Genomic DNA, 144,179 nt, shown 5'->3' on the forward strand with positions numbered 1-144,179 from the left:
GTCTGACAGACACTCTTCTTGAGGGGCAAAAGGTGTTGGAGGGGTTGAGGGTAGCCCCTCTGCCCCAATGGACAGGCCGCAGCTGCATCGTGGCCTACTGTGTAGGACTGGCAATGTGATGTACCTTGATCAGATAAATGGAAACAAATCGTTTGTTTCTACAACCAGCAAGAGGTGGCAAAATTACAGTTGAGGTACCATCAATCCCAAAGACTGGCACTGGTGCTTGACATCCATAAGTTTCTCCTGAACTAGATCCTCAACTTTAGGAATCCAGCCAGAAGGTGCTGGTTGCTCCTTCACTTCGTCAGTGCAAAACATTTGGAAATTTAGGCCCTCATTACAACTTTGGTGGGCGGCAACCGCCGCCTGCCAAGTTGTAACCGCTGCGCGGGCGCCAATGCGGCCGCTCTCCTGCAGTGGCCATTAAGACATCCCCGCTGGGCCGGCGGGCGGAAACCGAGTTTACCACCCGCTGGCCCAGCGGGGATGTCAGCCGCAACACGGGAGCCAGCTCTAAATGGACATGGCTATGCAGACAGTGAAAAGCTCCATGAGGCCGTGGCAGGGGGCCCTGCGACTCCCCTTTCCGCCAGCCTTTTCATGGCGGTTCTTACCACCATGAAAAGGCTGGCGGGAGGGGGACTCACAATCCCCTGGGCAGCCCTGCAAGCAGCGCTGCCCTGGCGGATTACAACCGTCGGGACCAACGTGGCGGTAAACCGCCGGGACCAACGTGGCGGTAAACCGCCGGGACCAACGTGGCGGTAAACCGCCGGTCCCGGCGGTGTGACCGCGGCTCTTCCGCCGCAGTCTTAATCCCAAGGTTTGCACCGCAAGCCTGTTGGTGGTGCAACCGTCGAAACAGCCCTGGCGGTCTTTGACCGCCAGGGTTGTAATGAGAGCCTTAATTTGTCTGCTCATCCTGGAAGTCTTATGGTTCCTGTCAGACAGTGAAACGTTCATTGATGTCAAAAGGCATATCTGCTGCCACTGTGCCAGGGTTATCAAGATCTGTAATGTGCATATGGACACCGAAGAGGACCTCATAGGGGGTCCGGCCACCCACAGATCTTCTAGGCAGATTATTTAAAGCTCTCTGTACTCCATACAGGTGATGGAGCCAACTTCGACCTGAACCTAATACTCTAGCTGTTAAGGGCTGCTTTAAGTCATGGTTCTTCTTTTCCACTATCGAATTTTCCTCAGAATGATAGGGGAAGGAATAATGCACAGCAAAACCCAGGGTTACTGGACAGCCTTAGAGGCAAACGTTGGTCCCTGGTCTGAGTGGGATGCTACTACTGCATGTGTCCCGATAAAGACTTGTAAATCTTTCATAACAGTTTGGGCATCAACCGATCGCTGTGACCACACCTATAGAAATCTAGAACATGAATCAACAGCCAATGGAATAACTTTAAATGCACCACCTGAGTGCAGAGATCTACAATGATCCTAATAGAATCATTGTAGTGATTTGTTTGAAACTAAGAGGGGTGTCTGCAATGGGTAAGCTGTGGTGAAACTTTTATTTGCTGACTAATGTCACAACGGAAGACACATTGTTTAGTCTGTTTGTATAGACCATGCCACCAATAGTGTTTCTGTGGTAAGGAAACTGTACCACCACACCTGCAGGGGCAGATGCTAATCCTTAATAAGCAGCAATGATTAATTCTAGCCTGTGGTCCTGATTGGTTATCACTTGATCACCCAGCGCAGGAATGCGAGCAAATGGTATGTTTTGAGCACTCAATAGATAGCAGTATTTTGCTGGTTATTTGTAAAATAAGGAATTGGCACTATACAAGGTAGTGGTAACAGCCATGATTTCATCATCCACCATGAACGAGTAATCACAGCTACAACAGCAGTCTGAACTGCCGCTTTGGCAGATTCATCAGCCAGAGAATTCCCTGCAACGTGTACTCCAACATGCTGATGAGTTAATGTATGAATCATAATCTTTAAGATGCACCATTTTCCACAAAGCAATCTATGCTTGATTGGGTTTCCTTTAGAGTCTCTGAATCCATTCAGGCAACAATAGTGTAAATTTTCATTAAAAGACTAGACACAATAATACGAATCACATACTATGAGTGTGGGGAATTCAGGATCTGTATTCTCCAGTGCACAAATCAAAGCTTTCGATTCAGCTAGCTGACCGGTACAATCCTCCAAAGATTGGGTGAATGTTTTTTTGTGCATGAAAAACTCCATCTTCATAACACCGCATACTGCAACACATTTGGGGGAGTAGTGTTGTTTAGTGCCACCCGTGGGCTGAGCTAAAGCATCAGTATATATTATGTAATCCTACTGATCAAGAGGCAGAATGTTACTAGATGCAGTGTATTCTTGTTCATACTGGAGGAATCCTTGTGCTTGAAAAGTAGAGTCAAAGACGTAGTCAACATCAGTAGCTGTTAAGAAGGTGGCCCACTGTATTCATCATAGATGTAACGCTTTTGTGTTAGGAATGCTTGCCTTGGTGACAGCCTCTAAGGCTGGAATGGGAGTTACCCCAATTATATGTTTCCCCTGAGCCAATGGTCTTTCCTTTATAACAGCTGTCTGAACTGCAGTCAGTATTATTTCTGTTGATGTAAAACACATTTCAGCATTAGAGTATACATGTGATTTATAAGCAATCAGCACAGTATCTCCCTCACTAAAAGTGGCATATTTATAACCAGTGGACCCCCTCAGTTAGGTGGATCACCAAGTTAGTTGTATTGACACAAGTGTAAGTGTCTGGATGCAAGCATGCCAATTTGCAGTGTTCAGAGAATCTGTGTGTGTTGTGCTGTCCAATGTGTACTGGAGAAGTAGGGACAAATTAATTTGTACAACGGTTTAACCAATTGTGCACGGTCTGGTATGTATGTTCTACCAAAGTTTAGAAAGCCCAAAAGTGATTGTAGCTTTGTTATGGTGTTTGGTAGTTGCAAGAGAGCACACTTCTCCAAGAAATGTGGTGCAAGACTTTTGCCTTCGTCTGATAACTCGTATCCCAGAAATAGGACACTGAGATAAGCAATTTTTGTTTTTTGAAAATTGAATTTGTAGCCATGTTCAGCAAATCCCAAACTTATACGATCTACTCTGGCTAAGTGTGTGTTCAAGTCATCGTGTGGTATATGTCATTAATGTAGGAAAATGCTTCTGAGTCAATTTCTTGTAGAACTGATGTTACTCGGGCAGCAAACAGATCTGGACTGTTCTTATCCCTGTAGGAGTCAGCAGAATTTTCCCTGAACTCCTTATGCACTAAACACTGTTAAGTCCTTGCTTTCAGGTGCTTTGTTTTGGCAGAAAAAAACACACTGGAAATGTCCAATGTTGTTTTATATTTTTTACGGACACTATTGTTTATTAAAGCTGTACTATGGGAATTTTGAATTGCAAAAGTGTGTGTATGACTGTTCAAATATCTATACTCTAAGGCTATACAATAGGAATGATCTGGTTTCCTTACAGGAAAAAGTAGATTATTCATGGGAGATACACAGGGCTCAATCACGCCTTGATACTCTAATTGTGAGAGAATCTCTCTCACCAGGCCTTTAGCTTCATATCTAATGCGTATTGTAGTTGCACTTGCGGGCTGGAGCGCAAAGGTATGACATGATAAGGAGAATCCTTATTCCAATCTATATGATAATGATATAATGCCGGGGCTTGTGCAAGAGCCCATTCTACAGCATATGGTTGTTTAACAAATTCAGGGACAAGTACAGAGAAGGAAGGTATAATTACATCCTCTCCTTGTGGGACTTTTCTAACAAACTCAGGCGGCTAACCTACCTAAGCCAAGAGAATGTCATAGGTGATGTTCAACATTTCCCAGAATGTTACTTTAATAGAACGTGGTATGTCACCCTCAATTTGGATGTCTAAATCATAGTCTGTCAGGAGGGTTAACCCACTGATCCGGTGTTTCAACTTCAATACTTTCATTAGTTGCGCTTGAAATCAGAAAATCTTGAAAATTCAGGCGAACTTTGCTGTCTAGAATCATTGTCCACGTCTGAAGGAGCGTTCTCAATATGTGTGGCATTTTTTGTGGAAATGCCTGCCACCTTCTTCTTTTTAAACTGGGGTATTTGTTGTGGAAGTTTCTCCAGTTTTCGTGTTCGCATAATCTTTGCTTCACCCCCCTCACTCTGAGCATTTGTCACGTGAGTCCTGAAAGTAACGAGAAGGATGTGTATCAGTATGGTGATACCTCTCAAGCTTTTTAAGTGTGTCATGGTTACACAAATTATAATGTTTTTCAGCAGTCTCTGGTTGCGGAGATCCACCCCGTGTTTTTGTTTTTTCTTTATGTTTTGTCTTGTCCCAGCATTTTCTAGAAGACTCAGGTGCCTGTTTGCTATTATTTGATTCAGATCTCCCTGTAAGTCTGGCTTACTAGGCCTGGCTCCCACATTATCCAGACCGATAGATGTATAGGGTTCAGCAATAATTGTTGATAATTCGCATACTTGATCCACAAGAAGAACATGCGTGAGGTGTTGGCGTAGTGCCAGCACTGCTGCCTCACCTTTGATATTACTTAAAATAATTGAGGCAACTGTGGCAAACTTGTCAATTAATTTAATCCCCAAATTCAGGGCAGGGGCGGCCCCATATTTATTTTGAATCTGCATTAGCATTTCAGGCAAAGAAGAAATGGTTGGTATACCATGTATTATGGTGTACATGGCAGCAAAGACTGTGCCCCAAGTGGCACGATCTTCTACGGGGGGGTCATATCAAGTGGTAAACACATTGTGAAAATTCTATGTTTGTCGTGGGGTCCCATATCGGGAAACACTGCTTCACACTGTTTTTTTGGGGGGGGCAATCCAAAACATAATTTCCTCCTGCTTGGTTGGAACCTTACTCATAATTGTGTTAATGGTAACAGGACTAATTGCAGGCACAATTAACTGTGGCTGCCCAGCCTGAACATCCCTTCCTGGGACGATGGTTAGTGTGTCCATAATGTATTGCATTAGGTGATGGTATAATTTAACAACGTGATTATATAGTGTAGTTAGCTCTGAAGCATTCAAACTCCCAAATTTGGATATAGTGTATAGCTGTCTAAGACTGGCCAGGTTGCCCCATCATTGCTAACGGGGGGCCCTGTATTGATTAGGTACTGCGGCCTCAGTATATATATGAAATGCCTGTGTTGTAGCATCTGCTGCAGGAAGATGAACCCAAGAATGGAAAACTTTGCATCTATACGCTTTGTGGGCCTAAATCACGAAAGTGTCAGGCTTGCTGGCAAGTGACCCCAGCATGCGTGCAAAACACAAGCGTGGCCGGGGTCTCTGTCAGCATGGGAGCGGTACGCACTGTCCATAAGATGCACGCTGTCCTCCGGGAAGCTGCATGCCATTCTACTCTTTCGGCTGCAGCTTCCTGATGTCGCACCACTTCCCCTTTTCCCTCTCATTCATTTACCTGTTTGTACGGCATTCGGCGTTCGGCGTCCTCGTCTGTGGCTTGTCTTCAGCAGGGCGTCTCGGTGTCGGGTCTTCTTCATTGCTCCTTGATTTCATGGATCCCTGTACCTTCTCTCAACTTCATCCCATGGAGAAGTGATTTTGAATCTAAAGAAAAGGACAAACAAGAATCTCAAAGCTCGCCCTGACAGTACAAACAAGAATCACAAAGCTCACCCTGAAATCAATTACTGGTAACGCACTTGGGCCCTCATTACAACCCTGGCGGTAAATCCCGCTTACTGCTGTGCTGAAGGCCGCCAACATACTCTGGTACATCCGCTACAGGTATTACAACCCACATCTCTGAATTTGCCACAATACAGACACCCACACAAGTCCGCCACACCAAAGGTCAGTGATAAACTGGCGATACCAAAACCTACACCGTCACGCCAACAAGAATGCACCCACACTATCACGACCCACGAATCAACGCAGCGGTCTTGCAACCGCGGTAATCCATTGGCGGTACACACCGCTGCGCTCAAAATACACACACACTTACAAAACACAACCACATTGGACAATTTGAAATACACACACCTGATACACATACATACACCACACCCACACACTCACACCACTATAAAACACACACCCACAATACCCACAAACCCTTATAACGATTTTTTTTTAAAAAAGCAGAGAGAGAGAATAGCAAACACAACACCAGCATCCACAGGCACACCACAACATCACTCATACAACATCCACGCACCTCAAACAACACACCCCAACACAACACACACACAGCACAACAAACATCACCTCACACATCACCCACACCATGGCACCTCAAAGATACCCCAGGTATTCTGAGGAGGAGCTCAGGGTCATGGTGGAGGAAATCATCCGGGTAGAGCCACAGCTTTTCGGATTACAGGTGTACCAGAGCTCCATTGCTAGGAAGATGGGGCTATGGCGGAGAATCATCGACAGGGTCAACGCAGTGGGACAGCATCCAAGAACACGGGATGACATCAGGAAGAGGTGGAACGAACTACGGGGGAAGGTGCGTTCTGTGGTATGCAGACACCAGATTGCTGTACAGAGGACTGGCTGTGGATCCCCACTTCCTCCCCCACAACTAACAACATGGGAGGAGCAAGTCTTGGCAAAACTGCATCCTGAGGGCCTCGCAGGAGTAGCAGGAAGAATGGATTCTGGTAAGTCAAATCTTTACTATTATATCCCCCCACCCTACCTGCATGTCCCCAGGACACGTCAATCACCAGTGTGTCCACCACTACAGGGACCACAGGCAACCCCACAAACACAGGACGATCAGGGACCTGGGGTCAGTGACAGTGGGCACACGGTTCAGGGGACAGAGGCATAGGAGAACAGGGAAGCTGGGAGGACTGCTGTGCGACAGGGGGAGGACAGGCCCAGGGAACCCACTCTCCACAAGGCACTCTCCAACATCATGGGAGCATACCACCATTCCCAGGAGACCATGGGCACAGTACTGGCCAAATTTCAGGAGACCCAGCGGCTGCAGGAGGAACACTACCTTGGGATCAGGGAGGACTTGAAGTCCATTAACATCACCCTGGTCACCATTGCAGGGGTGCTGGCAGACCTGGCCAACACCATGAGGGACACAGTGGCACACAAACGGGCCCCTGACACTAGCCTGGACGATGAACAGCCCTCCACCTCCGCCGGCGCTAGTGGACAGGAGGCACCGCCACAGGAACAACAGGCCACCAGCACCCCACCCCCTGCAGAAGGAGAACCACCCCGCAAACGGTCCCTAAGATACAGGAACAAGACAGAGAACATTGCCAAGACCCCGTCAGGAAATAAGACCTTCCTGATTGTCACCGTTCTGTCCCACTTTGTCACCCTGTCCACCTTAAACTGCCATTGCTCCACTTCCTATGCCCCAATGGACAATGCACCTGTGAGACCAAGAAACTGAACTCTACCATGGACATTCCTCCACCATCACCCCAGCCCATTGCACACCCCCTCCACTTATTTGCACAGAAATAAACACCCTTGAATCACAAATCAATCTGCAGTCAGTCTGTACTTTCACAAATGTGTAATTGCAACCTCTCTGAGATATAGCAATGTCAATGTTCATGTTCACATACCAATGTCACACAGTTATTGTGCAGCAGTAAACATAGCAGAGGGCACAAAGTGGGACCCAGATCTGTGAAATGGAAAGGCAAAGTGACATGTCAGGGTCCATACACAGAGGTAAAAAGGCAGATTCATGCTATGTCCAGCAGTAGTATGAGATGTGTAAAGCAGTGCCATCCTCTTACCTGTGTCTCACTGGAAGTATTACATGATGATGTTGTTTTGGTTCTCTATATCTTCTTCACTGTCCACAGGCTCCACAGCTGCCACAACACCAGCATCAGGCCCATCCTCCTGCAGAAAAGGTACCTGGCGTCGCAAAGCCAGGTTGTGCAACATACAGCATGCCACGATGATCTGGCACACTTTCTTTGGTGAGTAGCATAGGGCGCCACCTGTCAGATGGAGGCACTGGAATCTGGCCTTCAGGAGGCTGAAGGTGCACTCTATTATCCTCTTAGTTCACCCATGTGTCTCATTGTAGCGTTCCTCTGCCCTTGTCCTGGGATTCCTCACTGGGGTCAGTAGTCATGACAGGTTGGGGTAACCAGAGTCACCTGCAAAGATCGAGGGACAACTGTTAGACATCCTCCCAACAGTATGGAATCTCCCATACCCAGTCACCTAATTAAACTGTGTGGGGACCTTGGGCTCACCTACTAGCCACACACAGTGCCTCTGGAGTTGCCCCATCACATAAGGGATGCTGCTATTCCTCAAAATGTAAGCGTCATGCACTGAGCCAAGATCCTTGGCATTCACATGGGAGATGTACTGGTCTGCCAAACACACCATCTGCACATTCCTAGAATGGTAGCTTTTGCGGTTTCTGTACACCTGTTCGTTCCTGCGGGGGTGGGGGGGGGGGGTCAAATGCCACATGTGTACCATCAATGGCACCAATGATGTTGGGGATATGTCCCAGGGCATAAAAGTCACCTTTCACTGTGGGCAGATCCTCCACCTGAGGGAAAACGATGTAGCTGCGCATGTGTTTCAGCAGGGCAGATAACACTCTGGACAACACGTTAGAGAACATTGGCTGTGACATCCCTGATGCCATGGCCACTGTTGTTTGAAAGGACCCACTTGCCAGGAAATGGAGCACTGGCAGGACCTGCACTAGAGGGGGGAATTCCTGTGGAATGGCAGATAGCTGACATCAGATCTGGCTCCAACTGGGCACACAGTTCCTGGATTGTGGCACGATCAAGTCTGTAGGTGATAATGATGTGTCTGTCTTCCATTGGTGACAGGTCCACCAGGGGTCTGTAAACCGGAGGATGCCGCCATCTCATCACCTGCCCCAGCGGACATGCCCTATGGAGGAGAAGGGTGAGCAGAGGGTCATACACCACATAGGTTTCACAAGACTGTTTAGGACAATCGTGAAATTATCTCTGTGTGCCTTTGTCTGTCTGTATTCCTGGCTAAAATAGCTGTGACGCAGTTAGTTGGCCTGCCATGTGGCCCCCTGAAATGGCGGCTGCATGACCTGTAAGGAGGGACAAGGGGAAATGAGGTAAGTGCGCTGGCATTGGGCAGCGTCACGGTAGGCGGCCGAAGACCGCTGCGCAATTCAGCATTGGTTATCATTTGGCCCTATGGGTTCCAGGAGCCAAAGACGATGTACGCCGGCGGTGACGGTACGCACCGCCGCGGACGTAACCGCCATTTTCTATCAGTTCCCTCACTTGATACCTGACCTTCAACAGGAGAGGACCTACACTGCTAGTGCTGCTGTGACCTGCGTCTGGTAGCGACAATGGCGACAGTGTCTGGGGAAAGGGCCCCTGCCTTCACTGCAGAGGAGTGGGAGAAACTGGTGGATGGGGTCCTCCCCCAGTACACGTTACTCTACGGTCCTCCAGACAAACAGGTGAGTGAACTGTGTGCATGGTTGATAGGATATGATTGTATGGAGTGTCGTGGATGGAAGAAACGGGGGGACAGGCCAGCATGTGAGGATGGTGAGTGTATGATTTCCTGGGACAGGGTCGGAGGTTTGTGGCCAGTGTGTGAGAAGAACTGTACGGGGGAGTAACATCCTTTTTAACTTCACTCTTCCTCTAGGTCAGCGCCCACCAGAAGAAGGGTATTTGGCGTGGCATCGCCAAGGGAGTGCGGACCCTGGGGGTCTACCATAGATGGAGCACCCACTGCCGGAAAAGATGGGAGGACCTGCGCCGCTGGAGCAAGAAGATGGTGGAGGCCCAGCTGGGGATAGCCTCCCAACGTGGAAGGGGTGCCCGTCGCACCATGACCCCCCTGATGTACCGGATCCTTGCGGTGGCATATCCTGAGTTGGATGGGCTCTTGAGGGCATCACAGCAGCCACAAGGGGGTGAGTACACTCACATTCAGCTGACTCTGCGTGCTTGACGAGGTGTCTGGGGGGGAGGTGGGCTGTGGGTTCCCCTAGGCCAGGGCAGACGTGCAAAGGTACATCCATTGATTTACAGGCTCAGTCCCATTCCAAACCCAAAGGTGGTATTTGCCCTCTACTCCTAGTCAGGCTCCTATGGGTTCCAGCTGTGCGTGAAATGGGTCTAGACAGAGTCCCCCATGGGCATGTGCTTTTCCCCTGCACTGTTAGTGCATGGCTTAGTGCATAGGGCTGCTCCCTGTGTGTTGTGTCCGCCAACGGTAGTGGTGTTGCAGGCATTGACCATGTCTCTCCTCTGTCTTTCCCCCCCTTTTTTTTTTGTCACCCTGTCCTTGAGTGCATTAGCATCATCTGGCGGAGGAGCATTGGCACCGGAGCAGGAGGGAGCTGCAACCCACATGGCCCTGGAGGGTGAATATATGGAGTCAGAAGGCACCAGTGGGACGGAGGGCGAGGGGAGCTTCACGACGGGGACAGGAGCAGACACCAGCGACAGCGACTCCTCCTCTGATTGGAGCTCCCTTGTGGTGGCGGGCACCTCTATGCCCACCAAAACAACAGGTACAGCCGCCACCCCCCCCTACCAGCACCGCCCTCCCAGCAGCCCCTCATCGAGTTTCCCGTGCCCGCTCACCCAGGAGGATGGGCATCTCCTTCGCCGCAGGGACCTCAGGCCCTGCCCCTGTCAGCCCTTCTGCCCTCAGTGAGGAGGCTATTGACCTCCTGAGATCCATCACTGTTGGGCAATCAACCATTTTGAATGCCATCCAGGGTGTTGAGAGGCATTTGCAGCAAACAAACATGCCTTGAGGGCATTCATTCTGGCATGGCGGCCCAACAGAGAGCATTTCAGGCTCTGGCCTCAGCACTGATGGCAGCCATTGTCCCTGTGTCCACTCTCCCCCCTCCAACTTCCTCTGCCCAGACCCAATCCCCTGTACCTCAGTCTATCTCAAGCACACCATCAGACCAGCATGCACACTCATCAACACACAAGAGTGGACATGGCAAACATAAGCACCACACATCCCACAAGCACTCACACAAGCACCATCCCCATGCAGACACACCAACATCCACTGGCTCCATTGTGTCCCCCTCCTCCACGTCCTCCTTCACCTCCCTCCCTGTGTCGTCTCCATTCACACCTGCATGCACTACATCTTCATCCACTACCTCCATCACCAGCATGCCCATCACCACACACCGCTCACGTGTAATCACCACCCCCCCTACCATTCACACATCCCCTGTGTCCTCTCCCAGTGTGTTTGTGAGCCCTCCTCTAAAACTACACAGACGCAGGCACACACCCACCCAACAGCCACCACCTCACAACAGCCTCCGGCCCATGCACCTTCACCCAAATTCAGCAGACGTACACCTCCTCCAACCACTACCTCTTCCTCCACTTCCCGTCCCAGTGTGTCTAAGAAACTCTTCTTGGCTAACATTGACCTCTTCCCTACATCCCCCGTCCTTCCCCTAGGGCCAGGAGGTCCAAATCATCGAGCACTGTGGTCTTAGCAAGTCCGGTCACATCGCGGGTGGCAGCCATTAGGGCTGCCAGTGTGCCACCTAGCGAGGCCAAGGATCAGCCCATCCCGCCACCTGCCAAGGTGAAGAAGGTGCCCACATGCCGTAGGGAGAAGCCGCACCAACCACCCAGCAAGGGCTCCTCCAAGCCAAAAGGGGACAGTGCCAACGGACCAGCAGTGACATCGAAGGTGGGGAAGGGGCACAAGGTGAAGGGCAAGTCAGGACAGGGCACGGAGCCTCCGGATGAGGGACCAGATTCACCCCTTCTGGCAACTAGAACAGCAACCTGTACGGCAGTGGACACCGCCACCTGCACCGCCACCTGCACCACCACCTGCACCACCACCTGCACGTTTGCTGCCTCGAAACAGTCCCCAGGATCATCCCCAGTGGGCAGCCGTCCAAGGCTGCAGGAGACATCCTGCTGTGTCCATCCACAGGTGCTGACACATTCACCACCGCCAGAATCTCCGCCACAGACACCGCCACAACCACCGCCGCAACCACCGCCACCAGCCCCGCGACGTGCTCAGACAGAGCCATCACAGCTGACATGGCTATCATCCCCAGTGGCCGGCCATCCGAGGCTGCAGGAGACGTCCTGGACCCTGCACAGCGTACATGAGGCACGACACCCAGCACTGTTTGTACCTGCAGGTGGCAGGTGAAGTCGCAGCGGGGTGGAGTGTGTCTCTGGCTCCATGGAGTATCATAATACCTGTTCCCAGGCAATCTCGTGGCACACACACCCAGGTGAGGAATGGGACCTGCCACACTGCATGTGACGCACTCTGGGCACAATGCCCCCTCCAGAACCAGTGGAGAAAAGCATCCACTACCCCAGTCCTTGGTAGGATAAAGCACTCTGGGCACAATGCCTCCTCCTGAACCAGTGGAGAAAAGCATCCACTTGAGAGACTGTGGCTTTGCACTCCCCAGGATACAGCAGTGGGCAAACCACCCACTGGAGAGACTTGAGAGTCTGTGGTTTTGCACTCCCCAGGATACAGCAGTGGGCAAACCAACCGTTGGAGAGACTTGAGAGTCTGTGGCTTTGCACTCCCCAGGATACAGCAGTGGGCAAACCACCCACTGGAGAGACTTGAGAGACTGTGGCTTTGCACTCTCCAGGATACAGCAGTGGGCAAACCAACCACTGGAGAGACTTGAGAGACTGTGGCTTTGCACTCCCCAGGAAACAGCAGTGGGCAAGCCACCCACTGGAGAGACTTGAGAGACTGTGGCTTTGCACTCCCCAGGACCAAACTGTGGGCATGGAGCCCCCTCGTGGAGCAGTGGCATTGTCCGTTCATCGGGCTGAGGTGCCCCCCATCCCACTGAGGTGCCTGTTTATTTTCAATCTGATGCCCTAGCAGTGTTCTCTCCGTTTCGAGTCAGGTATCATGTGTGGGCTTCGCCCATGCCTTTTGGGACCACTGGTCCACGGACAATGATTTCATTACTATCCGGACTTGTGTAGTTGGTGTACATATTTGTATATACTGATAAGTTTAATTTTGGCCTATCTGATTTTTCGATGATTACCTTTGTCACAATAATTTAATTTGGTCCTTGCGTTATTCCAGGGGGTGACGGGGTGTAAATGTAATGTTGATGCATGTATTTGTGTGTATGGTGTTGTGGGTGAGGGTGAGGGTGGGGGTGTTGCGTTTGTGTGTCACTCTCTTTTCCCTCCTCCCCTCCCCTGTGTGCTAGGTGCAGTACTCACCGTGGTCGTCGCTGGCGTCTTTGCTGCTCCTGATAGAAGAGGAGGTAAACCAACATTGGTAACACCTGTAACTCGGCCTCCATGGCGTCCTGGTTCCTCATTGGGTGTGGAGAGGTGAGTGGTTTCCCTTCCAAGTCCTGTTTCCGCCGTGCTTTTGATGCCGTTGGTACCGCCCCGGAAAAGCTGGTGGATTGGTGCCTTGTAATGCGGTGGGCGGTACACTGTCTTCCGCCTGTCTGTTGGCGGTTACCGCCGCGGTGTTTGTTTCTACCGCCGTGGCGGTCGGAGTGTTAAAGTGGCTGTCTATGTTGGCGGTTTCCGCCATGGTCGTGATTCCATTTTTTCTACCGCCGGCCTGTTGGCGGTATTACCGCCGCTTTAACACCGACTGCCAGGGTTGTAATGAGGGCCTTGGTGTTAAATCAAATGTCAAAGATAACAACTAGATACGTATCTGAATACTGAAGACTCTGGGTGTTTTCAGCCCTGTATTCATAAGGAAGGTTGGCACATGATGTTAATGCGTTCTGAGAATTAGCTGTGTTGTGTTCTAGTTGTCATTTACAGTATGCTGTCCTATGTACAAGGGTTCAAATAGAAGATTTCTAAGGCACCTAGGTAGGGCTTAGAAGGGGAATATCTATATGTGTCTGTCATTATCTTTATTGTATTTAATGAACATGACAATTACTCTGCTTGCCTTCTCCAGCATTTAATACCATGCCATTATTGATCCCATCACCATATTACACAGGGAAAAGGGGAGTCTACAGGTACCTATTGCAGTCATTTTCACGCACAATTAGAGGGAAGGTTTAAGGGCAAGAACCAATGGAATTGATTACCCTAATGTTTTTTTACTCTTACTAGAGGGAGAAAAGCACTTAGACGAATCCTAGACAAAAGTATCCGTAACAGCGCTACCTTCTCGTGGTCATTTCTTGTTTCTTTATTCTCTGTCTCCTTTCCCCTTCCCCGACGGTCCGATCATCACTTTGACCTAGTTGGACCCTTCCGATCGATGGGGAGGTGGGGATTCTTTCATCATGTCCTCTGTCTTCACTGCTGCGGAAAGCCCAGGTGAGAGTGTGTCACAAGGTAGCATCTACGCCCTCAATAGGGAGCCCTGGTGCCAGTAAATGTGCTCTAACAGCATGTCTATAATTATCAAGAATGTTAACTGTTAGTGCCATTTTGAACTAATGGAATTCTAAGAAAGGAAAATACTGTAGTGGGGTAAACCTTTTAAAAGTTCAAGCTTGAACAACCTTCAGATACAAATAGGAATTCTCTTAAGCTGAGAAGGATTAATCCTTAGCACCATGGTCGTCTCCATATATAGGTGAAAAGGGGACCTTGGACACACACAAGAACTAGCCAAGAAACCTATTAAATAAGTACCTGACCTAGAACATTGGGGGTGCCATGTTATATGGTTTCTATGAATTAAGTAGGACTGCGTATTCGATCAACATGTACTTCAGAATATAGGGACTTAATTCACATATACCATCAATACTTGACACAATTCCTAGGTAGCTCACAGCGCTCCATCTGAGCCCCTAACCTTACCAGGGTACCAGATGGTATCAGCAACCTCGAACATGACCATTCTTATTCTCAAGGAAATCATGGAAGCAGATCTACCCTTCATTGTTATCTGCATGTTCAAGGTAAACACAAGAAAGATATGAACATGGGTTTTCAAACATTTATTGAAACAATTGTATTCAAGTATAGAAAGCATGAGCTGCGATTATTAGGCAGGTGAAACAAAGCATTGTTACCAGAATGGTGAAAAAGATAAACAGTTCAACCATGGTAAAGTTATTATGTTGTTACACTCCTATGTGCTACTACCTATACTATTAAGAACATAGCTGGAGTACCCTCTGCCAGATCCATTCAGTTAGACTATCCCCCATACCTGGGTATGATGTGCCAGGAAGCCAGTCTGCTGTTGTGCATGCTATCGTCCTTTGCAAGATAGAGGTCAGAGTCAGTGGGGCTGCGTCTCAGTCAGAGTGCACTGTGTTCTAGGATAGTCCAAGCAGAAGTGCTCCCCTGCCAAATATAGTACAGAGGCTATTTATATAAAGAAAGCACCATTCATATCACACTGTGTCAAAGGTGCAGAGCTGATGTGATGGTTTGTCTGTAGCCTTGGAGCTGTCTCCAACAGACAATATAACACAAGGGTATCACGTTCTATGTGTTCAACCTTGAACATTATATATAATGTTAGGGTATAGGGACAACATCGAAGCAATTTTTTCTAGGAATAAGGTGCATATACAGTATCTCCTCAGTACATCAGTACATTATTGTGCTAATGTAATTAATAGGTTAACATTCGCAGGTGCACAGGCCCCCTGACTTGCCTCACCTGTGCATAGAGCGGAACATGCCGACACCTCACCCTCTCCCGTCCAACGTCACTGGGCCTTCGATTCTTTAAATACGACTACTTACACGTGGCACAGCCTAATGACCGGGCAGGCGCTCTCCCTGCTATATTCTCCTCATATACCGATTGAATCGTGTGCTTGGTTCCTGTTGGGGCGGGATAAGAGTGCGGTTGCGACACTTCAAAAACTGGGCATTAAAACTATGGGAGACTTCTTTCACACAGGTGCAGTGCGCACCTGGGAGTCTCTCATGGAACATGACCCCACTCATACAATATCAGTATTATAGGGCCTGTCACGCTATCACCTAGGGGATGATCTATAAGAACTGCCTGATATGCAGGCCCTCCCCATGGTTAATTAGGACACGCAGCCTCGAAAATAGATGACCAGACTTTACACCCATGCTCAGTACACACGTTGGAAAGGGCCGATGAAAGCCAGTGTTGATGGCAAAGGGCCCTAGGTCTGCTCCTAACAGATGCACAGTGGCAGTACTGTTGCTCCTTGAGTCGTTACATATCTCTTAATGGAAGACACCTCTGATTCACTTTTAATATATCAGTAGGATATATTACACACCCCTTAAGCTATTCCAATATGGGTTAATTGACACAGCTGATTGTCCTAGATGTGGGGAAGGAGAAGCAGGCTTTCTCCACATGGCGTGGACTTGCCCGGGCATACATTGTTTCTGGGGAAGTGTGCTTATTGAGTTGAAATGAGGGAAAGGGAGTTCGGTGCCTGGTAGCAGCAAAGGCAATTTTAAGGGAAGAGACGAATAAAATAAAGCCATTTTTTTTCTTCAAACATTTGGGAGTCTCCCACCTGAATTGGTCTATTTATCCAGCCTCCGGTCAAATAGTACATGATTTCTACTCTTTAGTCTGCAGCCAGATAAACAGTAAAGGGTGAGATATTTAATCAGCTGATGGCTAAATAGGAGAGATTGTATACTGCTGTGCAAATAGCAGAGATGATATACTTTTTGGCCACTTCCTCACATATGCCAACATTTTGACCTTACTAAGAAGGAGATTCTGAAAAAAAAAGTAGTGGGAATTGATGTTCCCCATTGACTTTCGGTTCTTTTGGCATCTATGCTTCCTTATATCATTTAACAGAATTAACAATACAAGTCTACATTGGGGGACCAAGCAAAGAATGAGCCAGACGTTTTCATAGACATCGTGCAATTCAGCGAGTTGCATTTGTCAACAGGCCCCACCGAAGATTCCACTGCTGTACACTATCCCTAAGGGACACAAGACATACAGGTGGTCATTCCAACCCTGGCGGTCCATGACCGCCGGGTTGGAGGACCGCGGGAGCACCGCCGACAGGCCCCACCGAAGATTCCACTGCTGTACACTATCCCTAAGGGACACAAGACATACAGTCTCCACCAGCACATTCCATGGTTTCTGATTGTGGCTCAGTTTTAGAGCCACTATGTTCGCATGTGGACTGCTTTATTGAACAGTTTGTTGCAGCAGCACCATAATTTGTCAGGGGCAGTGCTGGCTTTATCAATAACATCGAGGGGCTAAAATTCTGGTCATGCTTCATATGGGGTTGATATGGAATCTCTATACCTCACCACACCACTGGAAATGACACTGGACGTTTTTAGTAAGACATTAAAAGAGTGCCCAAATCAGGTGATGTTACCAATTATTTACGCTAAGCTGCTTTTTATTTCTCCATGGCTGTTAACGACAGAATAAAGGGACTGCTGTGGCCTATTCTTTGCCCCCGACACAGCTACCTTATTTGTGTGTGAAATAGGCAGCCATTGATACAGAGAGTATTTCAACCAAATAAGGGTGTTTCCATTTAAACCTTATTTACTCATTTTCCTTCTTACATTCCACCAATAGAATAATACACCATACATAAGATACAAGTCACAAGACAATGGACCATCAAGCATATACATACTAGAGGACAGTAACATATTATCAACAGTAGTGTGGGGGAGCCATAGCACCCCAGTTTTCAAGTATGCAGAAGACTAGTCTCCAAGTGTGATACTCATATCCTTTGCCATAACTGTCTGTCACACTGATGCTGTTGCATCGCCCACAGTGCCTTCATCTTTGAGTAGGAGTTACGAACTGAGGAGTCTCTAAATATTTTTGGGCCAAGATGCCTCAGGCAGCAAATACACATGCAGTTCCAACTGTTCATTGCAGTAGACTAGATGACGTAACCGGTGCCTACATTTAGGGGCCCTACCTCTCCCCCATCAGCATGCCACCTGACTCTTTACCATTGGGAGATCCAGTGACAGATGTTTTTAGAAGTCTCCAGATCCTTCACACAGCCCATCTCTGTAATGACAGGGTCAGCGAGCACAGGGCCATCTACTGTGTCAACTAGGGCAGCCGACACCTCAGCCCAATAGCCATAGACAGCACCACAGGACAGCGCCAGTTGTAGAAACCCCACATTTGGCAAGTCTCTTCTAGCACAGTTTGCAACTTCTCTTAGGCCAAGCCTGTGGAGACTACTGAAGCAGTGGATAATGTGCAGTCTGCTACTTGAAGATACCGTGCTAGATGGATTACAAACAAAGCTCCATGTTTCGTCACAGAGATCTTGGCCTAATTCCCCTTCTTACCAGGAGCGCGAAGCCTAAGTATGCATAGTCCCTCCCTCCATGAGCCTAGATGCAAGATCATTATTAGGTGTTTAGTAGCAGTCATACCCAGCAGTCATTCCAGAGGTGGGGAGGTGGAAGGCTCCAAAAGGAGCTCTGGAATCGGGGGTCTGCAACTACGCTGTAGTCGATAATATGCGCTGTAGGGGTACAGGGGAAATTCCCCTGTAGTCCTCCAGTGTGAGAAATTATGTGTTCCTATAAATGTCGCCCAATGTCCGCAATCCCCGTACACAAAGACACACCACGGTGGTGGGTTCATGAGTGACCTGTAGCAGGGGGTGATAATCCATTGGAATTCGTGGTGAGTAGAGATAGCCCGGTCCCATCCAGTTACTCCAAAAGTCACATGCCCTAATTTTACATTCTGCAGGTGATACATCTTGGGAATGACTTACCCAAGAAGGAAGGGTTTGGTACTATAGCATTACTGTCAAGCTCAATAGCCAAGTGCAATAGAAAAGGCGGGGGCTTGTACCAGTATATGGTGTAATGCACCTGCATATATAGGTAATATCGTTCAAAGTCCAGGGCTTCAAACTTGCCAAAGTGAAAGGGCAATGTAAGGGTTGTCTAACCAACTTTCGGTTGCCTGCCAGCCCATGCCAAATGGACCATTTGGATTTAAAAAGCACTGAAGAAGGATTTGTTCAGCAGCAAGGGTATATTGAGGAAGAGATGTAGTTAGGGGAGAATCACCATTTTCATAAGTCCTACTTGGCCAGCCACAGAATTATTGTGACATGTATATGTCTGCAGTGGTCCTGTGCTCATGTGCAGTGAGCCAGAAGGTACACAGCCAATGTGGGCAGTCTACCTTTGTGTCCAGCAACAGGGGAGTTGTGTTTTCCCTGTGTTCCCATGGCAGCAGGGACAGAGGGGCCTGTCCAGTCGTGCCTAGCCAGAAACCAAGGTTGAATTGGGAGAAAAGGTGAGCTTTCACCCCTCCCCCAATCTGCCAAGTCAGACTTGGAGGTCGGACCACCACTTTTTGCTTGGTGGTAAAGCATATCCAAATCCGTAGGGTGGTAAGGGTGGCTAGGGTCCAGCCATCAGCCACTCCTTCCTACAGTGCCTTGGTGGGGGACGGGAATTCTTTTGGAGCTGGCGGGGCTTGGGTGGTCTTTCGCCTATGGGACCGCCAACATCTAAATCTGGGTGGATGACCGCCAAGACGGTGGGTAGTTTTTCAGTCAGAAAACCCACCGTTGGACCGTTACCGCCAACATCTAAATTAGGCCCCAAATAAAAGATAGTCTTGCATAATGGCCTTAAGACTTAAGTCATGTCCTCTGCGTGCAATAGGTCAAGATGGGTTGACTCATATCTCAAAAATCATACTGAGTATAGTGTTGCTGGAGTCTAGCAGGCAATGGTTCCAAAGCTAGCTCAAACAGGAGGGGAGAAAGAGGGCATCCCTGGCCCACACCCCTAGATATCGCCAATGGGTCAGACTTTGCCTTGTTAGCGTGCACCCTGGCCATCAGAACTACATTTAACAATTTTATCCAGCTCAAGAAATTAGATGGTATGCCCATTCTACCCAAGATTATGAAGAGGTAGTCCAACCCAAAGGGGTCAAATGGCTTGGAAGCATCTAGGAATATCACCACAGCACTGAGGTCTGGGTCTGTGTTCATAAGAGGGCAAATAGGCAGGTTATAGGATGTTCATTGACCTGTGGAAAAAAAAAACAGACTGATATGGGACATGATCAGCTAAGGTGTAGGCTAGGTGCATGACCTTCTGCACCCAAGGCAAAAAACCCTAACTTCCCTTGACAGCAACCAGCTGGAACCACATCCTATGTACATGTGAGTAATAGGTACAATCCCTAAGCTGCGGAAACCGATGCTTCAGATGTCAGTTTATGATCGTGGATTATCACCCTCAGGTAATTAGCAGCCAACCTACCACTGGACCTAGCACATGACCTGTCTAAGTGATTGTGCCATGTACAGTTGAAGTCATGGCCCCAAATTAAGGCTTTTGGCTCTATAGAGAGCACCTTACCCCATACGATATCAAAAAATTCAGGGTTGTCAACATTCAACCCATGGCAGTTAACAATAGTGACGATTGACTGACCAATCCACCTGTAGACCTGGCATCCTTGGTGTGGTCTCCCCTGTCTTTTTTGCCTCTGCTTCCCTTATGTTGACTGTGTGCTGGACTCTGTTTTTGCTGCTTTTGGTACTATGGGCACTTTACCACTGCTGACCAGTGCTAAAGTGCAAGTGGTCCTGTGTAAATTGTATGCGTAGTTGGTTTATTACTGATTGGCATATTTGATTTACTGGTGAGTCCCTAGTAAAGCGCACTAGAGGTGTGTAGGGCCTGTAAATCAAATGCTACTAGTGGGCCTGCAGCACTGGTTGTGCCACCCACATGAGTAGCCCTGTAAACATGGCTCAGTCTTGCCACTGCAGTGTCTGTGTGTGCAGTTTTAAACTGCCAGTTTGACCTAGAAAATGCACCCACTTGCCAGGCCCAAACCTTCCCTTTTTATACATGTAAGGCACCCCTAAGGTAGACCCTAGGTAGCCTCATGGGCAGGGTGCAGTGTATGTTAAACGTGGGACATGTACTGGTGTGTTTTACATGTCCTAACAGTGAAATACTGCTAAACTCAGCCTTCACTGTTTCATGGCCTATCTCACTCATAGGTTAACATGGGGGGCTGCCTTTAAATACCTTTAAAGTTCATATTACCTTTGGGGGTAGATAAAAATATGGAGTTTGGTGTCTCTGACTCACAATTTAAAAATACATCTTTTGGTAAAGTTGTTTTTTAAGGTGTCAGTTTGAAAAGGCCACTTTTAGAAAGTGGGCATTTTCTTGCTTTCCCCATTCTGTGACTCTGCTGGTTTGTGGATTCCCTGTCTGGGTCAGACTGACAGTTGGGCTGTTGTGAATTCCCTCTAGACAGTGAGATAAAGGGAGCTGGACAGTAGCCTGCATATCCTGATGGGCCATCTCATCTAGAGTGGAGGTAGGAGTGGTCACATACCTGAATGGGCTGTGCCTGCCCTCTCACAATACAGTCTCCAACCCCCTGGTGTGAGTCTGGAGCCTGGGCTAGGCAAGGCAGGATCTTGTGAACAACAGAGACTTTCCTTTGAAGTTTGCCTACTTCAAAGGCAGAAAGGGGTATAAATAGTGGACCCAAACCCCCGCATTTTTAGATTTCTTCAAGGCTTCAAGAGGAACCTCTGCCAAGGAGAACAGCTGAAGAGCTGAGGAGAAGTGCTGCCCATGCCTGTGCTTGCTGGGCTATTCTGCAGTTGCTGCTTCTGCCTGTGAAAGGTGTCAGAGACAACTTTGTTGTGCATTCCTGCTTGAGAAGAATCTCCAAGGGGTTGAACAACTCCTGTTGTGGAAGTCTCACGGCCATTAAAGACTTCCTCTGCCAGCACCTGGACTCTCTGGTGAGACTCCTGCCCTTCCAAGTGGTGTCCCATCCAGTCCCTTGGCCCTCAAACGGTGAAGCTGGTGGAAAGGGACTGAAATCCACGCTAAGACCACAGTGCGGAGAAATTTTCGATGCACCATCTGCAAAGCGCCTGTTAAATGATGCGCGGCTGAAATCGACACCCCGCCTGCATCACGGCTGGAAGATCGATGCATTGTGGCTGGAGAAACGACTTGCAACACCCGCTAATGATAATGACGCAAACCCCACGCAGTGCGGTTTGCTGACACCGTGAGACTAGATTTCGAAGGCAACATTGCTGGGCGTGAAAAATCGATGCAAAGCCTTCCCTGACCCACGGTGCCCATCCGGAAATTGACGCATCACTCTCTTGCGAGAGAGAAAAACAACACATCGTTGACCAGCCCGGAGAAGAAATGAATCACAGGCTCACTTGCGAGTAAGGAATCGGTGCATCACTGACTTTTCTGACGCATGTTCGCCCGTGCAGTTTTATTTTTTACCCAAACCAGGTACTTTGTGTAACAACAGCATTCTGACTGTTTTCTACGGATCAAGGGCCAGATGTAGGAAGCAGTTTACACATTGCAAACAGCGAATTTCGCTGTTTGCGACGTGCAAACTGCACTTTGCAATGCACAAAACCCATTTTGCGATTTGGTAACCTGGTTACCGAATCGCAAAACGGGTTTGTGAGTCACAATTAGGAAGGGGTGTCCCCTTCCTAATTGCGAGTCGCAGTGCAATGCAGGATTGCTTTGTGACCGCCAACGCGGTCGCAAACCAATCGTAGTTAGCACCCATTTCATATGGGTGCTAACTCATTCGCAAAAGGGACCCCTTCTCCGGCATTAAAAACATTTTTCAAGAGCAGGCAGTGGTCCGATGGACCACTGCCTGCTCTGAAAAAATGAAACGAAAACGTTTCATTTTTTAGTTTTGTAATGCATCTCGTTTTCCTTTAAGGAAAACGGGCTGCATTACAAAAAAAAAAAACTGCTTTATTTAAAAGCAGTCACAGACATGGTGGTCTGCTGTCTCCAGCAGGCCACCATCCCTGTGAGTGCCGCGAGTCTCAAGGGGGTCGCAAATTGCGACCCACCTCATGAATATTCATGAGGTGGGCATATGCGACCCCCTTGCAAGTCGCAAACAGTGTCAGGGACACTGTTGTGCATAGGGTTTTGTGACTCGCAAATTGCGAGTCGCTCTGACTTGCAATTTGCGAGTCGCAAAACCCAACTTACCTACATCTGGCCCCAAGACTCTTATTGTTTTGAAAATTCATATCTTGACTTGTGTATGTTGGATTTATGTCGTTTTGGTCTTGTTTGCTCTAGATAAATATTACCCATTTTTATAAGCTGGTGTGGTGTCCATTTTGTAGTGTTTTCACTGTATTACTGTGTGTGTTGGTACAAATACTTTACACATTGCTTCTGGAGTTAAGCCTTTCTGCTTGTGTCAAGCTACCAAGGGGGTGAGCGTGGTTACTCAGGTGTGTTTCCCCTTTACCCAGACTAGAGTGAGGGTCCCTGTTTGAACAAAGTATAAACTGACTGCCAACCAGAGATCCCATTTCTAACACCACCCCCACAACATTGCAAAGAGACCCTGTGTATCACAGAGCGAGATATCCATCATAAACTGAGTTCCAAACAAATAAGGGTTAGGTATCAATTCATCAACAACTTTTTATTGCCCTAGAGAGGCTATCAAGGAGATTTTGAGGGAGGGATTTGTATAATGGCTCAACCAGGAAGGCATGGACCTCAAATTTGTGTGTGATCGCAGCAATAAAGAGACCAGTTACCAAGATCAGCTGGTCATTATTTATAATACACTATACACTATGTTATACATCAAGCCTACTAAGGGAAACTGCTAAATGCTTAACACAAGGCATTACTCGGTCACTCTGAGTAACAATTTTTGCTAAGGGCAATTCTTCGCTTTCAGAGAAGCCTCAAATGCAAGGAGGGATGTGGTTCATGAGGGTGGAAGCCAGAGGGGTAACCCAAACAATTAGTGAGACATGGTAGAAACAGGGTTTGGTTCTACACATGCAATATTACACTTGCATATAAGAGTACATACAATGAGCACGCTCAACTAATCATGGGTAATGCATTCATGCCTGTCAAGAATCACCTAAAAATGCTAATTTCAAGAATTGGCATTGACAATGGAACGATGATCCAGTGTTAACATAGTGAGTGTATTGACGCACGTGCATATATGTGTGAGCGTGGGTACGGAATGTCTCTTTCCCAGAAAATCAGACAGAGGCTCCTTTCATGTAACTGGGGAAGAGCCCAAGGCAAGAGAGTTCCTCTGAACAGTGAGAAGCCTTGTTTTCAATCGGAGAGTGCAGATGTGCCTGCCAACAGCATGCAGCTGGCATTTAACACACATATTTGGCATGAAATATTTCCCCAAAATGTAGGTCACTTGAAATTCTCTCAACTGACACAGTCAACAATATTCCTAATTTCTCCATTATGTTTAATTTGAGGGATCCTGGGACCTCATGCACTAAGAATGCATTTAAAAAGTGGACACAATATGCACACCGACTTACCAAATGCATTGGTACTTTGCGAACCAAATTATAGGTTAATAAGTCAGTTCACAAAATAATCGTAATGAGTTGCTGTTGGAATAGAAAAGTCCCCTGCATGATGATGGACATGCACCCCTGCCCCGCTGCATGGATATGTGGACCCCTGGTAATGACTTTTAGTCATGGGCGAATATGGGTCAAGCGTGCGCACCGCGACTTAGGCCTGTCTCATGGTAATCCAGTTGTGTTTGACCAGCGGTACCATCGTGATGGTAGAGGGCTATGGCTCTTACCAGGAGTTGGCCGACATGAGTGCAGTGGTGCCAGCACACACGTTTGTGTTTCCTAAGTGGTCAGCAGTCTAAACAGGCCTTTTTACCTATGCCACTGCAATGGGACCTACTGGCCCACTCATGTAAAGTTTTGTCACTGTGTACTTAACTCACCCTTTATCTGCAGGGATTGTGTGTCCCTGTCTATGATACATAACATGGAGGCTTGTTGGTTTTAGTTTGGAAGCCCAGGGCCTGCAGTGGCTCGTGGAGGTGAGAACTACAAATCACAGACTGGAGATGTGTATTTCTGGCATTACTGAGGGTTGCGCTGGGAACACACACACTAAGGGAAGGGAACCAAAGCATTCTCTGTGCACATCAAAGGTCTCTTTGATTCCAGGAAGAGCTGCTGGTCAGTAGTGCCTGGGTTTATTGTCGGTGAAATGTGGATCTGATAAGGTTGGCACTGTGGACCACAGCATCTTGATAGAGGCAAAGGCGTAGGTGTTTGAATCTTTGTGAGGCATATTTCAATGGAGGCCGACAGCCAGGTGTGGTCTCTAATAACTACCTTGGTCTGGGTTGTGAGTCAATCAGAGTGGGAGCCACACCTGCTGTGGCAGACTGTCCCTGTGACAAAGAGCAGTGCAGACTAGAGAGCACATTAGAGGAGCTGACACCACAACCTGAATTTCAAAGTTATGTCCAATGGGTGGTAAGCATGAAGAGACCGATCTTCATGATCTTTTTCAATGTCGTGCAGATGGTAAACAGAGGGCTCTTTGGATCATTCCCTTATGCAAACAAATGGGTTATAGGAATTGTCTATCTGCTGAGAGAGTATTCAAATCAGACCCATCTGTACAAATAGGGGGTCATTCTGACCCTGGCGGTCATTGACCGCCAGGGTCAACGACCACGAGAGCACCACCAACAGGCTGGCGGTGCTCTCAAGGGCATTCTGACCGCGGCGGTTTGGCCGCGGTCAGAAAGGGAAAACCGGCGGTTTGGGGATTCCGACACCCCATACCGCCATCCTGTTCGCGGTTTGCCCGCCAGGAACAGGATGGCGGTATGGGGTGTCGTGGGGCCCCTGGGGGCCCCTGCAGTGCCCATGCCAATGGCATGGGCACTGCAGGGGCCCCCGTAAGAGGGCCCCACAAAGAATGTCAGTGTCTGCTTAGCAGACACTGAAATTCGTGACGGGTGCAACTGCACCCGTCGCACCTTCCACTCCGCCGGCACCATTCGGAGCCGGCTTCCTCGCGGGAAGGGGTTTCCCGCTGGGCTGGCGGGCGGCCTTCTGGCGGTCGCCCGCCAGCCCAGCGGGAAAGCCAGAATGGCCTCCGCGGTCTTTCGACCGCGGAGCGGCCATATGGCGGTTCCCGCCAGGCGGGCGGCGACCGCCGCCCGCCGGCCTCAGAATGAGGCCCATAGTCTGCTCTGTGGCAAAAAAATTTGAATCAATTTGGCATTTTAGACTAGCGGTTTTAAAGAATAAGACTTGGTAGCAGATTTTAGAAGCAGGCATATAATGCACAGTCATTGTATTTAAGTATAAGTCCACTAGTTCGATATTTTAGTTGGGACTGGATGTTTTTTAAGCATTATATTTATGGAAAAAGAAAATTTCTTATGCTATTCTTTTATTTCGTTCTTAATATTTCTCTTCTTAGAGTTTGTAATTTATCTTATTTGTGCTCTTTTTACAATTTCCCTCCTGGATTGTATGTACTGTACTTTTATGGTATGTTTTTACCGAAATAAAGTAAAGTGATGATGATGATGAATTTCAAAGGATCAGACACTAAATCACATTTGTGTCTGGAGATGAACTATAAAGGTGGGCGCATGAGACCCACAGGTTGTTCATCAGCCTTGCTCACCTGGAGGAAGAAGGCCACCAAAACCTCAAGCTGTTGGGTCAAGGACTGGGGACCAGGGTCTACCAGCCTCCCTGCTGGATGAATGGCCACCAATCGGGACACCAAGACCACATGTCCTGAACCTCGAGCACCAGCCTTTGCCCTGCCTGCCAATACTGTCATCGAAGTGTTTAAGTACATAACTTATTTTATTAAATAACTAGCATGATGAAACTGACCACTCAAAAAACAAAGGGTTTCCCACTGATGTTGGGATTCATATGAGTAGCCGGCAAATTACAAATAGATGTCTGAAGCAGGGTCAATAACCAATAGCCAACAATAACCAAAAAACACTGACCGGATTAGAACGCTACACATTGTAAAGTGCTTCAACATCTCATCATGTGTAATAAGTGCTATATAAATGTAATAACAATACATAAAACCTCTACACAATCTCTTTTGCCTACAATTTGGATTTGGTCTGGAGCAACCAGAAGAAGTGAAGGGAAGTGATCTTTCTAGCTTGTTGTCATCGTCTTCCACATTTGACTTGGTCACAACATTGTGCTCTTCTGACTTTTTTAAAGAGAAAAGGGATTTGTTTTGGTGGTTTTCTCTCTGCTTCAGGACATCAATACAGCCTACCACGCTCTTGTTTTGTCGTTGGATTGGCATGAATATACAGGATATCCTTGTATTCGAGCACTGTGTCAACTGTGAACAATGTGATTGCCAAAATCAGCTTCTTTTCTTTTACCACCTTAACTCTGACTCAAGATGTTTGTTATTTTGTCCCCTGGCACTAGTTAACACAGTGACTTGCCTAGGTTTAATACATCTGTTTACAAGCTTTTCATATGATGGTAGTGCAGCAGAGATTTGGCTGCTGCCTTTGATGTCACAATGTTGATCTATATGTGACTATACTTACATTATATTTTATGAATTGATAACCAGCTAACTGTAAAGTAGTGCACTGATAATCCACATTAAAGTGCATTCACGGTAGGCTTGTATTCTAATGTGTGTGGTATAGACACATTAACTAGGATGTAATCATATAACCTGATTCCATATGTTGCCTTAAGATTTAGAGAATAGTTATCATTGAAACAATAAGGAATTTCTTGATGAATATGCTTTAAATGTTATATGCTAATGTTGAGATAATGTAGTTCCCCATCATATTTCCTGACGTATATTACGAAGTTATATTACTTTTTGTAATTTACTGTAGCATAACTTAGAGAAGATGTATTAATGATGATTTTATTATTGAACTGTTTACATGTGTTTAACATGGATAAAGTATGCCATTTTAATTCTGTTTTAGTTGTCTTAAAGCCTACTAGCCCGGCCTCATAGAATGTGAGAAAGTTGTCTTCTTTTTTCTAACATGTCATTTCTTTCAGATGTTGTTCACATGAACGTTTGAGTTTGGAAATAGGTGTGATATTGTTTTATTCATAGATAGCCTGAGAAAGTAACCTTGTGGATAGTACACTGAGAGACTGAGAACGTGAAGATTGGACTTACTCATAAATTGTTGCAAATAAGTACAAGAGAGCAAAGATGGATAATGTCCCATGACCATCTTGGGAACTTGTCTGGATGTTGCAGATGTTTGTTGTATGATGTGCCTTGATTGGACAACTGAAATCCTTCGATCCATATGGTGTTACCAATGGGCAAATCATCATTCACTTTGGACTTTAATTTATTGTTCCCAGTTGGTTGCAGAAGGAGGGACCCCTTGGACTTTGAGAGGTACAGACCTCTTTGTCTTTGCCCCGCACTTCCCAATGTTTGCTGAGGAGACTTAGGGCCTGATTTAGATTTTGGCGGAGGGGAATACACCTTCACAAACATGACGGATATCCCGTCTGCCATATTATGATCCCATTATAGCCTATGGAGATTGTAATACGGAGGACAGGATATCCGCCATGTTTGCGACAGATTATTCCATCTGACGAGATCTAAATCAGGCCCTTAAATTTGTCTATAACCCATGGGAAGACTCTTGACCGAGGTTCTTAGATGCTGACGCCTTCCCTTTTTACTTACTTTTTCCCAACTTTAGTTAGCTTCTTTTTGCCGCCGATGTCATTTTTCTGATTTCTGTTTGTCCTTTATTTTATCTTTACTTTTTGTCCCCATGTTTTGTAGCCCAGCACATGTCATTCAGTCACTTGTTTTCTTTGAAGGGATCCCATTGCTTAACTAGTTATTTAGATGATTTCAGTTTGCACTAATGCTTAGACGGGTTGGACAAGGTTTATTTTCTGAACATCAAGTTTTGCTATCGATATTTTGTCTCACAGTTATTGAAGTTTAGTCGCTTTTATTGATGTTTAGTTTGTCTTATATTAGTTCACCTAAAATGTGTCCACCATTTTGGTCACCTTATGGTGATACTGTATCTCTATAGTTTGGTTTTAGAATTTCTTACATTAACCTGAGTACCCTTTAACAATATTTGCCATTTGGGCTTTCATTGTGTGGCCAAATTGGTCAAACTGTAAATTAAATATTGATTGATTGTGATGTTACCTGCTCTTACCCCCTGCTTAGGGTGAAAAGATTTGTCAACCTTGTTTAGAGCATACCTAAAATGCTTCACCAAATCTATTCTAAAGTTCAAAACACATAAAAGTAGACTTGAGAAATGTCACGGTCATGACCAGAAAAATCCCTGACAAGCTTTCAAGCTACTGAAAAATAGATAATAGGAAAAGCTCTCTCTGAACTTTATCAGCTTGAAACATGCCCTGGGATAAGCAAGGGTAATTCATTTAGAGAGGAGTATGTTTACTAGTTTCTGTTTTTTCCTATGATATGCCCTTGTGAACCATAACAAATTCTAATAAGTGTGTCAATATCAAAGTGAAAAACCTGTTTAACTCATGCAAATCAATGAGGTCTTAGCAAGACTGGTACAGACAGTTACATTGATCTTTCACTGTAGTGTTTAAACATTTTGTTGCACATTTCATTTTAACCCATCACAGCGAAGAAAAGAAATGCTAAGAATTGCCATGGAAGCTATACAAAAATAGGCAACCACCTTGTTCCGGCCACTGCAGCATTTGGCAGCATGGAATGCTAGCTCATAAGAAAAACTTTGGGCGCCATACTTTTTTGGTTACAAATTATGCACTGCTAGAAGTAGTGGAGGTAGATCGATAGAGAAATAAATATGGCATAAGGCTCTCATTTGCTCCTAGGGATCTAGGATGGTCAATTTTCTGAGGTGATTTGAGTGAATATCGCACCTTGGTTGCCGTGGAGGTGACAATCCAGCATGCACTTGTTCCAACACAATGACTTGGATTGTTCGAGGGTTTCCACAGGCAGGGTCTCAATGGGATTGTGTCAGATTGCTTACATATGTTTGGTCCCAAGATTCACCAGTCCCTACATGCTTATAGCATGTGCAATCTCAGGTTAGACTTCCCTCTACCCTAAAAAAAAAGAAGGCGAGTTGGAATCCAAGATGCCTGTGAGGATGATGTTTTGATATGGATGAGCTACTCTCCAGGCAGGCGTCAGGGATATTCCCTAATGGTATACATTTTTTGTCTAAAAACCTGTGTTGTCTTTATTAGGTAATGATATGTTTTCTAGAGCCTTCTAGAACAATAGTTTTTAGTTTTTGCACCCCATGGCACTAAGGGCTCAATCAATGTACCAACCCAAATCAGAAAACACACAACCCACTGAGCAATCTTTGTATAAATTAGTTTCTGGTAACAATCACCAGAGCACTAGAAAACAGAATATGCTTTATTTTAAAATCCTAGTTTAGTGCACAAAATATAAATTGTAACTACACAGAGTTTAAACATTATGGCGTAACAGAAATTCACAAATATTGTGAAAAGCAGAAAGTATTCTAACATTGTTATTATATTTATAGCCCTAATGCCCTAATTTCCTTCTTCTAAGCACTATGCTGCCTGTACAAATCGGTAAAAACAAGCCTAGTTTGAGTTTCAAAGGTGCTGTGCACTCACATACCTGCTTTAGAACAATAAGCCTATTGTTCTTTCTGAATACTTAACCTGCTATCTCAGTCAAAAGTCAGCTGTGCAGTGTTGAAGAATAAACACAGTCTGGACGCAGCCAACGAAGGCCATTCACTTCACAGCAACCCTCGATTAAAAAGGTGCTGGAGCTGTACCTGTTTCTGTCCTAATAGCTGTGCCGTGTGTTTCCTCTCTTACTTCTAGATTTTCTGTGTACTGTTTTTTAAGATTTCAGTCAAGGGTTTGGTGAAGGCTTATAACATGCAATCAACATGAAGTGGAAAAATGCCCATTCGCTTGTTTTCGAGTTATCTTGCTAATGCATGTTATGTTATGTTATGCAGATTTGTACTGTCACACAGGAGGGTATCCTAGCACTGAGCGTGTGAGAGTCTAACCACTCGCAGGTCCTAGTGAGACTATTCTAAAAGCCAGGTCTTCAGCTTCTTGCAGAATTTAAGAAGTTAGGAGGAGGCTTTTATGTGTGGCAGCAGTACCATGCTTTATGGGCGATGCAGGAGAAGCCTCGACTGCCGTATCTGTTTTTCGGATGTGTAGGATGTGTGTAAGTATGATTCCAGACAAGCGGAGGTCATGAACTTCATTTCATTAAAATGACAGGGGTAGTGGAAGTGACATCACACGTCCTCTAATCTTCAATTTCACTCACACATCCTTGGACATACACACACATCACAAGTACACACACTGTCACGTAAACACACACTCACTGCAAGCACGCACACAAAATACATTTAAAAGCATTTTGTTTTTTACTTACCTCATATTCCACTAATTGTATTTCATTTTATATGACATAAATAGTGATTAATGAAACGATATTCACTATTAGTGTAATACAAAACCTGAGAGAAAACAAAGATTGGCGCTCCAACTGAGCCCATAACGACAAGCTGCCATTGTGTTCCTGGCACTGATTTTGCCACCTCAAATGCCAGGCGTCGAAATGCAGTGCCAGTTGTTGCAAGGGGTTGCAGCTGCGAAACCTGGTGTCCTGTAAATGACGTCCATCACAGAGGTGTCTGGAAGGTTTGTGAAAGCAGATGCAAATGTTGAGGTATGCTGGGCCAGTGTTGCGCAGTGCCTTGAAAGTGCAGGTGAGGAGTTTGAATTATGTAAATGGGGAGCCAGTGAAGCTCCTTCAAGTGTGTGTGGAGTCAGCGTGGCTTTGTAGTTTGAGAGTGATTCTGGCCGCAGAGTTGTGAATGGTCAGCATCCTTCTGGTGAGTTTTTTGTTAACCCCCCCGCAGAGGGTGCTCCCGTAGTCTAACTTGATTGTGACCCTGGTATGCGTGACAGTTTTCCAGAGGCTGATTGAGAGCCTTTTGAACATCTCCCTTAGCATCTTCAGAGTGTGGAAGCATGAGGCGGTGACAGCATTGACTTGGGCAGCCACATCGAGTTTGCTGTTGATCATGGTCCCGAGGTTCTTCGTGCGGGTATTGGGGGTTTGTATTGATCCTAGCACTGTTGGCCACCAGATGGAGTCCCGCTGTGATGCTCTCTCCCCGTAGATGCAATGTTTTCTTCAATAGACAACAGAACAAAGCACAGAGTCACTAGACTTCTAAAAACTCTGGGCCAGATTTACAAGGCCCTAGCGCCACCGGAGCATCACTTTTTGTGATGCTCCAGTGGTGCTTTGCAGTGCGCTGGGTTTACAAGGTGGCGTAAAGCCACTTTTTGTGGCTTAACGCCACCTTGTAAATATGGCCCATTCACATGCAGCACTTTGCGTGGAAGGGGTGTGCAATGGGTGTTGCTGTGGGAGTTTCCACAGCAACACCCATTGCATTTTGACGCTGTCCCAGATTTACGAGAAATGGTACATCTGTGGCAGCTTTAAAATCTAACGCCACCCTAGTGGTGGCGTTTGCATGGTGCAATGAGGAGAAATGCTTTCATTTCATTTCTCCGCGTTTTTTGCTCTTTCTATGTGTACTGCAGAATGCAGCACACATAGAAAGAGCAAATCGCCATTGAAGATTATTTTTGTGCAGGAAGGTTCCCTTCCTGCACAAAAACAATCTCCTCCTCAACTCAGCCATCCTTGCACTATAGCTCAGCAGCAACTTTAGCGCCGGCGCAGGGTGAAACACAGGGGTGCGCTGTATTATTGTAAATACAGAGCATCCCTGCGTTTTAAAAGTGAAGCAGCATGGTGCTGCCAATTTTGGCCCAGCAGCTGCACCACTTCTGGCCCTCTGTTTGCTAGCAGTGAACAACATTGATACTTGTAACAGAAACAATTAAACGATTAAACGTCATGAATGTATTTGCTCAAGATTGATTATCATCTTTGTGCAATACATTTGCAGAATCAAACAAGATACTAACAATGTGCACTGAGTCTAATCATAGTTATGTACATCTTTACTGTTTCACCAACATGTTTCATAAAGAAACAAAGGTTCTTGAAGTGTTTATGGCAGGACTGCAGAGAATGTGTGACATATTGATTCTAGAGACACACTCAGGACGACTACTGAGACCACCTCTTGTGACTACATATGTTTTATGCAAATATGGAGCTACTTACATGTATGTACTTTCTTATTTGACTCTTTTTCAGGTATCCCCTTTAGAAAGCACATTTAAATCATCACGCTGCACCGCCGTAGCGTTATGACGAATAGCAGATGTATTGATCTACTTGTAGTTTGCAAAGTGCACCTGATAGTTTAAACCCAACAGCCAATTAGACTCTTTTAAGTGAAGAAAATAAATCATTTGTATTCATTTTGTGATATTTGCTGCTTAATCATTGAACTATTTAGGTCTCAGGAACACATGAGGCAGCTCCCGGTGGGTGGTTCTGCGGCGCCTGGAATACTGCCTGTGGCTCATTTCCCCACCCTTTCTATTTCTGGACCAATGCCTGCTGGCATCGCATGAAATAAAATGATGGAATAATTTGAGCTACGACAACCCCTCTAGATCTTTGTGCCCATGCAGGTGTGAGATAGTTCTGTGTTCTTTAAATTGTTTTACTGCAGCACGGGGTGATGCATTCGCCCACAGAGATGTTTTAAGGGTAGGCAAAAGGGGGCAATTGTCCAAGGCCCTCACCTTCCAGGGAGGACCCTGGTAATGTGATCTTTCTCCCACTCTATCACTCCTTTGTTGATTTCTCTGCCAGAACATCTCTCTGCCTGTCGCCCTTTAACTTTATCTACTCAATGTCATTTCGAGGAATGGTTTAGTTTCAGCTGTTTTTGTGTGAAAGTTAAAGTATAATTCAATATTGTTGGGCATCATGTAGGCTTGAATTAGCATGAAATAGGTAATGCAATGCACATTTGTTCAGAACGGTGACTCCAAAATATTTCTTGCCCCAGGGCCCCAAAAATTCTCAAGATGACACTCTTTGGCAATTAAAAGTTGAGCTAGTTGTGTGCATGAGATTTTGGTATGAGCTGTTATGAGTTCCATTGGAAGGAAACCATAATCAGAAGGAGCAGACCATGTCCTGCATGTATGCAAAGATATGTGTCAGGTTCGCATGACATGATGAATTTAATACATGCTCCAAATATTTACTGGATTGGCGGGATTACTTGGGATCAAATAACAGTGCCCAAGGGTTCAGAATGAGTCTATTGATGCATATTATCAATTTTGCCGGGGTAATTCATTATTACATGTCCTTTTTTTACATATATATGATACACAATACAATATATTTGACAGTCATGCAAACTTTCTTTCAGCACTGTTGTTTCAGAAATTGTTGAGGATTTCAGGTTGCTCTGTGCATTTTCAATTGCATTCATCACTGTAAGCATCCTTGTTGTTCCATGATACATTCTTTTGTTTTTCCAACGTTATGTGCACTGATCTTTCAGATTACATGTTTCGCCCTTTGGCCAATTAAACAATGGGCCTTCTCAAGGCTTGAGGTGCTCGTGCTATCTGAGTTCACAGATTGTTGCCACACCTGGCAGCAACAGAGAGAGGTTAGAGCTCCATGTGGTCAACTTGGGTGCCTTGTGGTATGATCACGGTCCTATCAGGGTTGTGCATGCATGTTTACTGCAGGGTAGTTCTTTAACCTGCCACTGAAAGCCTTTGCTATACCATGTGTACCCATTCTGTAGATGATATAAGGTTTACTATGTTCAGTATTATTGTACTGTAGTTTGGCTTTAGGTCTTGAATTCCTCATTATGACGTTATAAGTTCTCTTTCAATCTAAACCAACCAACAATAAAGTCCAAAATTAAGAGTTTTACTCTGTGAAGTGAGATCAGTTGCACCAACTGTGAATTGTGGGTGTATTTGAAATGATGCAAAATTGATTTACTGTGCTTGAATGATGTGTGGCTTCCTAACCGTAGCAGCCCTTGATCGATGAGTTAGTTCCCAATAGCTATAAAAAATATATCTCCTAATCGTCAAAACTAAGAAGGAGACTGAGTAGCAATAATTACCCAACCCCATGTGACAACCTTTCTGTACCGACTCAGGCTTTGACTGTCTCCAAGTTAGCCAAATACATTGGTCAGTGTATAATCAGGAAAAAATTGTAACTCTTTTTGTAGACTTGAATTTATGTTTCGAACACCCTACTGAGGCGCCATTGCTATTTGAATACAATATGGAAACTTTTGATCTTTATTTAAGTAGCTCACAGCCAGTGCCCAGTGTGAGAAGGTGCCTCTTTTTGACTTGGTTAGCCCCCACTTTTTGCCTGGTATTTGATGTGTTTTCAAAGTTGCTAGTGCCCAGGGCTGCTGCTAACCAGGTTTCCCAAAGATGGTGGGATGCATTAGCACAATTGGCAACACCTTTCGCTGCCACTATAAGTCCCTAGTAAATGGTACTTAGGTATCCAGGGCATGGCGTACTAAGGGTAGGCCCCTGAGGCAGCAGCACAGATTTTGCCACCCTCAGGACCATGCATCCAAGTGCGCCCAGCACTGCCAATGCAGGCTGAGTGTCCTGGTGCAAGTCTAAAATGCAAAACTGACATGGCACAGAGTCTGTGTGGCCTGTCCACTACACACTTCATGAAATATAGGTAAGTCATCCTTTGGCAGGCCTTGTAGCCCTAAGGCAGGGTGCATTATACTGCATGTCTAGGCACACATACATGAGCAATATGCCCATACTTTGTCTTTGCCAAACCTGTGACATAGTAAGTGAACAGAGCAACCACTTTACATGCATGTGCTGGACACTGGTCAGTACGAGTTTCACAGCTACATGATGGCCAGTCTGAGCCGTCAGTTGTTTGATACCAAACAACTCAGAACAATAAATCCAAACTGGTACTCATATTGGATTTATTGCAAAATGTACCCAGGGGCCACCTTAGAGGTGCCTCTTGCTGGGCCAGTGTTATGTAGTGCCTTGAAAGTGTGGCAACTTGGAAAAGCTAACTAACCCTGGCATGGTTGCTGTCCGGTCACAACCAGCCTGCCACCACCAGACAACATTCTGGAACTCTGGGGTGAGAGCCCTTGCTCTCTGGGTTCAGAATACAAGGCTCTTCCTGGGCAAAGGTGTTACACCTCCTCCCCCAGGAATGTGCACAGCCCTGCCTGCGAGCTTCAAAGGGCTTACCGCCCCTGAAACTCAACCCACAGCACTGCTGCTAGCGACAGATGGCCGCCCCCGTTGCAAACCCACACTTCTGGCAGGCGCAATAGTGGGAAAATGCACAAGGGAGAGCCACCCCAGCTTGCACCACCCCTAAGGTGTTGCATGCGAGGTAACCCCTCCATTCCATTTTCCTCCATCTTGCATGGTAGGAAAACAGCCAATCAGGGATAGGGAAGTGAACTCTGCCCACAGGAAGTGGTCACATAGTGGGTATAGCTACCCTAAAGTAGATGACCCATTGGTCACTACTAGGTACTCCCCTAAACAGCCACTGAATGCAGTACTTGGTGGACACCCCTAGGCCTGCAGATCAGACTCCAAGAACACAAGACCAGCAACAAAGAAGACCCAAGGCTCGAGAACTGCAATCCTGCTGCAGAAAGAAAAAGGCGCCAAATCCAGCCTGATGCACCCAGGACTCAAAAATCGCTGCTGAGGGATTGCTCGGGTATCAAACAGACTCTACAAAACCCCATAGGACTTCCATCCTTCTGAAAATCACTGAAGATCTCCCTCTAGAGTAAAGGCATCACTCCCTGCAACACAAAAGCAAAAGACCAGTGAAGTTCAGGTCACTGAATGGCTGCTGACCAAGGAACCGGATACAGCAGCTGGACCAAAATCCACCCAGCGGACTTGAAGGACAAACCCTGAAAATGTGCCATGTTTGATGGCACTGCGACCTCCAGTGGCTAAAACGTGCAATGGCAAGGGGTACTGGATTCCCAAAGCTGACACCCAGAAGAAAAGTCCACTCGGGACTCCAAAAGGACCAGTTGAGGAACCTCAGGACAAGTAAGAACCACCCCCCAGAGTGGCTCTGCTGACCTCCAATCCACCCTCAAAGTGACCTTCCTCCTGCTTCCCAGAGCACCATTGCACACAGCTTACGTATATGCTCTGCACCCGGCCTCCCTGGGCCCTGCACAATGAACCAGCTATGCTCTAAGGGTCCCCCACCCCATGCAACCTCTGCACTCCAAGGGGATCCAACAGACTCACCTTGTATTTCACCTGTGCTTTGCTTTTTCAAGTATTCCCCCGCAGTGCTCCTGCATCAGCTCCAAAGACTTTCTGCAGCTGCTCCCACCAAAACCGGGAACCACCTGAACTTCTCCGCCTGTTCTACAGGACCCCCTAATGAACCTCGACTTAAAAACAAAAGGAGACACTGGTAAACACATTGTAGGAAGGTAGCCTCTTTCTAGCCTTGTTACCCCCACTTTTGGCCTGTTTTTGAGTATATGTCAGGGTGTTTTTACTTTATCACTGGGATCCTGCTAGCCAGGGCCCAGTGCTCATAGTGAAAACCCTATGTTGTCAGTATGCTTGATATGTGTCACTGGGATCCTGCTAGCCAGGACCACAGTGCTCATAAGTTTGTGGCCAATATGTGTTCCCTGTGTGGTGCCTAACTGTATCACTGAGGCTCTGCTAACCAGAACCTCAGTGTTTATGCTCTCTCTGCTTTTAAAATTGTAATTGCAGGCAAGTGACTAATTTTACCAATTCTGATTGGCACACTGGAACCCCCTTATAATTTCCTAGTATATGCAACCAAGGTACCCAGGGTATTGGGGTTCCAGGAGATCCCTATGGGCTGCAGCATCTCTTTTGCCACCCATAGGGAGCTCAGACAATTCTTACACAGGACTGCCACTGCAGCCTGAGTGAAATAACGTCCAAGTTATTTCACAGCCATTTTACACTGCACTTAGGTAACTTATAAGTCACCTATTCACTTAGTGAAGGTTAGGTGCAAAGTTACTTAGTGCGAGGGCACCCTAGCACTAGCCAAGGTGCCCCCACATTGTTCAGGGCAATTTCCCAGGACTTTGTGAGTGCGGGAACACCATTACAAACGTGCACTACATATAGGTCAATACCTATATGTAGCGTCACAATGGTAACTCTGAACATGGCCATGTAACATGTCTAGGATCATGGAATTGTCACCCCAATATCATTCTGGTATTGGGGGACAATTCCATGCTTCCCCGGGACTCCAGCATAGAGCCCGGGTACTGCCAAACGAACTCTCCGGGGTTTTCTCTGCAGCTACCGCTGCTGCCAACCCTCAGACAGGTTTCCGCCCCCCTGGGGCCTGGGCAGCCCTGTCCCAGGAAGGCAGAACAAAGGATTTCCTCTGAGAGAGGGTGTTACACCCTCTCCCTCTGGAAACAAGTGTTAAGGGCCTGAGAGGAGTAGCCTCTCCTGGCCTCTGGAAATGCTTTGAAGGGCACAGATGGTGCCCTCCTTGCATAAGCCAGTCTACACCGGTTCAGGGATCCCCCCAGCCCTGCTCTGGCGCGAAACTGGACAATGGAAAGGGGAGTGACCACTCCCCTGACCAGCACCTCCCAAGGGGAGGTGCCCAGAGCTCCTCCAGTGTGTCCCAGACCTCTGCTATCTTGAATGCAGAGGTGTGAGGGCACAATGGACACCTCTGAGTGGCCAGTGCCAGCAGGTGATGTCAGAGACCCCTCCTGATAGGTGCTTACCTTTCTCTGTAGCCAATCCTCCTCTGAGGGCTGTTTAGGGTCTCTCCTGTGGGTTTCTCCTCAGATAACGAATGGAAGAGCTCAGCAGAGTTCCTCTGCACTTCTCTCTTCGACTTCTGTCAAGGATCGACCGCTGACTGTTCCAGGACGCCTGCAAAACTGCAACAAAGTAGCAAGAAGACTACCAGCAATATTGTAGCGCCTCATCCTGACGGCTTTCTTGACTGTTTCCTGGTGGTGCATGCTCTGAGGGCTGTCTGCCTTCACCCTGCACTGGAAGCCAAGAAGAAACTCCCGTGGATCGACGGAATCTTCCCCCTGCTAACGCAGGCACCAAACTTCTGCATCACCGGTCCTCTGGGTCCCCTCTCATCTTGACAAGCATGGTCCCTGGAACACATGAACTGGATCCAAATATCCCCGACAGTCCAGTGGCCCTTCTGTCCAAATTTGGTGAAGGTAAGTCCTTGCCTCCCCACGCCAGACAGTAATCCTGTCTACTGTGTGAACTGCAGCTACTAGGGCTTCTGTGTACTTTTGCAAGACTTCCTTTGTACACAGCCTAGCCCAGGTCCCCAGCACTTCGTCCTGCATTGCCCAACTCGCTGAGTTGGACTCCGACTTCGTGGGACCCCCTTTTGTTGTGCTGAGTCGACCGCTGTGCTCAGATCTTCTGAATGCCTGTTCAGGTGCTTCTGCGGGTGCTGCCTGCCTCTGTGTTGCTGAGCGCCCCCTCTGTCTCCTCCTCCAAGGGGCGACCTCCTGGTCCTTCCTGGGCCCTGGCAGCACCCAAAATCCTTAACCTTGACTCTTGCAGCTAGCAAGGCTTTTTTGCGGTCTTTCTGCATGGAAACAACTCTGCATCCTCCAGCACGCCATGGGACATCTTCTGACCAAAGGAGAAGTTCCTGGCACCTTCTGTTGTTGCAGAATCTTTGGCTTCTTCCACCCAGAGGCAGCCCTTTTGCACCTTCATCCGGGGTTTAGTGGGCTCCTGCCCCCCCTGGACACTTGCGTGGCTCTTGGACTTGGTCCCCTTCCTTTACAGGTCCTCAGGTCCAGGAATCTGTCTTCAGTGCTTTGCTGTCAGTTGTTGCCTGTGCAGAATCCCCTATCTCGACTTTACTGTCTTTCTGGGGTAGTAGGGTAACTTTACTCCTACTTTTCCAGGTCTTGGGTTGGGGTATCTTGGACATCCTTAGTGTTTTCTTACACTCCCAGCAACCCTCTACACACTACACTAGGCCTGGGGTCCATTTGTGGTTCGCATTCCACTTTTGGAGTATATGGTTTGTGTTGCCCTTAGGCCTATTGTCTCCTATTGCATTCTATTGTGTTCTACAGTATTTGCACTACTCTGCTAACTGTTTACTTACCAGATTTTGGTTTGTGTGTATATTTTGTGTATTTTACTTACCTCCTAAAGGAGTATATCCTCTAAGATACTTTTGGCATATTGTCACTAAAATAAAGTACCTTTATTTTTAGTAACTCTGAGTATTGTGTTTCTTATGACATAGTGCTAAGTGATATAAGTGGTATAGTAGGAGCTTTGCATGTCTCCTAGTTCAGCCTAAGCTGCTCTGCTATAGCTACCTCTATCAGCCTAAGCTGCTAGAACACTACTAATATACTAATAAGGGATAACTGGACCTGGCACAAGGTGTAAGTACCACAAGGTACCCACTATAAGCCAGGCCAGCCTCCTACACACATTGCCTGATTTCATATGCATTTGTAAAGGTTTCTCCCATTGATTCCTATGGTGCGTAATTACGCACAGAAACAAGACATTTTCTAAACTTTGAAAAATCTTAACTTAAAAAGTACTTACCTGATTCTGATGACCTTGGTCTTAAAAATGTTATAAGAATCTAAAGTATTTTTGTAAATTGGTCTAGAGTTATTCCTTTGAGTGTGTGTCTTCATTTATTGATACTGTCAGAACAACAAATGCTTTGAACTTCTCTAAGATTGGCCTAACTGCTCGACCAAGCTATCACAAAAAAGAGAGAATTAGGTGGTCTAGTTTTTCCCTCTGTAAACCAACTTGTGGTTGCCCGTACTATCTGCACAGTGTGCATTGTTTTTGCACACTACTTAGAAAGCCAGCCTCCTACACCCAAGGCAAGTCATTTACTGGATCTCATTGTCTCTACAATTGGCACAATAGAAGTCAAAAATCTAACTCCACTCGCATGGAGCAATCAATTCAATATCTCCTTTTCCATCCCCTTGTTTGTATCCTTAAACTCGACCTTGGGGAGTGGTTTTCAATTTAAAAGAAGTTGGAGCCTGTGTTCCCCTATTTAGAAACTCCCTAGGTGCCTGAAAATGTTAACCTTAACCACTCTTAGCTTTTGATCCCTCGCCCAGAGAGCACCCTGAATTGCTATACTGAGGCATGGCATTCTAACATTTCTTTACCAAAAAACACATTCCATAGGTCCAAGGGACATAACCCCTGCTTTTCCCCTAAACTTCACAAGCTGAAGCCGCAAGCTTTCCAGCTTGAATGTAAATGGCAAAAACATTTTGATCCCAGTATGAAAGGCACTTTTATTAAGTTTTGTAAAATGTACAATAAACAAAATAAGGACACCAAAGAGGCATTCTTTTTCTGATCTGACAGCCAAAGCTCTAACCTCATTAAAATAACTCTTTAGAATGATAATTGTTCTTCAGTCCCCACAGGCATTCAAAATTCCTGTTCCCCTTTCAGTTACTTAATGTAAAGACCTCTTATCATTTTTGGAGATGCATTCTTAAAAATCTTTGCAAAATAGCATGCAATAACATCTGGAAAACTATCTTTCCTGAACCTGATAAGCCTCTCTATCTCAGTCCTTACTTTGACCAGTTTTTTTGGTTTATTAACTCAGCCGTACATAGCGCAATCTGAACCTGAAGGAATTGGAGCACTGTATATGCGCACCTGTAGCATTACACAATATTATATACATATTTTTTTTAATTTCCACTGAGATTAAATGATTTGCCCAGAGTCACAGGATGTTGAACTGACACCGGGACTCGAACTTGGTTCCCCAGTTCCAAAGTTGGCAGCTCTGGCCATTTTGCAACACCGGTTCCTTGTTGACTCGACTACCCATCATTCTGGTCCCCAGATAACATCTGTCCAGCCAAATAGATGACAGCTATGATTGGACTACTACCCGGGGTTCTTATCCACATGTTTGATGGCCCCCATTGCTTTGACGTCATCCCAGCATTGTGGAAAGGAGCTATATTAAAAGTCTCCATTGAATCACGAGGACTTAAAGAAGAACAGATGCATTTATCTACTCCTTGTTTTAGAGAAAGTCTTGGAATAAGCAATGTTTAACTATTTTTAAGTTATGTTGAATGCAATTACGTTTTGGACAGCTATCAAGCAGGATTCTGCCCCTGTAGGAGTACCACATTTGTTGTTGTATTACCCTTGACACTTGTGCAGAATAGTGGATGGCAGTTTTGTTAAAGTCTTGTCTGTTTTTATCTCTTCACTGTCCCTGACACCATCATCCACCCCACACTTTTCTCTATATCAGAGATCTTCAAACTGGGGGGCGGGCTCCCTAGGGGGACCTCAAGTGATCCCAGGTGAAGGGAGGTGGGGGCGCCAGCCTCTGACTAAAAGAAGCAAAGAAGCATTATGCCGAGAGCAGTGCTTTATTTTCAGCAGGGAAAATTGAGTGTCAGTAAGAGGTTCTATAATGGGCCATCACTAGCATCTTTTGTCATTTATAGATGGGTGTTTGTGTCAAAAGTGAAGGGACTCCAAATATTTCAAAAACTCCAACCCCATTTCCAGTAATCACACTGTGGATACTTTTGTATGTTAGTAGGCATGCCTTGCCAAAACAGTATGTTTGGCAAACATGTATTTGATTGCATTTTTAAACAGAGAACAGGACTTAACTGCAAAGTTTAAGTAAGCCTAAACATATTTAAACATTGCCAACTTAATACAATCACTGTGAAAAATTCTGAGGGGGACACGAGGATTTTGTTTTCCCACTGGAGGGAATTAAAAAGTTTGAAGACCACTGCTCTAGATTGTCTGATATTGAAATTGCAGGAATCGTCCATCAATGGATCACATTCTTGTTATTTGATCAACAACAAACTGTTGCTTTTTCACCACACTGTGTTGACCCCAAGACTCTCAGTTGTGGTGTACCTCTAGGCTCCATCATTTATTTTACTTAACATATATATATTCGCCCTGGTTAAATTGCTCATTTAATGGAGGCACGGTTGTATATGCATGGAGATGACAACCCACTGAAATTTGGCCTCACCAAATGCTTCATAACATCAAGGCACCACCCAGTCCCCCTTAGCAGATTGTCTGTAAATCACCTGCTGGTGGATGGCACCCAGTCTCAGGAAACTTCATACATTCAAAACTGATCTTCTTACCACTGCTTATTTCTATGTTATGGGCTCCCTGGCATATGTTGCATACCCAACCCCTCAACATACGTTCAAAGCTTTTGCATTCATTGTGACGCCAATTTATCTCTGAAAATATAGGTTGCCAAAGTATCTAAGAACCTGTTCTGGCAACCAAGGGGCAAATTTATTTTAAAAAGTGACACTACGCAGCAACCAAAGTTGCTGAATTGCATTCTGTCCAAAGGGAGAGAGCAGAACAATGGCATATCTACTAAATATGGTGCAGTTTCTCTCTCTCCCTGCACTGGCGCACTTTTGGCTGCCTTCACCCAAGGCATACAGATTTGCTAGGGTGCGTGCATGACATGAAGCACAGTTTTGGACTGGAAGAGTGCCCTTCCAGTACAAAATACTATTGGGGAAGTTTTTGTCAATTTGGCCCAAACTTAGTGGTGTCATTATCACTGATGGCACACACATCAGGTGAGACAGGTGTTGAACATGCTGGATTTGAAGGAGGGCATAACCAGATGTGGGTCTTGGGCTCACTGCGCCACTGGAACCAAGCTATACCTGGCTGATGAACCCTAACCAGGGCAAAACCGGTCCTAGGTTGTTTGTGTTCCAGCTCAGGGAGGACCTCACTTGGCACCTCGCACTGTACTATTCCCATGAGGAGCAGGGTCAAGACTGATTTGCATATGGCCAGGCCCAAACTGAGGTAGCATGGTAGACAAGAAAATAATGTATTGGGATGCGGCCCCCGAGTGAGTACCAGTGGCTGAGATTAATTCAAACATTCCATCCATCACCTTGTTGTTTTTGAGTTAAAGGAGTAAGCAAACTAACTACACATAATACTTGTAGAGTCACAATAATTTCACACTAAAATTCAACTGCCAGGTCAACAACCCAGGCGCATACAGGAGCTGATAGAAAACACAATCAAAGACAGAGAACACACAATCAAAGACAGAGAAAACACAATCAAAGACAGGTGCCATTTCCACCCATTAGCTAGAATCAGCAGGAAGGCAGCAGTGGCACTGGGGGTTGGCAGCCACTAGGCTCAAGATGTGGCAGGGATGTACCTTTGTCCTCTGCCACACGTGCAGCCTTGTATCCCTGCAGTAAGATATTAAAATGATCATTCATTTACTTGGGTATTTGATATATCGCTTCCAGATATTGAGGTCCATAGGAAAAGTCTACAATAACCCATTATTATGGTCTCTGGTCTGTGATACGGTATTTGCAATGTGTTTGCATGCTGAAGCCTTTTGGTGCTGAGTTGGAGGAATTGCTTGGCTGAATCAGGGGAAACCAGATGTTACCTGTGAATATTATTATTTTCATGGGTTTTCTAAACTGATGAATGTCGGATTCTGCACAAAGGCTTGGATGCAGAAAGATTTAGGCCATTAAGAAGGCTTTATCTCCGTGGGTAGCTGTGGACAATAAGGCCCATATTTACGGGCTTTGTGACGCAGGGCAGCGCAGCAAGTCACCTTGCTGCGCTGTGATGTGTCACAGGGAAAGGACAGGAATGCACAGCATTTAAAAGAATACCGCAGAGTCCTGTCCTTTCCCCTGCGCTGGCGCCCTTTAGGCAGCCTAGAGCCAGCTCAGGCACCATTACACCATGAAGCAAGGGTGCCTACGTTGCATGCAGGATTGCTTTTGTGCATGAAGGGGGACCTTCCTGCACAAAAACAACCTGAGAGGCTTTTTCCTTTTTCTAAATGTGCTGCAAGATGCAGCACACACAAAGGAAAAAACGAGAAATAAACATATTTCTTCTTGTTATGCCTCTCCTGGGGAGGTGTATCTTTTTGCCGCATTCCCAGGTTTACAAGTTCTTGCAACTCTGGGAATGCGTCAAAATCAATGGGTGTTGCGTGGGAACACCCATTCAACACCCATTGAACTGCCTCCCTGGCGCAGAGTAATGTAACATAGAGATTTGCGCTGCGTTACATTAGTCGAGATTTATGAAGCCAGGCAGGGCCATGCAAGGTGGCGTTGCATAGGTTCATAAATTTGACTTAAGGTGTGCGTCGCTCTTGCAGCACGTTGCGTGGTGCAAGAGCGACGCAAACCGGGAAATACATATGGCCCTAAGTTGGTGTCGGTGGGTAGAGGACCACGCAAACATCTAAGATAGAAAATCAGGAGTTTTTCTGTATATAGTTCTGTGTACAATTGTGCATGCTACTATGTTAGTTTTGTTGTTTGCTTTAGTGGCGTCACGAATGTGCAGCGCATGCCTTTACTTGTGGTTAAGGTGGTAAAATAGCACTATCGAGCGCCTCCAAGATTTAAGACTCAAGTCACCTTAAGACACTGGCAGAATTCTGTCTTAAATTATCACTTGCATTGCTCACTTTTATTTGGTATCGCCCCAAATCTCAAACGATGGTAGTTATTTGCATACAGAGCCACCAGGTGGCACTGTGTGCTCATGTACAAATTTACGTGACTAACTTTTTTCCAATCTCAGTATGACAACCTGGGAGAAGATGGATCACTTTGATTGGTAAATGATTAATCACTGCTCTCATTAGAATATTAATCACGGTCTTTCTGTAATTCTAACTGCCACTGTGATTTTATATAAGAGAGCGAACCTTTACGAGATGCATTCTTACGTGGGTTTTATATACTATGTACATTTCATGTGCTGAAAAATACTTTTGGAGTACTAATAAAAAGCGGACGATTGCCTGTTACAACATTAGTGGTGACTGCTGCGTTGGAAAAATTACAACCCTTTGCCTTGCAGAAAGTAAAGTCGGGTTTTGTCATTAGGATGAGAAGGTTAAACGTGGGAATGCGCATCAGCAGATACAGGGCCAAGTCACCCTTTCACCCTTCCAGGGCCAATAAGTGCGTGCCTTGATAGCAATATCTTTTATTTACAGCACTTAGAAGTGGCAGTTGTGTGCACGAAAAAACAAGTTATTATCAGAGCGAGCGGAGCCCCCCCCCCCCACCCCCACCCCGTGATTGAATGTCACAATTACTTTCCACGCTTGATGCCTTAGTGGGAGATAAATTATTATAAATTCCGACTTATTGGTGCAGTATGTCAGTACATTTAATGGCAGAAAATACATTGGCTAATTTGTGAAGAAGCATTGTAAAGGCAGTATAAATAATAAATTACAATATAAAATATCTGAAAATGGAAGATGATGTATATTGATACAAAAGTTGGGGGGGTTATGGAGACCACCCCCAAAAAATAGGGAGCCTTTGTTACGCCACTGGCACGATAATTCCGCTCATATTTATCCAGAGCAGCACCAGACCCTTCTCCCACTCGCTCTGGGCAATTCGTAGTGAAGGTCGGTCGGAGCTTAATTTGTAAAAAAAAAAGATGAATATAGGAACCCAAAGTTTTTCTTAGGAGTCCCCCACGTTGGTACTATTGAAAGCCAGGGATGAGGGATACCAAGGTTGCCTATTCAGGATTATACTTCGCGCCACTTTCATCCACCATGTTACACTTCCTGTCTCTTTACATCACTCTAGCTGGCTCTTTTTTGTCTCTTCTATCCAGTGCTTAATTTGTAAATAACAAGGTGCCAGTGCTCAAAGTCTTCCTTTTAAACCCGGGGCTGCTGCAATTAAATGTGGGAACACGGAATACTGAGGCAGCGTAATCCTGAAGCCATCTCGGGCTTCTTCAATCCATGTAAAGCCACTCGCTGCCCCTTCAACTCACTTTTGCAGCTTTCTGCTTTCTCCCATTGTGACGCTTTTTCGTTTCTCTCTTCCTCCGTCTTTCCCATGTGTGTCTTTTGCTCGCAGCAAATGCTTGAGGCAGAAGAATAAGCCCCGGCCCTCAACAATAAGTGCTGGTGCTCAGCACTGGAAACAAAAAGCACAAATTAAGCACTGCTTCTATCTCCCTTTGTCACTGTTTTCCTGTCTTTTTGTTCCCTCTTTCTCGCTTTTCTTCCTTTGTGTCTCTTGCTTAGGGTCAAAGTCTTATGATGAAAAATGAGTTTCTCCAACAAATGTGTTAGTGCCTGCAACCATCTGCACAAACTCAGCACTCAACCTGGCGTCATACGCAGGGGCGGCTCCTCCGTTAGGGTGGAGGAGCATCACCCCCCTCCTAGCAGCGGCAGCTGCAAAACCTTTACAAGAAAACGATAATAAACTGTGTTTACAAGAAAACGATAATAAACTATGTTTATTATCGTTTTCTTGTAAAGGGGCGGGGCCACGGGGTGATGAGCAGGGAGTGCACAGAACTCCCCCTCTTTCCGCATATATGTATGGCCGACCGTCTCGGGCCAGCCAAACACACATGCGCAGTGTGCTCTCTCCAGCCCGGCACTGTGTTGCCGGGCTGGAGAGAGCAGGCACAGGCTCCCAGTCTGCCTGGGAGTGCCCTGGCTGGGCGCTCCCAGACAATCCTTATTGGATTGGCCGCAGGGCAGGCTGGGAGCCTGTGCCTGCAGCAGAGGAGACAGAGGAGCAGCGCGGTGAGATGGCGTGCAGGAAAGTGTTTTCTTTTCTTTTTTAAAATTTATTTAAATATTTATTCCCCCCCTCCCAGCGCGCCGCCCGCCCCTTCCGCGAGCTGTGACTGGTCATATGTCAAGCCGACACAGAATATTTCTATTTGCAATTAATACCCAAGTTCTACTTGGTGAAAATCAGGAGGGCAGACATGTGATTAACACAATTCGTGCCTAACTTGTAATCAAATTTTGAACACATTGAGTTTAAGTGTGAAACAAGATTAGCATCCCACTTGTAAGAATGGCGTATGTGTTTTTCTTCTGTACAATACCACTGTGCGTAGAAAACCTGTGAAAAGAATAACTTGCAGAGAAACAAATCTTGCATACTTTTGCCACTGTTCATAGGAAAGCTCTGCAAGAGATAGGCTTGTGGAGAAAAAGTCAGCATGCATTTGATAGCTTGGCTGTGGTCTAGTAGATTATTAGGAATGAATGCATTATGAACCATTTCCGAAGGTATCTTAACTTTGGGAAACTTGCCAAAGGTTATGTTGTGCACATTTAGATTTGTCTGTGAGAAGACTCTAATTATTTATTTATACAGATAATTGTACAGCAACCTCAGGCTCACCAACATGGTCAGAGGCTTCATTTTAAAATGAAACAACAGCTACTGGGAGCAGTGCAGTTATATAAACAGAAGTGATCAGTTATCAGATGTGAGGCTAAAGGGGTCTGAAGGGATCAAATGGTCTAGCCCAGTGGTTCCCAATCTGTGGTCCGGGTACCCCTGAGGGACAATGAAGCCTTCTCAGGGGGTCCGCTACTGCTTAGAAAATTAAATAATATTAACAGAGTAGGTCCCCAAGTTTCAGTAATGACTCACTGGGGGTTCCCGGATTCCAATAATGATTCAGTGGGGTACCCGGGTTCCAGTAATGATAAAGTGGGGGTCCACAGAAGCCAAAAGGTTGGGAACCACTGGTCTAGCCTTCTGTTGCCACAGTTTTACTGGCTGTTACCTGTACCCCATTAGAGACGATTCCCACACCAGCTTCTTTCCAAGGCTTCACTACCCCCTAGGAACTTGAATCCCTTAGTGCCCCAACTTCAGAGATTTATTTTTCTCTTGGTTTCACTGATAGCACCTTCGCATACATCCCTCTCTACACTGATTCTAATCCATAATCCTCCGGCTTTCAATCAAGAGGTTCTCTCTGCTAGTGCTGTCGGCTAGATAAACCTCCACATGGATCCTAATCCATAATCCTAATTCTAATCGAGAGGTTCTCTCTGCTAGTGCTGTCGGCTAGGTAAACCTCCACATGGATCCTAATCCATAATCCTAATTCTAATCAAGAGGTTCTCTTTGATAGAGCTGCTGGCTAGGTAAACCTCCACATGGATCCTAATCCATAATCCTAATTCTAATCAAGAGGTTCTTTTTGCTAGTGCTGGCGGCTAGATAAACCTCCACATGGATCCTAATCCATAATCCTAATTCTAATCAAGAGGTTCTCTTTGCTAGTGCTGCCGGCTAGGTAAACCTCCACATGGATCCTAATCCATAATCCTCCTGCTTACAGTCAACAAGCTTTTCTGCTCTAGCACTGTGTGCTATATTACCCTCTAAATGGATCCTAATCTGCAATCTTCCTTCGTCTAGTCAAGAGGTTCTCTGTGCAAGTACTATTTCCAAGATAAATTTCCGCATGGATCATAATCAATAATCCTCCCGCTTCCAATGAAGAGGGTCTCCCTGCTAGTATCACCGGCTAGATAACCCTCTATACTTACCCTAATGCATAATCCTCCTGCTTCCTATCAAGAGATGGTTTAACTGTGAGTGCCATTATTTAACCCCTCTCTTCCACAATCCTAATCCCTCCACCTCCAATCAAGATGCGCTCTCTTTATCTGGGTTTGTCTGCTAGCGTCACCCACTAGATAACCACCACACAGGCCTGAATCCCTAAACCTGCAACCACCTGCTTCTAGCCAAGAGTTGTTCTTGCCTAACGTCTTAACGTCTTGCCTATCTCAGCTAAAACTCATCCTCACTTATCTCCAGTGCTCCCATCTGCTACCATTCTTGGAAACTCCCTGCTTGCCCAATCTCTTGCATCGCAATACCCTCTACCAGTGTTTAATTTGTACATAAAAACGTGCCGGTGCCCAAAGCCCTCCTCTTAAATACGCAGCTGCTTCAATTAAATGTGCAAGCACGGAATACTGAGACAGCGTAATCCTGAAGCCAACTCGGGCGTCTACAATCCATTTAGAGCCCCTCCCTGCACCTTCAGCTCCCTTCTGCAGCTTTCTGCTCTCTCGTTTGTGACGCTTTTTCGTTTTTCTCTTCCTCCGTCTTTCTCAAATGTGTCTTTTGCTCGCTATAAATGCTTGAGGCAAAAAATTAAGCGCCGGCCCTCAAAAATAAGTGCTGGTGCTCCGCACCGGAAAGAGCAAGCACAAATTAAGCACTGCCCTCTCCTGCCAATGCATCCCCTATGTCAGCGATTGCATTTACACAGAATATTAGGTCTCTTTAACTTGTTTTGCTGATTGACACCGTGCTGTAAAACGTGTGTGCTTTTTGCTTCCACACCACAGGACCCCCTAAAGCCCTATTACAGCCTTGCTCTTTTTTAGGTACCATATATGTTGTTGCACTTCCCAGTAGTACAGTACTTACGCTTTGGGTGATTTCTGCTTCTGGTAAGATGTGACATGTCAAGATTCTCGTGCCCTGTGACACTCCTGGAGCTTGCCCATCCTATAGGAATCTACCAGAGTAATACAAGAGATCACAGAGCAGTGGCTTTAGGGGTTTATTTACACCCACGTGCTAAAAACATGTAGATTTCACCAGGTTTTGTGCCCATTAGTAGTTCAGCGGGTACTTTCTATCAGGTCATACCTGACGGTTACTCTATGTGCAGAACAGTGTCTTTGGGTTAACAGCACATGCAACAACAATGCAAACAAGCATTTGCAATGCAACAGGTCTCGCATCTGCTCGAGTTAGAGCTATTAGCGCTGTGAACTCCTGACCGGACTTTTCTTGCTACACAAATAGAAAGAAAAAAAAGAGCTCAATCGCGCTATATAAAACGCAGCGCGATCGTGCTGAAATTGAAAAACAAAAAAAACGAGTGCGATTGTGCAATTTAAAACTTAGCGCGATTGCCCTGCGTGGAAAATAAAAAGATAAAGTAGTGCAGAAACCAGGCTGAAAACATTGAGCCTTGTAAGTTTTCAGAAGTTGGCCGGTGCGCTCGAGGAGGGCTAAACATAGGAAAAGGCATGACGTAGGCATGCCTTTCACTAATGAAAGCATGCGTATTTTAAAAGGCAATCCCACGGAACCAATGAAAGTGACAGGCGTGACACGGGCATGGTTACAAGCCCAAAGAGAGATTACAACAGGGACGGAGCGCTTGTGCGCTCGACCCTAAAAGAGCATGCTGCTCCCCGTTATTTAGTGCAAAGGTATTAATCGGATGTTAACCTAATAACTGCTGCAAATGTTACTTGTGCTGCAGAGTTACTTTTTACTCGCTAATAGCGCGCAAGTCTAATTGGCCCATAACTGTGTTATTTTAGACTTAGCACAATAACATTACCCACATTTGCTATTTATACAGTGTGAGCAGAGGATGCACAATGGTGCAAACCAGAATCTGAACAGAGCAGTTTGCTGCTTTGCATGTTGGTGTTGCAGAAACGTCTGTAACTGTCTGCAAAGCGAAATTTGCCAGTGGGGTTCCTCCATAGGTGTATTCTAGAGAAGGAGTTCATTCATTTGCATAGGGGTGTTACCCATTAAAATGATAGAATGCCTACTTCCTCTAGCACAATGTATGTTATGGAACAAGCATTGGCAAAGCGAATAGTCTCACCTATGCAATTGTGTTTTAGTCATGTTGTACACCAGTGTGGCTGTTGCTCAGCATAGCTAAAAGTTAGAGGCGCAAAGTGGGGTGAGGTAGACTGAAGTGGGGTAGACTGGGGTAGAGTAGAATAACGTAGATTGGGGTAGCTTAGAGTGGGGTAGAATGGAGTGCGGAAGATTGGAGTGGAGTGGTGTAGATTGGAGTGGGATATATTGGAGTAGATCAGAGTGAAGTGGGTGTAGATTGGGGAAGAGTGGAGCACAGTGGATTGGGATCAATCAATCAATCAGATATTTTGTTAAGTGCGCTACTCACCAGGAAGGGTCTCAAGGGCTGAAAGGTGGAGGGGGGTTGCTACTGTTCGAAGAGCCAGGTCTTGAGGCGCTTCCTGAAGGTCAGGAGGTTCTGGGTCGTACGTAGGTTGACGGGGAGGGAGTTCCAGGTTTTGGCAGCAAGGAGGGAGAAGGATCTGCCGCCAGTTGTGGTACAGTGAATGCGGGGGACGGTTGCAAGGGCGAGGTTGGCGGAGCGGAGCTGGCGTGTCGGGACGTGGAAGTTGAGATGCTCGTTGAGGTAGGCCCGTCCGTCGTCGTGGAGAGCTTTGTGGGTGTGGATTAGGAGTTCGGAAATGATCCTTTTGTTGACGGGTAGCCAGTGGAGGTCTTTGAGGTGGGCTGAGATGTGTTCGTGGCAAGGGAGGATGAGGATGAGTCATGCTGAGGTGTTCTGGATGCGCTGGAGTTTCTTCTGGAGCTTGGCCGTTGTTCCCGTGTAGAGGGCGTTGCCGTAGTCCAGTCTGCTGCTGGCGAGGGCGTGGGTGACCGTTCTTGTGGTTTCCACGGGAATCCAACTGATGGTCTTGCGGAGCATTCGAAGGGTGTTGTAGCATGAGAATGAGATGCGTTGACTTGTTGGGTCATAGAGAGCGCAGAGTCTGGTATGAAGCCGAAGTTGCGTACATGGGTGGTGATTGGATTGGGGTAGATTGGAGGGGGGTAGATTGGAATGGAGTGGGGTAGACTGGAGTGGAGCTGGGTATAGTGGAATGAATAAGGAGGAGTAGGATAGATTGCTTTGGAGTGAACTAAAGTAAACTGGAGTAGGCTGGAGTGGAGCTGGATAGATGAGTTGGGGTAGATTGGAGAGGGGTAGATTGCTTGGGGTGGGGTATATTGGAGCAGGTTAGTTTGAGGTGGAGTGGGGCAAGGTAGATTGGAGTGGATTTGGGTAAAGTGGGTTAGATTGGACTGGAGTGGGGTAGGTTTGAGGGGCATGTGGCAGCATGAGTGAAGTTGAGTGGATAGAGTAGAGTAGAGTAAAGTAGACTGGATTGTGGTAGATTGTGGTAAAGTGGCACTGAGTGGATTGGAGTGGGTATATTGGAGTTGGCTAGCGCGCAAGTCTAATTGGCCCATAACTGTGTTATTTTAGACTTAGCACAATAACATTACCCACATTTGCTATTTATACAGTGTGAGCAGAGGACGCACAATGGTGCAAACCAGAATCTGAACAGAGCGGTTTGCTGCGTTGCATGTTGGTGTTGCAGAAAAGTCTGTAACTGTCTGCAAAGCGAAATTTGCCAGTGGGGTTCCTCCATAGTTGTATTCTAGAGAAGGAGTTCATTCATTTGCATAGGGGTGTTACCCATTAAAATGATAGAATGCCTGCTTCCTCTAGCACAATGTATGTTATGGAACAAGCATTGGCAAAGCGAATAGTCTCACCTATGCAATTGTGTTTTAGTCATGTTGTACCCCAGTGTGGCTGCTGCTCAGCATAGCTAAAAGTTAGAGGCGCAGAGTGGGGTGAGGTAGACTGGAGTGGGGTAGACTGGGGTAGAGTAGAATAACGTAGATTGGGGCAGAATGGAGTTGGGTAGATTGGCGTAGAGTAGAGTGGGGTAGAATGGAGTGGCATTGTTTTGGGCAGATTGGAGTGGAGAGTTGGGTAGATTAGCATGGTAGACTGGGGTGGGGTAGATTGAAATGGGGTAGATTGGGGTGGAATGAGGTAGACTGGGGTGGATTGAGGTATATTGGAGTGGAGTAGATTGGGGTAGATTAGAGCGGGGTAGAATGGAGTGGGGAAGATTGGAGCGGAGTGGAGTGGTGTAGATTGGAGTGGGATGTATTGGAGTAGATCTGAGTGAAGTGGGTGTAGATTGGGGAAGAGTGGAGCACAGTGGATTGGGATCAATCAATCAATCAATCAGATATTTTGTTAAGTGCGCTACTCACCCGGAAGGGTCTCAAGGGCTGGAGGGTGGAGGGGGGTTGCTATTGTTCGAAGAGCCAGGTCTTGAGGCGCTTCCTGAAGGTCAGGAGGTCCTGGGTCGTACGTAGGTTGACGGGGAGGGAGTTCCAGTTTTTGGCGGCAAGGAGGGAGAAGGATCTGCCGCCGGTTGTGGTACGGTGAATGCGGGGGACGGTTGCAAGGGTGAGGTTGGCGGAGCGGAGTTGGCGTGTCAGGACGTGGAAGTTGAGATGCTCGTTGAGGTAGGCTCGTCCGTCGTCGTGGAGAGCTTTGTGGGTGTGGATTAGGAGTTCAGAGATGATCCTTTTGTTGACGGGTAGCCAGTGGAGGTCTTTGAGGTGGGCTGAGATGTGTTTGTGGCAGGGGAGGTTGAGGATGAGACATGCTGAGGTGTTCTGGATGCGCTGGGGTGTCTTCTGGAGCTTGGCCGTTGTTCCCTTGTAGAAGGCGTTTCAGTAGTCCAGTCTGCTGCTGGCGAGGGCGTGGGTGACCGTTCTTCTGGTTTCCACAGGAATCCATCTGAAGGTTTTGCGGAGCATTCAAAGGGTGTTGTAGCATGAGAATGAGATGGCGTTGACTTGCTGGGTCATAGCGCAGAGTCTGGTGTGAAGCCAAGGTTGCATGTGTGGGTGGTGATTGGATTGGGGTAGATTGGAGTGGGGTAGATTGGAATGGAGTGGGGTAGACTGGAGTGGAGTTGGGTATAGTGGAATGAATAAGTAGGAGTAGGATAGATTGTGGTGGAGTGAACTAAAGTAAACTGGAGTAGGCTGGAGTGGAGCTGGATAGATGAGCTGGGGTAGATTGGAGAGGGGTAGATTGCTTAGGGTGGGGTAGATTGGAGTAGGTTAGTTTGATGTGGAGTGGGGCAAGGTAGATTGGAGTGGAGTGGGGTGGATTTGGGTAAAGTGGGTTAGATTGGACTGGAGTGGGGTAGATTTGAGGGGCATGTGGCAGCATGAGTGAAGTTGAGTGGATAGAGTAGAGTAAATCAGAATGGATTGTGGTAGATTGTGGTAAAGTGGCACTGAGTGGATTGGAGTGGGTATTTTGGAGTGGGCTAGATCAGGATAGAGTGGAGTTGGGTAGATTGGAGTGGAGTCAAGATTGGAGTGGAGTGAGATAGACTGGGGAATGGTGAAGTGTAGTGGGGTAGATTAGGGTTCAGTGGGGTAGATTGGGTGGATTAGACTAGGGTATATCGGAATTGGGATTAAGTGTAGTAGTTTGGAGTGGGGTAGATTGAAGAGAGATGAGTGGGGTGGTTTGGAGTGGGGTAGACTGGAATGGGGAGAAGTGGAGTAGATTGGATTTGAGAAGAATGGAGTTGGGTAGATTGGGGGTGGGTAAATTGGGGTGGGATAGATTGGTGTAGGGTAGATTGGGGTGAGGGAGGGTGGGGTAGATTCAAGTGGGATGGATTGGGGTGAAGTTCAGTGGGGTAGATTTGGGTAGAGTGGAGTGGGATAGATTGAGGGAGAGGGGTAAATTGGAATGGTATGGGGTAGATTGGAATGGGGTGGGGTAGACTGCAGTGGGGTACAGTAAGGAAGAGTGGGGTTGGGCACATTGGAGTGGGGTTAGATTGAATTGGCGTAGATTGGAATGGAGTGGAGTAGATTGGGTTAGATTGGAGTAGAGTGGGGTATATTGGAGTGGTGTGGGGTAGATTTGGGTAGAATAAAGTGGAATAGATTGGGGGAATGGGGTCAATTGGAGTGGTGTGGGGTAGATTGGAATGGGGTGAATAGATATGAGTGGGGTAGAGTGGGATGAAGTGGGGTGGGGTACATTGGAGTGGGGGAGTTGGGTAAATTGAATTGTGGTAAATTGTGGTGCAATCGAGTAGACTGCATTAGAGTGAAGTAGATTGGGGTAGATTGGAGCGGAGTGGGGTAGATTTGAATGGAGCAAGCTAGATTGGAGTAGAGTGGGGTAAATCAGGGTGGGGTAGATCGGGGTATAGAGTGGAGTGAGATATATTGGGGTAGATTGGAGCAGAGTGGGGTATATTGAGAAAGACTGGAGTGCAGTGGATTCTGGTAGATTGGAGTGCAGTAGGTTGGAGTAGGGTAGGTTGGAGCAAAGTGGGATAGATTGGAGTGCAGTGGAGTAGATTGGAGTGGGGTAGATTGGAGTGGATTCAGGTAAGTTAGAGTAGAGTGGGTTGGATTAGGGTATGTTGGAATGGGGTGGATTACGGGTAGATTTGAGTGGACTGGAGTGTAGGGTAGACTGAGGTAGATAGGAGCAAAGTGGGGTAGATTTGAGTGAAGTGCAGTAGACTGGGATGGAGTGGGGTAGTTTGGCATGGAGTGGAATGAGGTAGGTTGAAGCAGAGTGGAGTAGTTTGGGATAGAGTGGAGTGGGGTAGATTGGAGTGAGGTACATTGTAGTGGAGTGGAATAGATTTTATCGTAGTGGAGTGGGTTGGGGTAGTTCGGGTTGGAGTGGGGTAGATTAGGGTAGAGTGGCATAGCAGGGCCCAACCTCCAACTCACCGACCATTTGGAAAGAATCAAACTGCTGGACCCATCCCAATCGGGCTTCAGAACCAATCACAGCATCAAGACAACCCTGATCGCCGCAACAGATGACATCCAAGCCCTACTTGACAAGAGGAGAATCTGCTGCCCTCATCCTCCTGCACCTCTCTGCAGCTTTCAACACCGTCTCCCACCACATCCTCATCAATAGACTATGCCAGATTAGAATCACCGACGATGCACTCAGATGGATTGCATCCTTCCTCACTGGACGCACCCAAAGTCCACCTTTCACCCTTCACCTCACAACCCAAGCACACCATCTTCAGAGTACTCCAAGGCTCATACTTCTCCCCAACCCTCTTCAACATCTACCTGACACCACTCGTAGACATTGTCAGATCCCACCACATCAACATCATCTCCTATGTTGACGACACACAGCTTATCCTGTCTCTCAGAGCAACCCACATCAGCAAAGACCAACTTCCACAACTACATGACGAATGTTGCAACATGAATGAAAGACAGCTGTTTGAAGCTCAGCACAGACAAAATGAAAGTTCTGATCTTTGGCAGACACTCCACCCTCTGGAACGACTTCTGGTGGCCTGCACAGCTCGGACCGACCCCCACACCCAAGGACCACGCCTGCAACCTTTGTATCATCCTGGACAGAGAACGTTCCATGAAATGGTGGGTCAAAGTCGTCGCCGCAGCCAGTTTCCACACAATCCGCATGCTCCGCAAGTCACGCAAGCCCTCATCACCAGCCGGCTTCACTACGGCAATGCACTCTATACCAACACCACCTCCAAACTCATGCAAAGACTCCAGACAACCCAGAACGCAGCAGCCTGACTGATCCTCAAACTGCTCAAGAGGACACACATCACCCAGCATCTAAGAGACCTCCACTGGCTTCCCGTCCAGGAAAGATGCCATTTCAAGCTCCTCACCCACACCTACAAAGCCCTCTCCAACCAAGAACCTGCCTACCTGACCGACTGCCTGACTTTCCACGTACTGAAACATCCGCTCCTCACACCTCGCCCTCGCTCAGACACCACACATCCGCCGCAGTCACTTTGAAGGACACTCCTTCCCCCACCTCGCTGTCAAGCCTGAAACAACCTCTACCTCTGTACCGCTTCCTAGCTGAACCACTTCAGGAAGGACTCAAAACATGGCTCTTCAACTGATACCTGCAGTACAGCACCTGGATACCACCCAGAGTGATTAGCTGCACTTAATAAATAAGACTTGATTGATTGATCAATTAATTGAGTTAGGGTGGGTAGACTGGGTTAGAGTGGGGTAGACTGAAGTGGATTAGATTGAAATGGTGTGGTGTAGATTGGTTGGGGTGGACTGGAGTGGGTAGACTGCGGTAGGGCAGGGTGGATAAACTGGGGTGGGGTCGATTGGAGTGGGGTAGATTGGAGAGGACTAGACTAGGGTAGATTGTAGCAAAGTGGTGTGGGGTAGATTGGGGTACACTGGAGTGGAGTAGAATAGATTGGAATACAGTGGGGTATTTTGGAGTGGGCTAGAGTGGAATGGGGTAAGTAGTGTGGAGTGACGGGGTGTAGAGTTGAGTGATGTGTTGTGGAGTGAGTGGCATAGATTGGAGTGGCGTGGAGTCGAGAGACGTGGCGTGTTGCAGAGTGTCTTAGAGTGGAGGAGCATAGAGTGGAGTGGCATGTTGTAGAGTGGAGTGGCGTAGAATAGAGTGGGATGTCATAGAGTGGAGTGGCATAGTGTGGAGTATGTATGGTGTGGTAGCACACTGCCATTACAGAAACACATTTCATTTGAAATTACCATTACATTTGCATTGAAATACGGTTTTACTGCACACAAATGATAATGAAAATGTGAGTTACAGGCCACAAAGCCAATGGTAAGAAACAGGCAGAACACATTCCTTGGTCAGTTTTCTGAATATCCCCAAGATGTCTTTAGCAAACCAGACAGCTGCACTTCTGGTAGGCAACTACCTAAAAAGGAGCATCTTTGGCAGGAAGTTCAGGACTTCCGGTCAAAGGCAGGCCTGGGGTCCTGGCCTATTTGCCCTACTCCTGGAACAAAGCCCAATTGGCTCACAAATAGTACTGTATAGGGTCAATGTTTATCCTGATTTTGTGCAGTAATCTCTACCAATACAGTCACCTCTGTTGGTTATCCTTCAAGCGTGTTCGAGGGGCCTACAGAGTTTCAAAGTCAGCTTTTAAAGATTTATGAAATGTACACCTCAAGAGTTTTTTTATGTGGGTTTAGTGGCCCTTTGAATCAGTGGCAACCTGTACTGCTGCTGCCTAGTCAAGTTGATGGACTCCTATCACTCTGTAGCTGTGCACCGCTGGAAGCCCTACAGCCGGTATGCATCCTGCCCAGAGCCTGCTCGCTGCACCCATCCCCACCTGCCCCACCCACTGGCAGTGTCTTGAAGTTACCTCACTTCCTTTCCCCTCCATTACTCAGAGTTTAATGACCCCATAACAAAGACTGTCCTGCTGCAGCACACCCATTCTCCACCCACTTCCTAAATCTGATATCTCAGTTTCCAGTCACAGGTAGTCCAACTCTTCGGAGGCGGGACTTTCTGGTTCTTGAAACCAACAACGTTGGTTGGGTTGAGTCCCTCAGTGAATTTGGGCAAAGTTAGGAAACTTCACCCACATTGGTGGTCCATGTAGTTGGCTGACCTCATCCAACCTCATAAGCAAAGTACCAGAATCTCTTACATTTCAGAGACATTTATTTATATAAAGAGTACAGGTGATGCAAGTGCTAATTTGTGGCTCTTTGTGTGTTCTTGTGTAAGGTATGTGTAATTTATGCTGTTGGTTGCTTGAATGATACTGGGATCAAGGCAGGAAAACAGATATGACTACAACTCGAAGGGCCCCTCTATAGCAGGCATTTACAGCATCACCTGGTATTTAAGCCAGAAATAATACCGCTGAGTAATGGCAGGATTCAAAACACACGTAAATGTAAATATCAAATCAATTAGTCAAACTTGAAGGGCACAACAAAAACAAAATGTCTGTGGCCCTGCTGCACAAGCCTTGTTTGTTTTGCCTGCCTCATTATACAGAATTTCATTAAGGTTGTCACTGAAATTGCATCATGGGCAGAAAAATAATTTAGATTAATAGGTGGTAAACATTTTCAGCTCCCCTGGCAGTTATCCTGCAACCACAGAGAACCAAATCCCTTCGAATGCTGCAGAATCTCTCTCTTTCCATCGACCCATTCGTTCTCTTCTGCTCTCCTCCCTCTCCGATCCCTTTCTCTTAGTGTACCCCATTTCACCTCCTCTTTCTCAATAGAGGCCTTCGATGCCTGCTGCAGATAACCCGGGGGAGCTGAAGAAAGTGACCCAAGCAGCCCTGGGTTTTTAAACTGGCCTCTAAGGACTCCAGCCCACCAGGGAAATGTCTGCGGTATAAAAAGCCTGCCCGGGCCTCACAGTGAACGCAGAAGGACTAATACACTGGATGGTTACTGCGGTATATACAAGGGATGTGCAAACTTGAAACCATTCTGGCAAGGTTACCACCTTTGGCAAAAGTTGTCAACTTAGCATCAAAAAAGTAATAGCAATAGGAAACAAGCATTGACACAACCAAATAGATTGTACCTTTTGGACGTATCGGTTCTAGCAACATGTTGCTGTGTATGCATTGCGTATTCTCAGTAACTAAGGACGCTCTAAGATGAAACCACAAAAATGCAGTTTGGAGGATAAAGACATCCAGCCAAGACCTAATATGGACATTCTTATTTTCAGTCTCCAAGCACAAAGATCGAAATAGCTTCTGGAACTTTGACAGCAAACTATTTCATGGACAACATAATAGAGCAAACAACATGAATATTAGAGAGCTGACTTGAACCAATCATGTAGCCAGACGCGATGGCACTACACTCAAACATCCAGCCCCACAAGAGCAAAGCCACCACTTTGACGACTAAAATACACTTACTTATTATAGCAAACAATTGCAGTAGACCATAAGTAAATCGAAGTCTGATGGCGCCCCAGATCCAAGTGGCATTCCCACCGGATTATATAAATCAAACCCAGGGCAAATAGCAATTTCTCCAGGGTAATTAAGTCAGACACAGGCTACTGGTCAAAGGTCCTGGCCCCTAAGTACCACCATCGCTTGGGAAAGAATCTCCAGGATTCATGGACAGATATGCAGGTTGAGAGCCCTTATAGATGCCAGAGCCAAAATCTTCACGAATCTATTACTTCAAGACCTGTAAGCATGGTCAGAAGAAATTAACATGGATCCACTAAATCGGACGAGACTCCGTCCCAGGGTCGTCACCTCTCCTAACATCACAGCCATGTCAATGCTAACCGGCGAATGCCGGAACTTAAACACCCTGTTATTTGCTGATTTGTGCACTTAAATCAGCTTTTAAAAGAGTATCAAAGCAAATATTATGGTTAAAATTGAACCAATGAAACATTCCATCAAACTCTTCTCTGTGACAGAACAGCTGTACTCTAAGACATGGGTGCGCATTGAGTTAGGCGAAGGCAACATAACATCAAGAAAAATATTCAGAACAGATGGACTAAAGGAGAGATGTGCATTGCTCCCCCACGTTTTAATGTATATTCTGCCAACTTAAATTACACAATTAATGTAAATGCATGTAGACTATATATAGAAGCAAATCTATGCATCTCAAAAATATAACACAGGTACAGATTTGCCTCGAGGTTTGCTTGACCCAACTTTGTTGATTTGAATTAATTAAGCAATAAAGGTTACTTATGCCTACAGACAGCTAAACTTGTGACGTAGGTGAGACCTATAAATTGTAATGTAGTAAAACTGTGGAGTTCTTGGAGTCAAATCTAAAACCTGCTGAGCAGAAAGAAAGAGCAACCTCTTTGGTCCTCTTTGGCACTCAGTGTATCCTCTCTGGGACAGCAGCACAGCTGGTGTTACATGCCCGGGGCTGGGGGTAGATCGTACATTTCAGTGAAAGAAAGCGGAGGTCCTGACCTCCTCCACAGCGACACTCTAGCCATGATTGGGGATCATGTGACTCTCGGTGCCACTGCACCACTTTAGAATTGGGTCTACACTGTTTCACTATGTGTTCTCGGGCCAAGTTGATCCAAAGGTTGATCAGATCATTTGTTCCCTGACGAACCAGTTCCAAATTTCAAGTAGTCAAGCAAAGGAAGGAACATGCACAACAGACAGCAATGTGTGTGGGGGGGAAACAACATAGAGGGCGGGGCAGAATCACAGGAGGGTGGGAAGCATCTCAAAGAGGAGCAGAGGAACAAGGGGCATGGGTGGGGGGAGCAGCAAAGAGGGAGCATGGGGGCAAAGGCACAAAGGGCATGAAGGGTGGAAGGGCTGGAGCAAAAGCACAGTAGACATGGAGGGCGGGGGAAAGCAAACAGAGGGCAGGACAAAGAGGGAAAGCAAAGGACAGTAGTGAGTGGGGGGAAGAAAAGAACACTGAAGAGAAAACAATGTAGAGAGCTAGAGGTGAGAAGAGAAGCACACAGACAGCTGGAAAAAACATACACTCTCATGGAGTGCTTTACTAAAAAAAGAGCAAAATAGTTCCCGAAAAGTGAACACTCGAGGAAGAATAGAAGGAGTAAACCGGCTATGCACCATGGGAAGGACAACTTTTTAACCCGTTTTATTTTTGGATACCTCACAGTTTAGGAAGTCTTAAGCCGTCTATGATTTCATGGTAGCTGTGTAGGCATATATGAAAGTAAAGTGATGAACTGGAGGTAGAGTTAGGAATCTCTACAGTATTAGTAGTAGTGGAGGTTGAGGTCACCTCTGATGTTCTAGGGATGTTTGAAATAGATGTGGATGGGGCATTGGCGTCAAGTGTGAGGCTTGTGTTACCTGAGATGGGACCCGGACATGGAGTACAGTGGTTTGTTTAAGACATGGGAGAAAGTGGAAAGATGTGAAATGCTGGAGGAAGAAGCCAGTGACCATGCTACCTCCAAGAGATGACGAACTACAATCCGATGTTCTATAGCGTTGAAGGCCACTGGAAGGTCTATCAGCAGGAATGTCTCACCATCATCAGCTGCATCACAATAATAATCTAAGATTCTAGGAAGTTCGTTGCAGTGGCATTCCCTCAACGCAAGTCAAACTGCAAAGGTTTTTTTTTTTAATTCTTTTTATTGTTTTTGTTCCAACACCCCCCCCCCAAAAAAAATACAGGGTTCGCACTGTTGGGTACACAAATGCATAGGGGGTACGTTCATGAACATACATCACATTTTGCACAATACCACTGAGTATATCATCCGAACCATCATGGCTCTTTTACGGCCACCACACCCAAACGTCTCTCCCACCCTCAGTTCCCAACCTCCAAGCTCTCCCGTGGGTCCCCCTCAATTCCACCCCCTCGAGCTGTTGCCCAGGCTCCCCATATCCTCTCCCCTTTCTTGGGGCAACCCCTGCCTTTGTATATAGCCTTCTCGGTTCTCTAACACCAATCAAAGTTGCGCTGCCAATCTGATATTGGTTGGATGGCTGTGCCCCCCATGCTCTTGCAATATTATGTTTGGCTACCCCAGATGACAGTCTTAGCCAGATTTCTGTGTATCCTGGCCAGGTGTGTTCTCCTGATTTTTCAGGATTAGCCGCTTAGGGTCCTCAGGAATGTCCAGTGCTGTGGTTCGGGACATTTCACTGACTATGCTGGCCCAATAGTCCCGTATACAGGGGCATCCCCAGAGTGTGTGTATGAAGTGCCTTCTTCGTTGCAGCCCCTCAGACACAGTGGGTTCCCCGCCGTACCAATTTTATATAGCAATGTATGGGAATAATACACTCTATGCAGGATTTTTAGCTGGACCAACGGAATCTGGCCCTGATGTCTGTATCCCTGGAGCTGCTGAGGGCCTCTCCCCACTCATCCTCTTCTAGGTGTCTCAGGTCTGTCTCCCATTCCTCCCTCAACTTACTCAGCAGGTCTGGGGAATTGTTGATTATTTTCTTGTAGATCATTAAGATTCCTTTTCTAGAAATTGCAGGCATCTGGCAGTTGATCCCCATCCTTGATATGCCTCCTCAGAGCATGCCCCAGTTGCAAATATCAATAGTATTCAGTGGCCGTCAACGTGTATTCCTCCCTAAGCGTCTCAAAACTGACAAATGCCTGTCCCCTCCAAACATCTCCCAGGTGCTCTATTCCTATCATCTCCCACTTCTGAAATCCCTGTGAGCCTCGCACGTCTGGGAGGTCATCACTATGCCATAATGGGGAGAGGTCAGTGAGCTTCACGGCCCAAACCAAAAGTTGCATCTTTCCAGGCCAGGATCACTACCCTTGTGTGTCTGGCGTCATGCAGTAGACTTCAGGTCCACCCCTCCCCATCACATGCCTATCCAGCCTCAACGCCGGATCCTGTTGGTCCGCGAACACCCATTCGTTGACTGCGAGAAGGTGGGATTCCCAGTAGTATTTCTGGATGTCCGGAACTGCCAGACCCCCGTCATACACCCCCCTCTGCAGTTTAGCCAGGACAATCCTAGGCGCGCCCCAACCCAACAGCAGCCTACGTACCTCCAAGTCTATCATGCTGAAAACTTCTTGCAGAATACTGTAAGGTGCATTCTGCATGACATATAGGAGTCGTGGCAGACTCATCATTTTATAGAGAGCCGCCTTACCCATCAGAGTCAGCGGGAGGCCATGTCAGTGGGTGACATCCCCCTTGAGCCTTTCTAGTTGTGGAGCCAAGTTCCTTTTCAGGAAGTCCTGGGGGTCCCTGGTCACGTATATTCCCAAGTAGCAGAAGCCTTCCATTGCCACTGAGGCCATGCAATCCCAAGGGAGCCAAGGCCTCTTCCCCGAGATGGGGAACACCACAGATTTCGACCAGTTTATGGTGTATCCAGAGTGGTCTCCAAAGATTTTGAATATTTGCATTAGCCTACCTATCATAAGGGAGGGGTGTGACACATACAGGAGTATGTCATCGTTGTATAGTGATATGCGCTCCTCCCAGCCATCCCAAACCTGTATCTCCCTGACCAGCGGATCCTGGCAGATCCATGCTGCTAGCGGTTCCAGTGCCAGGGCAAAGAGTAAGGTAGATAGGGGACAACCCTGACGGGTGCCCCTCCCCAACTTGAACTCCTGTGACACCACTTTGTTGACCCTCATGGGTCTGTATGAACTACAAGCTGTCAAGGGTTTACCCTCTGTATGGATCACTATAATCGTCACAGCTCTTTGGTCTGCTGGAAGGTGACCCTTGTCCCTGGCTTCCTTGGACATCTCTAGCAGTGGTCTGGCAATTATGTTAGCCATTCCGTTATACAGTTCAACTGGGATCCCATTCGGGCCGGGGGCCTTTCCTATCTGCAGGTCCAGCAAAGCACAGGTCACCTCCTCCTCCGTCGTGTCTTCCTCCATTGAGTCTCTGTCTACCCTCTACCCTTGGACATAGTTATCCTGGAGGCGTTCAGGCCCTCGTAGTAGTCTGCTATGGTGGCACCTGACGTCTGGAGGACATTGTCTTCGTTTTCCACCTTTAATACCCACGCGCGCTCTCTGTCCCTCCGTTCCAGCCATGCTAGTAATTTGCCGGCTTTATCGCCAACCTCATACAGGCAATGGTGGGCCGCAACAGCGAAGTTCCTGGCGTGATTTTCCACCAGGGACCACAGTTCCAGCTGTCTCAGTCGCAGTTTTTTGCAGCCCTCTGGGCCCCTGAGGTGAGGGCGACTCCTGCCAATCTCTGTACGTCTCTCTCGCTAGCTGCGCACTTCAGTTGCACCTCTTTCTTTGCCAACCCCATTAATGTCTGCACCTCTCCTCATAGAGCTGCCTTAAAGGCGTCCCACAGTGTTTTTCTTAAAGTAGAGAGCCGCCCCCTCTCGCATTCTATCTCTGGTCTCTTTTTCTTGCAGTACCCAGGCATCCAGATGGCCCGGTAGTGTGAAGTCCTGCTCAGGACTGTCAGTGTGACCTCAACCGGGGAGTGGTCTAAGATCCCTCTTCCATGAATAACCGCGTCCCCGAACCGATAGGCCTGAGCACTCAATGTGAAGAAGTAGTCTAGTCGGGAGAAGCTCCCATGAGTCGTGGAGAAATTTGTGTATTGTCTCATGTGTGGGCTGCCCTCCCTCCATAGATCAGTCAGGCCCATTGCCCTGGCAAACTGGAAAAGCAGTCCCCTGCCTCCTCCCACCTCTGGGCCCCCGGACCTGTCTATCCCTGCGTCCATGGTCAGGTTTAGGTCACCCCCCAAGATGAGGGTCCCATGGGCAGTCCAAGCAGCAGGCCTCCCACCTCCTGGTACAGGGAGCACATAATTGAGTGTGGTTCCCTCCCAGGTTTCCGATAGCACCACATACCGTCCATTACTATTGCGCCATATCCGATGTGTGATGAGAGCTATTGATTTCTTAATTAATATGCCCATGCCCCTGGAGTCAGTGGTATACCCTGAGTGTGCCCTGAGCGTGTAGCCGAATCTATCAAGTACCTTATAGTAATTCCCTCCTGCAGCAGAACAATGTCTGGTGTGTGACACTTTATATGCTGCATGACCAGCGTGCGCTTGATCCTGCTACCCAGTCCATTAACATTCCAGGACCATATGGTCAAGATTCGTGAAGGACTTCCCATATACCAATGTTTAGTCAATATTGGGGCCAGAAGTTCTTACCCCATGGCCTTCTCTCCCTGACACGGGTCCTGAACCCTCCCAACAGTGCTGTGCTGACCCAAACTGCCCACCAACTAGGCTCAAAAAACAGAACTACGCCTCAAAAGTTCAAACAGTGAAACTTGTTCCCCCAACTTCCCCCTCCCAGGAACCCTGCTTCGTGGGTCCAACAGTGCCCACCACCCCAACTTGCAGAGCACATGTCACCTTAAATATAACATGTCTCAAGGGGGGGTGTCGCAGCTTGCTTGGTATCACTCAGCAGATTTCATCTAGGCGAATGTCCCAGGTTCCCTCCCTTTACTTCAGCTAGTTGTCGTGCCCCTGGTCACTATTGAACAAGGCATTCCCTGGGTGTCTCCCCCAGCCTTCCCCCTCACAAGGGACTTCTTTCCCCACCGGAGTGCCACACTTCGGGAGCGGTTCCCCAGAGTCCTTCAGTCCTCTGTCTGCGAGAGGCGCCTCCCGCTCCTCCCTTCTGGTCAGGGTTGTGCAGCTCCTTCTGCGGTGTTTAGTTGGGGCTTCCCGTTTTCTCTCTCTGCCTTTTTCCTGATGACCTCCAGCCCTCCAGACAGTTCCACGCCTCTTCTGGGGACCCGAAGTGCCAGGTCTTGCCGTCCATCCTCACTCGCAGTCTGGCTGGAAATAGCATGTACTTCAGTTCCTTAACCCTCAGCACTTTTTTAACTTCCTCAAAGTTGTTCCGTTGGCGCTGCACGTGGAAGGTGAAGTCAGGGAAAAAGTGAATGATGGCATTGTCCTGTTTTAAGTCCCCAAATGATCTGGCTGCCTGCAGGATGGCATCTCCGTCCCTGTAGGTCAGGATCCTAGCCACTGTGGTGCTCGGCAGGGCCCCCGGTTTTGGCAGAGGGCCCGGCACCCTGTGTGCCCTCTCCACCAAGAAGAAGTTGGACAGTCGTTTCGGTTCAAGTTTATTCAGGACTAGGTCCTCCACAAAGAAGTCATCACTCTGGCCTTCCATGCCCTCCGGTATGCCCACCACTCTCACGTTATTCCTCCTGGACCACCTTCCTGGTCCTCTAGCTTGGCTTCCATTATTGAACTCTTCCTAGTGATCGACTGGACCTGCTCTTCCAAACGTTTTGTGGTTGCAATAAAGCCCTCTATGTGCATTTCTGCCATTATCACTTTCTCTGAGATCTTGCCCATGTCTGCCCTAAGGAGGTTGATGTCAATTTGGACTGCGTCTAGTTTCAGTTCCGGGGGGAGATGGAGCCTCGGATGTCCTGTATTGCTGCCATGATTGTGCTCAGTGAGGACTCCCCCCCCAGGGCTCGATCCTTCGCCCGGGGGTCCTCTCCCCAGTCCCTGGATTGGGCCCTCCGCCACCTCCATGCACACTGTGTATCTGTCTAGACTATACAGTTGCGTGGATTTAGGAGTGCAGCCCTTCAACATGATCCCATCCACCTGCTTCCCACCTCCTGCAGCCATCAGTTTCGGATGCGCTGCCACTAATCGGCCTCTCCGCCAGTCCCTGCAGGGAGCCACCTTTACCAACTCACTGATGTTGTTCCCCTCGCTGTCCTGCCAGGCACCACAGGGACCGCCTCTGCACTCCCAGTGGATGGGTTTCTCCCGGCTTCAGGGGAGCCACATCTAGCCCCTGGTCGGGAACCACAAACTGCACGCTCTGCCCCCGTCCCTGGGGCCTCTGCTCCTCTTGGCTCTTCTCTGTGGGCCATTCAGTGGAGGTCACACCTCCCCAGGGGTCTTCTCCCCAATTGCCCGCACCCGCCTCCCTCACTGCTTCCAACGGGTCCCCTTCCTTCTCTCTCTGGGGACCCGCTTAGCGGGTGCACCTCAAGCTTTGGGGAGGGTGGGTGTTGCTCACTGCAACACTGTTACGCTTCAGTGGTCGGCCTTCTTTTCTTTGGGCTGACACCTGTCTCTTTCACCCTCGCCACCTCTTCTCTTGGCGGTTCCGCACCCCGGCTCAGGGCCACCCCAGGCACCCCTGTGCCTGCCCTCTACTCGCTGGGGGCAGCTCCGCTCTCCTGGTCGTGGGATTGCCGGGAAAAGGTGGGGGAACCCTTCTTCGCCCATCGCTCTCTGCCTTTCCCCTTAGCTCTGGCCTCCTCCGTTACCGCCGCAGCTCTTCACTCCATCTGCCATTTTGAATTAGGCTGCGCCAGACGGTCTGCACAGCCTATTCTTCCGCCCGTGCGCTGGCGTCATTGCTGGCAGCTCCATTCCTGCTCCCTGGGGCCAAGGGCACAAGACTCACGCTGTGTCCTGTCGTTGACAGGATTATGCCGGATTTTGTGGGGTTATACACCCTGGCGGAGCAGGAGCTCTCATAGCTAGCGGCCAGCTTTGCTGGCGGCAAGCTCCACCCCCCAAAACTGCAAAAGGTTGTCCTAACAGGACTTGTTAGTGGAAACCCTTCATTTGGGATATGAAGGTTTTCTCTACGAACATGGATGCAGTGGGGAGGCTGGAGATGGGTGTTGAGTTGTTGATGATGGCTTTGCTTGGAGAGTATTTATTCAGCATAAACATTCTGGTAGCTTTTTGAAGGTCATACAAAATACTTATTCTACAAGTCTTACAATGACATGATATCTGTGCAAACTTTTTTTGGTCTTTAGATATATCTCATAAGATGAACTTGAGCATATTAATTTTGTAGAGCTTCTGCAATTTAAAGGATAATTACATACATGCCAACATTTTAGATTAGGAAAGTGGGAAATTTTGAATTTCAAATCGGGGGTATGGATTTTCCCCATTGATTTCTAATGAAGCAGAGGCAATTTCAGGCAGAAGATGCTAAAATAAAACCATTTTTTGCTTCAGAAATCTGGATTCTCCTGCCTGAATCGGGTCTATTGGCAAGTATGTAATTAGCACATGGCTTGGAACGTTGTGAGCTGGCCAGCCAATCAGAATGCTCCTTGTTACAGCATTATTTATCATTAACTAAGGGAGCCTTCTGTGTCTAGCCAGCCCCCGATGTCTCTCCAGTGTGCTGTGAGCAACAGGGAGTGCTGTGGGAGCTTTACAAGCCTGTCACCCGACTATCTGGGTAAATAAATCTGCTCCTTTCTCCCATGGCACTCCCTCAACTTCATTTGTGACTGTTCGGGTTACTTCACTTACGTTTGAGGAAACGGAAGCCCAATCAGTTAAAGAAAGGAACAAAAACATATATAAGTGTGTGTATTGCTGATTGGACCTCCCTTAACAAAACTAAGAGGAGGAGCCTGGACAGATGTGCTTGAGAAGAGGCCAAGGGGGCATTGTAGAAGTATGGTGCTTTTTTGAACATTGCTGTGAAAGTCTTATCATGCTCCCCAGTGCTCCATATTCTGGGTACTTGCAGGAAAATAACAGCTTAGCTCCAATGTTATTGAGAGGGTACTTAACAGCTGTTATTGCCCTAGGTGGAGGCAATAATGCTTCATTGGCATACTCTAATCATAAGACAGAGACCAATATGTGTTTCAACAAACCATACACTAAAGGATGTTAAATTATTATGTCATTAATAGTCTTGGCAGTTGTAAATCCAGGTTGTACCACAAGCAGTGTCCACATCAATAAAAAGCATGCCAACATTACATATGGTAGTTTCTAGAATGATCTCTGAAGTTGATATTTAGTACAGATATACCATATTCAGGTGTTCTGTGCTATATCATTAAACCAGGACATCCTCAATCAATTGTTTTCAGGACAGGGAAGGGTAGACAAAAGTTGCCAGAAAAGACTGGAGCTTTTGAAGGCAGAGGGAGATGCCAAAACCATGTGGGCTTTTAAGTGACATAGCGTGAGAAACTGTTGAAAGCCACTGAGTGGTGTAATAGGATGACAAATGCAGAGGCTCCTTGGTCCAAAAGTTATATGTCTTCTGTGGTGGTGATCAGGGTAATCTCCATGCTAAAACTGGCTTAGAAACCAAACTGAGAGAGGTCAAGGAGCTGATGAGAGTACAGATAGCTGGAAAGATGGGTGTTGTTAATTAGCTTTTCTATGACCTAATTAGAAAAGGGCTGCAAAGAGATGGGTTAATGTTAGACAGAACAGTGGGTCTGCTGTGGGTTTCTTCAGAAGTGAAAGGACATTGGCATGCTTCCAGCCAGCGGGAGAGTTGGCAGCGGCAAGAGACCAATTAAAGAGTGGTGAGAGCCGGGCTTAAAGCTAACTCACATATAGTAAAGATGTAGGGCCAGATGTATCAAACAATATTGCATTCGCAAACGGAGCGAATCGCAAAATTCCACCGTTTGCGAATGCAAAATAGCCTTCTACGATGTATGAAAGGCATTCGCAGTGCATTTTTAAGGAATTGCTAAGATAGCGATTCCATAAAAATGCGACTAGGTTTTGGGAATCGCAATTCACAAATAGGTAATCGCAATCCAATGTATGAAGCAGTCACAAATAGCGACTAGTCGCAAAACGGGGATTTTGCATGTGCAATTTACCACCAAATGAAATCAGGTGGTAAACAGGTGCAACCTATAAAAAGAGGCCCAGAATGCATCAGCCCTTTTCCACAATGGCTGCACTCTTCGTCGTGGCGAGGAGAATGAAGATCCTGGCAGGTTTGTGGAGAGAGAGGAGGAGACAGGAGTGCATTTTTAGAGTGCGCATTACTCTATTTGATCAAACAGAGGAGGACATATATGGCAAGTACAGGTTGAGCTTTGCCATGATACTGGATTTAATAGCAGATTTACAACCCCTACTACAGCGACACACACAGAGAACCAATTCCATTCCCAATCATGTGCAGGTACTATGCTCCTTGCACCTCTTAGCCTCAGGAAGCTATCAGGGGGTCATAGCAGCAGCTGGAGGTGTATCTCAAAGTGCACTTTCACGCTTATTTAATGCATCCCTAAATGCTATGTTAACAAAATTGAATCTGCACATAAAATTCGCCTTATTGGCTGCATTGATGGGACACACGTGGCAATCTGTCCGCCATCTGCAACAAAGTATATCTACAGGAATCGTAAGAATACCCATTCGATGAACATCCAGGTCATTTGCAATGCTTCCCACATCATAACTGATCTAATGGCCAGATACCCTGGTAGAGCACATGATTCCTACATCTTTAGGCACAGTCGAATGTGCACAAGACTTCTTCCTGGGGAGTTTGGTGAAGGATACCTACTTTGTAATGTAACGGAGAACAATGCTGCATATTGCGTAAGTGATGTCACAGATAACAATAACTAATATGACACTCCTGTCATTGTAGGAGACACTGCATATGCAGAACGGTCCCTCTTCCTGACACCGTATCTCAATCCGTATCTCAATCCTGCCACACAAGTGAGCGGCGATACAATGTGGCACATAGGAAGACACGCAGTGTGATTGAGAGGACCTTTGGACTGCTGAAGAGTCGCTTTCGGTGCCTGCACAAAAGTGGGGGTGCACTCCAATGCAGTCCAGAAACCACCTGCAAGATTGTGGCCACGTGCAATATTGCATAACATTGCTACAACACGAGGTATACCAGTAGAACCGACAGAGATGAACTCCGATGAGGATGACGACCCCTTGCCACCCCTTCACCCAGCAGACAGAACCAGAGCAGCAGACGTCAGGCAAAGACGTGCTGAGATTACGCGCAACTATTTCTGATGTAAGTAATGACAATGCCACACCTTGTTTCTTTTTTGCTACAGGAATCACATTTATTGCCTCAACTCCAGGTCAAATATGTGGGCATAGGACATGAGTATTTCAAAATAGCACAACTTGTACCCAACAACAATGGCATACTATTAACATCATAGTACCAATGCATTGCGACAAAATATGCAAGGACCAGAACATGTCCAAATCACTTTTTACATCCATGCACACCGCTAGAAAGCTCAGTGGGCTCAGCTGCACATTTTGTTGAAGGTACTGAGACAGTACTGTGTCTGGAACCGCGATGCCTAGGATCCATTACAGGGGCGGCAACACTACTGAGGCTAGAGAGCTCCTCACTGTCCCACCACCCAGATGGCTGTTTGAAGCACTCCGAGCTGTCTGCATTGTCTCAAATGCATTAGTGACTTACACCAATCCTTGTGCAACATCACGACTGCAATGTGCCATTTCCACTTGCATGCCCACAGCATGTTGTGACAGCAAAGCAGTTGTATTAGTGAGCTGATTAACAGATCTGCTGAACCCACCCAACCTACCCATCAATTGGTGATGGCGCCTACGGTGGGTGACATGCTCCTGCTGCAGTACAGTGCAGAGTCTATTAATTGCAGTTGTCATCTCCCTTAGGTGTTCTACTGTAGCTTGTTGTCCCTCATGCAGCTTCGACATGTTGTGATTGTGAGACACCAACTGCCTGTGGATTGATCTCATGTGCCTACATTGTAGACGCTGCACCTTCAACATGGATGCCTCAAGACCACCAAACAGAGATGGGCCCTCACCTTCCTTTGTGCTTTTTCTGCCTTATTCAAAACGCCTCCTGAGGGGAGTATACTGTCGCCGAAACAGGGACTTCTGTCTGTGGGTGCATCTACCAGCTGAAGGTGGTGTATGCACATCTTCTTGTAACTCATCAGAGTCCTGAGTGAAATCAGGGAGGGATTCTACTCTTGCCCTGCATCTGCGTGGTGCTGGTATGATGGACTCAGTGTTGTTGATATCAGACTGTGGCTGACTTTCCTCATTCCCCCGTTTTAATCTCTGCTGCATCAGGTGCAGGAACATCTGCAACAACAATGCGCAGCATGTCATTCTTAATGTTCTTTTTGCATGAAACAGTAACTTTGGTATTAAACATTTCCCCTGGCATCGTATCTCTAATTGTCTGTTGTATTGTCTCTCTGGTTTTACACAATACTGCTATTTTGGTGGTAGATGCACTTTTGGGGTATGGACTACCACTCCCATAAGGCATTGTTGTGTTGAATGGACAATGTGGCATGGACTGTTTCTCACGCTGCATGGTGACACTGAAAACTTTTAAGGGACATTTGTACATGCACATATGGTGATTCAAATCATAACTGCCCTTACCTTTGCTGGTGCCCGGTGTGCCTGTGATGTCTATGTCAGTAACACCACCTACTGCTTCAGGCAGCAGTGTTGACTCCACCATGTCTTCCAAAGGGGTGGACGGTGTCTGGGTGGATGGTCCTCCGCCAGTGCGCTTTGTCTCCTTCAGCCTGCTTGCTATCCTCTCCTTGGCACGGGATTGTAAGTAGTACCAGCGCTTGCGTATCTTTTCGATTGTACGCTGCGCAACACCCACTTTGCTGATTTTGGTCTGGATGTCAGTCCACAATTTCCTTTTCTCACTTTCTGGAACATGTAGTGAGTTCTTCCCAAATAACTGGTCATGGTTCCTGTGAGCACCTCCAATTCCTGTTCACTGAATTTCAGTTTTCTTTTTCTACCTCCTGTGTCCTTGCCATTTCCATCAGTGGCCATTGTGCTCACCTGGTCCTGGCTGACTCTCCTGAGTGCCTCCCTGGTGCTGTACTGGGTCTCTCTGTCTGCTCCTATGGCTCAGGCTTCTGGAAACAGCATGCACTGACTCACTTCCTGGTTGGAATGTTATCATGCAGCTCAAGAATACTGAAATCGCAATTTGCGATTCCCGGATAGCGATTTGCTATTTTACCGGATCGCTATTTGGTACTCGCTATTTGCGATTGTGAATTTTTGGTAATTGCAAAAAATTCTGTGATTGCCTTGTTACATCGCATCTGTAAAAATCACAATTTGGGAATCGCAAATGTGGACCTTCATACATCTGGCCTGTAGTGTGGGCAGGGGTCATTGGGAAAGCCTGATTGAATATGCATAGAAGTGAACACATAGTAGCTGATTGGGGTAAAGTTAGACAACAATAGACAAAGTATTACCAGTCGCAAAGGTAGGTGAAGTGTTTGGGAAGGGGAGATCTTTTAATAGTAGTTGGGGGTCAAAGTTGGGGTAAAGATTTTTAATTTTCGTTGGTGTTTAATTTGCATTGAGCAAAAGTTTGCAAAAGAGGTACAAAGATTGTAAAAGGCCGAATAGTTTGCGAACTAACAGCCACTTGAGAGAAATCTTTGAAAATGGCAACTATCTTTTTAGGAGGGTTCGAACTTTCGTGGATAGGGCTGAGGAAAGAGGTGCACCTGAGAAAGCAGACTTTTTTTCATGGTAGATTTTAAGTGCAGCTTTGTGAGAGTCTGTCATGAACTAAGCGAGAGTTCCTTTAGGTGTGCTTGGGCTGTTTGCAGTGATGTTTGAGATGTCTACAATTCACTGTGCAGGAGTTTCTTGAGGGTCCTTTGCATATCAGAGAACACGTTTTTGAAAGGGAGATACCATCCAAGGCGCTTGTGATCTAATAATTCAGACTGGTAGCACCTGTGGAAGTGTTGGCAGCAAGGTCAGTGAGAGAGAGAGATAGACAAATCTGATCGGAGGCCATCTTTGGTAATTAGCTTCCAGTACCTGACTTGCCTAAATGTAGGGCATAAGGTGGCTGCTGGAGTGGTCTAAGGGCCTCGAATTTTAAAAACAATGTGATGGTTATACCAAATAACTTGAGAGTTGGAATCAATGTTGGTGCTGTTAAAGCCAGCAAAGAGAGTGTCTGCGATATGGGTCTGGCCTGTTGCATGCTGGGTGAGGCCAATCATGTTTAAGTCCTGAAGCAGACAGCAAGCGTCAGAGTCACTGGGGTAATTTAGGTGAAGGTTAAAATCACCAAGCTCCAAAATTATTGTACTTATGGCAAAAGATAAGATGAGCTCAGTAAAAGTAGTGCTGAAGTCCTTTCTAGGCCGCGGGTTAGGGCAGAGGTATTAGACTAAAGTTCCACTGAGTGTGGCCAGGTGATTAGTGTTAAGTTTAAAGATGATAACTTCTAGTCGCTTATTGGCCTGGAAGCATAGAACGTAGCATGATTAGGAAGAGTGGCGAGATGGCGATACCACCACCGGTCTTGCCTTGTCTGTCCTTTGTAAGAATTTTGTATCCTGAAGGGATAGCAGTGGCTGAGTCTGGGTTAGAGAATATGTATAGCCAAGTCTCTGAAAGGAACAGTATGACCAGCGCATCAAAATTAAGTAGGTTTCATATGTTTGATATGTTTAGAGAGGAAACTTGCCTTAGGGTTGGAATGACCAAGGGTCCTGGTGGCAGGTGAACGGGTGCTGATGGGCTTGCCTTAGATGCACCTTCACAGTGCCCGCTGCACATCCATGAGGCAAGCACCATTTTCAAGAGCCTCTGTGAAGGTAGGGCAGCTCTTAAGAGCGGTGGAGTGGGCACTGGTCATCGACCCCACCCACAAAGCAAGTGGCTGTCGGGCTCATGAAAAAGTGGCACAATTGAAACGAACTGGCAAATGCAGCAGGCTAAAACTAAGGGGACATATTACATCAGAGCAAGATCAAGCAACCTCAAAAGGGTCACATACAATGAAATTGAAAGATAAGTTAAAGTAAAACAGAATAAAATAAGAATGGGCCCGAAAGCTGGAGGGCAGAGGCTCAATAAAACAAAACAAAGTAGGCAGCACCGTGACACAGAGGACCAGGAAGGTCCAGGCGATCCAGTGATAAGGTGTCACACTGATGTAAACAAAATAGTGATGTGTAGATTGCCTGAATTAATCTCAGGAACTGCGTTTTGCTTTGCTGCATTCTAGCTCATTCTTTTTGCCCACCATGTCACCTGAGACAGAGACCAGTCATATGCAGATCAGCCTTGGTCCCCTGCTCCAGTAGAAACTGGCTAGGCCAAATTGCCAGGCCCGGTCCCCTCTGAACCAGAACACGAGCAATCCCAGAATGGTTTCATCCTATCCGGGGTGCAGATTGGTGCCAATGGCACAGTGAACATGAGACCCACGTTAGGGTACACCTGACGCACTTAGGGTGTTCCACTGAGGAAAACACAAAAGAGACGGGTGAAGTGCTCAAATTAATCTCATCCACTGGTCATCTGACATCTGTTTGAGACTTCGTCAATCACATCTTGGCTTTATACTAGTGCTGTATTCATCTCTCTCCAAACACTATTGGCTATTTGGTTGTACGCTTTTACCTTCACTTGACTCCTTGCATTGAATTGTACGAAAAGATTGCCTTACAAATACAGCTATTTAAAATACAAAGAAAAACAGGACTGTGTCAAAGGCAAAAGAGCCTTCAATACAATCTGACTTTTGTGTCTAGCATGGCTGCAATATACTTATGCTGCATGTATGTGTCATGTGCTACATATACACTATAATGTGTTTAGGCTGCACATTAAACACAGACCTATTGACTTTTCCAGTGATTGTTCTCTGTAGAAGTGTATGTATGGTTCCTGGGTTCCATTAGCTTTTGTATGTAGACAATAGAGCCTGGAAGCTGATGTTAAATAGTTTGCTAAAAAGGTTGAAATTAGAAGGGAAAATGTCTCTTTTGTAGTGTAGATAGGTTTGTTTGTGGAACTGTGTTGAGATAGTTTGATAATATTCAAAGTTTGATGACACTGTGACCCTCTCTCGGGGCTTATTTAATCTTTATTTTTTTCGGTCTGGAGAATCTGAGTGCCGGTCATTTTCTGTTGTGGATCTTGTTAGTAATGTGGACTTATTGCTTAGTGGTCTGTGGCAGAGCTGCGCATAGGTGGTTTTGTGTGTTGTGCTTGATTTAAATTGTAGCAGTAGGCTTTCCATAAAGGGTGGCTTGATGGTTTGGAGATGTTTAGTTGTGACTTGACACTGGCTTCCAGGCGATCTCTTGGTCTGGTTCTGTTCTCCAGCAACATAAATAAGTTTTTGTGCAAACTTTTGACTATAGAGGGAGAGTGTGGTTTAGACCTATTTTTTAGGTAAATAGTTAGCGACCTTTGAAGAAGAAAATGGAGCTGGATGTTTCATGGTTATTTTGGATTGCTCACCCAGTCTTTAGAGTGGAAGGTTGGCACTCAGAAGCAATCCAAAACAAGCATTGGCACAGCCAGAGCGCCTTCTGCCAAAGCAAGACCTATTAACTTTTCTAGCACTTGCATTGTGTGGAGCATTCAAATTCTAGAGTGACCAGATGTCCTGGGTTTCCCTGGACGTTCCTGGTTTTCAGAGGACTGTCTCGACGCTTTTCTTAATTTTAAAAACACGCCTCGAATTTTGGGCCAAAGATCAAGTCATCCTGTAAAGCAGAATTGTGACGTATGTTCTCCTTTCACCAGGGGTCTCTAAAGACTGCAACAATTTAAGTAGGTTATTTGTTTATTTCAGGCAGCACAGGAAGAAATCTGCCGCATGGTTTCAGCAGAGCGGGGAGGAGGGCCGGGGGACTGGCTCAAGGTTCTGCCATAGCTAAGGTTACACAAATGTATACTTGAAAAATTGTAAATGTATGTAATATATATATATATATATAGATATATATGTACATATATTGATATATATGTGTGGGTAACAAATGTGACAGGCCAGTAAGACTAAAGGCTTTAGTCCTACTTTTATGTCTGGCCTCTCCCGGATTTTGCCTCTCAATATCTGGTCACCTTATCAAAATACACACTGTTAGCACTGCAAGGGGCTGCCTTTAGCCGAATGTGCCTTCTTAGGGGTATTTGCGAACAAAGATCAATAGGAAATTAATTCTGGACCCGGAAGTTTTATGTGACCCTGATTTTCAGCCTATCACGTGTTTACGGGGAGAAGAAAGTTTAGGAGAGGGCTGGGGGGCGCAGTGTTCCACAAGAAAGTCTAGGTGTCCCTTTGGGCATGCTCATTGGGCCGGCCAGAGTTTAAACTCCCTAGACTGCAGACACAATACATATTCTATTCTTCATCATTGATCATTTCATTGTATAAACACTGTGTGGAAAACGCTTTGTTGAGGAAACCTTTACTGTCCATCTTCCCTCAGTGATTAAAAAACCTTCAGCACCCCATAAATAACCGAGCGCCATTTGCTAGAGGGAGCCGGGCCTGCCGATAAACAGGCGGTGACAGGGCCCTCGGTTCAGCTGGCGATTGATTTTGAGGTCGTTCAGTCACCGTCGACGGCCCCAGTTTTGTCTTCTTCCCTTTTAATGGCGTGTCTGGGAGGGGGGGCGTTTTTGTCCCGCACAGCCTGTTCTTGGCCAAAGCACTTGTCTTGAACAACCTTCGAGCTGTCTGAATGTCTATATCTGGTTACGAGCTGACTGACTGCCTGGCCTCCTATTGTTCGCGTCTGCAGAGATCAGGCCGTCGCAATCGATAGCACTTCAGAGAAAACCCCATTTACTGCTCTCGGGGCGCGCTCTCCAAAGCACAAAACAGAACGAAACCTGTCCGCGTGAAGCGCCGGCCGCGACCACAAAGTGGACTCAGTTCGCTCGTGAAGACGGCGCGAGGCCATGGCCACCCCTTTCACTCTGAATCGCAGCAGCTTTATAGGATGGTCGGAACAGGCATTCATGTTTAGCGAATATTTACATGCAGGGCCAGCTAAATGTTTCATCTTTGCCCTTATAGGCGGAACTTAAACTAAGAGGAGGGAAAAAAATCCCTAAATTTGCTGAGGCCCATTTTAATACACCGCATGCCAACACTCCTGATTCATGCGAGAAACTCAATTTTTTAAAAGTCCAAAATGGCTTTATTTTAGGCAGTGCTTAATTTGTAAATAAAAACGTTCTGGTGCCCAAAGCCCTCCTCTTGGACATGCGGGGCCTGCAATTAAATGCGCAAACACGGAATACTGAGGCAGAGTAATCATGAAGCCATCACGGGCCTCTTTAATCCATATACAGCCACTCCCTGCCCCTTCAGCTCACTATCATCTTCCTGCTTTCTCCCATTGTGACGCTTTTACGTTTTTCTCTTCCTCCATCTTTCCCATATGTATCTTTTGCTCGCAGTAAATGCTTGAGGCAGAAAAATAAGTGCCGGCCTTCCAAAATAAGTGCCGGTGCTGTGCACCGGAAACAGCAAGCACAAATTAAGCACCGATTTTAGGTGTCCCCCGCCTAAAATCCCCTAAACTTCAATGTAAGGCAATGAAGAAAATCAATTTCCTCTATTTAGTTTTTCAAAATCTCCTTCTTACCAAGTTCAAAATGTCGGCATTATAGCGGTCTGTGGAGTGAACCTTTTTTCCAAATGCATGATGTCCCTAAAGTTGCCCACATGGTCGTGTTTTTTTACAGGCATGGCCAATATTTTTATGTCCAGAGGGTACAAAAATTAGGAAAATCACCTAAAGTTGGTAATTTCCCCCTTATCGAAATTGTTACCAAGGAGCCCGATCTCAACTTGGGGGCTGTAAGCCCATGTGTATTGTTGGCCTTTTTTCCACCACAGTAGTTTTCATGATGCACCTGCTTGCATGTTTACACCTGTGACCACTATTGGGTACATTTTGGTGTTGTGTTTTATTATTTATTCTTTCTTCCAGGGCGACCTGACAACGACTGAGCTTGTATACTTCAATGTAAGTGACCGGCTGACACCCTTTTTTGGAATTTGTACATTGTCACATAGTTTTGTTATTTAGGAGAAGAGCTGACTCACCTTTTTGTATATTTTGGTCCTGACGAAGCGTCACTGGATCCGTAAGGACCGCATGACGTGAAACATGTTGACCTAGTTTAGGGGATTTCCAGAGTGATATCCTTTTGAGTTCATTGTTTTTGAAAGTAATTGAGCATTGATACTCAATTGATTACTTTCCCTTGTTTTTAACCTTGGTTTCATCCCTGACTATTGATTAAATTATGAAATATGTAGTGATGAATAACCAATTTTATTTCATTCTTTTGTTCTCTCCTCTGTGCGTTGGTGCCTGAATACAGACACGCTCGCTTTAGATAGCTGGTATTTACCAGTCACCACCAAGAACAAAACGGCTTGTTGCCCCCCTATTGGGGAGCCCGTCAGGCATTGCACTGCCAGCCTGGCGTGGAGCACTACCCGATGATGATGCTAGTCATCCACTGTGATGCTTGAGGGTACTTGCTCCTGAATGTTCAGGCCTCCCTAGTTCTTCTGACGTGGAACAGTGTACTTTCGTTTTCGTACTATTGTTGGGAGAGTGTACACTGGACCAGTTTAATCTCCCGGTCCCCCCTCCTCCTCTTTATCTTTAAAACTTGTTGTAGACATACAATAATATCAAATGTTTGTTAACATGTGATTGATTTTTAAGCGGGGCATTACGATTTGTTGGTCTACCTTATTGCATCAGGGATTCTGGGGGGAAGAATGGTCTGTCCACCTTATGCACTTTGGCGTCACCCCCGCCTCGACTCAGGAAGTTGAGAACTCGCAAACTTTTTGTGATAAGGTAGCTGAGTTCTTCAAAGGAAAAATCCTGAAGATTCTTACAGATTTTCTGGCACTTACTGATGAGTCGGCCAACTCTGACGCATAGTCAGGTGAAGGGGTAGATAGTGGACTGGCTTTTCCCAGGTTCTCTCCTCTGCCTGCAGGCAAGATCAAGGGCCTCCTAGCGGGGATCACCTTGGGTTCCCCGGATAGCCCCTGTCCGCCGAGGATGCTGCAGCTGGTCCCGGATCTCATCGCCAGAACTTTGGAGAAGATCTTTGCAAAGGTCCTGGAGTCTGAGGTGTTCCCTCAGGGCTGGAAGGAGGCAATTGTCATCCTGCTGAAAAAGAAACCGGAGGGGAACTGTGAAGATTTATGAGAAGCACATGAACCAGGAGATAGCCAGCTACCTCCTTGCACATGATCTCCTGGACCCTTCGCAGAATGGTCTCACGAAGAATAACAGCACAGAATCTGTGCTCATCGCCATTTCGTATTTCATCCCCAGACAGGTGGATCGGGGGAGTGGCTATAATGCACTTGCTGGACTTACCTGCAGCCTTTGACACCATATCTCCATGCTTGATGGTGGAAAGGCTGCATCAGGTGAGGCTGAGGAATGTTGCTCTTAGGCTGCTAGATACCTTTCTGTGTGATAGATCAGTCACAGTTAGCTGTGGAGATTTCAGAGCAGCCCCCTTCAGCTTCCTTGTGGAGTGGTCTTCCCTCAGTTTGACTCTTTTTAACCTGTACGTCACCCCCTTGGCTAAACTGGTTCGCTCGTTAATAGAATGGCTAGTGCTTGCTTCTGAATGGTCAGGATTTTAAAGAAAGTCCTACCTTTTGTACCTAAAGAGCTTAGGTTACCGGTGGTCCTTGCCCTAATTATTTCAAGACTTGATTACTGTAATGCCGTGAATTTAAACATCAACCAGTCTTCCTTGAATACGCTCCAGCTCATCTAAAATGCGGCCGCATGACTGGTTCTAGGATTACCCTAGCACTCCTCAGTCAGGGAGGGTCTGAAGCAACTTCAGTGGTTACAGATAAGGAAATTAGTATCTTTTAAAGCACTCTGCCTGACGTATGAAGCAATGCATTCTTAGGAATCCTGGTATCTGCAGTCTGCCATGATTGATACATCCCGAGCCCACTCTTAAGATCTGCAGGTCACTTCAAGGTATTTTGCGCTGTAAGAAAGCCAGGTGAGGTGACCAGGCTTTCACAGATGCTGCTGCTAGGTCGTGAAATTCCCTCCCCGACCACATTAGGAGCCTGAACTTATATTTATGGTTCTGCAAGCAGCTGAAAACTTGCCTCTTTCACTTTATTCGAGTTGTGTCTCTTTGTTCGGTTTCTCCTGATCTCCAGCGCTTTGATGCCTGCAGGTTTAACGCGATTAAGAAATGCCAGGAATTGAAATTAAGAAATGCTAGAAATTGTTCAGCATTCCGTCCATCATCTGTTCTTTTTGACTTTGTCAGTCTAAGTACCTCAGACAGTCCTCCCTATTTAGAGCAGATGGCCCCATGTACTTCCTATGGGAGCACTGTGGCCGGATGGCACACATCCCTCTGCGTAAGGCACAGTCTCTGGACTCTAAACCTTTGATTATCCTGCTGATGACCTTGTTAATTTTTTAAGGGGTCCAATCATTGTCGACACATTGAGTTAATAGGATGAAGAACTGTTTCGAGAAACCCAGGCCCATGAGCTGAGATTACTTTTGTTGGTGTTTTACCATGATCTAGTGTGTTACCCTTTCATGTATGTGCACAGTTTCTATCTCACGATACAGCATTGCTTGATCACTGGAGCACTCGGCACCGTGCTCTAATTAAAAGTGCTACTATGATGGCGCTGTTGGCAGAGACTTTGCTTCTTTCCTTGATTGATTCTCCTTGCAGATAACTTATTCAATCTGAAAAATTGACACATTTTGTCTTTGTCCAAAGAAAGGAGCCACGTCTGCCTGGAGCTCCGCCGGAGGACCGAAGAGAAATAAAGCAGGTGGGGGCTCATTTTATTTTTCTTAAAAAATCCTTCTCCACCCTAGTGTTATCGACTAGACATAGACAATTCTCCCTCCTTCGTATGGGCAGTATGACTTTACATTGTTCTGCCCTGGAAGTGTAGGTGAAGTTAGAGAACACACTTTATGTATTAGGAGCTTTTATGGTTAGAGAGGTTGCTGTTCCTTTACCAGATGTTTAATGAAAGCAGAATCACTGCGGCCTTACTTCTGTCTCATGCTCGGTTAGCACGTAGGATGCAGTGCGACGTAGTATTTACAGGTGAAGTATTTTATACCTCGTTCTGAGTTTTTTCCATCCACAGTTGTGCAAACTCAGATCTGACATAGTTTACTGCATAATTTGCACCATTGTGCGGGAAAACAATCGCAGGGTAGCGGAGGAATCCGTGCTCGGACGCACACTGATGTGTGTACCTGACTCTGGGTCTGTGCCCTTCTTGAAACGGGGTCCAGTTATTCATGGCTCTTTCGACGTGATGCGTGTCATTGTCTTTCGTGTAACTTGAATAAACAGAAGAAACTGCAGATGGTAGATGTTTGATGGCAAACAAGGGTCTATCAAACAAACACCTGCAAGTGCAACACGGCAGATAAATACATAATTAAGACAACACTCTGTAGTGTCCTGCTGGCACGTTCTAGTGTTTATGCCAGCTACTCGGCTGAGGGCTGGTCTTACATTCACACCCCACACCCACCCAACACAGGCGGCACCAGTCAGGTGACCCTGCCAATAAGAAGGGCCGGGCGCATGTGCGCGTGGCCGGTTCCTACGACCATGCTACTGTGTCTGCGTCAGTTATTTCAGTAGCATGAGGGCCTAGGGCCCCCCACACTACACACTCCAGCCAGAGGAGAACAAGCGGGAAGTTATTGGTTTCCAATGTACTGTAATATTAACAGGCGCGGGCCGTGGATGAGGGTTTGACACCACCCAGGGCCCAAAGCGCTTCCAGCTGCTGGAGCCCGAAGCAGGAGGTGTAGAAGCGCCGACATCTGTGTTGGATTTCAGCAGCTTCTGTGTGTGTTTAACGCTCGTGAGTGGGGCCAGAGAAGAGCCACTGCACCCAAATATCTGTGCAATCATGTGCAGCGAATCACAGACTATTGGCGGCGTAGCTTACTGCTCTGTTCAGCCTGGATATTATTATTATTATTGGCATTATTATTATTAATATCATTATTATTATTATTATTATTATCAGGATTATTATCATTATTTCGTTGTTGTTATTTTATTATCATTATTATTGTTAGTATCGTTGTTGTTATGAATAGTAATAATACTCATAGTAATAATAATAATATCAACAATAATAACAGTAATACAGTTGAAATAATTTTGTACGTTTATGTTTGATTTGTTGAATTGTTAAAATACACACATGAATTACTTATATGAATATTATTATTATTATTAAGACTATGATTATTATTATTTTGTATTATTATTAGTATTACTATTCTTATTACTATCATTATTACTATTCTTATTATTCTTATCAACATTATCATTTTAGTATTGTTCTTATTATTTTATTATCATTATTCTCATTCTTCGTATTCTTATTGTTATGAATAATAATAATAATAATAATAATAATAACAAGACCAATATTAAATAATAATGATAAAGAGGAATAGTTCTATATGTCTATATATGTTTTTGTTGAATTGGTAAAATACACACAATTATTATTATTATTATTGTTGTTATTGTTATTGAAATCAATTAGTTAAAAATAATGAAAATTTGTAATTCAAATTAATTATCAGTATTATCAGACATGGTCTCTGTAGGGAAGTGATGCAGTCTGTGCGGGGCTCAGCTGATGCACAGAATGAGGCAGTAGCCAGCCAGATGCTGTCTGCCTCCAAAACCCAGAGGGCCACGGACAGTGGGAGCAGTGTGCGCTGAGCTCCGCCTCAACGCTGTGTTATAAGCAGTAACACTGACAGTGTGGTTTGGTGTCCACTCAAGTATGTTGTGTTCTGTTATTGCCATTGCACATCCCGCAGTCTACCACTGGTATAGCATTACAGTGGCTTTGTTAGTCCAGCTGTAAGTTCCAGAAAACTTTGAGGTTTCTATGCAGACTGGAGTCTGACTGTTGGCTCCCATAGGTGCAGGGTGCATGGTGCATGGTTCGGGTTGCCAATTTTCTTCCTGCAGAGTTCTTCATTTTGGGAGTGCGGTGGTTTTACACTCCAACAGCAGCAGAGATTCCTCATCGAGTTCACACAAGTAGAAATTGAATGTTGGATTCAGCGACTCCTTTTCAGACTTGTTCTTTCTCCTCAAGTTGGTTGCCGACATCCCTGGCCACCTGAAAAGCACTTTCCATTAACTGGTTGAGATGCTGTGTTGGGGCCTGGAAATGGGACAGAAGAATAGGTAACTGAACAAATTAGTGACAAGGAAACATTACCATCACCATCCATCATGTATTCCAGTGTTGACTGTTTTCTGGAAGGGTGGGGCCAAGTTTATAATCTAACCCAGTGTTACACAAACTGTGGGTCAGGTCTCTCTGTTGGCTTGCAAGCCAGTTTTTGATGGGTCGCAAAAGTCCTGGTCTATGTGTGAGTGATACTTAAAATGATTAGCACTTGTGCTCCAGTGAAAAGGTGCAGAACAACGTTCCTAAGTCCAGTTTTAAAGCAAACCCTTACACGTATTTTCTAGCAAGACTCCGGTAAAACTTCCAGTATTTGTTGCAGCTGTATTTTTACTTACAAAGGCATTTCAGCAGAGATCTTACACAACCATACCACGTGTGTGTTACTTTCACACCTCAGTTGAGAAATATAGATGTGGTCTTATGGCCAGAACTGCTGAGTTTGGGTCTAGGACGCCAGGATCAAGTCCCAGTGTTGGCGCAATGTCTTTTGAGTGGGGGCAAATCACTTAATCTGCTGTGCTTATAATTAAATGAATCGGACCTTGTGGAATGCAATCTGGTGCTGATGTAACATTCTCCAATAATCTTAGTCATGTTCATGCTGTGTAAAACTGCAATGTATATCTAGATGCATATATATATATATATATGCAAAAAAGAAAAGAGAACTCTGGGTAGTTCCCAAGTCTAGGTGGAGAGCAGCTCCAGTAAGGAGCACCCTGCAACACCAGCGACACTCTAGATTTGCTCACCTCAAATGTCTGGTTATCTAGCAAAGTTATATGTATATAAGACAGAATGAGTCCAAAATGCACCATCTGCCCTTGTTTTAACATAAAAATGGATTTGAGACCTTAAGCCATACTCTTCTGCAGAAGGGGTTTCTCAAATTTGTTACTATCACTGTTATCAACACAAAAAGATTTCAGAAGCCTTGTGATTTTGTGTTTGTAGTGAATGCATGCCACAAAACAGCTGACTCTGAAAAGTGTTCCAGCTCCAGAGTCAATTGCGGGTCACCATCTGCCATTTTCATGGGCAGATGAATATCTTAGCCACTGCCCGATATCGAATGGCATGGTTAACATAGTGACATTTATGTAGAATTGCTGTTATTGCATTAAAGAATTGTCCCTGCCCCGTGTTCATTAAAGCTAAGTGGGTCGCACAAGTTTTTTGTTTTAAATATTGGGTTGTGTTTCTAAAATGTTTTGGAAGCACTGATTTAACCCAATCAAAGATAGTCTCCGGTATCAATGTTTTGCTGTCTATACCCAAACTAAGTTGGATGCTGACAGTTTCCTTTGAGGTCATATTCTTTCCCTTGTGTATAAAAAGGAGGGAGTGCAACAAATGAATGGGTCCCATCACATTGCAAGTATTTTTTAGGTGCCTTGCCCCTTTCTGACATTCTTTTTGTCCTGATTTTTGTCCTTTTTGTTAGTTACTTCAATCCAGATCAAGCCTTCCTTTGGAAATTCCTGAGCTTGGTTCTGCTTCATTCAGTCTTTGGTGTAGAGCATCTAACTAGTCTTTTTCCTCCTCTTCTACTCTGCATCAATTTCCACCATTTGCCTAGAAGGCTTTGTATGCCTGTAAACTTTTTCCTCCTACTAGGGACTCTTGCATGAAGGCACCTCTCACTCTCCCAGATAGTATTCTATTTAGAGTGACACAGTGAGTACAGAAAGAGATCATTTCCTCAAGTGACCAAAGCAAACTAAAGAGGAGCAACTGTTACATCCAGCCCGTGCCACTTATGCGGCTAGTGAAGGTGTGCCATCGGTGGTGTGGACGGGTGTGTGCCTGTATCTGTCAACTGCAATGAAATGTAGGTAAATGTTCCTGACATTTGATGGGTGAGACTGGGGGCTGTACTTAAGCACTTTCTGGTCGTCTAGGATGTTATGCATGGCCCAGCAGAAACACAAGTGCTTAAGACAGTTGATGGTAGCACAGAGTTTTAAATTAACCAGTTCCATGCCTGAGTAGCTCATCCTGTTGGGTGTTTTAGTTGTTGTATGTCAGTGATAGCAGTCCTGTTTAACCCATATTATAATCAGGACTACAACTCCCAAGAAAAGTACAGCGTTGGATGAGCTACTCCTGCGTGAAACTAGAAATGGTACATTTGGGCTATGTTGGATGTATTTTGTAAGTTCCAGCTTAATGTGTTCTGTAGTGCCTGATAACCTGCTGCAGAGTGCCATCATGAGCACAGTAATACCTAAACCAATGGCACATCTGTGTTGTGCTCGATGTGTGTTCAATGTTACGTCTAAGTAGTGCTGATTTGGTGCATGTTGTTTATGATTGTGCTGCTATGAGCACAAAGATAGCCATAGCATATCTGTGCTATGCTTGTTGTGTGAAATCTTCAGTCTAGTTTGTCGTGGTGAGAATGTGTACCTGCTGGTCAATGGCAAACTGGTTGCTAGAAAGCAGGAGTACAACTGGAGGCCAATGAAGCGAGGATACAGGGTGGTGCATTCTAAGGGACAAGAACTACAAAAGGGAAGAAAGCAAGAAGGTTGCAAGTCGTGTTAAAGGACGAAAGCAGGTAGACCGGGAGGCCATGGAACGCTGGAGAACGTGGTGAGGAAGCAACAGTCAAGAGGTTGTGGGAGCACAGAATTCACAACCGATGGGACAAGAGTAGACTAGAACTGCTAAGAGAGGGGAGCTGGAACAGCCTTGACAAGAGGAAATCAGAAACTGCTTTAAAGAGACGGATCCAGGCACTTCATGGGTGAAAGAGGCACAGGATTTGCAGAGTAGAGAGGTGCACTGTAGGTTTGGCCATGTGTTTATTTATTTATTTAAATGTTTCATAGAGTGCTAAATTCCACCTTGCAGCAATATCAGAGCGCCTGCATTCCATGTAGTCTTAAGGAGGTGGGAAGTTGCATGGAATGGCAGAGTGTTCTCTGAATGGTGGTGTCCGACACGCCAGTCATCATCATGCTCACACTTCATGACAAAAACTTTGGCTAGATCAGTCTTAATGGAATAAGCAAAATGGCAGTACTTTGGTATAAAGATGGGACAGAAGATTCTAATCAGTGTGCCAAGATTTATTTCCCTGATTCTGAGGTCTGCACACCAATGATGACCAAGAAATGTTGAGTTCCATGGTTGGGTTAATGAATGCCAACTTTCATGTCAGGTTTCGACCAGAACCTGAGTATATTTGACTACTTATCAAGAAAAGCTGCATGCAGACCTAACTGACTGCCAATGAGTGACAATGAAGTTCTCTAGCAGGAGGACAAATAAGGGTGTTTAGGAGGCAAATAACTGTGAGGACCACAGCACCCTGGTGAGGACCTACCCTTCTTATGATGACAAGGTGAGGTACGGGTGACCCACATGCAGCAGCAGCATGTGCTGTCCAGTGGAAGTGCCCTTTGCTGAGTGGCCTTCCTGAAGAAACCTGAGCAACTTGTGGTTGGCTCAACTAGTAGAAGCAGGTGCCAAAAAGCCAGAGTTGCCCATCAGTCATTAGCATTGTTATATCCAGGATGAGCTGTGCTTAGGGTGAAGGCGAGACCTGCTCGCAACCAAGGACATCAGGCACTGCAGATGCATCTCTGCAACTGGGTGGGCTCGTAATTTGTTTGGAGGAGGGCTGTTGTCTGGTCCTGAGGATGAACCCACATGCAAAACTCACCTGACTACTAGCAAATTGATGATGGTGTAGCGAGCATACACCAAAGTGTCCAAGGTGGGGTGAGGAGGAGGCCAGGCAAGTCTACGGTCTTTGCCCAGTGCACACCACCAGAATTGGCCAACAGCAATTCGGAGGCTTGACCTGTGTACACCAGCACTTAAGGAAAGAGGTACTGTGTTATTGTGATCCTCAAACAAGGTGGGGGTGAGATTGATCACAATTTGGAGTGGCCTAGGTAACACATATTCATAGTGTCTGGCCTGCAAGCCCACCACCTCACCAGAATGCTAGAACATTCAAAACTACATACCTGGTGGTACCATGCCATACGTTTAGAAGGGAATAGAGAGTAATCAAAACCTTAACTTGGGTGCAATCAGCGTACCTCTTCCCTGGAAAGAAATACACACTAATATTAATTCTTAGTTACCTAGAGCTTGTTGCTCATTTACAGTTATGTTTGCCTGGAGCTTGTTCCTCACTTGATAATTGATAAGCTCACTCACAGAAGTGAATCTTGTGCAATGCGTACAGGTGCAGTGTATTGCTATATATATGATGTTGTTTGACACAAGTGAAAGTTAAACCAACAACTATCAAACCATTGGTGCATAGAGTATTCACAACATTATAAGAGATTTGCTCCTACAATCAGAACTCAGTAGATACACCACATTTGGGAGGGATGGCATAGAGGAATTAGTCAGAATACAGGAGGACCACTAAGCCTCAGTCTCTCTTCTCAAGACCATTCAAGGAATATACCAAGAATAGTGTGAGAGAGAGTATGCTAACAGAGGGAAAGAGGACAATTGAAAGTACATAAGCCTCTGGGGGGAGTAGGGAGAAAGACTAAAGCCCAGTTTGAGTAGAGCATATGTTGAAACATTGTTTACTGTTTATATGTCTCACAAGCAATTGAGAGAAGGAAGAGTTAACTACTACGTCGAAGCCCAGCACAAGGGACCATACTCTTCTTGTTGCTCTTTCTCTCTCTTTCCCATTCCCCTTCCCCCTTGGATACCTTTGTTCTGCCCATGTGGAGATCACAAAGCGAGTTTTGGTACCAGGGGGAGTTGGGAGTCAGCTTCTCGGATTTCCGCCACGCCCCTGCAGCACCACACAGGTTAGTGCTTGTAACGCAGAGCAAGGAGAGTGAACCTAGCTACTAGGGTTCCCCCAACAATCAGATATCTATTCTGCTCCTCGATCCAAATGGATTTGCACAATTTTTCGTGCTCTAGGGGTGACCCAATATTGGGTAGCGATGAGAATTTTAAAGAGTAATACATCTAAACTCTTAGCAAGTTCCTTGTGGCTGCATGGCATATAAGAAAGAGTTTTCTTAAACAGTAGCTTTTATGAATTCCCACCTTATGCATGGTATCTTAACTTTTTATTAACATTTTTATATTTTATACTTGTATTAGTAAGTTCTTGTGACAGTATGGCACATAAGAAGAGTTTTTTTAAATGGTAGCTTTTCATGAATTAGTATTATGTGTATAGTATCTTAAATTTTTACTTATATGCTTATATGTTTGTATTTCTATATTAATCTTTTACCATGCTCTTGTAATATTTTGACTGTATTTATGCTTTGATGGTCTAGTAACCGAATAAAGCTGTGCTGTTGTTGTTGTCAGATATCTGCCACCTTCCTTGGAGGGCCAATGAGTATTACCACTTAAGACCTCTTCTTTAGGAGCACTGTAGGATACCCCACAGAATACTGAAGTACTGAATTACCAGTGGTAGATCAATTTCTGAGCCCTCTTACGATATATACAGTATTTTCATTGTGTTTAGGGCGACCACACAGTTCTAAGTTACCAGGTCGCCACTTTTCTATACCTGGACTTTGCTTTTACATATTTTTGTAATGAGGTGTGTTCGTCCAAATGACTCAATTAAATTAAACCAAGACTACAACTCCCAGAATGCCCTGATGTGTTAAATCAAAACCCAGTACAGGAAAAGGTGTGTCCTTTGACATTGAGTCATCTGGTCACCGTAATCGTCTGTTAGTATTAAATAAGTTTTCTTTTCCAAACTAATGTACTGGCTGGACAGTGATTTAGTAATTGTTATCACCTGGTTATTGAGTGCCGAGTCTTTAACCACACCCCACCAATCTCCTTTGTTAGACTTGGACAGGACTTCTTCACTCACCTTAAGGTCATGAGCTAACGGGGTGTACTTGGCACACAGTTTGGGCTCAAAAGTAAGGTTATGTCGTAGGATACCAGTGATAAACTACTCTGATTGTCCTGACCTTAGTCCAGTAATCCGTGTCTGCCCTGCAACTCATGAAAAAGTTCCCACAGCTCATCACACAGCCTTCACTACACATGTAGTGATTTGTGGCTGCCAAAGGTCCTGTCTTTTATTTACAAGACATCTAATTTCAGGAAAACATGTTGTGTATGGCCTTAGCCAGGCAGATCATGTAGACCTGCCAAATTTCCCAGCTCCATGTATACCTATCGTCTCCATTACAGATTTTTTCTTTGCATTCTGGGACTTGTGGTCCTGGTTTTATGATGGGCTAAACATGACCGCAAGTTTCAGAACTTGGCGGGGTTGCTGATAGGCCTGTGGCAGATGGTCAAGTTTAAACTTCACCTCGAGCAATGTTGGTAAACTTTGTCCTCCTTTGCAAATTGCAAAATTACTGGATCTCTTCCAGCTTTTCGAGAAGTCTTTACAATTTCACCCACCTCTAGTCAGGACACTAAGTTTCCAGTTGTGTGCTTTTATTTAACAATATAACACATTCTGGGAGTTGCACGCCTTTGTGTAGTCTAGCTGAACTGACACACCGTACAACAGTGGTTTGTAACAGAAGAACCCAACAATGGAAACTTGGTGTTCTGATGACAGACAGCGAAGTGGCAAGCCTAGGGCATCTTGACTGGTATTATTGGTGTGCACCTAAAAATCAAACATATCTATCATCTTGTGCTGATTTCTTCACTACATAAATGGAGTTTACCAATGCATGCTTCCAGCAACAGTCATGTCCTTACACTTAAACCCACTAGCAAATGTAGCTGTGAAGCAGGAAGATGAATGTGTTTTAAAGGCAAACACCTGCGCTATAATCACAAGTAACACACTGAGACCACACATAGTGCAGATACAACAAAATAAGCAAATACCTAATCAAGTTCTTCAACTCATTACAGGGTAACTGGATGGACGATGAACAACACTACTGGATTGGCTGGCACAGAGAGATGCATTGGTCTTAAGTTAGCATCCAGTCTCAATAGTGACTTACTGTAATTAAATGAATCCGGAGTCAAGTCCATTGTTCAGCACAGTATTTGGCTTGGCAGCCGGCAGACTGTTCAGCTTTGCCAGGATTAGGGGTTGCACCATCCAGTTGGCACCAAATGTGTATTTAGAAAAGAAACAATCAAGAAATAATGTGAAACCGCCCAGAGCAAAGAATGACTTAGAATAAATAAGAAAAAGTCAAAGAGATGCACTTTAACAAACCCGAAGGACACAACAGCACAGACATCCTCCCCGGCTCCAGGAAAAACTGGGAGTGGACATTCATTTGCAAAGCTCTGGGTGTCCAGCACAGCTCCAGGTGGGCCGGGCCCTTGTCAGGTTTTCACAATAATCATTGACAGTGTTAAATGTGTTTATTGAGAGACATTTTTCATTTTAAAAGTCTGAAAAGAATCCATCCCTCCTGGACCTACGTTGAAGTTGGAGACCACTAGTACAGATGGAGAGATTTATTTTCCGCTCCCCTTGCATTCTGGGATTTGTAGTCCTTTTGAGCGCACTAAAAAACTAGGACTATAAATTCCAGAGTGCAAAGAAGACTTTTGGACATTGGAAACTTGAGTGCTCTCAGAGTTCTCAAGGCTCGCTGCATGCAACCTCACTCCTCCCATTTACCTTGTGTGGACACACTGCACCTGTTCGAGCTATATTACACGCGGCTGCTCAGCTAGTTGCAGGAGTAAAGAAATCTGAACATATCTCCCCCGGCCTAAAAGGCCTTCTCTATGGATCACTCGAAGCCCGAGTTGACACCTACCAATGTGGCGTGCATGCCACATAAACCAATCCACGCCATTCCCCCTCCCTGTCTGAACAATCAATTCAGATCCATGGTGGTTAACAAAAGACCAGGGGCAGAAATCGCCTACTTTTTTTAAATCACTAAAACCAAAAAAAAGCCAAAGCCACAGATGAGCAAGCGCCTAGCCCATGAGTGTGAAACTTCATTTCAGAGCACATAAGAGTAAACCCTTTCCCCCGTGCTTTCAGGAAAGGCCTTCAGCCCACACTTTTCCGACTGAATTCACTGATAACTCCTCCCAGTTTCTATCGTCAAAGTCATAGTTCACTTGCTATTTGTAAAGCGCTTTGCTGCTCTGTGGCTAGTTTCACGTTATAATAAATATTTTAAATTGATAATAAACAAGTCTATACCGCTTCTTTTGAGCACTACTTTTGGTCTGACCAGTATAAAAGAACACCATCCCACTAAAATAGGACTTTAAACATTCTTGAAGAGGGTCTGAGACTTTTCAGACCTGGGTTGGGCTACATCTGTGTCTGAGCTTCATCATATGAAGGCATGGGTTCTGTTAAGTTATTGATCTGACAGGAACAGCGTTTCCAAGTATTTTATTGTAGATTTAAACATGCATCAATAAAGCCACCACAACAGGACTTGCATTGCCTGCCGTTTCTCCTCCAACTCCTCCTGTTGCCTGGTTGCAGTCATTCCCTGTGATGTACCTACGAATCCATTAGGTACATCACAGTTAAAGACACATCACAACACATCTTCTTCCCAAATAAATATACAAAAATGTACTAATATAAAACAAACTAAAATGCATATTCAACACAACCTACCATATATTTTAACCTTATTGCTTGTTTGGACAATATAAGTACAGTTCCCCCTATTAATCACACATTAGAGAAACCAGGAGAAGCATCACACATAGTCCTTAAGATATTCCGGCGTCCTTCTGATGTGGACCTCCCTGCGTGAAGTAGAGGTTTTATAATCATGACTAATTTCCCTTCTAATTTCCCGATCAAAATCATGCTGGTTGGCTTCCATCACTCTAGAATTCCAATTACACTTGCCCTATCTAGACGCGCTCCATAATTCTCAGTTTTCCAGTTACAACATTTTTCTTAAGCTCTTTGATGCGATATGGTCCTATGAACTTAGACTCCCCCTTAGACGACCACCGTAGTTTCTTCACGAATACCAACTCCCCTAATTTCCAGTTCCTAGCCACAGCACCATGTTTATTATCAAATTGCTCTTTATACTTCCTTTGATGAATAAGAACTTTGCTCCCATCAGCACTTTCATTTCCACTGTTACATTCTTACCATTTGGGATTCAACTCGGATCCTGCTATCCGTCCCCTCAAACATTGAAACAGAGATTTTTTTGTTAAAATGTTTGTAGTAGTGTGATGAGCCCAAAGTTTATCCCTCATAACACTTTTGAAAACTCCTCTGTTTGTTATGGCTAGTTTAGCACAATCTCTCACAAGTCCATTCATCTTTTCTACAAGACCATTAGCTTGTGGAGCATAAAGTGCTGTGCGTGGATGTTCAGTTGACAAATCCCCTAAATTTTTTTTCATTTCATCAGAAACAAATTGAACCCCATTGTCTGTGACAATTATTTTAGGAATACCTTCCGAAACAAATACATCCTTCAAAAACTCTATAACAGTCTGTGTTGTGACTGACCCAACACAACAAGTGGAAACCCATTTTGACTTCTAATCCACAAGGGGGTATAAGGACTATCATATGCCTCTCATTAATGTTCAGTAAATTAAAAGGTCCAACAATATCTAGCCCTAGTTTGAACCAGGGTTCATCAGGTAGCTCTGTGGGAGTTTTATAAAGGTGTCGTTCTTACTATTTTAGTTTTGTCACTGCTGGCACATAACCAACAATCCCTCACTAAAATTTCAGCTTCTTTGTCAAGATCAGGCCACCAATACTTTTCTCGTATTCTAGCTTTAGTAAGATTCCTACCTAGATGCCCTTCATGTGCCAGATTAATTATTTTGTCTCTTATCCCTGTCGGTGGAATCACACGATCTCTCTTAAAAACTTGATCATCCAACATACTAAATTCATCTTTCATTCCCCAGAATTCTTGTACTTCCACATCCAAACTCTTCATTTCAGGCCATCCTCTTACTATCATGCATTTTATTTCTGCTAAAACAGTATCTTTCTAATTTTCTCGATTCCATTCATCCTGAGATAAAGCCGATTCCATCACCCACATCACTGAAGTACTCTGTTCGATTCCATTATCTCCTTAGACAGGCAATCTAGGTAAACAGTCCGCTGTAGCATTTCTCAGTCCAGATAAATACTCAACCTTGAAGTTAAATTGCAACACTTTCCAACCACCTCTTAATTCTAGGGGTAGCCCTATCTGACCACTTACATGTGAATATTTGTACCAATGGTTTATGGTCAGACCTTCAAGTAAAAGGTAAACCCCACAAAAAAAACTTAAAATGATGGATAGCGCATACACAAGTAAGTGCCTCCCGTGCAATAACAGAATATTTTTATTCTGTTCCCTTCAGGGAACGAGAGGCAAATGCTTTCACTTTTTTCTCTCCATTATCCACTTGGCTTATCACTGCTCCTAGCCTCTTGAGACTGGCATCCGTAGTAAGAATAGTTTTCCTGGCTACAGCAAAATGGTTTAAGTTTGGCACATTGCCTATAACATTCTTAACACTCACAAACGCTTCCTTGCACTCGTCAGACCAGATAAACTTGCTTCCCTTTTTAAACAGCATCCTTAATGGCATAACAATACTGGCAAAACCTTGAACAAACTTAGAATAATATCCTGCCATCTCATCTTGGGTTTAATACACTCTCCAGAAATGACATGTCCGAAGTATGTTACTGTGTTTACTCTAAATTGACATTTCTCTCTTTTTACTGTGAGTCCATCATCTCTTAATTTCACCAATACTTCCTTTAAAGTAACATCATGAGCTGCTTCATTGTCACCATAAATGAGAATATAATCTTGGATAAACAACACATTCCGGATCCCTTCCAGGACCTTCTTCATTAATTTCTCAAAACATGCCGCTGCCGATGCTAATCCAAACAGTAACCTCTTGAACCTGAACCCCCCCAGTTGTGTTACAAAAGACATGAGGTGTCGGGAGTCTTTATGTAGCATCACTTGATGATAGGCTGCCGACAGATGCATTACGCTGAAAATCTTTGGCCCTTTAAGCATGGGTAACGTCTCTGCTATGTTGGGTAAAGGTTGGCGATCCACCCATATGCGTTGATTCAAGTCCATCAAGTCAATACACATCCTAATCTTAGTGCCATTATCCTTTGGTACTAACACTACTGGGGCCAACCATTCCGATGATTCAATGTCCTCAATGACATCAATTTTCTTGAGTTTCTCTAACTCCTGCACCAAAAGGCTGAACATAAGATTCAGTACCTTCCTTACTTTGTGAACAACAGGACTGACACCATTCATGAGAATTATTTTATGTTCAAAATTCTTGAGAACTCCAAGTTGATCCGTAAACACATCTGGGAATTCCTTGATTACACCCTCTCCACCACTTACATTTTCTACTAACATGAGTTGATTAGTGGCATTAGGGTTTAATATGATAACCAAATCCTTCTGGTGTCGCCAGCCTAACAAGTTGTTACCTCTTTTGGGCACATAAACTTTCCCCACTGTTTCTCGCCCCTTGAAATGCATTTTCATTATGGTATATCCAATGAGGTAAATTTTGATTCCTCCGTACTGGATTGATATCAGGTTCCTTTAATTTTATGCCTTGTTTACCAAAAATATGCTCCCAATTCTTATCTCCAACTAAGGTATACGGTGATCCTGAGTCTGCTAAAACTGTAACTTCACTGTCATCAATAGTAATTTGACATTCAGGCATTTTTATACGACCAACATCCACATCATCCTTATGGATTTCATTTGTTGTATCCTGTGATATGCACAATGCAGTGTGTTGGTGCATATCTGGTAGATCAATATTATTTACTTTAATACTCCTGCTTACTTTTATGATGTTTCCCTTTTTTCCACAACCTTTGCATGTTTAATTCCTAGCAAAACAGGCAGGACTACTCGGAAAATGATTTAGGTTGCCACATCTGTAGCATTTATTTTTGAAATTTTCTTTAGAATATTTTGTTGTCCTTCCTTTAATTTTCTCCTTGCTCTGAGTATTCTTGACGCTGAGCATTTCCACTTAGTTGACTAGATCATGATCATCTTCTACACCAATTGTGTTCACTTTTGACACACTTGCATTACGAGGTTTTTCTCACATTTCTCAAACCCAACGTGTTGTGTGTTCCATTCCCTCCACAATGTCCAGTGCCTCTTTCAAGGTTAAATTCTTTGCCAGCAGTTTTTCTTGAATTCATGGATTATTGGTGCAAAGCACTAAATGGTCTCTGATCAATGAGTCAGTGAGGTCTCCAAAATCCCATGTACGTGCCAAACTCTTAAGTGATGCTATAAAATTTCCAACTTTTCTGTTTTCACTTGAATTCTTGAAAATAATTTGTGTCTTTCCATAACTATGTTTATTTTTGGTCCAAAGTTTCTTTCCAACATTAACATTGACATTTTAAAAATATCTTGTGGTTCCCCTTCTGCAGTACAGATTGTAATTTCATCGAGGCTTTCATAAATGTTACAACCTTCAATTCCTAAATTGTGTAGAAGTACACCTTGTTTCCTTGCTGGAGAGAATTTATCTCCACCTATTGCTATCATGTAAGAGTCAACCATTTTTTTCCATCACTTCCAGGATAGTATTGGATCCCCTGCACAAGACAGTAATTGTGGAGGTGGTAACATGCTCATTGCTGTCATTTTCAAAGTAAGTAAAATGACACAGTAAGTAAAGTGCAATGCAAAATATTGGGCAATTCAAATACCAAAAAGTATTGTATACTGGTAGTTTGGATGGTTTTAACGATCTTATTTTGTTGTGGTGGCTGTGCTTGATTATTATTTTCCTTTTTAATAAATTAATGCAGCCTTGTTTCAATTTAATGCTGTGATATACTTGCAAGTCCTATTTCTATTTCCAGTCCCTTGGATTGTGCTTGGTAGTCCTCTTTCTATTTTTGTATTTATTTCTGTCCCTGTTTATAATACTCTTTCTCTTCCTGATGAATCCAGACAGTGTGTGCAGAAAGCAGCGTCCTTCCTTGCTGTACGATGGTGAATTCGGTGAGTACAGCACAAATGTAATATGGAGGCAAATTGTTATTTTTAGAAAACTGCAGGTATCTGTGCATGTGCAACATGCACAACATGGTTTGCCAGTAGGTATGGATACACAGCTTGTGCACTGTTAAACTAAAACTGTACGCACTATAACTTCGATAAAAAATCTTGACTGTACAAAAAAGAGTGTACAATTACTCTTTTCCATGTCGCAGGATAGCTACAGTCATGCATGACACTCACCGCCTGAGTGAGATAGATATGAAAACGGACGTTGATCCATTGTTTCTGTGTATCTTTAAAATACAGCTGATATCCATGTAGTTTCCGCTCGTCGCCAAATGTTAAGTTATTGATCTGACAGGAATAGCGTTTCCAAGTATTTTATTGTAGTTTTAAACATGCATCAATACAGCCACCACAACAGGACTTGCATCGCCTGCCGTTTCTCCTCCAACTCCTCCTATTGCCTGGTTGCAGTCATTCCCTGTCATGTACCTAAGAATCCATTAGGTACATCACAGTTAAGGACACATCACAACAGATTCCTTCAAGGGGAAGTCCTAATTCACAAAAACAGCATGTGAATTAATTGTGGGATAGAAAAGCACAATGAGAATGAGGAACATGCCAGGAGGGTGTATGAAAACATACATGCTAAAAGGTAGTTTGGAGTCTGCAATAGACGACTCCAAGACAATTCCGAAGCCGAGAATACTGTTCTGTGGATAAATACCTGCATTTATTCAGCGTTACAGTATAAAAATACTCTGTAAAAGGGAGAGAATCAAATGTTATTAAATTCAGATGTGAGTATTTTTCAGTTTTTTCTCCGGACAAGAATGTCAACACAGTCAAAGGTACATAGGGGGTCATTACAACCCTGGCGGACGGTGTTAAAGGTGCGGTAATACTGCAACCAGGCCGGCAGACAGCCACTTTAACACACCGCCCGCCACAGCGGTACAGACAAGCAGCGCGGCGATTACCGCCAACAGACAGGCGGGAGACAATGTACCGCCCACACTATTACAACCCGCCAATCCGCCACCTTTTCCGGGGCGGATTCACCGTGGATAAAAACACAGCGGAAACAGTTTCTGCAATGGGAAAACGCTCACCTGAACACATCTCACGAGGAACGAGGACACCATGGAGCCGGAATTACAAATACTCCCTGCCCTTGTCTTTCTGCTCCTTTACGACCAACAGCTACGTAGGCGCAGAAGATACCGGTGAGTACTGCATCTACGACACGGGGGAGGGGGAGGCAAAAGTCAGGGGGACACCCACCAAACAACCCCACCCTCGCATTATACAACATACACACCAATGCAGTCACAAAAATCACATTAACAACCCACAATCCCCCCGGAAGAATGCAAAGACAATGCGAATTTCAGGCAAACATTGTAATGTGCCAATATACATGTCATACAAAAATTTACAGATATATATCTCTAAATCACTCTTATTTACACATACAATCCGAGAAGTAGTGCAGATATGTACACAATAATGTCCGTGCACCAACAGTCCAAAAATGCATGGGCGAGGCCCACAATAGATACCTGACCAAAATCGGAGAGAGCACTGCCGGGGCATAAGATAGAAACACTACAGGCACCTCAGGGGGAAGGGAAGGGGGGGCACCTCAGCCACATGAATGCAAAGCCAGATCCACGACGGGGCTCCATGCCCATTTATGTATCCTGGGGAGTGCAAAGCCACAGTCTCTCAAGTCTCTACAGAGGGTGGTTTGCCCACTGTGCCATCCTGGGGAGTGCAAAGCCACAGTCTCTCAAGTCTCTACAGTGGGTGGTTTGCCCACTGTGCCATCCTGGGGAGTGCAAAGCCACAGTCTCTCAAGTCTCTACAGTGGGTGGTTTGCCCACTGTGCCATCCTGGGGAGTGCAAAGCCACAGTCTCTCATGTAGATGCAGTTCTCTACTGGTACTGGGTGGGACTGGTGCCCAGACTGGATGAGTCTCCCCGTGAAAGTTCCTGTCCTGTCACTGTCCCACCTGCACATGGGATAAGGATGCCTGATGTGGAGGCCTATTCATTCCTACACTGTGCTTGCCCTGTTCAGCGGTCTTCACCATGGCGGTCTTTGCCCTTTTCAGGGGTGCTTTGACATGGCGGTCTTTGCCCTGTTCAGCGGTGCTTTGCCATGGCGGTCTTTGCCCTGTTCAGCGGTGCTTTGACATGGCGGTCTTTGCCCTGTTCAGCGGTGCTTTGCCATGGCGGTCTTTGCCCTGTTCAGCGGTGCTTTGACATGACGGTCTTTGCCCTGTTCAGCGGTGCTTTGCCATGGCGGTCTTTGCCCTGTTCAGCGGTGCTTTGCCATGGCGGTCTTTGCCCTGTTCAGCGGTGCTTTGACATGGCGGTCTTTGCCCTGTTCAGCGGTGCTTTGCCATGGCGGTCTTTGCCCTGTTCAGCGGTGCTTTGCCATGGCGGTCTTTGCCCTGTTCAGCGGTGCTTTGACATGGCGGTCTTTGCCCTGTTTAGCGGTGCTTTGACATGGCGGTTCTGATATGGACATTGGTGTGTGGCATGACGATCTCCACACTGGACATTGGTGTGTGGCATGACGATCTCCACACTGGACACTGGTGTGTGGCATGACGATCTCTACACTGGGCATTGGTGTGTGGCATGACGATCCCTACAATGGCCATTGGTGTGTGGCATGACGATCCCTACAATGGGCATTGGTGTGTGGCATGACGTTCCATCATTGCCCAGCGGGGCTGTGGCATCCTGGCCCCTCCTGGGCTGTGACTCCGGCAGTGCTTTCTGGACCAGTGACAATACTTGTGCCCTCCTGGGCTGTGACTCCGGCGGTGGTCTCTGGACCAGTAACAATACTTGGGCCCTCCTGGGCTGTGACTCCGGCGGTGGTCTCCTGACCAGTGACGATACTTGTGCCCTCCTGGGCTGTGACTCCGGCGGTGGTCTCCTGACCAGTGACGATACTTGTGCCCTCCTGGGCTGTGACTCCGGCGGTGGTTTCTGGACCAGTGACGATACTTGTGCCCTCCTGGGCTGTGACTCCGGTGGTGGTCTCTGGACCAGTAACGATACTTGGGCCCTCCTGGGCTGTGACTCCGGCGGTGGTCTCCTGACCAGTGACGATACTTGGGCCCTCCTGGGCTGTGACTCCGGCGGTGGTCTCCTGACCAGTGACGATACTTGTGCCCTCCTGGGCTGTGACTCCGGCGGTGGTTTCTGGACCAGTGACGATACTTGTGCCCTCCTGGGCTGTGACTCCGGCGGTGGTCTCTGGACCAGTAACGATACTTGGGCCCTTCTGGGCTGTGACTCCGGCGGTGGTCTCCTGACCAGTGACGATACTTGTGCCCTCCTGGGCTGTGACTCCAGCGGTGGTCTCTGGACCAGTAACGATACTTGGGCCCTCCTGGGCTGTGACTCTGGCGGTGGTCTCTGGACCAGTGACGACGGTGCTGGCGGTTGTGTCTGGACCGCCGGAAATGATGGCGCACTTCTCCGCCGTGACACTCACAACAGGCTGGGCAGACTTCCTCTGGACCTTCCCCACCTTTTTTGGAGTTACTGCTGACTCACCAATCGCCTTCGATCCCATGTCACTTGTTGTCCCACCAGGAGTCTTAACACGGTCCCGTCGTCCACTCTCCAATTTCAGAGCCTTTACAGGGGGTGGGCTGCCAGTGCCTTGGCTCCGGGTCCTACTGCCTGCCCTGGTGGACAGTGCACTCCAAAAACCTGGAACACGCACCACTGGTACTGGAGGCTTTTTGGCTGAGGCGCTACGACGGGACTGATGAATTGGAGGGGGGGTGGGGGCAAAAAGGTCAATTTGACATAGGGACAGTTTCTGACGTACACTGGGATGGGTAGCTGGAGGGGGTCTGGGAGTGGAGGAAGAGGAGGTGGTTGTAGGAGGTGTCACCTTAGGTGTTTTGGGTGCAGGTGCAGGTACTGTAGGCTGTCGTGAGGTGGATGGATGTTGGGTGAGTGATTGCCGGCGTTTGTGTACTTTGGGAGGGGGCGTCACAGACACACTTGGAAAGGACACAGGGGACGTGTAAATGGCAGTGGAGGTGGTGAGTGCAGGTGAGCGGCTTGTGGTGCTGGGTGTCCTGGTGCGAGTCCTAGTGCCTGTAGATGTGGTGCATGCAGGTGTGTGTGTAGACGAGACTGGGAGGGAGGAGGGAGAAGAGGAGGAGGGGGACACAGTGGAGACAGTGGATGTTGCTGTGTCTGTATGTGGGTGAGGCTTGTGTGAGTGCCTGTGGTGTGTGTGGTGCCTATGTTTGCTTGAGCTACTTGTGTGTGTTGACTTGTGTGCATGCTGGTCTGTAGGTGTGCTTGGGATGGGCTGGGGTACAGGGGATTGGGTCTGGGTAGAGGAAGTTGGAGGGGGGAGGCTGGACACAGGGACAATGGCTGCCATCAGTGCTGAGGCCAGAGATTGCAGGGTTCGCTGAAGGGCAGCCTGACCAGAATGAATGCCCTCCAGGAATGCATTACCGTGTTGCAACTCTCGTTCTACATCCTGGATGGCATTCACAATGGTAGACTGCCCAACAGTGAGTGACCTGAGGAGGTCAATGGCCTCCTCACTGAGGGCAGCAGGGTTGACAGGGACAGAGGTGCCTGGGGCGAAGGTGATGCCCACCCTCCTGGGTGAGCGGGCACGGGGCGAACGCTGAGGGGCTGCTGGGAGGGCGGTGCTGGTAGGGGAGGTGGCGGCTGTACCTGTAGAAGTGGGGCGCACAGATGGTGCCGCCACCACAGGGGAGCTCCCATCGGCGGACGAGTCAGTGTTGCTGGTTGGTGATCCGGTGGCCGACGTGAAGCTCCCCTCGCCCTCCGTCCCACTGGTGCATTCAGAGTCTGTGGTGTGGCCCTCCATGGCCATGTGGGATGCAGCTCCCTCGTGCTCCGGTGCCACTGTACCTCCGCCTGATGATGCTGATGTACAAAAGGACAGGGAGAGCAGGAAAAGGGGGGGGGAGACAGAAGAAAGAGAGTTTTAGTGCATGGCATACCGCTACCGTTGGTGGACAAGACAGACGCAGCAGCCCCATGCATTACGCCGTGCTCCTGACCTCTGCACATGCAATTTCTGGGATATGGCCTACATGGCAATGGTGGAAATCTGCGTACATGGATGCCACAGGGGCAACTATACCTCAACTTGGCACTCTGCTGAGGTGGGGTTGAGTGCCACATGGCCTAACTCGCCCTGGCCTAGGGACACCCACAGCCCACCACCCCCACCCAGACCCCTCCACTGCACGCAAAGTCCGCAGAATGAGGTAGTACTCACCCCCTTGTGTCTGCTGTGATGTCCTCAAGCGCCCATCCAACTCCGGGTAGGCCACCGCCAGGATCCAGAACATCAGGGGGGTCATGGTGCTACGGGCACCCCTCCCACGTTGGGAGGCCATCCCCAGCTGAGCCTCCGCCGTCTTCTTGCTGCAGTGGCAAATGTCCTCCCATCTCTTCCGGCAGTGGGTGCCCCGTCTCTGGTGGGCCCCCAGGGTCCGGACCTCCTTGGCGATGGCACGCCAAATGTCCCTCTTCTGGTGGGTGCTGACCTACATGACATGCACAAGGGAAGAGGAACAGTCATTACCAACTGCACCGTCAATGTGAGTGGCCCCCTCCCTACTCTGACCATGTGGCCCATTCATTCCCATGCATTAATGTACTATGAACTCTGGCCCCTTCCCTCTTCCACCCAGCCCTCTCCACCCAGGCCTAGCCCATACAACGTGCTCCCTCTGTACTAACCTGTTGGTCTGGAGGACCGTAGAGTAGCCTGTACTGGGGGAGGACCCCATCCACAAGTTTCTCCAACTCCTGTGCAGTGAAGGCAGGGGCCCTTTCCCCAGACGCAGCAGCCATCGTCGCTTCCAGACCGAGGTCACAGCAGCACTAGCAGTGTAGGTCCTCTCCTGTCGAAGGTCAGGTATCTAGTGATTGAACAGATAGAAAATGGCGGTGACGTCCGCGGCGGGGCGCATCATCACCGCCGGCGCACCTGTTCATTGGCTCCTGGGACCCATAGGGTCCAATGTTAACCAATGCAGCAGTGCGCCGCGGTCTACGACCGCCTACCGCGACGGTGTGCAACGCCAGCGCAGTTACCCCACAATTCCATTGTCCCAGTTTAGAGGTCAGGCAGCCGCCATTTCAGGGGCCCACATGGCTTCAGTTACTACTGCGTCACACATAGCTAGGCCTATACTCAACACACATACAGGAAGGGTTTATTGTCTGGTGTAGTCTTGTGTGTAACTGTGGGTACATACCTGGAGGAATAGTGACTGGTTCTTCGCTGTTGTCCTTCTTAGGCACCGTCAGCTGGGACATATGAGAAGATGGCGGAATCCTCTGGTGTACCGACCGCTGGTGGACCTGTTGACAATGGAAGAAAGACATGTCATTGTCACCTACAGGTTTGACCGTGCCACAATCCAGGAAGTATGTACCCAGTTGGAGCCAGACCTGATGTCACCAATCCGCCATCCGACTGGAATCCCCCCTGACGTGCAGGTGCTGTCAGTGCTCCATTTCCTTGCAAGTGGGTCTTTTCAGACAACTGTGGCCATGGCATCAGGGATGTCCCAGCCTATGTTTTCCAACGTCTTGTCCAGAGTGTTGGCTGCCCTGCTGAAACACGTAAGGAGATACATCATATTCCCTCAGGTGGAGGATTTGCCTACAGTGAAAGGTGACTTCTATGCCCTTGGACATATCCCCAACGTCATAGGTGCCATTGATGGGACCCATGTAGCTCTGGTCCCCCCCCACAGGAGTGAACAGGTGTACAGGAACAGGAAGAGTTATTATTCTATGAATGTCCAGATGGTCTGTTTGGCAGACCAGTACATCTTGCAGGTTAATGCAATGTTCCCAGGCTCTGTGCATGACGCCTACAACCTGCGGAATAGCAGCATCCCTGATATGATGGGTCAACTCCAGAGGCACCGTGTATGGCTATTGGGGGACTCCGGTTACCCAAACCTTTCCTGGCTATTGACCGCAGTGAGGAATCCCAGGACCAGGGCAGAGGAACGGTACAATGAGGCCCATGGGCGGACTAGGAGGGTAATCGAACGCACCTTCGGCCTTCTTAAGGCCAGGTTCAGGTGCCTCCATATGACAGGTGGATCTCTATTCTACTCACCGAAGAAGGTGTGCGACATCATCGTCGCCTGCTCCATGCTCCATAATTTGGCATTGCGTCGCCAGGTGCCTTTTCTGCAGGAGGATGATCCAGATGACGGTGTTGTGGCAGCTGTGGAGCCTGTGGAGCCTGTGGACAGTGATGAGGATGAAGCTGAGGAAGAAGAAAACGACAACAGGGATTCAGTCATACAGCAATATTTCCAGTGACACACAGGTGAGAACATTTTCTGGTTTAACATTACATTAACTTTCACACGTCTACCTCTATCCTGTACCTACATTTCACTCACTATTTGTTAATTGAGTTGTACCCTTCCATTTCAGTTTCACAAGTGTGGTAACCTACGTGTCAACTGCTTGCATCCTTGAAGGGCTTGTGATGTGTGACATTGGTATGTTGGCCTTACAATGAGTAACCCATTATGACACTGTAATTGATAATACAAAGTTCCAAATCATAGACTGACTCCAGATTGTTTTGTGTTTCAAGGGTGTTTATTTAAGTGCTCAAAAAATGAAGGGGGGTTGTAAACTGGTGATGGGGGATGGTGGAGGAATGTCCATGGCAGGGTCCAGTCTATTAGTCTCACAGGTGCACTGGCCATCTGGGCATTGGAAGTGAAGCTGGGGCAGTTCAAGTATGGACAGGGTGACAAAGTGGGACAGTGGGAGGACAATCAGGGTGGTCTCATTTCCTGGCGGGGGTTTTGCCATCTTGCTCTGTCCTGTTCCTGGATCTCAGAGACCGCTTGCGTGGTGGTTGTCCGTGTGCAGGGGATGGGGTGCTGGTGTGGTGGTCCTGTGGCGGGGCGTCCTGTCCACTAGCGCCGGCGGAGGGTGGTGGGCAGTTCATTGTCGTGGCTAGTGTCAGGGGCCCCTTGGAGTGCCACGGTGTCCCTCAAGGTCTTTTGAATGTCCGTCAGCACCCCTACGATGGTGCCCAGGGCGGAGCCGATGGTCCTGAGCTCCTCCCTGAACCCCAAATACTCCTCCCAAAGTCTCCTGCAACTTGTCCAGGACCGTTGCCATCGTCTCCTGGGAGTGGTGGTATGCTCCCATGATGGAGGATAGGTCCTCGTGGAGAGTGGGTTCCCTTGGCCTGTCCTCCCTCTGTCGCACAGCAGCCCTCCCAGTTCCCCTATGTTCCTGGGCCTCCGTCCCCTGGACCGTGTGCCCACTACCACTGCCCCCAGGTCCCTGTTGTTGGGGTGGTGGGTTAGCCTGGGTGCCCTGTAGTGGTGGACACACCGCTGATTGACCTGTCCTGGGCAGGGAGGTTTGGGCCCGCTGGGTGGGTGCTGTGCTGGTGTTACCAGAGGGTGGAAGGTCGGTGTTGGGCCGTGGCTGGCCAAGGGGTACCGACTGTCCTGAGGCCCACGATGGTCCGGGCTGGTCATCAAGATCCAGTGGGGCAGAGCTGCTGTCGTCACTGTGGGCCTCTTCATTGGGGTGGAGTGGTGTTGTCTGGACCCTCTGGTGTGGTGACGTTCCTTCGGGTTCCTGCAGGGGTATAAGAACATGATTATTGCATGTGTGTGTTTCATGGTGTGCAATGGGTGGGTGTGCGTGAACCCCAGTGCAGGCATTCCTGTGTGGGGGCTTGTGTGATGATGGTTGGGGGGGTGTTCTGGGTATGTGCAGTGAGCACGCTTTGGTGAGGAGTGAGCATGCTTAGTTGTGTCATGCAGGGCTTGGTGTTGGGATGTGTGGTTTGTGTTATTAGTACATTAGTTAGGATTTGGGGTGATAGGGGGGGTGTAAGGGTGGGGGGGTGTGATAGCATGCAGGTAGGGTGGGGGATGTAATAGTTAAGATTTGACTTACCAGTGTCCCTTCCTCCACCGACTCCTCCGAGGCCCTCAGGATGCATGATGGTCAAGACTTGCTCCTCCCATGTTGTTAGTTGTGGGGGAGGAGGTGGGGGTCCGCCACCAGTCCGCTGTACCGCAATGTTGTGCCTGGATACCGTGGAACGCACCTTCCCCCGTAGGTCGTTCCACCTCTTCCTGATGTCCTCCCTATTTCTTGGGTGCTGTCCCACGGCGTTCACCCTGTCCACTATTCTTCGCCATAGCTCCATCTTCCTGGCTATTGATGTGTGCTGTACCTGTGAGCCAAATAGCTGTGGCTCTACCCGTAGGATTTCCTCCACCATGACCCTGAGCTCCTCCTCGGAGAAGCGGGGGTGTCTTTGGCGTGACATGGGGTGGTGTGTGTGATGCCTGGGGTGGTGTATGTGTTGATGAGTGTGGTGAGTGTAGTGGTATGTGGTGTTTTGTGCGTGGATGTTGTGTGGGTGATGGTGTTGTGTGTCTCGGTGTGATGGGGTTGTCAATAGCTGTGCTCTATCTCTCGCCTTCTCTCAGAATTTTTGGTTGTAGGGGTTTGTGGGTGATGTGGGTGTGTATTTTATATTGTGTTGGGTGTGTGGGAGTGGTGTGTGTATGTGTCTCAGGTGTGTGTATTTGGAATTGTCCAATGTGGCGGTGTTTTGGAGCTGTGTGTGTATTTTGAGCGCGGCGGTGTGTACCGCCAATGGAATACCACGGTTGAAAGACCGCCGCGTGGATTCGTGGGTCGTAATAGCATGGGCGTGTTTCTCTTGGCGCGGAGGTGGAGGATTTGTTTCCGCATGTTTATCGCTGACCTTTGGTGTGGCGGTGTTGTGTGGGTGTCTGAATTTCGGCGGATTCCGTGATGTGTGTCATAATAGCTGTGGTGGTCTACCGCGGCCGCGGCGGTGTATTGGCGGTCTTCTGCACGGCAGTAAGCGCCTTATACCGCCAATGTTGTAATGACCGCCATAGTGAATTGTAGGTTGTGGTACACAAACATGAAATTAGATATCAGCCTCAAGAAATGCAGAGAAGCAAAAACACAAACAACCAATTGTGTGTATGTTGAGAAGTTCAAAAGACAAAGTGAGGCCACACCCATTTTGATCTACACAGAGCTAGGGGTTGCCTTAATTTCAGAGACTGCGAATGGCTTGTCCAGCCTTCATCCGGAGGGGTACAGAGCAAGTCATCTTCTGTATCAAGGACTAAACGTTTCTCGTAATAGTTAAAAAAAAAGCTTGCTTGATGGTCAAGACTTGCTCCTCCTATGTTGTTAGTTGTGGGGGAGGAGGTGGGGGTCCGCCGCCAGTCCGCTGTACCGCGATGTTGTGCCTGGATACCGTGGAACGCACCTTCCCCTGTAGGTCGTTCCACCTCTTCCTGATGTCCTCCCTATTTCTTGGGTGCTGTCCCACGGCGTTCACCCTGTCCACTATTCTTCGCCATAGCTCCATCTTCCTGGCTATTGATGTGTGCTGTACCTGTGAGCCAAATAGCTGTGGCTCTACCCGTAGGATTTCCTCCACCATGACCCTGAGCTCCTCCTCGGAGAAGCGGGGGTGTCTTTGGCGTGACATGGGGTGGTGTGTGTGATGCCTGGGGTGGTGTATGTGTTGATGAGTGTGGTGAGTGTAGTGCTATGTGGTGTTTTGTGCGTGGATGTTGTGTGGGTGATGGTGTTGTGTGTCTCGGTGTGATGGGGTTGTCAATAGCTGTGCTCTATCTCTCGCTTTCTCTCAGAATTTTTGGTTGTAGGGGTTTGTGGGTGATGCGGGTGTGTATTTTATATTGTGTTGGGTGTGTGGGAGTGGTGTGTGTATGTGTCTCAGGTGTGTGTATTTGGAATTGTCCAATGTGGCGGTGTTTTGGAGCTGTGTGTGTATTTTGAGCGCGGCGGTGTGTACCGCCAATGGAATACCGCGGTTGAAAGACCGCCGCGTGGATTCGTGGGTCGTAATAGCATGGGCGTGTTTCTCTTGGCGCGGAGGTGGAGGATTTGTTTCCGCATGTTTATCGCTGACCTTTGGTGTGGCGGTGTTGTGTGGGTGTCTGAATTTCGGCGGATTCCGTGATGTGTGTCATAATAGCTGTGGTGGTCTACCGCGGCCGCAGCGGTGTATTGGCGGTCTTCTGCACGGTGGTAAGCGCCTTATACCGCCAATGTTGTAATGACCCCCATAGTGAATTGTAGGTTGTGGTACACAAACATGAAATTAGATATCAGCCTCAAGAAATGCAGAGAAGCAAAAACACAAACAACCAATTGTGTGTATGTTGAGAAGTTCAAAAGACAAAGAGAGGCCACACCCATTTTGATCTACACAGAGCTAGGGGTTGCCATAATTTCAGAGACTGCGAATGGCTTGTCCAGCCTTCATCCGGAGGGGTACAGAGCAAGTCATCTTCTGTATCAAGGACTAAACGTTTCTCGTAATAGTTTAAAAAAAAGCTTGCTGCTCTCTGCTGATGAAAGGCTAAACCCAGACACACTTTCCAGAGATATACAGCACTAGCTGCACCCACTAAGGTGAAAAACTCCAGACTACAAATGAAGTAAGCGTGAATTTGTACTACGTTTACCATGATGCAATGGGGCTGACTGCATGCAGTGTGTTCCCAACTGTTTCCTGTTTAAAATGGCTCCCTTGAGCCAGCAAGCTGACAAGCTTTGGTTGATGCACCTGCGTGCCAGTGAGTGTTACTGAGACCTGAGAGGATTTTAGCAGCGTTACTAGCAACCCTAGAAAAAGCCTGCTGCTTTCTGCTGAAGAAGGGCTAAACCCAGAAACACATCTCCATAAATATACAGCGCTATCTGCACCTATTAAGGTGACAAACTGCAGACTACAAATGAAGTAAGCATGCAATTGTACTACATTTACCATGATGCAATGGGCCAGACTGGAGGCTCCCAACTGTTTCCAGTAAATAAATAATGATAACATGTTAAATAGGAAAAAAATGACAAGATAAATATGATTCTTAGAAAATATTTTCCTTGCTGAAACACCCTCTGGTTGACATTTGGACTGCTGTGTGATAGTTCCAGTTTATGTCAAGATTAGGCCCTATCCATGCATGACATGTTCCATTGGCGTGGGTTCATTTCCATATCAATGTGATTCAAATCAATTGTGCTGTTTAGGTTTATTGTATATTATAACTAAACCATCTGTAAAGTAATTTCAGAGAAGGCCAAAGTGGCAGAATTGTTTAGCTGTTTTATTTGTCCATTACCTAATAAAGAACCAATGATGTGCATCTGACAGCTGTGTCCTCTCTGCTCCCGACTCTTCTGATAGGCATATTTTAACAAGCATTTGCAATGCAATGGGTCTCGCATTTGCTCGAATTAGAGTTATTAGCGTTGTAAACTCTTAACCGGACTTTCCTTGCCATATAAATTGAAAAGTAAAAGTAAAGCAGTTTCACATAAGCGAGCTGATTCACAGTGCCAAGGCCGCTATGAGCATCAGCGTGAAAGAGAGACACAAAAAGAAAAAGAAGTTTGCTCGCAGTCAAACGTATGGACAAACGTGCAATTATTCATGTAACAAGGTCAGTGTCCAAGGCAGTAACAAAACCGCCCCAAGGAGGGACACACGTAAAGCATTTACCAATCATAACAAAGGATTTCTGAAAGGCAAGCCCACGAACGAGGAATACTGATGGGAGTCAGGTGGACGTTGTTAAAAGCCCAAATAGATAACAACACGTCAGAAAAGCAGGGCTTGCGCGCTGCTATGCTCGACCTAAAAATTAGTCTCTGGTGTCAATATCACCACATCCCACAACACCGATAAATTCCACAGTGAGTAGCAAATTGAGGACCCATTTGTACAATTTCGTAATCACAGCAAATGCTATGGGATACCCAAAACCTTTGTTTTATGAAGTACACTGTGTGTTTGCCCTGTAAATTATACCCCAACATGTTGTGACTGCCTCCAAAAGATGAGCACGTTTGTGCAAAGAACTTCTGAACATGTTGTCCCACATTAAGACTGCCATGAGTTTACTGGGAGGTAAAATTGGCACAGGGTAAATTTATTTGCACCGGAAATCGAATTTCCCCAGCAATTGTCATAAGGACTATTATGCTAGTGATAATTCCTAAATACACGGTCTGCCATTAGAATGGCCTTGTAGAGCTTTTTTTGGCCGCAGATGCATTCTGCAACTGCCTTATGGCACATTTTATGGTCCAATGCTCTCTGAAATCTGCGGATAACAGATAATTGACAAACAATGTCTAAACAATTGTATTTAAAAGTCAAGATATTATAGGAGAGTGTATTTAGTGAGTCAAGAATGATGGCCTCACACAATGGCTTCCTTGTTCTATGAGGCCTCACAGAGCTGCCATAACTTCTTGTAGTGGTTCTATTTCTCTTAAATATAAATAACATTTTGCAGCAGTCTACAAAGCTGTTAATACATTATAAATATAATAACCTGTTGTATACTTCAATCAATCAATCAATCAGAGTACTTGTAAAGCGCACTACTCACCCCGTGAGGGTCTCAAGGCGCTGAGGGGAGGGAGGGGGCTGCTACTGCTCGAACTGCCATGTCTTGAGATGTCTCCTGAAGGTAAGTAGGTCCTGTGTCTGATGCAGGTGGGTGAGAAGAGTGTTCCACGTCTTGGCGCTTTCATAGAATACAATACATAGAACATTTTAATATACTATTATTTCCCAGTCAAAATGTGTACTCATTTAACCCCAGTCTAAAGGATCAAAGGGTGACTTGGCCTTGCTAGGATTCAAACCTGCAGATTATAAGCAACAGGGCATGCTCAACTCGCTGGCTTAATTTGTGCAGTTTAACATTGTAATTACAAGTACTGAGGTCATGGTTTCGCATGGACAAATTATTATTTCCTTCCAGGTATTTTCATTTGAGGTGGCAGAGTTCTCTGTTGTAGGTTCCTGTGACAGAAAGAGCAGAGGTCTCTTGAGCTGCCCTCCACAGTGGGTCAGGATCTGTCATTATATGGGAAGATGGATGCCAACAGCCATACCCCGTCCTCCCGAGAGCCAGGTATATTGATGCTTGAATGCCAGAAAAATCACTGATCTCAACGCAGCCGACACCCCTTAAGCAATCCCATCTTTTACGTACACAGAAGGGGTCATTACAACATTGGCGGTAAAAGCCGCTTACCGCCGTGCAGAAGACCGCCAATACACCGCGGCGGCGGCGGGAGACCGCCACAGCTATTATGACACACATCACGGAATCCGCCGAAATTCAGACACCCACACAAGTCCGCCACACCAAAGGTCAGCGATAAATATGTGGAAACAAATCCTCCACCTCCACGCCAACAGAAACACGCCCATGCTATTACGACCCACGAATCCACGCAGCGGTCTTTCAACCGCGGTATTCCATTGGCGGTACACACCGCCGCGCTCAAAATACACACACATCTCCAAAACACCGCCACATTGGACAATTCCAAATACACACACCTGATACACATACACACACCACTCCCACACACCCAACACAATATAAAACACACACCCACATCACCCACAAACCCCTACGACCACAAATTAGAGACGAAGGCCAGAGAGAGACAGCACAGAATAGATAACACCATCACACAGAGGCACACTACACCATCACCCACACAACATCCACGCACAAAACACCACATACCACTACACTCACCACACTCATCAACACATACACCACCCCACACATCACACACACCACCTCATGTCACGCCAAAGACACCCCCGCTTCTTCGAGGAGGAGCTCAGGGTCATGGTGGAGGAAATCATCAGGTTAGAGCCACAGCTATTTGGCTCAAAGGTACAGTACACATCCATAGCCAGGAAGATGGAGCTATGGCAAAGAATAGTCAACAGGGTCAACGCTGTGGGACAGCACCCAAGAAATAGGGAGGACATCAGGAAGAGGTGGAACGACCTACGGGGGAAGGCGCGTTCCACGGTATCCAGGCACCACATCGCGGTACAGCGGACTGGCGGCGGACCCCCACCTCCTCCCTCACAACTAACAACATGGGAGGAGCAAGTCTTGTCCATCTTGCATCCTGAGGGCCTCGCAGGAGTCGTTGGAAGAACGGACACTGGTAAGTCAAATCTTCACTATCATATCCCCCACCCTACCTGCATGCTATCACACACCCCCACCCTCACACCCTCCCCTATCACCCTAACTCCTCACTAATCTACCCATAACACCAACCACCCATCCCAACCCCAAGACCTGCATGACACAACTAAGCATGGACACCCATCACTAAAGCATGACCACTGCACAGACCCACAACACCCCCCAACCATCACCACACAAGCCCCCACACAGGAATGCCTGCACTGGGGTTCACGCACACCCAACCATTGCACACCATGAAACACACACATTCAATAATCATGTACTTATACCCCCGCAGGAACCCGAAGGAACGTCACCACACCAGAGGGTCCAGACAACACCACTCCACCCCCAGAAGAGGCCCACAGTGACGACAGCAGCTCTGCCCTACTGGATCTTGATGACTAGCCCGGACCATCGTGGGCCTCAGGACAGTCGGTTCCCCTTGCCCAGCCACACCCCAACAACAACAGGGACCTGGGGGCAGTGGTAGTGGGCACGCGGTCCAGGGGACGGAGGCACAGGAACATCGGGGAACTGGGAGGGCTGCTGTGCGACAGAGGGAGGACAGGCCAATGGAACCCACTCTCCACGAGGCCTTATCCTCCATCATGGGAGCATACCACCACTCCCAGGAGACGATGGCAACGGTCCTGGACAAGTTGCAGGAGACCCTGCGTCTGCAGGAGGAGCAGTATTTGGGGTTCAGGGAGGAGCTCAGGACCATCGCCTCCACCCTGGGCACCATCGTAGGGGTGCTGACGGACATTCAAAAGACCTTGAGGGACACCGTGGCACTCCAAGGTAGACGTGTGAAATGTAATATAATGTGAAACATGAAATTGTACTCACCTGTGTCTCATTGAAAATATTGCTGTATGACTGACTCTCTGTTGTCGTTTTCATCTTCATCAGCTTCCTCCTCATCACTGTCCACAGGCTCCACAGGCTCACCCACTTCAACAACACCGTCATCTGGATCATCCTCCTGCAGAAAAGGCACCTGGCGTCGCAATGCCAAGTTATGGAGCATGGAGCAGGCGATGATGATGTCGCACACCTTCTTCAGTGAGTAGAATAGGGACCCACCTGTCATATGGAGGCACCTGAACCTGGCCTTCAGGAGGCCGAAGGTCCGCTCAATCACCCTCCTAGTCCACCCATGGGCCTCATTGTACCGTTCCTCTGCCCTGGTCCTGGGATTCATCACTTGGGTCAGTAGCCAGGATAGGTTGGGGTAACCAGAGTCCCCCAATAGCCATACACGGTGCCTCTGGAGTTCACCCATCATATCAGGGATGCTGCTATTCCGCAGGATGTAGGCGTCATGCACTGAGCCAGGGAACATTGCATTTACCTGCGAGATCTAGTGGTCTGCCAAACAGACCATCTGGACATTCATTGAATGATAACTCTTCCTGTTCCTGTACACCTGTTCATTCCTGCGGGGGGGACCAGAGCTACATGGGTCCCATCAATGGCACCTATGATGTTGGGGTTATGTCCAAGGGCATAGAAGTCACCTTTCACTGTAGGCAAATCCGCCACCTCAGGGAAAATGATGTATCTCCTTACGTGTTTCAGCAGAGCAGACAACACTCTGGACAAGACGTTGGAAAACATAGGCTGGGACATCCCTGATGCCATGGCCACTGTTGTCTGAAAAGACCCACTTGCAAAGAAATGGAGCACTGACAGCACCTGCACGTCAGGGGGGATTCCAGTCGGATGGCGGATTGGTGACATCAGGTCTGGCTCCAACTGGGTACATAGTTCCCGGATTGTGGCACGGTCAAACCGGTAGGTCACGATGACATGTCGCTCTTCCATTGTCAACAGGTCCACCAGCGGTCGGTACACCGGCGGTTTCCGCCATCTTCCAATATGTCCCAACTGACGGTGCCTAAGAAGGGCAACAGCGAAAAAACTGTCAGCATTCCTCCAGGTATGTACCCACAGTCACACACAAGACTACACCAGACAATTAACCCATCCGGGAAAGGTTTTGAGTGTAGGCCTCGGTATGTGTGACGCAGTAGTAATTGAAGCCATGTGGGCCCCTGAAATGGCGGCTGCCTGACCTCTAAACTGGGACAATGGAATTGTGGGGTAACTGCGCTGGCGTTGGACACTGTCGCGGTAGGCGGTCGTAGAGCACGGCGCAATGCTGCATTGGTTAACATTGGACCCTATGGGTCCCAGGAGTCAATGAACAGGTGCGCTGGCGGTGATGATGCGCACCGCCGCGGACGTCACCGCCGCGGACGTCACCACCATTTTCTATCTGTTCAATCACTAGATACCTGACCTTCGACAGGAGAGGACCTACATTGCTAGTGCTGCTGTGACCTCGGTCTGGAAGCGACGATGGCTGCTGCGTCTGGGGAAAGGGCCCCTGCCTTCACTGCACAGGAGTTGGAGAAACTTGTGGATGGGGTCCTCCCCCAGTATACGCTACTCTACGGTCCTCCAGACCAACAGGTTAGTACACAGGGAGCACGTTGTATGGGCTAGGCCTGGGTGGAGAGGGCTGGGTGGATGAGGGAAGGGGGCAGAGTACATAGAACAGTCATGCATGGGGATGAATAGGCCACAGGGATAGAGTTGGGAGGGGGCCAATTACAACAACGGTGCTGTAGGTAATGACTGTTCCTCTTTCCTTGTGCATGTCATGTAGGTCAGTGCCCACCAGAAGAGGGACATTTGGCGTGCCATCGCCAAGGAAGTCCGGACCCTGGGGGCCCACCAGAGACGGGGCACCCACTGCCGGAAGAGATGGGAGGACATTCGCCGCTGCAGCAAGAAGACGGCGGAGGCTCAGCTGGGGATGGCCTTCCAACGTGGGAGGGGTGCCCGTCGCACCATGACCCCCCTGATGTTCCGGATCCTGGCGGTGGCCTGCCCGGAGTTGGATGGGCGCCTAAGGACATCACAGCAGACACAAGGGGGTGAGTACAACCTCATCCTATGGACTTTGCGTGCAGTGGAGCTGTCTGGGTGGGGGTGGTGGGCTGTGGGTGTCCCTAGGCCAGGGCGAGTTAGGTAGGCAAGGCCCCTCCGTTATGTAGGCCATGTGGCACTCTACCCCAGCTCATAAAAAAGGCAAATTGATGTATAGTTGCCCCTTTGCCATCCATGTGGGCAGATTTCTACCATTGCCATGTAGGCCATATCCCAGAAATTGCATGTGCAGAGGGCAGGAGCACGGCGTAATGCAGGGGGCTGCTGCGTTTGTCTTGTCTGCCAACGGTAGCGGTATGCCATGCACTAAAACTCTCTTTCTTCTGTCTCCACCCTTTTTCTGCTCTCCCTGTCCTTCCGTACATCAGCATCAACAGGCGGAGGTACAGTGGCACCGGAGCACGAGGGAGCTGCATCCCACATGGCCATGGAGGGCCACACCACAGACTCTGAATTCACCAGTGGGACGGAGGGCGAGGGGAGCTTCACGTCGGCCACAGGATCACCAAACAGCGACACGGACTCGTCCGCCGATGGGAGCTCCCCTGTGGTGGCGGCACCATCTGTGCGCCCCACTTCTGCAGGTACAGCCGCCACCTCCCCTACCAGCACCGCCCTCCCAGCAGCCCCTCAGCGTTCGCCCCGTGCCCGCTCACCCAGGAGGGTGGGCATCACCTTCGCCCCAGGCACCTTAGGCCCTGCCCCAGTCACCCCTGCTGCCCTCAGTGAGGAGGCCATTGACCTCCTCAGGTCACTCACTGTTGGGCAGTCTACCATTGTGAATGAAATCCAGGTTGTAGAACAAGAGTTGAAACACGGTAATGCATTCCTGGAGGGCATTCATTCTGGTCAGGCTGTCCTTCAGCGAACCCTGCAATCTCTGGCCTCAGCACTGATGGCAGCCATTGTCCCTGTGTCCAGCCTCCCCCCTCCAACTTCCTCCACCCAGACCCAATCCCCTGTACCCCAGCCCATCCCAAGCACACCTACAGACCAGCATGCACACAAGTCAACACACACAAGTAGCTCAAGCAAACATAGGCACCACACACACGACAGGCACTCACACAAGCATCAGACCCATACAGACACAGCAACATCCACTGTCTCCACTGTGTCCCCCTCCTCCTCTTCTCCCTCCTCCCTCCCAGTGTCGTCTACACACACACCTGCATGCACCACATCTACAGGCACTAGGACTCGCAGCAGGACACCCAGCACCACAAGCCGCTCACCTGCACTCACCACCTCCACTGCCATATACACGTCCCCTGTGTCCTCTCCCAGTGTGTCTGTGACGCCCCCTCCCAAAGTACACAAACGCCGGCAATCACTCACCCAACATCCATCCACCTCACGACAGCCTCCAGTACCTGCACCTGCACCCAAAACAGCTAAAGTGACACCTCCTACAACCACCTCCTCTTCCTCCACTCCCAGAGCCCCTCCAGCTACCCATCCCAGTGTACGTCAGAAACTGTCCCTATGTCAAAGTGACCTTTTTGCCCCCCCCACCTCCAATTCATCAGTACCGTCGTAGCACCTCAGCCAAAAAGCCTCCAGTACCAGTGGTGCGTGTACCAGGTTTTTGGAGTGCCCCGTCCACCAGGGCAGGCAGTAGGACCCGGAGCCAAGGCACTGTCAGCCCACCCCCTGTAAAGGCTCCGAAATTGGAGAGTGGACGACGGGACCGTGTCAAGACTCCTGGTGGGACAAACAGTGAAATGGGATCCAAGGCGATTGGTGAGTCATCTGTAACTCAAAAGAAGGAGGGGGAAGGTCCCGAGGAAGTCTCCCCAACCTGTTGTGAGTGTCACGGCGGAGAAGTGCGCCATCATTTCCGGCGGTCCAGACACAACCGCCAGCACCGTCGTTACTGGTCAGGAGACCACCGCCAGAGTCACAGCCCAGGAGGGCTCAAGTATCGTCACTGGTCCAGAGACCACCGCCAGAGTCATAGCCCAGTAGGGCTCAAGTATTGTCACTGGTCCAGAGACCACCGCCAGAGTCATAGCCCAGGAGGGCTCAAGTATCGTCACTGGTCCAGAGACCACCGCCAGAGTCATAGCCCAGGAGGGCTCAAGTATCGTCACTGGTCCAGAGACCCCCGCCACCGCCAGAGTCATAGCCCAGGAGGGCCCAAGTATCGTCACTGGTCCAGAGACCACCGCCAGAGTCATAGCCCAGGAGGGCCCAAGTATCGTTACTGGTCAGGAGACCACCGCCACCGCCAGAGTCATAGCCCAGGAGGGCCCAAGTATCGTTACTGGTCAGGAGACCACCGCCACCGCCGGAGTCACAGCCCAGGAGGGCTCAAGTATCGTAACTGGTCAGGAGACCACCGCCAGAGTCATAGCCCAGGAGGGCCCAAGTATCGTTACTGGTCAGGAGACCACCGCCACCGCCGGAGTCACAGCCCATGAGGGTCCAGAATCCCACAGCCCCGCTGGGCAATGATGGAACGTCAAGCCACACACCAACGTCCAGTTTGGAGTTCGTCATGCCACACACCAACGTCCAGTGTGGAGTTCGTCATGCCACACACCAACGTCCAGTGTGGAGTTCGTCATGCCACACACCAATGTCCATTGTGGAGATCGTCATGCCACACACCAATGTCCAGTGTGGATATCGTCATGCCACACACCAATGTCCATTGTGCAGATCGTCATGCCACACACCAATGTCCAGTGTGGAGATCGTCATGCCACACACCAATGTCCATTGTGGAGATCGTAATGCCACACACCAATGTGCATTGTGGAGATCATAATGCCACACACCAATATCCGTACCAGAACCGCCATGGCAAAGCACAGCTGAACAAGGCCAAGGCCGCCATGGTGAAGACCGCTGAACAGGGCAAAGACCGCCATGGCAAAGCACCGCTGAACAGTCCATAGCCAACCATGGCAAAGCACCGCTGAACAAGGCCAAGACCGCTGAACAGGGCAAAGACTGCCATGGTGAAGACCGCTGAACAGGGCAAAGACTGCCATGGCAAAGCACCGCTGAACAGGGCAAAGACCGTGTGGGTATGAATAGTCCGGCACATCAGGCATCGTTCTCCCATGTGCAGCTGGGACTGTGACAGGACATGTACTTTCACGGGGAGACTCATCCAGTCTGGGCACCAGTCACACCCAGTACCAGTAGAGAACTGCATCTACTTGCAAAGATGTGTCTTTGCACTCCCCAGGATGGCACAGTAGGCAACCAACCCACTGTAGAGAGTTGAGAGACTGTGGCTTTGCACTCCCCAGGATGTAACAGTGGGCAAGCCACCCACTGTAGAGACTTGAGAGACTGTGGCTTTGCACTCCCCAGGATGGCACAGTGGGCAACCCACCCACTGAAGTGACTTGAGAGACTGTGGCTTTGCACTCCCCAGGATGTAACAGTGGGCAACCCACCCACTTGTTAGACTTGAGAGACTGTGGCTTTGCACTCCCCAGGATGTAACAGTGGGCAAGCCACCCACTGTAGAGACTTGAGAGACTGTGGCTTTGCACTCCCCAGGATGGCACAGTGGGCAACCCACCCACTGAAGTGACTGAAGAGACTGTGGCTTTGCACTCCCCAGGATACATCAATGGGCATGGAGCCCCGTCGTGGATCTGGCTTCGCATTCATCTGGCTGAGGTGCCCCTCCTTCCCTTCCCCCTGAGGTGCCTGTATTGTTTCTATCTGATGCCCCGGCAGTGTTCTCTCGGATTTTGGTCAGGTATCTATTGTCGGCGTCGCCCATGCATTTTTGGACTGTTGGTGCACGGACATTGTTGTGCACATATCTGCACTACGTCTTGTATTGTACATTTATTTTTGACAGATTTCGTGATATATATATCCGTATATTTTTTAATGAGTAGTATATTGGCACAATACAAAGTTTGACCGCTATTCGCTTTGTCTTTGCATTCTTCCGGGGGGATTGTGGGTTGTTACTGTGATTTTTGTGAATGCATTGGTGTGTATGTTGTAATATGCGAGGGTGGGGGTGTTTGGTGGGTGTCCCCGTAACTTTTGCCTCCTCCCTCCCCCGTGTCGTAGGTGCTGTACTCACCGGCATGTTCTGCGCCTACGTCGCTGTTGGTCGTAGATGAGCAGGAATGCAAGGGCAGGGAGTATTTGTAGTTCCGGCTCCATGGTGTCCTCGTTCCTCGTGGGATGTGTTGAGGTGAGCGTTTTCCCATAGCAAAAGCTGTTTCCGCCGTGTTTTTATCCACGGTGAATCCGCCCCGGAAAAGGTGGCGGATTGGTGTGTTGTGATAGTGTGGGAGGTACGTTGTCTTCCGCCTGTCTGTTGGCGGTGACCGCCACGCTGTTTGTCTGTACCGCCGTGGCGGGCGGTGTGTTAAAGTGGCTGTCTTAGTTGGCGGTTTCCGCCAGGGTCGTAATTCCCTTTTTTTGTCCGCCGGCCTGTTTGCGGTATTACCGCAGCTTTAACACCGTCCGCCAGGGTTGTAATGACCACCAGAGTCACAATAATTATTGTCAGTTATATGGACAGTCACATTAGTAAATGTTTTAGATACATAGGGACAAATATACGAGGATTTGGCGTAGGGCAGTGCCGCTACGCTGCTCTGCGCCAAAGTGAAAGGGCAGAAATGCACCATAATTATGCAATGCGATGCATTCCTGCCCTTTTCCCCTGCGCTGGAGCTCTTTTGGCAGCCTAGCGCCAACAGAGGCACCCTTCATGGCGCAAGGATGCCTCCAATGCATGCAGGCTTGTTATGGTGCAGGAAGGGGCTCTTTCTTGCACAAAAACAATCCTGAGAAGCATTTTCCTCTTTCTTTGTGTGCTGCAGAATTTGGCGCACGTGGAAAGAGGATAAAACGAGGAGAAACAAAAATATTTTTCCTCGTTACGTCTCACCTCAGGAGGCGTAAGGTTTTGGCGCTTTCCCAGGTTTACGTGATTTTGTAAATCTAGGACAGCGTCAAAATCCATGGGTGTTGCATGGGAAAACCCACCGCAAAGCCCATGGAACACCTCCCTGATGCAGAGTAAAGCAACGCAGCGACTTGAGCTGCCTTGCCTCACTCCATATCTATGAGGCCAAGAAAAGCCACACAAAGTGGTTTTGAATGGCCTCATACATATGATTGAGAGATTTGCGCCGCTGGAGCATCTAAAAAAGTGATGCTCTGGCTGCGCAAGCCTCTCATAAATATGCCCATAGTATAACTGTTGCGAGCGCCCTGGAAGCTTTGCAGTGGTGAAATGATATGTTAAGCTGCACTCTCTCCTAAGTGGAGCCAAAGCCTATGGTACATCAGGTTTATGAGAATCCCCTCATAAGGAGAAAACTGGGGATGAGAGAGAGAGAAGCCAGGCATCTTGTCTAAATTGGTGCAGCAATCCCTCTTGCTTCTCACAGGTCAAATGACAGAGGACAGAAATTTTCATGAGAACCCTGGTCTTAACCCCAACTAGATCTTACAAGATTTTCAAGCATGTCTAACAAAGGAATGTGCACACTATGAGACATATTTACAAGAAAGTGGCACATCATAGATGATGCGCCACTTTTCTTGCACCCCTTTTACCGGCACCTAACAACACCATGGTTGTGACGTATTTACAAGGCGGCACACCATGGAGGTCGTTAGCACGATAACGTCAACATTTATGATGCTATTGTGGCACTTTGCTACACTAGCGTAAAAAATGTTAATGCAAGTGCAGCAAAGCACAGAAAGGCCCATTGAATATAATGGGTGCTTAATTTTAATGCCTGCTCAAAGCAGGTGTTAAAAATGACGAAAAAAATGGCGCAGTTAAATGTAAATTTCACTGTGCCATTTGTTTGGGCCTCCCTGTGCCAGAGTACCCCCCTTGCATACATTATGCCTGACGCAGGCATAATGTGGCGCAAGGGGTCGCAAAGTGGTGCAATGCAAGCATTGCACCATTTTGTAAATATGGTACGGCAGAAAAGCTATCTTAGCATAAAAAAATGACGCTATGGTGGCACTAAGGTCGGTGCTTAATTTGTAAATAAAAACGTGCCGGTGCCCAAAGCCCTCCTCTTAAACACGCGGCTGCTACAATTAAATATGGGAACACGGAATACTGAGGCAGCGTAAACCTGAAGCCATTTCGGGCCTCTTCAATCCATAAAAAGCCACTCCCTGCCCCTTCTGCTCACTCTAACAGCTTTCTACTGTCTCCCTTTGTGACGCCTTTTCATTTTGCCCTTCTTCCGTCTTTCCCATATGTGTCTTTTTCTCGCAGCAAATGCTTGAGACAGAAGAATGAGCCCCGGCCCTCAAAAATAAGTGCCGGTGCTCAGCACCGGAAACTACAAGCACAAAGTAAGCACTGGCTAAGGTGGCACAAAGGGCCTGTAAATATGCCCCTAACTTTTTAACTTACTGCTGATCTGAAGAAGAAGTCTGTAGGCTCACCCTTGTTACCAGGATACCACTAGGGAACTGAACTGTGAAGCAGTAAGCAAAATACAGGCGATGCAGGTTTCAGTGATCTTGCAGCAAGAGGCAGCTTTAAACAACAAGATCTGAGAAATCCTCCTACATAAGGCAGACTTTCACAAAGGAACCGAGGTGGAAAAAAACATAAAAGGTGCAGCCACACATTCTGGATGTGAACTGAGATGAAGCGGGAAAGTCTAACAACAACTGATGCCAGGCATCATTATCCTGTGTTTTCTGAGCTTTATTTCCCTTGCTGACACTCTTCCCCTGAAGCACTGCTCCTGAGCATACAGACTGATGTCCTTGACACAGGAGTGTCTGAACTCAGCTGTACACTGCTCACAAAAAGTCTTTTCGCCTTCCATTTCTGTGTATGCCAGTTTCCATGAATGTTCATATTTATTTCTGCATTTTACACCCCTCTCTTTGCACATGTAATGTTGCTTCCTATTGACTAACATGCTTAGAACTGATTTTCCTGCTAGCAATAAGAAATAGCATATGTGTTCACCACTGTAAGCTAGTTGGAGAGTGTGACCCACAAAGTGAGATTGACTATTTCCATGATAGTGCTCAGCCAGGAGACAGAATGAGCAGACAGCTGAAAGGTCTGAAGGACCAGGCACAGTCTCAAGACATGAGACAGTGGGACTCAAATTGCAAGCAGGAGCTTCAGAGAATGTAAGTACACAAATGAATTGTGAACAAAAATAAGGTGCATGTGAAGGGAGGCCGGGTGCAGACTGGGACAAGACGCACAGAAACCCCAGCAAGCGCACAGTTACCAAGCACTGCAGCACGTTGAGCATTTCATTAAGCTAGTGCTGCTGGTCATGCATCTTATTATAATATCAATGTCAGACTAGACCTGAAAGTTTCAGTCTTAAAAATGGGCACCATCTTGGACAGGAAAGAAAACAGTCATGCCCATTGATAACACTGCCATCTTGGGTTGGGAAAATGCTGAAACCATTACCAATGACTTCAGACTTTGGACAGTGTACAGAATGTGTGCTTGCAATATCTCCATTGATGTGGTGGCTACCATAAGCACCATACTCTGTAGCCTATCTAGGAAGTGCCAACTTTCCGACGGAGTTTAATACTTTGCGCTATTGGTGGAACACCAATGTGCAAAGCGTGTTTGCAAATAAAGAAATTCTGCCACTCTGCCAGAATATAAGTATTCTCAAATGTTGTAGAGGCACTTAGAAAAGCTGGTGAACCACCACAAACTTGTACATTTGTGCATTTATATCAACACTTTGCAGATAGTTGATCACCCTGGAAATGCACACAAATAGGACCTGTGCATCTATTTCGACATGCAAAAATATTCAAGCAAGCAGTTCCTCAAGCATAAACGTTACACACGTGAGTACTCCTGGAATTCTTCGAGAATTCAGAAGTCAGAATTTGATCTCCGCCATTGGAGCAATTTCTAGCCCCCTCCCCCTTTAAAGTGTGACCTTTATGTCTAACACTCTGTTTTTAGAGTACAACCTGTGTCAGGACTACATGGCCACATGGTACAGGACGAAGGTTCATGGGTGTGCTTGGAGCTATCATTCCCTTTCTCAATGTGCAGGCAGCAGCTGAGTGTGTTATTTTATGCGTTAAGTCCCAGAGTGTGCAAGAGATGAAAGGAGTTCCCTAAATACGCTCAGGTGCCCGAAAAGAGAATGTCCCACGGTGGTAGGCTGGTGTTTCTTCTACCACTGCAGTGATGAGGGTATTGGGGCTTAATGCATGCACCCTCATCTTCACAGAGAACCGCGGAAATGGGACGGATTGGATGTTCCAGCCAACTTGTTTAAGTGTGGATTGCTTGCTAAATGAGAATGCTAATTAGTTTTGAATGCCCCTGGTGTTGAGAACTGCCCGGGCACTTTGCCACTGCTTGGATGGTGAAAAACTCATTCTGAAAACAGAAAAGTGAGTGTATACGATCTCCTAGCGTGGGTACAGGGTATATGATTCCTCTCCAGATCAGTGTTGCAGCTGGAGACTGGTGAGAGTTAAGAAGTGAAATGAAGCTCTATAGCGGTGAGACGTTGTAAGATCTCTCCGCCACAGTGCTTAATTTGAGCCGGTGGTTTCCGGTGCAGATATTTTTGAGGGCCGGCGCTTATTTTTCTGCCTCAAACATTTACTGCGAGCAAAAGACACATATGGGAAAGACGGAGCAAGAGAAAAACGAAAAAGTGTCATAAAGGAAGAAAGCAGAAAGCAGAAAGCTGCAGGAGTGAGCTGAAGGGGCAGGGAGTGGATGTAAATGGATTAAAGAGGCCCGAGATGGCTTCAGGATTATGCTGCCTCAGTATTCCGAGCTCGCACATTTAATTGCAGCAGCCGCGTGTTTCAGAGTAGAGCTTTGGGCACCGGCACCTTCTTCTTTACAAATTAAGTACTGCTCCGCCACACTGCTCACCATTAGATTCAAGCACCTCAGAGCACATGAGACTATCACAAGGGACATGATTGGCATACCTATGCCTTTAAACTGCACATTAATTATAAAACACCTGAATTCCATAGCTAGTGCATTTTACAGCTATGCACTATAGTTGAAGACTTTGAAATTGTCTAGTTATACTCCTAAACAGTGGTGCCCATGGACATACAGCTTTCTCGATGCAGCCTTTGGCTCTTTCTGGGCAGGGAAGAAAAGAACCTGCATCTTCACAATAAAATGATGTATTTTGCTCAAAGCAAACTGTCCTTGTCCTTTCCTCCAACAGTGATGCTTGGTTGCTAATAGGGGTTTAAATCCACAATCGGTGCTGGAATCCAAGCTCAGCCAAAAAAAACACCAGAATGACACCTTATCTCTGCACAAAAAGGAATCTAGATTACTGCATCTATTTTTCTCTGTAACTAGTTATAGAGTTCAAGTCAAACTTACTCAAGGGCAGCTACTTAACTACAATCAAGTGTCCACAGAGGTTCAGGTGTTTTGTTTGTGGTTTCCCTTAAACAATCAGAGTCACATATTGTGGCGACTTTACACGCATGAGAGTGATTTTCACATTTTTCTTAAAGATTTCTATCAGCCATTGCAAGGAGATCAATATGTTTCTGTTAGGTGGTGATTAATAAATGTCTGCACCTTATTGTTATTGGTTCTAGGAAGAAGGTTGCAAATTGGACATTTTCTTTGTTCATTTTGGGTCACAGAGGACTGACTATTGACGCTGATATTTCAAGTATGTGTCAAGTTATTCCCAATGTGTCCCCCTGGTCTTTTTGGAGTGTCCACTACCATCACACTACGATACCCAAGCTCTGGATGTAACTCACTCCGCTTCATTGACATTTGTAGGCCATGTTCCAGGACTTGAAAAGAACCTTCTGTAGGATCCATCTGTCCATTTTCGTTTAACTGCTGCTAACTCAGGTCCCCTAACTGCAGTGAGGATGCTATTCTCCACCAGGATAAGTAGCGATGATCTCACGTCCGTGCAGGTTATATGTCGGAACAACGGGTGCTTCAATCACCCGTGGCTCAACAATGAGGTCGGATCAACGACTTCGTTCTAATCACTAATGCCTTTACCACAAATGCGTTTACAGCGATTTTACAGTTGTAAACTCATTCCTTGTAAAGGCATTAGAGATCAGCATGCACGGTTCCAGCATGCTTCCCCCTAGCCCCCCACCCCCAAAAATTACTGCAACCCCCCCATCCCCACAATTACCCCAACCCTCACCCCCAAAATTACCAGAACCCCAACCCCCTCCCCTAAAACCTAAACTATCCCAACCCAACCTTAAACCTAAACCATGACCCCACCTCCCCCCAAACCCTAATCATCGCCAGCCCCCACCCCACCCCAAAAAACAAAAATACCCTGAGTCCCCACCCTGCCCCTAAAACCTAAACACCCCAACCTCCCAACCCACCGCTTAAACCTAAACCCTGACCCCCTCTCCCCCAAACCCTAATCACCCAGAGCCCCCACCCCCCCCCAAAAAAAAACAGCCCCAGTCCCAGCCCAACTTACCTCCTCCTTCACCGCGTAACCACTCATGTACGTGGTCCAGACATGCGTGGTTAAGGTACAAAAACCAGGAAGTTGTGGAAAACGAAAGCGTTGATTCGCTTTTGTTTTTCCCGACTTTGTGGTTTCAGAGTCGTTGTTCCGGGTGTTTCCCGTCCCTGCAGCATTCAGTGCTCGCAATTGTTAAACACAGGCAGGCTTTCAATGTTGGCAGAGTGGTGTGTAAGACAGGGATCCAGTAAATGAATTGCATGAGCTCAAGGTAAATTAACGGATGATGGCTAGTCTCACAGAGCGGGAAGTCTGACCACCAAAAGATATGATTGTCCGGTTGAAGGCATCTATATACCATAGGTCTCCCAAAAACTGTAGCTTTAAAGCTTTTATTTGAGGGTTGGTCACAGGACATTGGATTCCATTCGGTGTGTTTAAGTCTGCCCAACATGTAACTATTTGACTGGTAGGACGTCTTCCTATTCTTCTGTAATGTTCAGAAATTAATATGCAACCATAGGTGCACTTTGTCCACCTCACCATGTTAGTATCTCATCAGTTCTGGGTAGCTGTTACTGTCTAGATATTTCTTTTCTATTTCACTTCTTTCTCTCTCCCCTTCTCTGGAATATGCTATCAAGATTCATTGTTCATGGAGTGAAAGTCCTCCAGCACACAAGGACTTCTCACAATTTCCTACGGTGGGCTTCCCAAGGTAAACAGTTATATTTATCCTATATTAAATCTGTTCAGTATGTATTTATGAATGTCTTTTACAATTATATGAGACACAAAGGCTGCAGTGAATCTCTCTCCAAAGTCTGGGAAGATTAAGAGAAAGGAATTTGCAATAGGTGCCTGCGGATTTTGAGTTGACGATCACTCTCAGATAAAGGACCAATTGGGGTCCGCGATGCATTGGCGGTGTGGGTACTGATGTAATACACCAATGCGAAACATATCAGTTGGAATACAAAAGGTAGTAAAATACACAATCTATAGCAGTGGAGAAAATTGATTACCTGTTTATTTCATATTTTCATGCATTCAAGCATCAAAACCACGGTTTTTAAAACAAGGAGGCTCTACAGGGCACCAAACAAGCAGTGCTGTTGGGGAGACATGATCCTGGATAGGATACGTGCTCGGATGTTCCGTATTTTGTGCTCTGGTTTAAAGGGTGTTACCCCATAAGCATAAGCATCCCATAAATACAACAAGCATTGGCAAAGCCAACAGGTCTAGACTATACAAGAGCTATTGGCTTTGACAATGTATTTTTACCATGTGGACATCAGCGTGGCTGCTGTTCTGCAAGGCTAAAAGTTAGTGGCGTAGAGTGTTGTGGAGTGGGGGAGTAGAGTGTTGTAGAGTGGAGTAGGGGGAGTAGAGTGTCATAAAGTTGAGTGGAGGAGAGTGGAGTACAGTGGCATACAGTGTTGTGGCATGGAGTGGAATATGGTGGAGTGGGTTAGAGTGGATTGAGGTAGTGGGGTGTATCAGAGCAGAGTTGGGTGGATTGGATTGGGGTGGAATGGGGTGGATTGAAAAGGAGTGGGGTGGAATGAAATGAAGTGAGGTGGATTGGAGTGGGGTGATTAGATTGGATTGGGGTGAATGGATTAGATGGGAGTGATAGGACTAGGGTGGGTGGATTGGAGTGATTGGGGTGGTTTGGATTGGAGTGGTTCTGAGTGTGTCAAATTGGAGTGGGGTGGATTAGACTAGACTGGAGTGGGGTGGATTGGAGTGGAGTGGATGGATTGGAGTGGGTGGATTGGAGCGGGGTGGGCTGAATGGATTGGACTGGGGTGGTTTGAACCTGGGAGGGGTGGGTTAGACTAGAGTAGAGTGAGGTGGAGTGGAGTAGTGTGGATTGGAGCAGGGTTGGGTGGATTGAATTGGGGTGGGGTGGATTGGAGTGGGGTGGATTGCACTGAGGTGGGGTGGATTGTATTGGGGTGAATTGGACTGGAATGAGGTGAGCTGGACTGGAGTGGGGTGGGGTGGATTGGACTGGAATGTGGTGGATTGGACTGGAGTACAGTGGAATTGAGTAGGGTGGATTGGATCGGATTGAGTGGGTGGACTGAATTGAAGTGGGGTGGACTGGATTTGGGTGGGGTGGATTGGAGTGGGGCAAACTGGAGTGGGGTGAGGTGAATTGGAGTGGGGTGGTGTGGGTTTTCTTGGAGTGAGTGGGTGGACTGGAGTGGGTGGATTGGAGTGGGGTAGGGTGAATTAGAGTGGAATGCACTCGATTTTAATAGGGTGGATTGTGGTGGATTGGACTAGAATGGGGTGGACCGGACTGGAGTGGGTTGGACTGGATTGGAGTAGGGAGGAGTAGAGTAGGGAGGATAGGAATGGAATGGGGTGGATTGGACAGGAGTGGGGTGGATTAAGGTGAACTGTATTGGACTGGAGTGTAGTGGGTTAAAGTGATTTAGATTAGAATGGATAGATTGGAGTGGAGTGGATTGGGGTACAGTGGGGTAGATTAGAGTAGAGTGGAGTGCGGTGGAATGGAATAGAGTGGAGTGGATTGGAATAGAGTGGGGTGGGGTGGATCGAGAAGAGTGAGATGGGGAGGGGAGGATTTAAGTAGAGTGGGTATGATTGGAATAGAGTGGGATGGATAGGAGTAGAGTGTGGTGGACTGAAGTAGAGTGGGGTGAGGTGGACTAGAGTGGGGTGAAAGGGGAGGATTGGATTGGAGTAGGATGGATTGAAATAGGGTGGGGTGGACTAGATGGGCTGGACTAAGTGGGGTGGGTTGGATAGGATTGGGTGTGGTAGGGTGGATTGGAGTGGTGTGGAATGCACTGAGGTGGGATGGATTGTACTGGAGTGGGGTGAATTAGATTGGAGTGGGATGGAGAGGAATGGAGTGGGGTGGACAGGAATGGAGTGATGTGGACAAGAATGGAGTGAGGTGGATTGTACTGAGTGGGGTGGATTAGATTAGGGTGTGGTAGACTGGATTGAATTGGATCAGATTGAAGGGGGGTTGGGAGTATTGCAGTGTGGTGGATTGGGATAGACTGAGGTGAATTGGATTGGAGTGAGGCAGATTGGATTTTGGTTCGGGCAGATTGGACTGGAGTGGGGCCGATTGTATTAGAGCGGAGTAGGTTGGACTGCAGTGGGGCATATTGTTTTGGAGTGGGGCGGATTGTTTTAGAATGGAGTGTGGCAGATTATTTTGGATTGGGATGGGGCAGATTAAAGCGGGGCAGGTTGTTTTGGATTAGAGTGGTGCAGATTGTTTTGGATTAGAGTGGGGCAGTTTGTTTTTGATCACTGGAGTGGGACAGATTTGTTTGCACTACAGTGGGGCAGATTAATTTGGATTGGAGTGGGGCAGAAGTGGGGTGGGGAGGACTGGAGTATGGTGAATTAGAGTGAGTCATCTGAATTGGAGTCGGGCGGATTGGATTGGACTGGGGTTTACTGCACAATTATGTGTTAAAACATAATTTCGAAAATTACACATAAGAAAGAAACAATGCTGCTCTGCACTATTTAGAACAGGATAATAGCCATCTTTTGAGAACAGTGCCTACGAGCACAAACAAAACATCAGTGCAAAGTGAGAAAAATAGATTTGGCAAAATAAAACAAAAATTTAACGAGAAATTACAACATTGCAATTTTGTTTGTTCTGTTGGGCACATTTTTACCAGTCACACTCCTGTTTGCAAGGCACTAGAAATTAAAAAGAACAAAAGAGTACCTCAGTCACATTGGGAGCAGCGAACTGGCACTGATTAATTGAAACAATCAGTGCTCAGTCCCTGCTCCACCGACAGGAATGGAAATGATGATATGCTAGCTGTGACCAACTGCGAAGCTGTTGTAAAGAAGAGTGCCATGCAATCCAACAAACCCTTTTGTAAGTACTCCAGTGCCTCGCAAGCGAAACGCATGTGCTAGCATGTCTATCGCAGGCTCGACCCTAAAAAGGAGTAACATATAAAATAAATGCATGAGTGCACAGATCCAAAATGTACATGTATAATAAGTTTATGTGGAGGATAGAATTAAGAAAGGATACAGACAACTGAACTATTTAAAAATTCTGGTGATAAATGAACAGGCTGTAAAATTGATGTCTAGTAAAATATATTGTATTGCATTGTATTGTAATCGTATTTATATAGCACTTACTACCCCTGACGAGGCGTCAAAGCGCTTTTCGGTGAGTAAGATGCTACTCTGGAACCCAACAAGAATTAGTGATGGATTAGTATTGGGAAATAATGAGTACAGTTTTAGTATTATTATGAGTTAATTTGAGCCGCGGATATCAGAGTTTGTTAGTTAGATTGACTGGAGTAATGGAGGGGTGGAGGAGGAAAGAAATCCAGAAGTGTTAATTGGGAGTATATCCTTAATTTACTCAACCCAAAGGCTTGGGATGAGTAAAGGGGGGTGGAGGAGGGAAGAGTATGTGGAAGGGTTAGGGAGAGCATAGTAGCAGGGTGAGATAAATGCAGGAGAATTTAGTAGGGTTGTTTGGGAGGTCATGGTAGTAGAGTGAAGATTGGTGAGTTAGTTGTGGAAGCAGAGGGAAGAGCTTAGGCAGAGTTATTTAGGAGATGAAAGTAGTAGAAAGGATTTGGGATGAGTCAGAGTGAGAATGGAGGATAGTTTGATAGAGACGTGACATATGAGGATTGGTAGATAACTGTGATAAGATGAGAGCAGGAATTCACAGATATTTAGTATAACAACCCACCCAGGAGCCATGTAATTACCCACGAACATGCCAAGCACAGAAACAACATATACACACACACACATGAATACACACACATATGCACATACAATACATAATTAGAACCATGGGTAAAATATACTTAGTCAAACAGGTTTAAAGAGTGTGAGTGTATTTTATTGTTATGACATAGTAGCAATACATATTTTCTAAAGAAACTAGAAATAACTAGAAATAAACACATAGGTGGTCATTACGACCCTGGCGGATTACTTCCGCCAGGGCCGCGGGACGCGGTGGCACCGCCGACAGGCCGGCGGTGCCCCGCGGGGCATTCTGACCGCGGCGGCTTAGCCGCGGTCAGAGAAGGGAAACCGGCGGTCTCCCGCCGGTTTCCCGCTGCCCCCAAGGAATCCTCCAAGCCGGCGCAGCTTGCTGCGCCGGCTTGGGGATTCCGACTCCCCCTCCCGCCATCCAGTTCCTGGCGGGTCTCCCGCCGGGAACCGGATGGCGGGAGGGGGAGTCGCGGGGCCCCTGGGGGCCCCTGCAGTGCCCATGCCAACGGCATGGGAACTGCAGGGGCCCCCGTAAGAGGGCCCCAAAATGTATTTCACTGTCTGCATAGCAGACAGTGAAATACGCGACGGGTGCAGTAGCACCCGTCGCACCTTCCCACTCCGCCGGCTCGATTACGAGCCGGCTTCATGGTGGGAAGGTCGTTTTCCACTGGGCTGGCGGGCGGCCTTTCGGCGGCCGCCCGCCAGCCCAGGGGAAAACTTGGAATACCCTCCGCGGTCTCTGGACCGCGGAGCGGTATTCCTAACGCGCAACATTGACGGGCGGCCTCCGCCGCCCGTCAATGTTGGAATGAGGGCCATAATCTGAAAAACAATATTTATCAACATAGGCATATGCAGTTCATCGTTGTTTGAATATGGTGGTTATGAAAGAAAGAGCCAACTCTTGAGTAGTTTTCTGAAGACAAGAAAGTTATCTGTGGCTCTTATAGTTGGGGGTAATGAATTCCATAGTTTGGCTGCTTGAACGGAGAAGGATGTACCACCTATAGTCTTTTTCTTGTATGGTGGTGTTCTAAGGCGGGGTGCCAATCCTGAGCGGAGGTTTCTTTGTTGGATGTATTTGGTAATTTTGTTTCTGATAAAAAGCGGTCCTGTTCCATGTATAGTTTTGTGGGTGATAAAAAGCAGCTTGAAAGTGCATCTTCTGACAACGGGTAACCAGTGTAGTGCTCTCAAGGCAGGGGAGATGTGGGCTTGCGGCTTTACATGTAATAGTAGCCTGGCTGCGGAATTCTGGATACGTTGTAGTTTTTTCATAACAGATAGAGATGATCCATGGTAGAGGCCATTGGCATAATCCAGTTTGGATAGCACAAGCGAGATAGTAGCTTGCACCTTGTGTGGAAATCCGAGGTGGGGGAAGATGCGTCTTAAAGTCTTCAAGGTGATGAAGCTTGTTCGTGCTAATTTGTCCAGTTGGGCATTCATTTTTAACTTGGAATCCATGGTGATTCCTAGGTTTTTAACTTCCTTGGATAATTGAGGAGGTGGTCTGAGATCGTCAGGCCAGACGCACAGAGGGTCATAATTTTTCCAGTCACCACATATGAGTATTTCAGTTTTGGAGGGTATTTAGTTTGAGATGGCTCCAGGTCATCCACTGATCAACGGCTCTGAGGCAACTGAAGATTTGTGAGTTTTCAATGTTTTTGGGGCATTCTAATTTAAGTAGTATTTGTGTGTCATCTGCATAGTTGTAGCATGTGAGATGGAAATCATTGATCAGTTCAGGTAAAGATATCATGTAGATGTTGAAAAGCAAAGGTGAGATGATTGACCCTTGGGGGACCCCTGCTTTTGTGAGGTAGGATTCAGATGAGAAGGGGGGCGAGTGGATGATATTAGATCTTTTTTTAAGATAGGATCTTGGTCTTTTGACTTGTGGCTGATCTGGAGATCTGTAGTAGGTTGGTGAAATGGGGCTTGGGTGTAGTGGTAACCTTTTGTCTGTTGAGGTGTACTGATGTATTCTAGAGTAGATGGTTGAAGAGGTGATGTGCTGTGGTTTACTTGTTTCATTGTGTTTAATTTCTGAAAGTGTGGCATAGTCTGATGTAGTTTGGGATCGGAAAGGGTAATCTGCATGGTACAGAGTATTGTGATGTAGACTGTGTAGTGTGTTGGCATATGCATTGCATGCTAGGATCCTAGGTGTGAAGGTGGTGTACAGTGTTGATATCGTATAGAATATTCTTCCTGCAACTGAGTAGGTGGGACCTACCTTCTGAGCTTGCATGCCCATGACCCTGGTCCTCTTAATGTAACATTGCTCTGATTACTCAAGCTCTCCTCTTAAACTGCTGTATGCGTGTGTGTGGTGTCTTTGTGTGTGTGTGTGTGCAGGCGTGTGTGTGTTTGCAGGTGCAGCAATGGTGAAGACTGAGTGGGGGTTTGGGCACTGGGTGAACCAGGAGTTATGAGAAGAGAGCAAATATAGAAAACAGAAAAAGGGGGTATGGAGAATGAGGAGTGGGAGAGAAGCCTGAAAGAGATTTGTAAGGGGGAGAGAGATAGGAGAGAAGAAAAGGATAAAGAGCAGAGCAAGTTGGAGATGGGGCAATGATGGTGAAAGGTAGAGAGGAACCTAAGGAAGGAGGGTTGATAAAGGCAATAGTGGGGAGATTAAAGATGTAAAGTGCATGGGGAAGAAGGTGAAAGAAGGTGAGCAAAGGCACAGAGCATAATGGTGGGAGAGAGAAGTAAAAGAAGAGCTGAGGAGCAGAGATGAGGAGTCACTTCTCTCTTTTCAGAAATTATTCTGAGAGCTCCTTCATAATAAATGGCCAGTTCACTTTGACTTTCCATGCAAATACACTTTATGAGACTCTTACCTTGTTAGGTTATCTAGCATGTGTATAGTGTATCACTGGAGTGACATTCTATTGTGACTACTTCATTGAAAGAGTGCAGTGTGTGCATTAGACCCGCCATTGGCTAACATTGTATCGCTGTGGATTTCTCACTGTGCCTAAGCATGTTCACATGACAACAGGTTTTGAAGGCTAAGTTCATGGGCCTGCATAAGTGGCTAGAGAGGTGTATGAGTGGGGATCAGTGACAGAATATTTAGACCAAAAATCTCGTGTGGACATAAGATCGTGTCAAAAATATCGAGGACAACAATATCGAGAAGGTAAGTATAAATAGGTATATATACATTTATTATTCTTAACTCCAGGTCGACGTACCTTGAAAATACATATATTGTCAAGGTACATATATGTGGAGTTATATAGTAAAACTTTACTTAGCCATAGAAAATGACCTTCATATAAGTCTTGTCCCTGAAATTTTTGACACAATATTCTCTCCCGCTATAATTGTGTTTCCAAAATTGTGTCCAAAGGGAGCTGACTGGAACAATGGCGTAACAATAGCCTCCGCAGCCCCCATGGGCAGGGGGGCCCTGAGATCCAGGGGGCCCCCTCAGCAACACACAGTCATACACCGCACACTGGCCGGCACTGTGCAGGGGCAGCAGGTCTCTAGCCTAAAAGGTCTTGACTGGGTCAGGGGTCCATCAGGGGATACCCTCGATGCACTTTGCAGGGAGGTCGCCTCATGTTTTGTTACGCCACTGCCTGGGAAAGTCAGATGTGATCAACGAGGTACAAGGATGTGTTAAAGTGGTCATATCAATGAAGCTAAGCGTGCCATAGTGCTGAAAAGATTTGATGAAATAGGTTCTGCTTTTCATAATACTCTGGTCCTAGGTGGCATGGTTGGTTTGGTTTTCAAGGCTTCCTTTATACACCATAGCTTGATGTTTTGCTGGTCTCATGTTTAATTGTTCATACGGCAATGGAGGGTTTCTAAGAGATCTCATAGGACTTTTTGCAGTGGCTAGTGCAGCACTGAGTCAATCATGAATTATTGTTGTTGTCAGGGTCCTTTGTATGGTGCAAGGCCATCAACGGTGTTGCCTTATAGCTTTGTTGCATTGTTTGATGGTTCCCTGTCTTACTTTGCATGCATTTCTGGAAGATGCATTGTTGTAGTATGTCTAACGTGGAAGGAGTTAGATGTTGTGCATGAGGGCGGAGACGTGTTTCATTTGTGTCAAGGTGGACTTGATATGGCAGCTAAGTGTGTAGGTTTCACAGAATGTTGCTCTAGCTATAATAAATATGAAAGGTCAATATGACTTCAGTGGACCCCTATGATCGGCGCAGCCCCACATCCCTTGTAAGGTAATCCATTTGTCATCCAAGGATTGCTCAGATGGTGCAGAGTTAAACTCTGATGTAGTCTAAATTTTAGTAGAGTCCCTCACACCACAAAAGTCCTCAAAATGTGACAGTTTATGTTTTATGTGAATCAAGGTATTAATAGTCAAAAGTAAAAGCTCCATTGATACACAATTTAAATGTGCATTTGTCTGTATTGCAGTTTGACTTAGGTGGTAATTGGATTAAATTACATGCTAAAGGGATAAAATTGATGTCATAATCTAATTTAGTCTGTAGACTAACTACATATCGAAACAATATTACATTTCTGATTAGTGAATTAAAAATGTGTGCAAAAGTGAGGGAAATGCACTTCTCTGTCATACTTAGTGAAATGTGTTAACATAGTTTTCTCATTTAAAATGACATGTATTACTCATATTAATGAAATACTATTAATGCTGAATTCATACGTTTGCATGTTACGCGTGTTTTATTAAAACATACTAATTATTAAATTTATTATTGGAATTCTCTTGTGTTAACACAAGTGAGGCCTGTTGAAGTTTGTATTTCATGACTGTGCAGGAAATGCTGATTTAATTTCATAACGTCAGTTTTGGTTGAGACTGTTTTCCCATGAGAAGACTAGATTTTGGTAATAGACCCTATCGTTTGGACACAGAGAGAATGGAGCGTAGTGACCTTGAAAGTAAGACATTGTGGAACATGGACTGGCATTGTGTACAATTGTTTCAAACTTGTGTGGAGTCACACAGATGGAAGATGTTCACATGGAAAGCTTGGGGAAGAAATAGTATGTTTCAACTTGGGGTTGTGTGATCGTTTAATATGAGATGATGTCCCTTTGACATGACATGGATTGATATCTTTGGCGAATCAGAATGCTGAATGCTGAATGCTGAATGACTTTTGATAAGGCAGTGCCCAGTTGGACTTTGGGGGGAGATGCTGCTTAGATTCCTGACCCAGAAGCTCTGCTGAAGAAGAGTCCCTGTATGCTGTACCCCTTGGAGAGCTATCCTCCTCCATGCTTTAGCCCTGTGAGATGTTCCTTTGAGACTTAGAAAGTTCTACCCAATTCCCTTCAGAATACTCTTGCTTGTGCTTCTGATATGCATGCGCTTTTCCTTTTATCTATCTCTTAACTACTTCAGTTAGTAGCTTACAGTCCCAGATTATCTTTTTCTAAATTATTTTTGCCCTTTTAATGCTTTTTGTATTTTCCCCTCATGTGTTTGCCCCACATATGTATTTCCCTAATTTGGTTGGTTGTATGGTTTCTCACTGCCCAGCCTAAATTTATAACTCTGCAAACTTGAATTGACTGATGATTGCTTATCCTGAACAACTTATAATTTCTGTATCTCAGATGTTTCTTTTAATACTATGCATTGTTCTTCCTGAATGCTTAGTTGTGTTAATGTTAGTTCGCCTGAACTTATTTTGTCGCCTTGGGCAACCCTTAGTGATTATGTATCTCTATAATTTGGTATTGCGAATAGTCTACATGACTTTGAGCTTGTGTTTGTAATAAATCCCTTAACTTTATTTCCGACTAGAGTTTTCCTTCCATGGCCACACTGGTCCTGGTGTCAACATTAAGTGAGTTTGTATTGAAATGGTCTTAGTGGTTCTACCACACCACTTACTAGGTCCAAAGATTTATCAACCTCGAAGAGCATTGATTCCTGCAAAGGATGAAAGTGCTACAACTGCTCCTTGTTAGCGCCCTCAGGATGAGAGTGCAGGGAGCAGGTGAATCTACTTAGACCCCAAACAATTGCTATGTCATAGGAGAAGGAAGATTCAAGGGCATCTAAGAGCACTGAGAACCTACCTGCTTCTCTAAATAGTCCTAGAAATGCAAGGGCTTTTCAGAGTACTAAGAAACTGCTTGCTTCTCAAGGCCCTATCAGGGTCTGCCTCAAGGACATAAGCTTACCTTTTTGTGCTCTTCTAACGAACGCGATTGTAGGAAAGTACCATCTTGCCTGGCATGTTACCCCCATTTTTCACTGTATATATGTTGTTTTAGTTGTATGTGTCACTGGGACCCTGGTAACCCAGGGCCCCAGTGCTCATAAGTGTGCCTGAATGTGTTACCTGTGTAGTGACTAACTGTCTCACTGAGGCTCTGCTAATCAGAACCTCAGTGGTTATGCTCTCTCATTTCTTTCCAAATTGTCACTGACAGGCTAGTGACCATTTTTACCAATTTACATTGGCTAACTGGAACACCCTTATAATTCCCTAGTATATGGTACTGAGGTACCCAGGGTATTGGGGTTCCAGGAGATCCCTATGGGCTGCAGCATTTCTTTTGCCACCCATAGGGAGCTCTGACAATTCTTACACAGGCCTGCCACTGCAGCCTGAGTGAAATAACGTCCACGTTATTTCACAGCCATTTTACACTGCACTTAAGTAACTTATAAGTCACCTATATGTCTAACCTTTACCTGGTAAAGGTTAGGTGCAAAGTTACTTAGTGTGAGGGCACCCTGGCACTAGCCAAGGTGCCCCCACATTGTTCAGAGCCAATTCACTGAACTTTGTGAGTGCGGGGACACCATTACACGCGTGCACTACATATAGGTCACTACCTATATGTAGCTTCACCATGGTAACTCCGAATATGGCCATGTAACATGTCTATGATCATGGAATTGCCCCCTCTATGCCATCCTGGCATTGTTGGTACAATTCCATGATCCCAGTGGTCTGTAGCACAGACCCTGGTACTGCCAGACTGCCCTTCCTGGGGTTTCACTGCAGCTGCTGCTGCTGCCAACCCCTCAGACAGGCAGCTGCCCTCCTGGGGTCCAGCCAGGCCTGGCCCAGGATGGCAGAACAAAGAACTTCCTCTGAGAGAGGGTGTGACACCCTCTCCCTTTGGAAAATGGTGTGAAGGCAGGGGAGGAGTAGCCTCCCCCAGCCTCTGGAAATGCTTTGTTGGGCACAGATGTGCCCAATTCTGCATAAGCCAGTCTACACCGGTTCAGGGACCCCTTAGCCCCTGCTCTGGCGCGAAACTGGACAAAGGAAAGGGGAGTGACCACTCCCCTGACCTGCACCTCCCCTGGGAGGTGTCCAGAGCTCCTCCAGTGTGCTCCAGACCTCTGCCATCTTGGAAACAGAGGTGCTGCTGGCACACTGGACTGCTCTGAGTGGCCAGTGCCACCAGGTGACGTCAGAGACTCCTGCTGATAGGCTCCTTCAGGTGTTAGTAGCCTTTCCTCTCTCCTATGTAGCCAAACCCTCTTTTCTGGCTATTTAGGGTCTCTGTCTCTGGGGAAACTTTAGATAACGAATGCAAGAGCTCATCCGAGTTCCTCTGCATCTCCCTCTTCACCTTCTGATAAGGAAACGACCGCTGACCGCGCTGGAAGCCTGCAAACCTGCAACATAGTAGCAAAGACGACTACTGCAACTCTGTAACGCTGATCCTGCCGCCTTCTCGACTGTTTTCCTGCTTGTGCATGCTGTGGGGGTAGCCTGCCTCCTCTCTGCACCAGAAGCTCCGAAGAAATCTCCCGTGGGTCGACGGAATCTTCCCCCTGCAACCGCAGGCACCAAAAAGCTGCATTACCGGTCCCTTGGGTCTCCTCTCAGCACGACGAGCGAGGTCCCTCGAATCCAGCGACTCTGTCCAAGTGACCCCCACAGTCCAGTGACTCTTCAGCCCAAGTTTGGTGGAGGTAAGTCCTTGCCTCACCTCGCTGGGCTGCATTGCTGGGAACCGCGACTTTGCAGCTACTCCGGCCCCTGTGCACTTCCGGCGAAAATCCTTTGTGCACAGCCAAGCCTGGGTCCACGGCACTCTAACCTGCATTGCACGACTTTCTAAGTTGGTCTCCGGCGACGTGGGACTCCTTTGTGCAACTTCGGCGAGCACCGTTTCATGCATCCTCGTAGTGCCTGTTTCTGGCACTTCTCCGGGTGCTACCTGCTTCAGTGAGGGCTCTTTGTCTTGCTCGACGTCCCCTCTCTTTGCAGGTCCAATTTGCGACCTCCTGGTCCCTCCTGGGCCCCAGCAGCGTCCAAAAACGCCAAACGCACGATTTGCGTGTAGCAAGGCTTGTTGGCATCCTTCCGGCGGGAAAACATTTCTGCACGACTCTCCAAGGCGAGAGGGATCCGTCCACCAAAGGGGAAGTCTCTAGCCCTTTTCGTTCCTGCAGAAACCTCAGCTTCTTCTGTCCAGTCGAAGCTTCTTTGCACCCGCAGCTGGCATTTCCTGGGCATCTGCCCATCTCCGACTTGCTTGTGACTTTTGGACTTGGTCCCCTTGTTCCACAGGTACCCTAGATTGGAAATCCACAGTTGTTGCATTGCTGGTTTGTGTCTTTCCTGCATTATTCCTCTAACACAACTATTTTGTCTTTAGGGGAACTTTAGTGCACTTTGCACTCACTTTTCAGGGTCTTGGGGAGGGTTATTTTTCTAACTCTCACTATTTTCTAATAGTCCCAGCGACCCTCTACAAGGTCACATAGGTTTGGGGTCCATTCGTGGTTCGCATTCCACTTTTGGAGTATATGGTTTGTGTTGCCCCTATCCCTATGTTTCCCCATTGCATCCTATTGTAACTATACATTGTTTGCACTGTTTTCTAAGACTATACTGCATATTTTTTGCTATTGTGTATATATATCTTGTGTATATTTCCTATCCTCTCACTGAGGGTACACTCTAAGATACTTTGGCATATTGTCATAAAAATAAAGTACCTTTATTTTTAGTATAACTGTGTATTGTGTTTTCTTATGATATTGTGCATATGACACTAGGTGGTACTGTAGTAGCTTCACACGTCTCCTAGTTCAGCCTAAGCTGCTCTGCTAAGCTACCATTATCTATCAGCCTAAGCTGCTAGACACCCTATACACTAATAAGGGATAACTGGGCCTGGTGCAAGGTGCAAGTACCCCTTGGTACTCACTACAAGCCAGTCCAGCCTCCTACATTGGTTGTGCAGTGGTGGGATAAGTGCTTGAGACTACTTACCACTCTTGTCATTGTACTTTTCATAAGAGAAAAATATACAAAACAAGGTCAGTGTATATACACATAGCCAAAAAGTTTTGCATTTCCTCTTTTCACTCTTTTCTAAGTGCTGAAAAGTACTTCTAAACTTTCAAAAAGTTCTTAAAAGTTTAAAAAGTTTTTTTCTGTCTTTCCAAAAAGTTCTGAAAACTTTTGTCTCTTTCTCTATCACTTTAACTCTCTCTAAAAAATGTCTGGCACAGGCCAAAGTGTTGATCTGTCCAAACTTGCATATGACAACCTTAGCTGGAAAAGAGCAAGGAGTCTCTGTATAGAGAGAGGTTTGAGTGTAGGGAAGAATCCTGCCTTAGAACTATTAATTAACATGCTTAGAGAACAGGATAAGGCCATAGGTGCCCCATCTGTTGAAAAAGTACCTAATAGTTCCCAATCAGATTCAGGGACTCCCCCAGGAAAAGATTCAGGAAAGAAACTTCCTAGCCTGCCCATTACTAGACAATCTAGCATAGATGGTAATGATGATGAGCCACACCATAGAAATAGTGTTGTCTCACATCATAGCAAAAGCATTTATTCTCACCATACTGGTAGTAATGTTTCTGTAAACCAAGCTGTTAAGTTGGCTTCTGTAAGGGACAGGTCTCCTTCTGTTCATTCCCATCATAGCTCTGTTTCTAGAAATGTCCCTCCCACCAACCCTGATGACAGAATGTTAGAGAGGGAACTCAATAAGTTGAGGGTGGAACAAACCAGACTGAAGCTTAAAAAGCAACAGCTGGATTTGGATAGACAGTCTTTTGAATTAGAGAAGGAAAGACAGAAGTTGGGTTTAGATACCCGTGGTGGCAGCAGCAGTATTCCCCATAGTCATCCTGCAAAAGAGCATGATTCCAGGAATCTGCACAAGATAGTTCCCCCTTATAAGGAGGGGGATGACATTAACAAGTGGTTTGCTGCACTTGAGAGGGCCTGTGTTGTACAGGATGTCCCTCAAAGGCAGTGGGCTGCTATCCTATGGCTATCATTTAGTGGAAAAGGTAGGGATAGGCTCCTTACTGTGAAAGAAAATGATGCCAATAATTTCCAAGTTCTTAAGAATGCACTCCTGGATGGTTATGGCTTAACCACTGAACAGTACAGGATAAAGTTCAGAGAGACCAAAAAGGAGTCTTCACAAGACTGGGTTGATTTCATTGACCAGGCAGTGAAGGCCTTGGAGGGGTGGTTACATGGCAGTAAAGTTACTGATTATGACAGCCTGTATAACTTAATCCTGAGAGAGCATATTCTTAATAATTGTGTGTCTGATTTGTTGCACCAGTACTTGGTGGACTCTGATCTGACCTCTCCCCAAGAATTGGGAAAGAAGGCAGACAAATGGGTCAGAACAAGAGTGAACAGAAAAGTTCATACAGGGGGTGACAAAGATGGCAACAAAAAGAAGGATGGTAAGTCTTCTGACAAGGGTGGGGACAAATCTAAAAATGAGTCTTCATCAGGCCCACAAAAACACTCTGGTGGGGGTGGTGGGTCCAAATCCTCCTTTAATCAGAACAAGGAAAAGAAACCATGGTGCTATTTATGTAAAATAAAAGGCCATTGGACAACAGATCCCAGTTGTCCAAAGAAAGGCACCACAGCTCCTACCACTACAACCCCTACTGCTACACCTAGTGTCCCTACTAATAGCAGTGGTGGTGGGAGCAAACCTACTAATAGCCAATCCAAGGGAGTAGCTGGGCTCACTTTTGGTAATTTAGTTGGGGTTGGTCTGATTAGGGAGACCACAGAGGCTACTTTAGTCTCTGAAGGGGCTATTGATTTAGCCACTTTGGTTGCTTGCCCCCATAACTTGGAGAAGTACAAGCAACTAACCCTAATAAATGGTGTTGAGGTCCAGGCCTACAGGGACACAGGTGCCAGTGTCACAATGGTGATTGAGAAACTGGTGCACCCTGAACAACACATACTTGGACACCAGTACCAAGTAACCGATGCTCACAACATAACACAAAGCCACCCCATGGCTGTTGTAAATCTCAACTGGGGGGGGGGTAACTGGTCCAAAGAAAGTTGTGGTAGCTTCAGATTTACCTGTAGACTGTCTATTAGGGAATGATTTGGAGACATCAGCTTGGTCAGATGTGGAGTTGGAGGCCCATGCAGCAATGCTGGGCATCCCAGGGCATATTTTTGCTTTGACAAGGGCTCAGGCCAAAAAGCAAAAAGGACAGGGAAGCTTGGATCCTGGAACAATGGACCAAGTGCTCCCTAAAGCTAGGGCTAGTAGAAGCAAACCACTTCCTACTATCCCTCCCTCTACAGTGGATTCTAATTCTGAGGAAGAAGAATTCCCTCCCTGTGCAGAACCTACACCAGAGGAGCTGGAAGCAGACACTGCTGAGCTTTTGGGTGAAGGGGGGCCTGCCAGAGAGGAGCTGAGTGTGGCACAGCAAACCTGTCCCACATTAGAGGGTCTCAGACAGCAAGCTGTCAAACAGGCTAATGGGGATGTCAGTGACTCTCACATAGTTTACTGGGAGGACAACCTCTTGTACACTGAGCATAGGGATCCTAAACCTGGAGCTGCCAGGAGATTAGTGATTCCTCAGGAGTACAGAAAGTTCCTCCTAACACTGGCACATGACATTCCCCTAGCTGGGCACCTGGGTCAAATGAAAACTTGGGACAGATTGGTTCCATTGTTTCATTGGCCTAGGATGTCTGAGGACACAAAGGAATTTTGTAAGTCCTGTGAAACCTGTCAAGCCAGTGGCAAAACAGGTGGCACTCCAAAGGCACCCCTTATCCCACTGCCTGTGGTTGGGGTTCCCTTTGAAAGGGTAGGGGTTGACATAGTTGGCCCCCTTGACCCTCCTACTGCTTCAGGCAATAGGTTTATCTTAGTGGTAGTGGACCATGCCACAAGATATCCTGAAGCTATTCCTTTAAGGACCACTACAGCCCCTGCAGTGGCAAAGGCCCTCCTGGGAATATTTTCCAGGGTGGGCTTCCCAAAGGAAGTAGTATCAGACAGAGGAAGCAATTTCATGTCTGCATACTTAAAGGCCATGTGGAAGGAGTGTGGTGTAACGTACAAGTTCACAACACCCTATCATCCACAAACAAATGGACTGGTAGAGAGATTTAATAAAACTCTCAAAGGCATGATTATGGGACTCCCTGAAAAACTCCGCAGGAGATGGGATATCCTTCTACCATGCCTCCTTTTTGCCTACAGGGAGGTACCCCAGAAAGGAGTGGGCTTCAGCCCCTTTGAACTTCTTTTTGGACACCCTGTTAGGGGTCCACTCACACTTGTAAAGGAGGGTTGGGAACAACCTTTAAAAGCTCCTAAGCAGGATATTGTGGATTATGTACTTGGCCTCAGATCAAGGATGGCTGAGTACATGAAAAAGGCCAGTAAAAACCTTCAGGCCAGCCAAGAGCTCCAGAAGCAATGGCATGATCAGAAGGCTGTTTTGGTTCAGTACCAACCAGGGCAGAAAGTGTGGGTCTTGGAGCCTGTGGCCCCAAGAGCACTCCAAGATAAATGGAGTGGTCCCCACACAATTGTTGAAAAAAAGGGTGAAGTCACCTACTTGGTTGACTTAGGCACTGCCAGGAGTCCCCTTAGGGTGCTCCATGTCAACCGCCTGAAACCCTACTATGACAGGGCTGATCTCACCCTGCTCATGGCAACTGATGAGGGACAGGAAGAAGACAGTGATCCTCTACCTGATCTCTTCTCTTCCACAGAACAAGATGCTCTTGTGGAAGGTGTAGTTTTGGCTGATTGTCTTACTGCTGAGCAGAAAGACAATTGCATAAATCTCCTAGGACAATTTTCAGAACTCTTCTCTACTGTGCCAGGCACCACTTCTTGGTGTGAGCACACTATAGATACTGGAGACAGTTTACCTGTCAAAAGTAAGATCTATAGGCAGCCTGACCATGTCAGGGACTGCATAAAGCAAGAAGTTCAGAAAATGTTGGAACTAGGAGTGGTTGAGCACTCTGACAGTCCATGGGCTTCTCCTGTGGTACTGGTACCAAAACCCAATTCTAAAGATGGAAAGAAGGAAATGCGGTTTTGTGTAGACTATAGAGGTCTCAACTTGGTAACC

Source organism: Pleurodeles waltl, chromosome 5, assembly GCF_031143425.1.
Source record: "Pleurodeles waltl isolate 20211129_DDA chromosome 5, aPleWal1.hap1.20221129, whole genome shotgun sequence".
Lineage (NCBI taxonomy): Eukaryota > Metazoa > Chordata > Amphibia > Caudata > Salamandridae > Pleurodeles > Pleurodeles waltl.